Source organism: Pecten maximus, chromosome 2 (assembly GCF_902652985.1).
Source record: "Pecten maximus chromosome 2, xPecMax1.1, whole genome shotgun sequence".
Classification (NCBI taxonomy): Eukaryota; Metazoa; Mollusca; class Bivalvia; order Pectinida; family Pectinidae; genus Pecten; species Pecten maximus.
The window spans coordinates 10,942,295-11,086,473 of record NC_047016.1 but is presented as its reverse complement, the minus strand read 5'-3'; the positions used below and the strand labels follow the sequence as shown (position 1 = coordinate 11,086,473).

Genomic DNA, 144,179 nt, shown 5'->3' with positions numbered 1-144,179 from the left:
CATTCTGTCAAATGTATTTGAATGCCTCCTCATGTTACACATATCTTATGTGTCTGAGTGCTGAATAAAATCTGAATCTGAAATCTGAATCTGAAATCTGAAATCTGAATCTGATATCTGAATCTGAAATCTGTGATAACGAACTCACGTATGATGAAAATCCTTTGATTTTTTCCAGTGTTCAGGAATTTATAATTATTTCTAAAAGATTTGAATGATTGTTTTTATTTTTCTATTATTTGCCAAGTACACAGCTGTTACAGCAGGTTGTATATCTCATGTCATGGCATAAAATTCCTCTAATCTTTTTCTTCTGGTCTTTTCATCTCTCCTCTTTCCGAATTTCCCCATTTTTCATTTATTCAAGTATTACATTGCTCATTTACGTATTCTCCCACTTGCTGCCGTTTACTTAATGTGTCATAAAAGGAAACGGATTAATATAAGTCTTATACTTGTTTCCGAATCCTATTCACATTATGATTATTGTATATGTATGATTTGAATGAATAAAATAAAGTTTATATTAAGATGTATTGAAATTAAAAATATGGATACTGAGTGTTATTTTTTCTTACGAAACCTGACATAAATGGCAACATTTCCCCCTACCTATTTCTCACCTAAAATCCTAAATGTTGGCTAGACTGGAAGACACCGTTTCAGAAAGATTTTTTCATTTTAATAATTGTTTAATAAAGTGCATCAATGGATTTCATTTGTTTTATATATGTTAAGTTTAATTAAAAACAGTTATAATATATGCCTGTATTCATATTGCTATTCATACTACCAAGAAGTAATCAAATTATAAACATATTTGTTTTACCTATTCTTTTTAACATCTTTCCTTTCTGACTGAAATTAATTTCATTATTTTTCTATTCAGAAAAAGAAATCAACTGCTCAAGACACTGACATCAGGCTGTGCAGCAGTGTATGACTTCATTGGTGATGATCCAATGTTGACATCAACGCGTCTGATGTATGATCTAGACACAGAAGTGACAGAGATCATAAAAGATTTGTCAGCAAACTTCAAACGTCAGGAAGTCCAGACCTGTGGTGCCACATACAACAACACCACACTGACAGACCCGCAAACAGACTCAAACAAGGACATGTTCAATCAAATTATGAACCGTATCAATCAGATAGAATCAAAAGTGGATAGAATCCTGAATATGTCGAGTAACAGATCAAATGTTAATAGTACCCCTAATCCCCCAATATATTGACAAGGCATCTGTATATTTGTTCACGGTTTTGAACAGGAAATTTGACTTGGACCCATTCTTTCATTATCTTTCCTAATTTCTGGATTGTATATAGAGGATATCTAACAGTGTCTTCAGTAATACCAAATATATTTCACGAGTGGGGCTAATAATTTGATATATTTCACGAGTGCGCAGCACTAGTGAAAAATATCAAAATATTAGCCACACGGGTGAAATATATTTGATATTACTGAAGACACTGTTAGATATTCAGTTTATTACATTTTTTATCAATGGGAAACCTACCCCGTATGCTAACTAGGCCTAATGTAAACAAAAAAAGTAGTTCCCCCTGTCCAGGTGCTGACATATATGTCGGGCTTTCTGATTGGTATGTGAAAAATATCACTTTTATAGAATGAATAATTTTTGATATTTCACTGGTAAAAATGTAATAAATTTGCATATGCCACTGGTAAGACTTCTATCTACATGTAGTTGTGGAGGTATTATGATTTATAAATATTATGTAACTATTTATTTTACCATATTTATAAAGAACACATATTTCAAGTTCATACTATATGAACTGTACATCAATCTCTTTACATTGAATTCACACATGTATGTTCACCTTAATGAGTACTGTGTATATGGAATAAAAATTTGAAAGAAACAAACACATATAAATTGTTTTATATTTATTAAATCATTCTGGTCATATCAGTACAGATGTTTTGTGTATATTTAGAAGAAAATAACATACTGGTCATATAATTATTTATGAATAGTATATACTATGTACTGTACAATACGTACACATCCATTGGAATTTGATTTCAATTGTACAATGAATGTACCACTTATGGAAACCACTTTGAATACATTTGTTGAAAAATGTTAATTTCTTAAATGACGGCGAAACATTATCTAATGACCAATCTAAGCTAATATATCACATTCACAGTCACATGCACAGTGAATAAGTCTGATGTACCGCAATGGTATAATATTTCGGCAAACATGAAAAAATGTTGTTCAACATAATATTTCCTGTGTGTTCACAATGTATCAATATCCAGATGGACCTCCCTTAGCACGAATTACACTAGGAATAACTTTTCCAGGATGACCAATGTACTTGTTACATAGTTCAGGAGTCACTGTTGTCCAGAATTCACAAATACCATTTAAAAGTTCCTGCTTGTTGCGTGGTTTGGTGTACTTCCTAATGTGGTGCTTAAGTGCAGCCCATGTATTTTCGATGGGGTTCATATCTGGTGATTCAGGAGGGGTTGGCCAGTGGTTTATGTTGTTTTCTTCCATGAATGCAACAATCGATTTGCTGACATGTTTGGGATCATTGTCCTGCATCAGGCGGTGTCCAGAAGGAAAACGGGTGTTGATGAATGGGACAAGTTTTGAGGAAAGTTTATCTTGGTGATATAAGGAGTCCATTCGGCCTGTGAAAACATGTATATTTGTTGCTCCTTTCCTTGAGATTCCCGCCCAGACATGAACTTGATAAGGATGTTTTGGTTTTCCTACCAAGACGGGCTGTGTACCTTCCTTGTACAGATTTTTTTCTGGTGGTTGTTTGTATCTTGATGGTAGATTCATCCGTGAATATCACATTCTCAAACTGTTCTTTTGTTTGCGCGCATCTTATGGCATAATCAAGTCTTTTTACTTTATAAGGTTTTCTAATAGTTTGGAAGTACTGTGTGGACTTCGATTTCCATCCTAAATGTTTACGAGGTCTTAGTACAGTCAAACAGATATACCAAAAACCGAATGGAGTTTCTTGACCGAGTGTAGGACAAAAGCCCCCCCGGACATTAGCCCCCCCCGGACAGTAGCCCCTAGGACAAAAGCCCCTCCGGACGAAAGCCCCCCCCCCCCCCCCCCCCGGACATTAGCCCCCCCCCCCCCCCCCCGACAGAAGCCCCTTCTTTAGAAATTTAGCTGGTATACTTTATATAAATCTGTACTTTTGAAAAACAGAAATTATATATATATATATTGTTGTTTTTATCTCTGAAATTTGGAGAATTATTGTGTGGAAAATGAAGGTCCTTGGTTCAATGTCAGTGTAGCATTATATGTCTGTGGTTAAACATCATAATTTATTTTTTCAAACTTTATATTATTAAGTAAGCTAAAAATTTCAGGAAACTCTCCATGATGAACATATTGTTACTGATTACACATAATTTTTGACTTCCTAATTAATATACTGCAAATATTGATAATCAAAGAAATGCCTACAAAAGCAATAAACATTTGATCCCTATTTGCAGTGTCTCAAATTATAATATAATAAGTACCTAACCAAACATGTTGCTCTGCGTTGTAATAAGAAAAGTTTAATTTTAGGAATGATTAAAATCAAAGAAACAATGAAGCCATTAATGAAATATTTCTTTCCAGGAGAACACAACATCAATAAAAACCTACCAAACACCTGTGTAACAGCTTATTATTTATGTAACAGTTCAAGTAGTTGTTGTTGGAACCGGTTGTTTACATTGCCGAAGCCACTGATGACATATGTTATGTATATGTAGCAATTAAAAATCATAAAAAAAAATAAATATCATTTTTTTTATGAAGGGGCTTTTGCCGAAGCCACTGATGACATATGCATATGTAGAAATTAAAAATCATTAAAAAAATAAATATCATTTTTTTTATGAAGGGGCTTTTGTCCACTTTTTGATTAGTGTGAAGGGGCTTTTGTCCGGAGGGGCTTTTGTCCTAGGGGCTAATGTCCGGGGGGGGGGGGGGGGGGGGGGGCTTTTGTCCGTACCTCTCTTGACCAAATATGCACCTGTCAACTCGTTATTCTCTTTCAGGGACATGTCAATATAATCCATATGGTCAGCTGATAACTTTCCGGGTAACATCTTTTTCTGGCAGGGTTTCTCGAGGACACCAGTAGATTTGTACAGTTTTACTTGCTTTTGCACAGTGTTGTAGCTGACTGAAATATTGTCAGTATGTAACAGTTCTCTGATAATCCCAGCATGGCTTAATCCTTGATCATGTAATGATGCAATCCTTTGTCTTAAGTAAGATGTAAGTCTTCTTATATTGGGAGCCATATGTGCATGTATTGCTCAAATGAAAACTATCATCTATCTATAGATTCAAGTGCATGCAGACTTGGGGAAGTTGGTATTATATATGATCATGAAGTTGAAAGATCTAGTCGATGCAGACATTTGGTCTAGCATGACTGTAACTATAATTTTTGACACTTGGATTTGACCCATACTCTAATACACACAGCTTGGTGACACTTATCAAAACGACAGGTAAACTCACAAGTTTTTGTTTGGATTTTAAAAACCTTTATAATATTATCTCGAAAGTCTTATTATAAAATTATATAAACTTGCAAACCAGTATTTTTATTTCTCAATAATAATCAATAATTTTAACGGGGAAACTCATTTATACACTTATTAGGTACATACGATAAAAATTAGATTGGGGACTGATTATTTATAATTACATGAGTGTTTAGGGGAGGAGTAGCCATGCATGACTAGTACAGTACCTGTACAGGTAAACCCTTAATTAAGCTTAATGCCCTTTGGCCATGCCCAGAACAGCTGGACTCCTTGTGCCAGATTCCTCGGCTGTGTTTTCACACCTTTCAACAAAATAACAATCATAATCCCATTTTGTGTGATTTACCTGGTCTGGAAAGACTATATACCTGACGGTATACAAACTATAACATTTATGTTGCATGTACAATATATGTTTCAATGAAGGCAGAATCAATATTGCTTGATGTTGATCGATTTAATTTTAATTTCAAAACTGGTATTTTCCATGCTTCCTTAATTATAATTAATCTTAATTTAGTGTAAATGCATGGATGTTATGGGTGGATGTAATGGGTGGAATTAATGGGTGGAATTAATGTAATATGATACCTGTATTTTGTCAGTTTTTGTGTATATTCTATTTACCAATACGTGACATGTATTATACTTATATACATGTAATAAACATATCTGAAATAAAAGTAAAATGTACACACCATCATGAACACACACACAATATACATGGACTAGTCCCTGTATATATATTTTTGAAATTTTGTTTTAATGAAACATTTATATGTTCAAGAGATTATGCATTGTATATCAAATACTTTGTATGTATTGACTCTAGTGCACTACGATGTGAACTCAAGTGCACTACGATGTTCACTCCAGTGCACTACAGTGTTAACTCTAGTGCACTACGATGTTAACTCTAGTGCACTACGGTGTGAACTCAAGTGCACTACGATGTTAACTGGAGTTAACTTTTGTAGTGCACTGAAGTGCACTAGACTACCAAGTTTAGTTTGCTCCCAACTGTAGTAGTCCCTTATGCCAAACGCGGTCAAAAGCTTTGCTTATATCACAAAAGACCATTCGTATTTCCTTACCATGGTCTAAAAGCAGAGTAAATATCATGAGTGATAGCAAGAAGTTGATTAACGGGTGAGTCGCCGTGTCTAAATCCAGATTGGTGGGGAGATAGTAGCGAGTGGGCATGCAAAAAATTATGAACATATTTAAAAATGCATCATGCAAAAAGACAAAAGAAATTAGAAATATATCAGAATACTCAATCTAATTAAAAGAGTCATCTTTGAATTTTCAGCTTTTGATAGCTATAAAGCAATTAGATTCTAAATTAATGGAACAGCCGAAGCATCATCGTTTACCGTGGCCTTCCGCTCCGAAAGTTCGTGTCGAGTTTTGTTTTCGTTTTTTTATTTTGCTATTTATTAAAAACAAAACAAAACAAAAACAAAAACAAAAAACAACAAAAAATCAGATAATACCAAACACAATAAGTTGTGTTAATTAAAGAGTGCGAAATATACACACAAAGAAACTACCAAAGGGCCTGGCCCGGATGTACCCAGGAGGCAATGAAGTGTCATCTCTTAAGTGTAGACCAAATACATAGTGTCTATAGGAACTACGGAACCAAATGATTTCCCATAGACGATAATGTTAACGTTTACCACTGACCTGCTTAAATGGAGTTTTCAACACTGGTCCACTAGCCATAATTTTGAAGAATGTCATCTCGGAAACCTGTCAATAGAATGTTTAAAAATTCTACCAATTTGAACTTTTTTTTATATGGGGCCACCATCTTGTATTGAATTCAGAACTAAAAATTCACCTAAATTTACAACAAAATACACTCTTGATTAACTCCCCCTGACAAAAACAGGCTAGAAAAAAAAATTAATATGTTTTACATCTACATGTATTGCCCAGCCCACACATAAAACTTTGGGATTTTATCTCACCTAAATACACCTTCCTATTAAAATCTAAGTTTGATTTGGTTCTGTGATCCCTAGAACCGACGTCATTAAATGATTTGACATGAGGGTGTATTCTATTGAAGAAGGCAAAACTATTAAATACCAAATGGTTAAATAATTAACTTGTAAATATATTAACATGTAGAACTTTTAACTAGTTAAACTATTAACTGGTTAAGCTATTAGCTGGTTAAACTATTAACTGGTTAAACTATTAGCTGGTTAAATTATTAGTTGGTTAAACTATTAGCTGGTTAAACTATTAACTGGTAAAACTGTTAGCTGGTTAAACAGTATAAAACTGATTGCTTGTTTGCTAGGTTTCCATCTGAAGAGTGAATTATTAAGCTTTATTTACATATTATACATATAACTGTATCATATTTATAAGAGTTGACATCCTCTATATTATACATATAACTGTATCATATTTATGAGAGTTTACATCCTCTATATTATACATATAACTGTATCATATTTATGAGAGTTGACATCCTCTATATTATACATATAACTGTATCATATTTATAAGAGTTGACATCCTCTATATTATACATATAACTGTATCATATTTATAAGAGTTGACATCCTCTATATTATACATATAACTGTATCATATTTATAAGAGTTGACATCCTCTATATTATACATATAATGTATCATATTTATAAGAGTTGACATCCTCTATATTATACATATAACTGTATCATATTCATAAGAGTTGACATCCTCTATATTATACATATAACTGTATCATATTCATAAGAGTTGACATCCTCTATATTATACATATAACTGTATCATATTTATAAGAGTTGACATCCTCTATATTATACATATAACTGTATCATATTTATAAGAGTTGACATCCTCTATATTATACATATAACTGTATCATATTTATAAGAGTTGACATCCTCTATATTATACATATAACTGTATCATATTTATAAGAGTTGACATCCTCTATATTATACATATAACTGTATCATATTTATAAGAGTTGACATCCTCTATATTATACATATAACTGTATCATATTTATAAGAGTTTACATCCTCTATATTACACATATAACTGTATCATATTTATAAGAGTTGACATCCTCTATATTACACATATAACTGTATCATATTTATGAGAATTTAAATCCTCTGTGTAATACACATAACTGTATCTATGAGACATTTGTAAATGATAGCAGTACCGGCATCGCCATTAAGTAGGAAACTGAGAGATATATTCACTGATCAAAGCATTCATAATGGCTTTGTGAGATATAACACAGTGTGAGTCAATACATGATTTAAGTATATACAGCAGGTGTGCATTCCATCAGGGACGAGGCAGACTACACGACCGCCATACTTGTACTCCGAAACAAAGGTATTCTCTTATAATATTCATATTTTTCTATAATTGATATGTATGCTATTGAGAACAATTCTTAAATCATCTCATATATTAAAACGTCTTCTGCGATTTTAATACTTGTGTAGTTAACATGAAGGGGGAATCGTCGTCATACCAAGATGATAAAATTAAAACGAAGTGAGCCATAGCTTTGCATCATTTAAATTATTACAATTTTAAGAAGAAACAAAATAGCATGTGGTTAATACACCAGAAAACATTTTGAAATCATCTCGAAAATGTTGATGAAACTATCGACTGATCGTTGGATCATATTTGTTGCCAGTGTGAAAACAATTTTGGTGACAGATGAATAGAGATCACACAACGAGTGGATGTTGAATTTGGTACTGTCGTGTTTCCTGTTTCTAACTCAATATAAATCGTCAGGGATGGGATTGTGACCTGGTTTGAATAAATGAGTGTTTGCTGACTTATAAAGTGTAAAATGTCCATAATTGATATTCAAAAATATATCTTGATATAGTGCATCACTAACTATGTGTCGCGGTGCTATCTGCTCCCCACTGAAAATGCTGATTAATCGCTGTCACTGACGGAGGTCAAGACCCTTGGTCTGGACGGAGTTATAGACCCTTGGTCAGGGAGGAGTTCTAGATCCTTGGTCTGGACGGAGTTATAGATCCTTGGTCAGGGCGGAGTTCTAGATCTTTGGTCAGGGCGGAGTTCTAGATCCTTGGTCAGGGCGGAGTTCTAGACCCTTGGTCAGGGCGAAGTTCTAGATCCTTGGTCAGGGAGGAGTTCTAGATCCTTGGGCAGGGCGGAGTTATAGATCCTTGGTCTGGGCGAAGTTCTAGATCCTTGGTCTGGGCGAAGTTCTAGATCCTTGGGCAGGGCCGAGTTATAGACCCTTGGTCAGGGCGGAGTTCTAGACCCTTGGTCAGGGCGGAGTTCTAGATCCTTGGGCAGGGCGGAGTTATAGATCCTTGGTCTGGGCGAAGTTCTAGATCCTTGGGCAGGGCGGAGTTATAGACCCTTGGTCAGGGCGGAGTTATAGACCCTTGGTCTGGACTGAGTTATGGATCCTTGGTCAGGGCGGAGTTCTAGATCTTTGGTCAGGGCGGAGCTCTAGATCCTTGGTCGGGGAGGAGTTCTAGATCCTTGGTCAGGGCGGAGTTCTAGACCCTTGGCCTGGGACGTTTCAGGTACACTGGCCTGTTAATTAATGTTTATCATAAATATGCCACCTTAAAGAAGACCTCTACATAGTAACGATATGGATCCCAGGGCTCTTACGGTCTATTTTCTGTCATATGTTATTCAATATTTTATTGTTCTTTAAATGTTGTTGCCTCCCAGATTCCAAATACTGTGTTAAAATGTCTCGTAGGTTTCCGTTTCTGGGTGTTGGTGCGTCTGAATTAGTCCTTTTACTTGCTAAATATGTGTGTTGACGATGTGATAAATTTTATGATTTCAAAATTCATAGATGGGATTATGTTGCTGTAACCACCGTTGGATGAAGTTGATAGGACTGGCATTGGGCTGTCTTGGTGAGTTCGTCACAGGATCCTTGTACGTATTCAATGTGTACCTTGGAGCTATCAAGAGGACGTTCAACTACACACAACGTGAAGGTTAGAATACAGAAGATATATCAGCTGAAGCACGGTATATCATCTAGTCATGATATCATTGTAATTTTCAACAGTTTAAATCAACTATTTTCACTCATCAGTGAATTGTTTACTTTTTGAAATATTAGATCTACTCATTTCCATTATATTATCCGTGTGAGAATTAATTACACTATCAAATTTCATGTATAACACTACTGAAATACATTAATATTTTGTCTCGACTTTGATCCAGGTGCTATACATTCCCTATTAACTGAACGATGCAGAAATTACCTGCATTAAACGGATATTATTGATTTTAACAGAGTATATGATGAATTATATTTAAATAACTAGGATCCGCTAGGATCGAACCCGCGACATCTGGCTTACTAGTCTTACGCCAACCGGTCGAGCTAAAGAGAAGAATTTTAGCAGAGAGGTATATTGCGGCCAGTATTTTACCAGGGTTATATTAAATTCTCTCCATTCTAATACTTGCAAAGTTTTTGTTGTAGTGGAACTTCAATCGTCGCTTCTCTATGTGGGTCAGGGATGTGGTTTCCTTCCAGGGATGTTCTTCGACAGGTTCGGACCTGCTTGGTCGTCCGCCGTCGGTCTCGCCTTGGGTGTTGGTTCATATCTGTTTTTGTGGAGCACATCCAAGGCTGTCCTCTTCTACAGCCTTCGTAGCTGGCTGATGGGCATCTACTTCTTTTTGGCAGGTATTGAGTAAATATTATGCCTGTTTAACAATCTGTAATCCGTTATGAAATGTTAAATATGGCTAGGATGTTAAATAGCAAACTCTCTATTGGCAGGAGCTATAGACAAGGGAACTTCAACAAGATATGCTGTCAAAGTGATTCGCACAGAGTTTATTTTGCTTTCACTATTATCGACTTAACCAGCTCAATTCCATGAAAGGCGCTTCGACCAATTATGATTTGAAGACATCAATGTTAACTATTACTATAAAATAAGAAAAATCACAATGTTAATCATAGATATTTTCGTATTCATAAATTTGACGCTAATTATAAATAGTGAGTCACTGTAAAACAATTAAATTACAGCTTGATACATTTTAATGCTAGTTGTAATACAACATATATGCTATTACGGTCATTTATATATTGCTAGGATTGGGCTCTTCATTTACCTACATGGTGGCACTCAACACAAATCTTGTGAACTTCAACCATCAGCAAAGAGGCAAGGTCATGGGGACGCTGAACCTCTTTTTTGCAGGAAGTCCATTCGTGTATTCCTTAATTTATTACCATGCATTCAACGGGCATGATCCAGAGAATTTGGAGAGTTTCCCTCACATGATGCTACTCCTTGCAATATCGTTTGCTGTCGTGAACATCATGTGTATTTTGTTCTTAAGAATGCTTCCCGAGGACAAGGAAAGCGTTAAATCAGCGGTCTCGTACGAGGACATAAACGGAATTCTAAACGATCTGAACCCTATACCAGAAAAAGACCAGGCCATGTCACTAACACAGCTGGCTGGAAACTGCAATTTCCATGCATTGCTATGGGTGTTTATATTAACAGCTTCAGTCGGAGTGTTCGTCACCAATAACCTAACAGAGATTGCCACAAGTGTAATGCTTGACGAGCACAACCCTACTCTTGTGCTTCTGATCCCAGTCTCCGTCATGGTAGTCAGCATTATGATAGGGGTATTCTCGGATAGGTATATTGAAACGTTTCCAAGGTCAAGTGTGCTCCTAATAGGTATCGGCTCGTTCGTTATTTCGCAGATGTTGTTCCTATTATTGGTCGACGTCTTCTCCATCTTGATCATAGCTACTATTTTGGTTGGAGTTGGTAACGCTATCATGTGGTCCCTCGGGCCAGCCTTGATGACGGACATATTGTACATCGGTAATCTCGGCAGGAACTGGGGTATCATACTCCTTGTAAATTCGCTTGTCTGTTTTGCTCTACAAGAGACGTTTGGTATCCTATATGAGAGCGCCATCACTATGCCTAATGAACTTTTCTGTTACGGCTTACATTGCCTGCGTGGTGCGTTCGGTATCGGACTCGCCTCTACTATTCTGTCGGTCGTCCCAGCATTAGTACTTGTGATTAGAACGAACAGTTCGTTACCAAAACCCAAACCAGAAATGAACGGAACAATCGCTATTCTCGAATAGAGAACAAACATAATAGGAGGAAAGAATTCCAAGAAATGATTCACACGAAGTAGAAATGATGCTCGCTTTAATCCAAGAACAATTCGTACATGTATTATATGTTGAAACAATGATGTACATATTATTAAATCACTATCGAATAATGTCATGATTGTATCTTTTCATTTTATATTCATACAGCAAAAATTATCATAAAGGAAATATCAAACGATGTAAAAAATTTGCTAGATTTTAGTTATGATGACATTAAAGTTATCTGTAAAATGAAATATCTACACTTGCGTTGCTGTCTCTAGATGTAGCTAACCAAACTCATTGTTTGGTTGTGGTGATAGTCCAGCCATGCGCAGAAAAAAACGTAAAGACGGACAACTTGTCCAAAGATCACAAGTCTTAGAAATTAATTAAAAATACATGATTTAAAATGTAATAGCTTAATCACATTAAAGAAAATAAGTATAAGCAATTCTAGCAACAATGAAAATAATACTTTTTTTCTGAAGCAGACGCCAAACAGGAATTTTGCCGTCTGCAACCTTTATAGTTCTTCTGGTAAGATTCCGCTGTTAATATATCCATAACTGTTCGATTGATATGTATAAGGTGATTTGTTTTTGAAATAACGCGCCATTACTTTTTTGTCAAAATAGATATTGTATGAACAAATTGAAAAACAAATAACTACAATCATTGTTTGGCGGGATGGTAAGGTCATCATGCTAATATGCAGTATGACATATCACTGAAAAAATTTAAACCTACTAATAATAACTTGATATATAGAATATATATAGAAGATATATTAATATAGACTGCCCTATACAACCAATTTCACCTGCACCTGCTAAAGATAACTAATATTACTGTAACATGTATCCAATATCCCTTCATAAAGATAACTTTTATAGACGGTCATATACATCCAATATCATCTGATAACAATAACGTATATAGATTGTCCAATACAACCAGTATAACCTGCTAACGATAACTAATGTAGACACCCAACGTCACGTGCTAACGATAAATAATACAGTTTGTCATATAAATCTAATATCATCTACTAACTATTACTAAAGTAGACGGTCATATATAACTAATATCACCTGATAACGTTAACTAATACAGACTGTCCTATATACACAAGATCACCTGCTAACGATAACTAATGTAGACTGTCATACACACTTAATGTTACGTGCTAACGATAACTAGCACACATTTTAGGTACAATATTGATTTTTTCATAAAAGCAAGAAAAAATCAAATGATAAGAATAATTTCAAACATATTGATATTTTTATGGTAACAAAGACAATAAGAAAGTCAATTTTCAGAAAAAGAAATGAAATAAAACTACATTATTTAGCAAAAAAAGAGGATATGTCATTTAACCAGCCAACAAGCGATTGTTTTTGCTGTCCTGCATCGAAGTGTTTTTAAATTGGGGCTACTACATATTTGCTTGGCGCCCGACATTTAATAACTACACATTGGCTTGGTACCCGACATTGAGGTAACTACATATTTTACATGTTGCCCGACTGAGATTATCACATATTTTATTTGATACCCGCTGTTAGGGTATCTTCATATTTTAGTTGGTGACCAGCATTAGGGTTACTGCATATTTTACTTTATTTTGATGCGCTACATTGTGGTTACTATATATTTTACTTGATGCGATACATCGAGTAACTCCATATTTACTTGGTGCCGACCATTGCAGTAACTAATTATTGACATGTTGCCCGAGATTGGGGTGACTCCATAGTTTACTTGATGCCCGACATTGAAGTAACTACATATTGTATTGATATAGTCATAATGTCATAGTGTTATTACCTTCTATCAGTTTGGCCCTGTCACGTATTAACACTAGATGACATAAGTCTTAGAAAAAAAGAAAAGTAAGGTAAAATCAATAAGCTACAAAGTTACTATCTTCCTTTAAGCAGTCACAACGATAATAGATCCCAGACATATATAAACCTTACCTAAATACATGTATCTATAGATTATATCCGTCCACCGTAATGAGAGAAAATCCACATATATGTAAAACAATTGATGGACGGAGAGGAAGGACAAACAGAAGGTATTAATGTTCTAAAACGGAAAAGTGTTTCCAGATTCATCTAGGGAAACATTCCAGCATGCATGGAAAAGTATTCTCGAGAGTTATCTAACCTTATAAAATATGTATTTTCTTGCTTATTTCGGAACTTTTAAGACTATTCAATTTTAAGATCTACAAATGTAGGAAAGATATTCCGCTGAGTTACCAATTTAACACTCATTGAAAGACCTACATACACTCTATCTTCGTACAAGTATATATGCAGCGGGCTACTGTCCGAAATTGTAAGATAGAGGATGGACGGACTAAAAACACTGTCCGCTAGGGATCAAGAAGGAGAAACGTGTGTTAGGGTAACTCGTTTGTGTCCAGAATGTAAAGTGAATCATCGTTTTCCACATACGACGATTTTCGTCCTTGGAAAACATCATACTCTCCTTGCGTCATACCGTTTCCAGTGTGGTCATATATACCAGACTCGTCCAGGTTTTCTTTTCTTTTCACAAAGACATCATATTCACCGTCGAGAGGCTGTTCTGACTTTGTGTGAGAATACAAGTCATCGTCACCCATTCCTACGCTGGGCCGCGAAGGCTTACCTAGGACCCCGTAGCCATAATCATCAATGTCTACTGATGGAGCATTGACACTTTGTGAATTATGGTCCGTGTCGGGCACTCCTCCGATTGTGGCAATGGGAGCCTCGTTATTGTAGTCAACCTGCAGTGTCTCAGGCTTAGAACCACCTCTCGCTTTGCCTTTGGAATAGCGATTTCTAGAATGAAAACCAAAATCAAGCATTGTAAACAACAACTGGTGCTGTAAAAAACCCTAGTACTGTAAACAAAACCTAGTGTTGTGCACAAAAAAGTGTGCTATAAACAAATACATGTGCTATACACATATTTATTGTAACAAATACAAGGGCTGAAAACAAAAACTGGAGATGTAAACAAAAACTAGTCTTGCAAACAAAAACAATGTTGTTAAACAAATGCTCATGTTGTAAACAGCCAACGCGAAACAAATGCTATTGCTGTTAACAAAACTAGTGCTGTAAACAAATGCTGTAAACAAAAACTATTGCTGTTAATAAAAGCTGTAAAAAGGTAGTAATGCAACCAAATAATGTACAAATTAAAAGAAATGACCTTTAATGATATAACTACAGATGGCAAATACCGCTCCAATTGTACTGGCTATCAATATGTACAGTAGGTTATAAATTATTAAAAAGGAAAGCAAAGCAAAGTATTGAATTTCCTGTGTAATGCACGCTCTGCTACGTTATTTCATTATTGATATCGACAGTCGCTACCATTATTTTTTGAAGTTGTTAAGAAACTCGAATTAGATCCCATATAGTTGACACTAAACAAAGTATACGTTTCCCTCATAAACCAACTCTCTCTAAGGGTAATAAGTGGTTACTTTGAAGTATTTACCTTGCGACAAGGATTGTGACCGTTGCGGCTATTATCACTACTGCACATGCAGCTACCACAGCAACAACTGTACCTGATGTAAAACGAGATTATTATAAGGTAAGAAAGCTGATAGCAATTCATATGTTACGTTAATATAAAATCCAAATAGGCATATTAAAATGTATTATTACTATACTAGAATAAAGTATTAGTTTTTAATATGCTTATATTGTGTATTTGAAAACAAAAAATCGGGTTCAAAATTTATACACTACATTATAGAACACAGAATTACATGTTTAAATCAATTAATAATTTCCTCGTACATGGGCATAGGGAACTCCCTTTTTGTACACTGTTATTTATAAAAAACAGAGGCATGGATAACTCCTCTTCTGTACACTGTTATTTATAAATACAGAGGCATGGGGAACTCCCTTTTTGTACACTGTTATTTATAAATACAGAGGCATGGGGAACTCCCTTTTGGTACACTGTTATTTATAAATACAGAGGCATTGAGAACTCCGTTTTTGTACACTGTTATTTATAAATACAGAGGCATTGAGAACTCCCTTTTTGTACACTGTTATTTATAAATACAGAGGCATGGGGAACTCCGTTTTTGTACACTGTTATTTATAAATACAGAGGCATGGGGAACTCCCTTTTTGTACACTGTTATTTATAAATACAGAGGCATGGGGAACTCCCTTTTTGTACACTGTTATTTATAAATACAGAGGCATGGGGAACTCCCTTTTTGTACACTGTTATTTATAAATACAGAGGCATGGATAATTCCCTTTTTGTACACTGTTCATAAGTAACTGAACATATGCATAGGTCTATATTTATAATTCGAAACAATTGGTAAACATAATAACATAATTAGAGAACAACGATACAACATACATTATGATAAACAATGCTATTATTTGCTAAGGCATTGAGCATAAAATATTTATACTTAATTATTGTGAATAATGAAGGGTCAATACAAAAGACATTTGAAATAAGATATCCGCGACTACATTCATCGAAATACACCAATAAACTTACCTATAGCTATGTCATCGTTGTTCGTCTTTATTTGGTTGCTGATAAACCCGACACAGGCAGGTTCATCAGGTTCATTGGAGTCTGAAGACAGGTGTGTTCCTGCAATGTTCAAGATTTTTTTTGTCTTACCTTAACAGATGTAAATAAGAAACAGATGTGTATAGATATACTGCCTCATCAGCAAATGGTACATATGGCTTAGAACCAGTAACACTTTTTGCAATGTAGTTAATTCTGTCCTTGACGCTCTCGCTTTGATTGATGATCACTGATGTTTAATCAGGTGTAGAACTTGATGAACTAAATTTATTGAGAGGTTCACAAAATATTTTGCAAACCATTGTATGACAGAAAGTGGTCGAGTCTGCATTTCATCTTTTACCATTGAATGAATACCACCCTTTTCCACAATTGGTATGTACTTGATGTATATATTAATGTAATGGCACTATGGTAGTTAAATGAACTTAATGACGGTATCCTACTTTGTGATACTTAGCATGTAAACCATTTCAGTGTATACCACGTTTTGACCTGTGAATCTCCTGATGATACCTTATAGTGCGATATATGCCTTGTAAACTTCCTAAGTGTATACCACATTCTGACCCGAAACTCTTCCGATTGTACCATATAGTGCAATATATGCCATTCCAATGTCTTAAAAGGACGTCATGAGCTGAAACTCTCCCTGTGGTATCCTACTTGTGATATATGCCATGTAAATCTCCTCAGTATATACCACGATCTGGCCTGTACATCACCCGACGGTATCCTATTTTTAATATTGATTTTTTCGAGTGTCCTCAAAGTACCTAGATTAATTGCTATATATTACATTATTATGTGTTTATGTGGTCTATACAAATCAGTTTCTGAAAGAATATCTTCTGAAACAAGAAACAACATATGTCCTCGTGGGGTTCATCTGAGTTATCCTCATTCTTTCAGTAGCACACATATACAGTTTTTCAGTCAATACTTACGGTTGACTACACAAACAAAATCTTGGACTTCTCTACAGCTTACTTCTGTCATTAATATTTCGGAGGCCTGATCCACTCGGCCTGTCCAACACACTTCCATCTGATTGTCTATAGAACAAAATACAACACCAAAAACATAACATCAGCACACTCTACCTTAGTTAAACATTAAACAGTCAAGGAGGTTCAAGGAAAGCTACATCTCTAACGTCGATATATGCTATAGGCCGTTTGAAGTACCTTTGTAATCACTGTCAACATTTTAATTAGGTATTACTAATGAACCAAATACATTATTGGTGTAAATAGCTATTGAGACTTTACCCACATGTGATCGAACCCTCGACACCAAGCTTGAAAACTCTACTGATTGAATTTAAAGAAAAACCCATCTAGGTCGAAGCTATATGTCACTGCTATTAAATGTGTATATAAATGCTATAATAATGAAAAAAAAATGAGTTATTAAATCGCTTTTAAACACCGAATTTCAAGATTTCTAATGTCAAAATACTAACTGTTTCGTGGTGTCCCGTATCTTTTTTCCCCCTTTTTCCTAAAAATTAAACATCATTTCTAACAAATAATTTGAAATCATACCTCCGAAGTTTGTATTCGCTGTCGTCATATTTTCGGCTAGCCATATCACATTGCTAGTGCCCATGCATGCGATGAACATGATACTCATGTAGTCAGGAGTAGCCAGGAATCCCGTCATATTGAGACTGCAGAACTCGGTCGCCGAGGCAAAGTCCATTTTGTCTTGTGAATATATCGCACGGAACTCCAAACCTAAAGTAATTAAATATTAGTGTCACATCACACATGTATTCTGGATTTTAAAATATTAATTAAGGGTCATTTTGATAGGATTATAATGCTATAAATTTTAAAACGAATAAATACTTTCAAACTTGCCCAAATCAGCGAATAATGCGTCAAATCGTCAAACCCCAACAAAGAACCATATGCTGTTATGTCCACACGGGCATATCTCTGAACCTCAACATCTTTATTTTCCCTAGAGGGCAGTTTGTTTTGATTATAGTCATTTTCCTAAATGAGTCCCAGTGCCACCAAGTAGATTAACCTATAAAAAAACCCTATTGGTACTCAAACACATGTATTACTGACATAAATTTGATACATATATATGTATATGCATTTTTTATTTACTTATTTTCTACCTTAGGTTTTGGAAATAATCATAATGACATTAACTATATGTAATCATCTATTTAAATCACTGTAAATGTTTATTTACATTTTCCCCTTCAGATATGTATTGTATCAGCTATGATTACAGTAATCTAAATATCACCTTGAAAAACACTTTGTATGACGTCAATATGGTGGGGGGAAAAGATCAATCGGGTGCTATACTTGAATCTACAGACAGATTCCTGATCCAGGAAAATAAAATTTTGTCCTAAACCATAGTAACATATTTTGGTGTATCGATTTGATTCCTTTTGACACGAACTACCCCAAAATTATTAATGTGTGGTTTGAGCACAAATCTGTAATCTAATTTTAGAGATGATGAATACTGATTACACGTACAATGTTAAAAAAAATTCTTTAAGTAGAATCACCAACAATTGTCATAATTGACAAAATTTGGAATGGAAGATAAGAAAGTTAACTACGTTTGAAATTAATGACTTTTTTCACATTTTCTTAACAATTCAGCTCCTCCATGTCTGTAGATCCACATACGTAACAGTATTGTGAATTTAAAGTATCAAACAAATCAGTTGGGAGGTATTCCTTTTTTTACAATAGTTTCTATTTTGATTTGAAATGACTAACTTCAAGATTAATATTGTAATTGAACGGCGAACTGAATGCTGTTTTCCTATGTTTTGTTGATTTTTGTTACAAACCTCTAAACGAATTACATGTCATCAGGCAGGTCCATGGTCAGTGATACTTGATAAACTTATTGCTACTGCACAATACAAGTGATTTGTAGGCATTTAACATACCAATGATATCGCTGGATTTCCTATTAAGATGACACTTAATGAAACATTTGCAATAATTTTCACATTAATTCACTTAACTCAAACGAAACTATAAACTTACTTGATTGACATTTCAAATAAGCTTGGTCCCAAACGTCTGTTTCGTGCATACAACCACAGGTTCCAGACTCTTTGCATAACAAGCTAGCAGCGCAATCGAAATCTGTCGAACAGCTTTCGTTCCATATTCCTTAACGAATACAGATTGTAGAAGAAAATAAGGTATATACGATGTGGCGCAGCGGTATAAACTGCGGGTATTTCTGGCTAGGCGATTAGGTGCCGTAGATCGTGAGTTCGAGGCCCAGTCAGGGCACGTGTCAAAAAGATATCTTCCTTCGTATTACTATGTTATATATTGTAAATAACGAATGAGACCTTAAGTATAATCTTTTCAAGTAGAAATTATTCGTACTTTGTTCATTATTATATCCAAGCAGTTTATTAACGTTACCTATGAGGATATTATAATGATGTGGTAATCAGCTAAAAAGCTTTGTTAAAATAAATAATTGCATGTTTGTGCAGAACGGCAAATTTGCTGGTAGTGATCGGTTCCAGAACTTTAGTCTCTTATTCATTTCGAAGATAACATTATTACCAGTTACATCGCTAGAATAACATTTACTTCCCAAGATAACATTACCTCGCTAGATAACATTTACTTCCCAAGATAACATTACCTCGCTAGATAACATTTACTTCCTAAGATAACATTACCTCGCTAGATAACATTACTTCCCAAGATAACATAACCTCGCTAGATAACATTACTTCCCAAGATAACATTACTTCCCAAGATAACATTACTTCCCAAGATAACATTACTTCGCTAGATAACATTACTTCCCAAGATAACATTACTTCGCTAGATAACATTACTTCGCTAGATAACGTTACTTCGCTAGATAACATTACTTCCCTAGATAACATTACTTCGCTAGATAACATTACTTCCCTAGATAACATTACTTCCCTAGATAACATTACTTCCCTAGATAACATTACTTCGCTAGATAACATTACTTCCCACGATAACATTACTTCGCTAGATAACATTACTTCCCTAGATAACATTACTTCGCTAGATAACATTACTTCGCTAGATAACATTACTTCGCTAGATAACATTACTTCGCTTTATAACATTACTTCGCTAGATAACATTACTTCCCTAGATAACATTACTTCCCTAGATAACATTACTTCGCTAGATAACATTACTTCCCACGATAACATTACTTCGCTAGATAACATTACTTCCCTAGATAACATTACTTCGCTAGATAACATTACTTCGCTAGATAACATTACTTCGCTTTATAACATTACTTCGCTAGAAAACATTACTTCGCTAGATAACGTTACTTCGCTAGATAACATTACTTCACTAGATAACATTACTTCCCTAGATAACATTACTTCGCTAGATAACGTTACTTTGCTAGATAACATTACTTCGCTAGATAACATTACTTCGCTACATAACATTACTTCCCTAGATAACATTACTTCCCTAGATAACATTACTTCGCTAGATAACATTACTTCGCTAGATAACGTTACTTCGCTAGATAACATTACTTCGCTAGATAACATTACTTCCCTAGATAACATTACTTCCCAAGATAACATTACTTCCCTAGATAACATTACTTCGCTAGATAACATTACTTCCCTAGGTAACACTACTTCCCTAGATAACATTACTTCCCTAGATAACATTACATCCCTAGATAACATTACTTCCCTAGATAACATGACATCCCTAGATAACATTTACTTCCCAAGATAACATTACCTCGCTAGATAACATTTACTTCCCAAGATAACATTACCTCGCTAGATAACATTTACTTCCTAAGATAACATTACCTCGCTAGATAACATTACTTCCCAAGATAACATTACCTCGCTAGATAACATTACTTCCCAAGATAACATTACTTCCCAAGATAACATTACTTCGCTAGATAACATTACTTCCCTAGATAACATTACTTCCCTAGATAACATTACTTCCCTAGATAACATTACTTCCCTAGATAACATTACTTCCCTAGATAACATTACTTCCCTAGATAACATTACTTCGCTAGATAACATTACTTCCCACGATAACATTACTTCGCTAGATAACATTACTTCCCTAGATAACATTACTTCGCTAGATAACATTACTTCGCTTTATAACATTACTTCGCTAGAAAACATTACTTCGCTAGATAACGTTACTTCGCTAGATAACATTACTTCCCTAGATAACATTACTTCGCTAGATAACGTTACTTCGCTAGATAACATTACTTCGCTAGATAACATTACTTCGCTAGATAACATTACTTCCCTAGATAACATTACTTCCCTAGATAACATTACTTCGCTAGATAACATTACTTCGCTAGATAACGTTACTTCGCTAGATAACATTACTTCGCTAGATAACATTACTTCCCTAGATAACATTACTTCCCAAGATAACATTACTTCGCTAGATAACATTACTTCCCTAGATAACATTACTTCGCTAGATAACATTACTTCCCAAGATAACATTACTTCCCTAGATAACATTACTTCGCTAGATAACATTACTTCGCTAGATAACATTACTTCCCTAGATAACACTACTTCCCTAGATAACATTACTTACCTAGATAACATTACTTCGCTAGATAACATTACTTCGCTAGATAACATTACTTCCCTAGGTAACACTACTTCCCTAGATAACATTACTTCCCTAGATAACATTACATCCCTAGATAACATTACTTCCCTAGATAACATTACATCCCTAGATAACATTACTTCCCTAGATAACATTACATCCCTAGATAACATTACTTCGCTAGATAACATTACTTCGCTAGATAACATTACTTCGCTAGATAACATTACTTGCCACGATAACATAACTTCGCTAGATAACATAACTTCCCTAGATAACATTACTTCCCTAGATAACATTACTTCCCTAGATAACATTACTTCCCTAGATAACATTACTTCCCTAGATAACATTACTTCGCTAGATAACATTACTTCGCTGGATAACATTACTTCGCTAGATAACATTACTTCCCTAAATAACATTACTTCGCTAGATAACATTACTTCGCTGGATAACATTACTTCGCTAGATAACATTACTTCCCTAGATAACATTACTTCGCTAGATAACATTACTTCCCTAGATAACATTACTTCGCTGGATAACATTACTTCCCTAGATAACATTACTTCGCTAGATAACATTACTTCCCTAGATAACATTACTTCGCTAGATAACATTACTTCGCTAGATAATATTACTTCGTTAGATAACATTACTTCCCTAGATAACATTACTTCGCTAGATAACATTACTTGCCACGATAACATTACTTCGCAAGATAGCATTACTTCGTTAGATAACATTACTTCGCTAGATAGCATTACTTCGCTAGATAACATTACTTCCCTAGATAACATTACTTCGCTAGATAACATTACTTCGCTAGATAATATTACTTCCCTAGATAACATTACTTCGCTAGATAACATGACTTCCCTAGATAACATTACTTCCCTAGATAACATTACTTCGCTAGATAACATTACTTCGCTAGATAACATTACTTCGCTAGATAACATTACTTCCCTAGATAACATTACATCCCTAGATAACATTACTTCCCTAGATAACATTACTTCCCTAGATAACATTACTTGCCACGATAACATTACTTCGCTGGATAACATTACTTGGCTAGATAACATTACTTGGCTAGATAACATTACTTGGCTAGATAACATTACTTCCCTAGATAACATTACTTGGCTAGATAACATTACTTCCCAAGATAACATTACTTCCCTAGATAACATTACTTCCCTAGATAACATTACTTGGCTAGATAACATTACTTCCCAAGATAACATTACTTCCCTAGATAACATTCCTCGTAAACTACACGAAGGTATTTGACTTATGATCAGACATCGTAGAAAAAAGTTTTGTTCTCGTTTTGGGCCAAGTGAGTGGAACATTGTCATCAACCAACCTATCTTGACACGATCATAACTTTCCCCCAGTTAATATAACACAGGGATAACGTTCATGATAACATATATTAAAAATATCTCTTACCTGGACATTGTCTGACTGTACATGGTTGGAGATTTTCGTCATCACCATCGCATGCCAGACCACCATATTGTGGCGCAGGGTTGTCACACGACCTTTTCCTGACCCAGTATCCCTCCCCGCACGTCACTGAACAACGCCCAAACGAACCCCATTCACTCCAACTTCCGTCAACTATAAAAAAACCCACCTCAATCAACTATAATATCATTACAGTTTCCCAAAGTGAAATATAAGGTTTTATAATGAAAATATACATGTAAGTGATGTTAATAATTTGAATATTTTAACTCAGTATTGTGAGTAAAAATATCGCCCTTAGTGGAACCCTATTTTCAAAACAATCAAAACAAAAGTTTATCTCCCTTTATTTGGCATTCTTCTACGTTTGTTCAATAATGTACATGTAACAAGAACGTAAACAGTCTAAATAACAACAATTTGAACTACGATATCTTCCGTTTTCCATATACTATATATCATCAACAAATCATGATCATCCCAACGATCATCTTTTGTCGTCTGTTCAGGAATCATACACAACTACTCTGTCTTAACAGCATTGATCCTAATATCTAACCTACGAATGTGGTCTGAAAATCCGATATGTAATGTGAAAGTAAAATCCAACGTGCATGGACCACAGGCCTGTGTTCAGAGATCACGTGCAATGAACACGTGTCTCGATACGATTATGTCAGTCACAAGTGTTAGAAAGCAAAACAAGCGCTTAAGGTGATTTTCTGACAGTGACATTGATCTCTGCATGCAGTCAAGATTTGTTTGTGGGTATTCATCTTTCCTGTCTGTCCGCAAACAACTTCAATATGTCAGCCTACAACATTCCCAGCCACAGACATCACTTCGCCATATTGCGACAGCTAGCTGTGTTGTCGATATTATTACGCATTTAAAAAAAAACCTTCAGTGTTAGATAGTATAATCTATTGATCCCAGAATATTTGCATCCAAATGTTTGTGCGTTACACGAGTTGTATTTATTAACTTATGTAAATTGTCTTCAAAACTTGTGTCCCATATAGAACTAAATGTAAATTCTTGGTTAAGTTGAGAAAAAAAAAAAAAAAAAACTAGAATATTCCTTGTTTATAGATGAATAACAATTATGTGGGTGAATATTTTCCACGAGTGCGAATTCACTTGCGCTTCGCACTTTTGAAAATTAAAAAATTATCACCTGGACTTAACTAAGCTGTTTAACAACTGTTCCTGAGAGACGAAAGTCGTTGTCGGGGAAGTGATTTTCTATTTTTTGAGCCACAGAGAATATTTATCATAGACAAGCGAGTTTAGACAGTTTTAAAGTTTGATAATAGACATAACAGTCTTAACAATATTAAGGTATGGCAAAAGACAAGTCAGTCTAAACTGTTTTTAGGTATGACAATAGACAAGACAGTCTAGACAGTTTTAGGTATGATAATAGACAAGACAGTCTAGACAGTTTTAGGTATGATAATAGACAAGACAGTCTAGACAGTTTTAGGTATGCCAATAGACAAGACAGTCTAGACAGTTTTAGGTATGATAATAGACAAGACAGTCTAGACAGTTTTAGGTATGATAATAGACAAGACAGTCTAGACAGTTTTAGGTATGATAATAGACAAGACAGTCTAGACTGTTTTTTGGTATGGTAACAGATAATACAGTCTAGACAGTTTTAGGTATGATAATATACTTTTATAACTCCTATGTTTTACAAATGTAAAAAGTATTCGAATCGCACGTGATTTCTTCGAATGCCAATTAAAGTTAAATTGGCAGTCATTTTGATAATTGTAGAAGAATGGTTGAATCTCATTTTTCTTTCTTACTGAATTTCATGAAGAGAGTTGAGTGATTTTTGCATAGGAACTCGGCGATAGGTCGACGGCAGGCAATAGAGAATATTTTTCAATTTTGCCGAAACTGAATGTAGTACATTTGTTACAGACTAGACAAGTTATTTTAACTTATTTGATATCAAATATCTTACCTGGGCATTGTTTTGTTTTTACGCCATGAACATTTTTTATCAATTCAAGAATCTTTAGGTTTAGTACAAGTTAACATCACAAATAATGCAGAGTACGATAAAACAGCATTACCAGCACATTGAACAGCAGCAAAACGTTGGCAAGCCGGACACAATAAATTTGTCAGTTTGCAAAGTTCAAGCTCAGACTCGCTTCCGGTGCAGTAATAATGCCTCTCCCACACGTATCCTTCCCCTGAGGTCTCAAGTTTAGTTACGCCACTACTGCAATACAAGAATTTTCAATTTTTCAATGAATTTTCAATGTCTGTGATGAAAAGACAGACGCCTTATATTTGATTATCCAATTATTGATATTATCCATGGCGCATTACTGATAATTAACAGTGTACATCTTTAAAAAATCAGTGCAGATCATACAAATCACTCGGGTATCTATACAAAAGCAAGCAGATTAGTTTGTGTTCAGCTGTATGAAATCGAATTTAGTTGTACGTAGATTAGAGATGCGCAATTAACAACCTGGTCTAAATATTTGTATAAAGTTCTATCATTGTCAATACCTGTATTCGAAAATTGTTATAATGTAAGAATTAACTCTATTATACATACATGTAGCCTGTCTTTACCTAAAACGTGGACACTGTATAATGTACATGTAGATGTAAATTTTATTTATTTACAACAGTTGCGAAACAAGTTACATCAAATTATATCAAGTTTGAAACGCGCAAGGGGTCTTACTGTGGGAGGAAAACGAAAATCACTTGAAAAACCCACGTAGTCGGGCAGTTGGAATCAAACTCCAGCCCCCTAGATCAAAGGCAAGCGTGTTTTTCTGTTCTATCCGACAACCCATATTGTACACAACGTATTTCTATTGACGATACCAGTAAACTATTTCTATAGATAATGCGTGCAATGTTAGCAGTTTTGTTATTCTTGAATGTTTTCTAAAGGTTGGTAAAGTAAATTTAGCTAAAACATTATTTTATTCAACAAGCTTACCGGTTATAAGTATTTATATATTAAAGTATTTAAAATGCTGAAGTACCATCCACGTAAATATGGTATATCATATACACGTCTCTTTCAGAAGGTAGAAAGTTGTAGTAATCCAAACGAATCAGTCGTGGATACATTTATTATGAAGTGTTTACAAAGGGAGACGATAGTAACGTGACCCTGGGGTCAGGGTCTGCTGAGAGTAGCCAGATCACACCTGCAGACCAGTCAAGTTTAAACAAAGATGCACCCTGTACATGAGAAGTAAAAATATACTTGACAGAACTACCCCGTGAAGCAATTCGACTATGTTTGAGAAGATGAAGTATTTATATGACCATGCTTAGGGCCGTTCTCAAATATCGGCCCGTTCTCAACTTAAAATCTGAGAATTGAGAATTAAGAAGTTTTGAGAAAGCCGAATTTTGAGCATATGCTTAAAGTTAAGCATGTACTCAGAGTTAAGCATTGAGAACGTACTTAAGAAGTTTCGTGAAAGCGGGGCCATATCCGTAAACTGTAAAACGAAAGTAGGTCTTGCCCAACTACATATAGATTACGATACGATAGCTATGAATTAAATCAGTGTTACTTTCCATTGTAATTAGGCACAATGGTGTCTCAAAAATTGCGAAAATAATCCGGTAATGTTCAATGGTCTTCTGTTTTTATTATCGTCGTGTTTTCTGGGTCACGTTCTATTAACCGACGCCACGAAATGTCATACAGCTAATGGACCGAAGTGTTATCCACTCCAAACCTCCAATTATCGACTATAGATGCCTGATTCTATAGCATGTGGGCTTCCTACGTCATCAAATTCATTTCCCGCGAAATTACTGGGAAATCTAAAACAATTCTTTCAATGAAATGAAGCGAAATAAATAGAAAACGTCTAAATAAAAGCATCGTGATCAGTATTGAGTACAACGTTAAAGTTCATTGTAAATAATTGCTTCTATTTGCTAACCTAACGCATAAGTAATTTAAATCAAAATATCTTAAAATCCATACATGCATGTATTTCGTTTCTATTATAATCTTAAAATTTGTATCACAAGATCATTTAGAAGCTTTGCAGTACTAACTCTTTCAAACGCCCAGATACTTTGATTTGAGCAAAGATGGCGATCTGAAGCTGTGTGGCGGTTTGGATTGGAATTAAATTGCGTATATTTCGACAGGTAAACACCGAACAAGGTTCCCGTGTTGTCAGATCATCTAATTTTGTCATTATGTATTCAGAACAGTTGTTGTTTAGTCGCTACGGTCATTAACATACAAATTCGGATTATTATATAAATACGTTAGAAGTCTATTTAATTATTTAACAAGACACAATAACATTACATATACAGAAAATTGCAAATGGGATGGGAAAACAAGCTTAAAGCCTATACTAATTCCTTTCCTAAAGTAAATTTGATGTTTTATAGAAATGTGTCATTATAATGGTAACAGGTATGCACAATAGAAATCAGGTGTACACCTGTAACCTAATTCTTTATAAAAAGCGCTGATATTTCTATTTTACATGCCTGTAACCATTTGTTTTTCATATAACATGCGCATTTCTATTATGCAAACCTGTAACCAAATTCTATAATATAATTTTAGGCATGGCCTATGTGAGAGCGCAGCAATCCCGGTGCCCATGGAATTCGAGAAACAAGCACACATAATCTAGTGTACTAGAATAGTAAATCCCACGTTACAAAATGAATATATTGCCAACAGATCTATACACTGGTTTGTAATAAAGTATATATCAACAAGAATTATGATTTAGATAACTTACTACAAAAACTAATCGTAGAATAAGTCTTAAAATAGACTGATTAAGCGATGACAAGGTGACGGGATGAGCAGCAGACGACAACAAAAAAATTCGGAAGTCCTCTTTATTTTATGTGCTATATTTGGTAAACTTGTATGCAACTCGAACGGACCGGAGCTGCACTCTCGTAAAACACCGGAAATATTTTCGTTGAAAATTATACCGTTACGTTTTGAATATAAAAAATTAAGAACTTGTTCGTGATAAATTTTATTAACAAATTCTAACTAGTGTGAAGTCAAACATTTGCTTATTTTTAAAATCTTGATATTTTGTTATCTCCCGAGAATGTGACTTTGAATACAGTCTTGCGCAACACTGGATCTTGTCGTGACTTCCTGTTTCCGGTTACTGAGAAAGTTTTTGAACTCTAAGTATATTGGGGGAAAAGGGGGGTTTCCGAGACATCTCTACCATTAAGTTCGCTACGCGAACGGGCTTCGCCCTGCGCTCTCTATAAAATGCGGCTAATTAATTAGCTTAGGTAATGCTAGCGAAAACCTATGAGTAATAACTCATCGATAAACTCGAGATTAATAGTTTATTGTTTTTTTTCTCAATGTTGGTTACATACAGACTGTAGCATAATGTTTCACAAGTTTTAATTTGTTTATTTATTTGCTACACTAAGTTAAGGGTTAAGCTTCTTAACATTAGATTATTTGTAAACAAATAGGTCCTATATTTCTGGTTAATCTGATTTGTCTAAACTCATAAGTCAATGTTATAGCCTTTGGCGCATGTGCATTCATATAGAGAAAAGAGACAATATTTTGTTTACGCAAACGTTATCGTCATCGTCATCACTTTTCATCAATTTAGTGCCTTTGGGTCAGTTTGTTTGCCAACCCATTTGCTTTACATTACTTTAGTGTGGTGTTATTTATAAATGCTTTGACATGTGTTTTAATTAGTTATGGCGGATGTTTACATGTAATGTACCTTACTTGTGGAAAGAAATCACTTTGAATTTATGCTTTGTTATTTTTAAAATTGTTTAACTTTCTATAAGTATTATGAACTGCCGCTTATTGTGGCCATGTTTAATGTCTATATGTATTTTGATATTTTTAAGTTTCAGGAACATAAAGCGCTGATATCTCTATTTTACAGGCTGGTAACCATTGTTTTACACATAGCGTGAGTGTTTCTATTGTACATACATCTAAACTAATTCTTAAGAAGTAACGCCGGTAGTAGTAGATGTACATGCAAGTCCCTCCTCTTGTATGAGAACCAGTCATACAGACTGTGATTCGAAGTTGATGTTGTATTTTAAACGGGGGTCCATATTCAACGTTACACCGGCAAGTCTTTATACAAACCAGCACAGGGAAGGAGTAGGCTCTAATATTATTTTCCTTTTATACTAACCAGAAAAAGACGCCTGTGATATCAGTAATCTAAATTGTACATATAATGTATTTCTATCGTACATACCTGTAACCAAATTGTTTACAGACAGTCTTTGCATTTCTAGAAGTCCAGCATTCCCCACACAGAAAGTTCCATTTAAAACCGTAAGTTACATCTTCTAAAAAAACCGATACTAATTTGATGTTATCCGGTAGACTGACGTCAACAAGTCTCACTGCACCTAATATATGTAAAAGAGACGGATGTGATGACATTAGCAAGGTTCGAGTTCGGTAAATTCATATAACGTAGCCACGAGTACAAGATTCTGTTCATCACATAACTCAAACTAATTTCTATATTAGACAGAAACATTCCGACAAGCTATAACGGTAATCAGAGGATATTCACCGCTGAATGTTATTTGTTTATGAATAAAAACCTACTGATGAAATAGAGTTTACACAACGAGTGGTTGCTGGATATGGAATTTATTTCACACGAGTAAGTTATTTTTTAAAAGTTACAAAAGACACGAGCTTAAGCGAGTGTTTTTTGCAACTTTTGAAAAATAACTTACTCGTGTGAAATAAATTCCATATCCAACAATCACGGGTCGTGTGACCTAATTCTACCACAATAATATCGACTTCAATCAAGGGGAAACATGGCCAAGTATAATTTCGCGTATGCAAATAAAGTGTACCGGTGACGTCCCGGTAATGTGACGTCATTAGATTATTGATGACGTCAATAACAATTGCAGCTTGGGTCAAAGTTCACCGCGTTGCCAATCAAAACGCGTACAGAGTTTATACCACGTGTGGTATAAACAGATTGTTAATCAACAGCTGTAATGATTAACTCATGGTCTGATAGTTGAATAACACAGGGTATTGTGGTAGAAATTTGTTTACGTCATGGATATATTTTATAACTGATTATATATAAACATGTATATCTATTCACAAAGGCCCGTGAGACAGAGATAATACTCCCAATAGTGGTGACATTTTGTTCATTTTCTAAACAATATTTCGGTTAATTTGGTCTTTAAATTGATTTTGATTTTTAGTTATTCTCGTTAAAGTAAGGGAACTCCATCATGAGATTCCAGCATTATTCCATAACTAGAGCAGGCAACGGTATAGCAAATATCAGAAAAACGAGATCAGGTAATTATCAGAATTTCATTAAGAACATTTAATGTTTATACCTGCACAAAGAACACCTGCCACCTCTGTACATGGGCTGCATGGTCTGTACTGGCAAGACGAAAGGTTGGCTTCATTTCCAGTGGGGCAATAATAAGAATCAGTTAGAATACCTGTCCCGTGTTCAAGTATAGACACACTTTGCCGCACACCACCACTGTAGTACAATATTACAGCTTAAGTAAATAACATTAAACAAAAGCCAATTATTATTGTTTCAGAATTCCTTTTTGCTAACCGACATTGTCGTCGATCAATCAATCGCTTGTCGATCGGGAGTAGGTATAAAATTGATATTAACGCCTCAGAGTAGGTAAAATTAAACTGATATCTTTCATCCCGAAGAGCTATACATTCAAAGTATTAGTTTACATACAATTAACTGGAAAGTGTTTATGGTGACGAAGGATGTTCTCATAACGTATACATAATAAATAATTTAATCATAACGTATATATAATAAATGATGTATATATAGTGAATAATTTAATCACATATGCATAATAAATAACGCTTACCAAGCTTATACATAATAATTTACACATAACGTACATGTATGTATGATAGATAATGAATATATACATTATCCATGATAAAATAAAAATATTTCGTATAAATGTAATGTATACAAAACGTATACAATAATACTTACATGGCAAATAATCTATACGTAACATGCATGTATATATAAAAATGCTAACATAACATAATCATAATACATAAATCACTACGTATACATAGCGTATCCATAATGTATAACGTATACAATAATGCATATAAAAGGCCGTCATTGTGAATAAGAATCAATTATAATTTAAAACAGTCAATAGCAGTGCCCCTCAACCAAGAGCTGTTTACCTAGTCATTTCCTTATATCCATTATCTTTCTTTTTTTACACCAGTTTATGTAATCTAAAGTTATATATTATGATGTCAGGAGAATGCCCTGTCATATCTTAGAACCTGTAAAAACCCTGCCATTTTGTATTTCGATCGTGTAGTACGGAGCCGTTTGTTGAAATCCCGGTGTTTCAGAATACTTTGGAGTGTTATCTTTCTATTTACATGTATTTATTAATCAACCTATCATTGAAAACCCACGAAATTTATTATGTCATGTGTGATATATGGAATATTAAACCAATGAATCAGTAATTCGTATAGCATACCTAAATCCGAGCTCCCTGCAGGCCACGTTAGCAGATTTATTTGACCAGCAGTCTCCACATAAAGGATTCCATGTTTGTTGGCTTTGGTGGTATATCTCTATTGCTCCCTCACGTGTAGGACTATTCCTCTGTAGTCTCACTAGACAGACAGTGATATGTGATGTGTGATTATGTATGATATCTTATTATATTCCTACATTTATCCATTTCATCATTGTAGCTGTAAGCAAATTCGTTTATAAGGACACTCATCCTGCAACTGGCACTGTATTGTCGGAATAAACCCACCATATATCTTTTTGTTGTATTCGGCAGTGACGGAAAACAAAGACTCGGCACTTTTCTTTCTTTCTTTACTCTCGCCAAAATACAGCTTATATTTTAAGACACTGACCATGTATTCTCTATATACTTCTGACCACATACGTTTCCAATGCTAAAAGTATGGCAGTGTACGTAGAAAATATTGTAGCGTAACGTATGTTATTTAAGATAAGATTTTAAAATATCTTAATTAATAGTTTACTTACCTTTACCATTAACATCTAGGACTTGCCAAAGGTTAAGCAGCAATATGAAAAAATGCGTCACCATAATCGGGCGAGCTGAGTTCAGCTTCATACTAGACTGTGTTGACGGAGATTGAATCAGGATGTATCTGTCCTAAAAACCTGTGTATGATGCGAGGGTTTTCCCCGAGTTCGTCATGGTGTATAGGATGTGTGACTTTAAGTGTAATAGGGGTAATTACGGACAGTGTGATGAAGCACTAAAACGGACACACAAATCCTGTGTATACTCTATCTATATACAGGATTGAAACGCCATTTATAAAGGAAAATGAACGAAAAATAACCAACAAATATCCAGTGCACAAAACTAGTCATGTAATGTACCAAAATGTTTGTCTGGACATGTTCGTTTGAAAATCATTAATAACTTGCTGTAGATGCTGAGAGTTTTGTCCATAGAGGTACTTTATGCATGGTAAATGTAACATGTAGCAGCAAATAACGAAAATAATCAAACCAGAAATATAGCTATGCTGTTATGCTCATAAGTGTCTATATAACACACAATAGGAGCGTTTGTTTTAACACTGGTTTAGTTTTTACCTTGAAATGCAAATGAAGATTGTGAATAATATAAAACACGAATATGGCATAAAAAGAGGTATTTCATTAATTAAAATGTTCTTATTAGATATTATCTAGACATTCGATATTTGAAGGATGCTTTCAATACAAATCGATAAACTGTGGAGTTTAGAGGTTTCTTTTCAGGAAGAGGCATCTTTTACCTTAAACTCAGCGGTTGAACATTTCCCCTCAAATCAGTCTTTTTGCCATGATCAAAGGTCTTAATTGTGTCTTATAGGGGCAATTTGATGCTTGAAATGCCTCCCTATATGCCATATTTGTTGGATATTTTTCTCAAACGCCATTTGCATTTTAAGGTCAAAATATTATCACTATATGAAGTCTTACTCTTTCAAGCCAATGCTCCTATTGTGTAATAAAGATACTTGTGATAATAAAGAAATCTTGTGCAATATATATATATTTAATACACGTGAGCTAGTTATGTTTCCATGAAACATGCATTTTTAAACAGCAAGGCTCATGGTTAGCAATGATAAATTACTTCTTTTAAAACTTTTGATAGGCTTATAAAATGTCTCTGGTATATATCATCATATACATACTTCGCATGGTTTCTAAAAGATAAACATGTGTCTTATACTTCAAAACAATCTATTGAAAAAGTACACATAGGACAGATTTTATTTTGCCTTTGAGAAACATGGACGGTATTGTCAGATCTATGTCAGAAAAACAACAGAGAACGCCGATATTTAAACTTAACCTTAATTATATATTGTGATAAACAAAATCGATCAAATGGAGGCAAAGTACGAACAATATTAGGATTTTTCATGGAGACACTTCAATAAGTTCAATGAAAATCAGACCAAGTGTCACAGGCGGTCAAGCGTCTTCCGTGTCATTAACAACACCCGTCATACAACTCTAGGTCTGGCATATCAACAGTCATCGAACATATCTGTATTTATAGCGCTCGAGATAAAAACTAATTCCACTGACATCATGATGTCGAGCATAAAATGTGGACGAACTTATTAGGGATGTAGTTAGAACGACATTGACGTAATAACGACGTAGTTAGGACAACAGTTCTCAGAGTTATGTCACTGCATTCATGCTACCTCGACCAGTTATAAATGCGACCTCTTTACGCTTAATATTGAATCTACAATATCATACATCATCATGTACTTAAAATTTGACTGGGCTCCTCTTATTAACACAGAATAATACAACTCTATACTTCCTTGCTGTTCCTCTACAGTTTGACTCCGACAATGCTAGGCGCACTAATAACTTGTGTCAAATTAAATGGCTTAATATAAGCTGTTTGAAGACACTTTTATATTTTATATTGGAGGCGTTTCCTGAAAACATGAAGCTCAACCCCTTATCAGTTCCTTTACATGTAAAGGTATATTGCTAAGATTAATCTATCATTTTCTTGTTTGGGTCTATTTATCCGTAATTTTAGTGATGTTGGTATCTCCCTTGACACTCGTCATCATATGACCCTGGCTGTTGGTGTCTCCCTTGACACTCGTCATCATATGACCCTGGCTGTTGGTGTCTCCCTCGACACTCGTCATCATATGACCCTGGCTGTTGGTGTCTCCCTTGACATCCGTCCTCATATGACCCTGGCTGTTGGTGTCTCCCTCGACACTCGTCCTCATATTGACCCCGGTAGTTGTTGTCTCCTTTGACATCCGTCCCATATGATCCTGGACGTTGCGTTGATGTTACAGACGAATTCAGATGCAACACAGTAGTAATCCGCTAGATGGTGTCGAATTACTCCGTTCTGAATTTTGCTTATTACTTTCCAACGTTATCGTATTACACGCCAATGCCAAAAGCAGACGACATAGGTATCACTGTGTCAGGCGTCGTCGGTGGCGGCGGCATCGTCGTCCACACAGAGGTTTCCGTGCGATAAATCATGATCCCTTTGGTCGATCATATCAAACTTCATTCAAATGTTCCTTACAACAAATACTTGTTTGTGATTGCTTTTCAGGTCCGAAGGTTAAAGGTCAGTTTCAATGTTACTAATAATATAAATTTCGTTTCCGTGCCATAACTCAAGCCTTTGGACCGATCATATTGAAACTTCATACAGTCTTTCCTTACCACCAGTGTTTGCAAGGGATTGATGTTTTTATGGTCCAAAGGTCAAAAGTCAAGGGTACTGAAAATATAAATAGAAAATATGTTTCCATGCAAAAACTCTTGTAAATCACCCAACTTTCTGTGCAGTTGACAAGTCCACTTTTGTGGAATTCTTGTTTTCAAATACTTCTTAAAATGATTACAACTATTTACGTGGACGAATGTTGGAAGGTTGTTGTATCTTTTTCCTTTTTTTGATTGATTAAAACATCGTGTAATATTCCATCATGAAATTCAGTATTACAGTTGTCGCTAATGCATGGGAAACTATCTCAAAGGGACAGTGATAATTGTATGCAAACAAAGTTCCTGGTATGGAATCACAAATGTACACATATAACAATAGTTTGTGATATATGTATGTAAACTAATATTGACTTAGAGTAAAGATACACCAGTATCGACAAGTGTATGTAAAGATTAACACTCTACTGTATCGAATCGAAATAATTACAAAAGGACATGATATTCATAAATGTTACTATAGGAACTATTACGTTATAGACCATTAACAGTAAAGTATTGTCGTGTAGAAGGAAGCGTCTATACAGCATGTTCCTGGACACTCCTTAGTAAGTTTAAGTTTATAACGAGGATGACCAAGCGGGACGGAAATGTCTATAGGAAACTTCTTATGTAAATCAGCCGGAAGTTGTAAGGATTAGTCGTGTACATCCCCTACACCAGTTCATATTATAGTGTATTTGTTAAACGAGTTAAGTTCACTATGACATGATTTCTGTACTCTTTACTACAATAGAGATAGTCGATGGAAGGATATCGAAACTTTTTTTTTTTTTATTTTTTTTTTGCATTTTAAGTGAAATGCGAAGGTGTACCGTGTATCTCCGGTTTATGTCTTTTTACAAGAAAAGCTACAAGTGCTTCTACTGCCATATTACATCTACTTATTATGTATTGAATATAGTATTTAACCAATATTGTAGGTTTGTTAGGGTGTGTATGTTCTGGATCGGTCCATTATTCGTGTGAGCTTAAACCTGACATCTGAGGCAGGTCTTTAATAATATGATTCATGTAATTAAATTCTTTTCGGTATCACAATTTGATCATATTTTTACTTCATCTCCAAATCCAATTGAAAAGCTTTCTTAAGAAGTTAAATTATATCCTGTTCTAATATTTGTAGAATAGTGGGCCAGATAAAATCAAGAGAGATATTATTGTTCACCATTATATGAAAACACAAGAAAGGCGTGGTTGCCATATATACATTGTACATCTGTATGATGATTGAACAGATACTACAATGTACCTTATAAATGAGTTTCCACATGAATATTAGATTGTTACTAAATTTCTGCGGTACCACAGCTTCACACCTTTAATAAAAGGTCTTTGATTTAACTAGTATAATATAGTTTGCCCTTTTATACCAGTAAACATTCAACATATTCTATTTATATATAGCCAGATGATCGAAAGTGCTCCAACATCAACTGGTAAAATGAAATGGACGAAACTTTTGATGATATGGACGAATACTGAGTGGGTCAACATTTTCAAAATTACCTTCCAAGCTACACAAAATGCATAGTTTCTGCGGTTCATCATATCCTGACAACAAGCGATTCTTTCCTTTGTAAAATTAGCCTGGTTACCTCGCCTTTTTGTATTTGATGTACCTCTTTAGTTGCTCTGAAAGAGTTACAACCACTCATATTTCTGGGAGATGTATAATGAAGTACAAAAATTTACTACACAGGCACCAGTTAACAAAACATCATTCCTTTTTGGATTGCTTTCTTTAAATCACCTCATAACAGGGTTCACATTTCAATATCACAAACTTTTATTTATTCCGTAAACATACATAATATAACATATTTCATTTTACAAGATGGCGGATAACACAACCAGCATTATTAAAAACATAATTACATACGTGTAGATTACAGCTCAATGCGTTATAACATTATGACGTCATCATGGGGAAGAAGATCCCGAAGTTGAAGAAGAAGAAGAAGAAGAAGAAGAAAAGAAGAAGAATATATCATTTGAAAATCGTACGCATTTCATAAGGATCCAGCACATGTAAACAACAAGACAAACAATTAATTACCTTAGAAAAATGACAAATATGGCTAATAATCTAAGTATTTAAAAGTAATTTTCTCTTGGCCGTAGCATGAATTAAATATTTTCCAAAATTCCTTAAAGCTTTAACATTATTGCTACAGAACAGTTCGCTAATTTTGTAAACCGATGGTCGACGGTAGAAATATGGATTGCTATATTTAACCCTTAACTCTGAATAGGTTGGGCAAAACAATATTAAATGAGTTTTATTTTTAACTTCATTACTTTTACATAGCCTTTCAGACCTAGAGATGCCATGTGTACCGTACATACCAGTTTCAACATTCAACGAATGTTTAGCTAAAACATGTTTTATTTTGAAAATCAGTGGCTTGCTGAGATAGACCTGTGTAAGAAACTGTTTATGCATGGTACAGTTTGAAGAATTTTCTGAATTACTTCTCAATTATTGAATAAAAATTATCATTTATCCGTTGTTTATAAAGTAACAAAAAATATTTTTTATTGAACACATGTGCTAATCATGCATCTCCAAATTCTGATGAACATAAATCATGTTTCAAATGGAAATTCCAGTTTTCCTTACAATTCGGCTTTTTTGCATTCTTCATTTAGTTCTTCTAATTCGTACATAATATGGAAAATGACCTAGTTCAAAATAACCATAAAACTATTAATAGTCTTTTCACACCTAAAACAGATTTCAAGAATGACAAATGTAGCTTTTCAACATGTGACACGGTGTTGAAGCCCCAGACCTCACAACTATAATTCAAAATCCATGATATGTCAGTATATCAAATAATGATAATTTAGTATTTTACTTCAATATAAACTTGTTTGCCTTACGATTGATGAGATAAATTTTTTTCTGTCTTGCGCACCAATGTTACTCTGTGACACCGTAAATTTCCCATTATAATTAAAAACCCATGCTGTTAAAGTAAACATCAACATCATAAATATTATAAGGTATCGCTCTTTTTTGTGGTATATACAAAACCAACATCAGTATCATTATTATCTTCAAACAATCAACCGTCAAGCTTCACCCATTATTTGAATTGCAGTTGTATCTCACGAAGTCTTTTAAATTTAGAAATGTACTTACTAAGTATAGGATACAAGCACACGATTTAAGTGTTGAAACTGGTAGATACCAAGGTATTCCCAGAGCCCAAAGACTGTGTGTATTATGTAATAGAAGGGAAGTTGAAGATGAAACTCATTTTATATTATTATGTCCAGTTTATTCAGAGTTGAGAAGTGTGTACATCAAGCCGTATTTTTATCGCCGCCCTTCTGTATTCAAGTTGACTGAATTATATGCAAGTACAAATGTTAAAACTTTAAGAAATTTCAGTAAATATCTAATGCATGCTTCGTCCAAAAGAATATCTCTACTCAATAACTGAATTTTGCGTTAGATAGTATTTGTCAAGTTTCGTTATTTTGCTTCTTTAGAGAGTGTGTTATATACATGTGTGTAATAGTATGAATTATAATTATATCGGTTGTGTTCTCCGCCATTTTGTTCAAATGAATTGTAATGTACGTTTATGTATTATGTAATTCCTATATGTTACATTCGGAAATAAACTAAACTAAACTAAACCCAAACCACGCTGGTCAGCTTTAACAGTAATTAATGAAATATATTCTTTAGTCCATGACTTGAATAAACAAACCATACTGCCCTTTTACATTTGCTTCACTTGAACGGCGGGGAAAACTCAAAGCCCTTCACTGAAAAAAAATCATTTATCCAGCATTCACTTACATAAACTATGCCTGAATCATCAAAATGTTCTATAGAACCATTCTTTACGATCTTATTACATATATCTCTATGGATGCTCCAGGGATATATCTAGATAGTGGTGCTCTCCAGTAACCCCTGTTTTGACACAACCTTCGCGAAAGGCTTGTCTTCACCGGCATTACTTTGTCCGTCGTTGTCACCGGCATTACTTTGTCCGTCGTTGTCATCAACGTAACTGGCACTGGGTGTGGGTGATTAGAGGGAGAACCACCTACATTGGGGGTAGAAGCATCGCGCGCGAACCACCTCTTCCATTGGGGGTAGAAGCATCGCGCGCGAACTACCTCTTCCATTGGGAGGTAGCTCGCGCGATCTCTTGGAACTGTCATTTAATCAGTTAGGACAGACGACTGACATTATGAATGATGATGATGATGATGATGATGATGATGTCCGATATTTTGATGATGATATATATTCAATTGCAAATGAAAAAAAACAACACCTTTTCAATAGTTATATAAATCTACATGTACAGTTGAGTGTAAGCTAACCTTTACACCTAGTGCACTACGTTTAAACTAGTAGTGCACTACGTTTAAACTACAGGTAAACTAGTAGTGCACTACACCCAAGAGGTGATGAACGGCAAAACCCCCATACAGGTAATGGGCAGTACCCAAGGCTACCTGCGATTGTTACCTGTACTGTATCCAAAGATTTATTAAAAAGGTTTTGGAAGTTTAGTTTGCTGTTATATTTCAACCTTTCTATTCTTGTTAATTATACACTGTAACTAAGTTAAGACAAATTTACTTTATAAATCCTTTAACTAAGCTAAATTAATCAAGCCAAGTTTCATTTATCTTTTGCTACTTTATATTTGGTATCGATTGTTTTTGTTTTCATCACATGAAAGTATATAATAAAACATTTGAAAACAATTATCGTCAATTTGATACATTTTATGTATATTGAAGTTTAATTTCAGATTAAATTAAGCGACATATTCATAATTTCATTTTTGATGTGATATTATGCTTATTAAAACCTTATGCAGTCCATTATGGAATAATATATGTGGTACATTATATGTGTATGCATCCAATGCTTAAAGTCAGAAACCTGAACACATAAAGAAATTAATTAAACCTTGATTTAACATGTAAATAAAGAGATTATTTGAATGTACTGGTAATTAAGTGATCATAACAGTTCTACATTTCAAATTTTTAAGTTTATAAAAGGTATATGTCACTTGAAATACACCTTCCATCTTCCTTTACTGAAATAGTTGAAATTTCTGTACTTGTACCTGTGTGCAGGTATCTAATACTTCGAAGATCTAACATATTGGATCTGATTCCAGGTACATGTATCAGTTACAGGTAACACAGAATGAGATAATGGCCTGAGGGAACAATTAATGCCATTTTTTTTATGAAATATATATACATACTGGCAAACTTGGGGAGGGGGAGGGCAACAGTTTTAAGCTTATATAACACACATACATGTTCATGTACATGTATCTGGAGCTGTACAACATTTCTTCTATAAAGTTACCTGCTAACAAATATATTATATACACATGTGGATCATGTGGACCTTAAGCCAAAGTTTTTTTTATAGTTCACGCTTACATGTTTTTTTTGCAATATTTTTTAAAAACAAAATTTTGGGATACATTTTGATCAGCATTTAAGTGTTTCACTATTGCATTAAGAAAATGATTAATTGTTCTTTACCTTAAAAGTATAACTGATGGGGATTTTACCTCTTCTTGCAATTAAAGAAAATCAGCATATAAATTATATTTATTGAATATCTTTATTGTGAAGAAAGATGTATATAAAAATTAATCACTTTTTGAAAAACTCTATTTAAAAAAAACCCCATCCACAGGTAGACCTTATGTATGGGTAGTGTTAGATGCTAATTACAGGTAGGTAAGGTAGAGGAGCCTGGCACAGCATACTATAAATGGACCCCTGAGGAGATAATTGGGGACTTGACAAAACTATAGCCAGGTGTTAAAACAGGCACACCTTAAGATGGTTATGGAGGTCCATAAGGTGGTGGTGAGGTGGGGTTTGGGGCATGGGGCCCAGGTGGCCATGACAACAGGCATGTCCTGAGAGTATACAGGTACATGTACATAACTTGTTGTGTAGATATTGTCTCTTACAGAACATAAATAAGAAGATACGAAACTTCTGATTCTTGATTATGTACTATGAAATGATTTCATGGCTGAATTAACAGATATTAGTTAAGTAACAATACATTGAATTTAAAAATATTTTTGTCTGATGAAATAATAAATATTAAAATATATGTACATATACAGCGAGAGAAAAAATCTAGTCATCAAGGCCTAAGGTAGCATTATTCATTAATATAAAATGTATGTAATTACATTTAAAAAAATAAATGAAAAGCTTGAAATCATGAAGATAAACCTTAATTTTACACTATAATGAAATCTTAAAAAAAAAATGATAAAAAAACCACTGCAAATCTAAGTGATAGAGTTTTAATTCCTCTTGTGCAATATATCATATAAGAACCACAGCCAATTTTATTTTGAGTTAATATTAGATAGAATTTTATCAACATTTAGATATACCCGGTAAAGTCAGGATGACAGATATAAGGCAGTCAATTTACACAGGTCTGTATAATTATGTAACAACAGGTGTCCAGTGGCACTGTCCATTATCTGTAAAGGGGGATTTGTGGTCACACCTGACTGCACGTAGTGCACTACTAGTTTACCTGTAGCTTAAATGTAGTGTAGGAGTGCACTAGGGTGTAAAGGTTAGCTTACACTCAACTGTACACTTCATTTTAGCCCGAGTTTTCTGTGGCCGGAGGGCCCCTGCACCAGACATTGGTACCGGTGTCTGGGCCAGAGGAATCTCGGGCCTACACCAGACATGGTGTCAGGGCCAGAGGAAACTCGGGTCCACTTCATCACTGTGCAACCCTCGAAAAGCTTGCGTTTTCTTACTTAAAAATGAGCAAGGCATGTGATTTTGAAGAAAACAAACAAATGCAGCAAACAAGTTCTACATTAAGGCTTATCAGTTTATTTCACCTACTTTGAGACTACTGTATTTACTTATAATTGCTTTTTCCTTGCGGTCATTAAGGGTATATTACAAGTGAATGTAATAATAAATTAGATTGAATATGTACTCTAAGAGCAAAACGAAAGTAGGTCCTTAACCAGTTTACCCAGGATGCATCATACTATGAAGACGTATCATTCCCAATGCGCATGCGTAATATAGAAGATGGCGACGAAAATAGACGGATTTCTAGTTGCATTTTTGTTTATTTATTGCATACGCAATTGCCATCCAGCGGACGGGTTTCTAGACATCGAGGAGCTCAAAAGTGTCCATTATGGATTGGATATAATCAGCGAACCAGTTGTTTGGACGCAAAGGGTAATGCATTTTTCTAATGTTCGCCTTAATCACAACTCTGCCTACATAATGATAATGTTACGGTCTCTGCTCTACCAGACGTAACGTCCCAAACCTTATTAAGGGACGGGGGTGCAGTATATATTGTTGTATACATGTGTAAGTGGTGTGAGAAAATGCAAGGCCAGACTGGAGTGTGAACTCGTAACCTCCGCTGCGTTACCGGTAGCAGAAAAATGTCCTTAGTAAAATTTGCTAAAATATTCGATTTCTTTTAGCAATTTAAAAAATGCTTTAGCAATACAAATTGCTAAAATGGACAACATTTCCTTTAGCAAACTTTGCTAAACACAATGAACATTCGTGCATAGAATATACAGACAATTTTTGCAGTCATTGTATTTAGGTTGAATTGGTTAATCTGGTTGAATTATTAATTTTCAGGACTAATTACTTAAAGAGGCTTGCCCGCAGAGAGATCAGAAAAATTGGCTAATAGAAAAAGATTTTTTACACATGACAGATTGTTGGAATTGTTGAGTTTTTCATTTTATTTTCCTTATAAAACGCTGAAAAGTGATATTAAAATCTCATTTTTAGATATTATTTATTTAATCGCAACCCGCAATAAGTCTAATTTGATTGACACATCCGAACACTAGCCGGATGCTCTACCAATTGAGCTACCTGGTCACCGATGATCGACCCAGTCCAGTCCCGCTACAAAAGAAACAAGCACGTGCACAGTGCCGCACAGTGATAACTTCAAAGGCAGCGGTGATTTACAAAGAAGATTTGCCGTTATATTCCATACATTTCCCTCTCAGGTTGAGTTTTAAAACGTCTTTTAAATACATATTCTGTAATTGTTTTCAAGAAATAAAGTCGGAAAGCCTCTAATTTTGTCACATAGAAACGTGTACTGAAGTTTATTTAGTGATCGGAGATGTGCCGTTTACCGGTCCCTCTGCGGGTAAGCCTCTTTAAAGACCTTTAATGTAACTATTATTTATAACTTTTACTTTTTGTGGAAAAAATACGGGCAAAATACATATTTTCAATTAGTTTCATTTTGACTACGTACCAACATTTTATTCAAACTAACGAAATGACACTTTTGTATATATATATTATATATATTTTTGTATTTATTTATTTATTTTTGCAATTAGGCCTAGGCCTAGTGTATGATTTTTTAAAATCAAAATTGAAAATTCAAATTTTTATCAAAATATCGAATTCATAAATATCAATCTATATCTTCGGTAATTAATTATAGACTATAAAGAATAAGCCTAAAAAGACAGGGTATCGGGTATTAAAACTATATTGTGTTCCGATTTCAAAACATAGGGTCAATATGACGTCGTGTGTCTCTCGGATGATGAATGAAAAAGTGAAATAAATATTGAATGGACGCTTTTCATCAATGAAATATTCTGTATTTTTCCTTTCTAATTAACTTCTGATTGATGACTTAAACAATTAACTCCTCATTGGAACACAATACTGGTCATATTGAACAAGTCATGTGCCGACTGTATGATTAATATTCCGACACGAGTCAATCATGAACTACAGCATTAAACTTCATCAATTAATACAAATCGCTTATCTTGTAACATTATTGAAATGGAATTGAATAGGCAGTTGCTGTCTCATTTGGCCTTTATATTACAGCCGTATAGTTTCTGTGGCTGTCCGATAGCAAACAATTTGATAGCTCGTCAGAAGTCGCCATATTGCTAAATCGTGTTGTAAACACAGTTGATGGATTTATCTACAAAACACTTGAACCTAATCAGCGAAGTGATTCAAGCGCAAGCTGGACTCTGAAGCGGACGAGTGAAGCCAGGATGGTATAGTCGATAAATAGGGAGTTTTATTTATTCGTAAATATTGCTCTTCAACTTGATTTTGCTTTCGCATTTATGAGTTTCAATTTGCATTTTGATACAATGCGAATGCGTAGCGCGAGCCCAGCTCCGAACTCTCGTCATATGCACTACCAATTTGAGCTACCAGCTGGTCGCTGATGATCAACCTGGTCCAGTTCCGTCATACAATGTACTCCTCCCTCCTTCATTAAGTCTTTGACCCCGACGACCTAGCAAATCAGAGCCCAAGTTCAGGTATCCCCTTGTCAAGTATTCACCTCACTTGAAACAAGGTTTGGTCACAGGCACCAAATGTAACAGGAGTGGAAAAATGCACGGCAAGACCGGGGTTCGAACCTGGGACCTCCTAACACTAGCTGGATTGCTTCCTGGTCGCACGATGATCAACCTGATTCAGTTCCGCAACACATGTACATCCATGTATACAGCCACTTTGAAGTTGTTTACTTGTGATCTGCCTTATAGTATAAGTTAAATCTCAATTTAACATGTATAAGTTACACTCTATACTTTACATGTTAAATTGAGATTCCACATACCCACATCTACACTGGCTCTTAATTAGTTCTGCCACAGGTTCAGAAATAAAGAAGGGGACTCCTACAAAAAAGGAAGAATCTGTAAAGGGGGAAGTGGCAGTTGTTTTAGTGTCCTGTTATGTAATTATGTACATTATAAATATTATAAATGGCTATATTGTGTATGTGCTGTTATATTTTCAGAATACAGCCAGCTCTAGTAATAACATACAGGTCAGATCCAAATATGGGCAACACTACAGATGTAGCTATCCTGATAGAATGGAAGCAGACAAGAAAAAAGAAGAGGAGGAGAAAGTTGCTATGGAGACGGGGATTCCTGAATTGTTGAAACCTTTAGAAGCAGGACCGTGTTTATTCAAGGTTTGTTAAATATAACATATGTATTACTTTTGATGTATTTATATGTAAAGATAAGATATGGTACATGTATAAACACAGGTGTATGAACACTAAAACGCTTCTTACTTGCGGGAACCTGATCAATAGTTCAAGGATTACATGATTTTCAAGTTGTCTACAATTTGATCATATGTATGCATTGTGAAACCGTATTTGTGCTGTTATTAAGTATTGATATTATTAATTACCGATAACTAAATAATAATCAAATGATACTAATAATATAATTGTGAAATAAAACCCCACCTATTAGGGAAAAAATATTGATTTTCCGCTTTATGTCTCCACACTGAAGTATGGTTTAACACAAATACAAATATAGAGTCACTTTCATCAGCACAGCGGTTTGAGTTTATGTGAAAGCTTTTCTAGATTCTCTGATGATCAGCTGACACCTCTGTCAACACATCGTAGTGTAATCAATACCGGTAGACTATTCTTAGCTGGAGGTAGTGCCGAGGTGAAACAGAGATAAAAAAAAGTATGTCTGGCAGAACAGGTGACACCAGTTCGACAAACAGATAGGATTAATGCTATGATAATGAAGATCGGTGATAAATTACTGTTCGAGGAATAAGGGGTATTGGAGGAATAACGGTTTGACTAATCATTTTAATTTGTTTTACATAGAATATGTACGAGAGATCGGTCACGACTAAGCAAACTATGTATACATGTATTAGATGAATGAGAGGTTTTTGAATAAACAGGGTTTCGTGTAAATGGGGTTTTACTGTATGTTAAGATTTAAGTAAATGTAGTCTACATGACAAAGTTAGTAAACATAGTAGGTACAGTCAGCCCTAGAATGTAAATTGTTACAAATTGTGTAATTAACCTCCGATCTCCATAAAAATGGAAAAAAATGAATACCTGTATGCTCAACTCTTCTGAATAATATATTTTATTTACAAAATATCATTTGTATCAAAAGAGTTTAAAATCAGATATTAATGTTTGCCATTGTACATACATATAGATACTTAAAACAAAACTGGCGTGTCAAAAATGTATCAATTATCATACTGCAAATGCAAAAATGTTTGTTTTCTTTTTTAGAATAAAGATTGGTGGAGTTATGAATTTTGTTATGGAAAATACATCAGGCAGTTTCATATTGAAGGTATAAAGGATGCACACGTGTATCAGTTGTATATTTGAATTTAGTGCTATGTACTTGTATATGTATGTAACCTTAAATCTAACATTCAATTAACAGTTATGCATAGAGATGCTGTGGAGATAACTATAGATAGTAAAAAAATGACAGTAAATTTACACCATCATTTCAATTCAAAGTGAAAGGGTACCAGCTGAATATTGATTTATAATTCCATATTGATTTAAGGACAATTTGGTGTACAGTATATATATATACATAGCATAACATGGAACATTAGATAGTACTTGATTGACAGCTATTTAGATTGTTTCATGGTACAAAGTTTACTACATTAGTAAACAGATGTAAAACAAACAATGAAATGTAATAAATTAATTAATTCAATACATTACATGTTGTTGTCAGGGAAGTATGTAATTACATTCAAATTGTATCAGAGTTAAGTACAAGACCAGTATTAAACTGTTAATGGCATTTCAGTATATCAACAGACCTAATATGTAAGTATTCTAACTTTTCAGATGGTAAGATCGTTGGTGATGTAACATTCCTTGGATACTATGAATCTGAATTTGACTGGAATAACAAAACAGACCAGGTAGGTTGTCTCCTTCATGCACCATATCTGTGTCCATAGCCATCCAGTAACATGACTGTTATATCAAGTCGAGAGATATGCACAAAGTGGGAGTACATATATACATGTATATCTGTAAGATATTTTTGAAGAATAATGGGGGTATATCAGAATTTTGGCTGTAAATAAAGCCCCACAATAGCCTCTAAATATGGAGATATTGTTTATTGCTGTAAAGTTCTCAAAATGCTTAAAACTACAAGGTATTATGTTGTGTCAGTATTTATGCATATTAATGACCTGTTTGCAGGACAAGAGAGTGAAGAACTATAATAGATTAAATAGGTACCACAGTCAGCAGTATATCAATGGTACACGATGTGATCTGACAGGTCGACCAAGGAAGACAGAAGTTAGGGTGAGTATGCTGTTTGAGCGGTCGAGGACATTACTTTAACCCCTATAACAAGGGTCTTATCACCTAATATAAGTCCTTATTTAATGTCATGCTACCCCATCTGAAAAAGATTGATATATGTTAATTAATTCCTATTGTTCCAGCTGACTTAATTGTGTCATAGATGTAGCAATAGTCTAAGAATACATGTACAGCTATGGGACAATTAAATTGTAAGGCTGCTGGTGAAGGGCCCAAAAGGGAAATAAATATGAGTCCTTTAAATCACTACATTCTTGTATTAGTCATAAAGTACTGATTTGAATTGGTTTTAACCAAATATGATCAGAAATATCCTTGATGAAAGGAGCAAGATTTTGTATAAATGATGACTGACCCTGGGGCTAGAGGGGTGGGGCCATATATGGGTGAATTGAGGTAAATCCTTTAAATCCCTACTAGTCCTAAATGACTTAATGGATTTTAGTGAAAGTTAGTTTAATAGATTTTAATGAAATTTAGTTTAAAAGCATTATTGGACAAAGGAAATCTAATGTTGTATAAACGGAGGGTATGGGTCCCTTGGGGCTGGAGAGATGGAGTCTAATAGGGGAAATGTTGCAAAATAGAAAAAAAAACAACTTTAAACCATTGTTGGAAGATGCAGCAAATAAAGGTAGAAAAATAATTAAAATATAGCTTGAAACATTTTTGCCATGATTACTAAAATATCCAGGTGAGGAATGCAGGCCCTCATGGGCCTCTTGTTATGATTTGCAATTCATCGGATGCATGGAGTTCAAATTGTTTGATGTTTTGTGATGTTACAGTTTGTATGCGAGGAAGGAGCTGGAGATTCAATTGCTCGTATTGATGAGCCAGAGACGTGTGGATATATACTGACTGTCCACACGACCAAGATCTGCCACCACCCGTACCTGAAACCTCCCACCAAAAATACACCTGTTCCTATCACCTGTCAACCACTTCTCTCCGAAACACAATTCATAGAGTACAAACAGCATCAACTTGGTACAGTCTACAGAATCAAATTTTTTATAAATTTTCTGCTATTTTAACTTGGTATTCAACTTTTGGTTTGACTTACATGTATATTTAGATTATGGAAAATGAATCCCAAGAAAAAAGTGTTAAGTGTTATATATACAAGCTGTGATATTTCTCTCCTGAGTCATATTTCATATAGATAGATCACATTTAAAATGAAGGAAACTGGGTACTGGTAGTACATGTACTACACTGTTATTTATATACATGTATGAAATGTGTTGCAAGAAAATTTGTCTTTTGTGCTGCTGATTATATTCAAACAGCTCCCTGCAAAGTGTTAAGCTAACTATTTTCATGGAATGTATAAGATACCAAACTGTGGCCTTTATTGTTTTAAATTTATCAGGAAACAAATTATTTCTCAAAGTTAAATTATATTTTCAAGTGATTTTTGTAAATACACATGTTTGAAATTTATTCTTTATTTTATAGAGCAACAGAGACTCGAAGAAGAGAGAGAAAGAAAACGAGAACAGGAAAAACAAGCAAAATTAAAAAAACAAAAGCTTCAGCAGGAACACCTAGCAAAGTTAAAAGAACAATCTGGTAAACTGATAGACTTATATTGTACTGATATATATCATGGAGTCGGTATACTGTCTCAGGATTGGCATATTAGGAACACTCTTAGGAAAGGCCTACTCCCTCAGTACTAGTATATGCTCTCTTACCAGGAAACCTCTTAGGAAAGGCCTACTCCCTCAGTACTAGTATATGCTCTCTTACCAGGAACACTCTTAGGAAAGGCCTACTCCCTCAGTACTAGTATATGCTCTCTTAAGACTGGTATACCAGGAACTCTCCTAGGACTGGCATAGTCCATTATTACTGGCATATACTGTCTCTGAACTGGCCCACTCTCTAGGACTGGCACACTGGGAATTCTGTTAGAATTGGGATACCCTTAATGTCTAAGGATTGTCCTATTGTCTCCGGACTGGCATACATACTATGCTTTGGACTTGCATACATTCTTACAGCTGACATACCTATCTGGGACTGACATACCTAGTAGTGGATTACACTCTCACTTTTTCTAATTTACAGAAAAATTCTTCACTAAGATGTCTCTAAGATTTCATATTCCTGTTATTAGATCATTAAAGTAAAGAAAATATCATACATAGAACAAATAAATATCACAAAATGGTTGGCGCCATGATCCTTCTTGGATCTCTTACTTCAATTTCACAATGTTATGGACTTTCAACTTTTTCAGCATCAATACTCACTTTTGAAGTCTTTTGGGGTAAGGTTTTGGAAGACTTCTAATTTTAATTTTTAATGCACATTTTTAAGAAGTGAGGAAGGAGAGAGGAGCAGTAAAGGAGTGTGTATCATTTTGTATTATTATAGAGTGGGCGATGACTACGATTTTACTAATCTCATTTGAGTGTTCTGATAAGCTTATCAGATATTATTGTACGAACTATCATTTATTTAATGATCTATATCATTTTCATTGCAACACCAATTAAATGAATTTTTGTTCAAATGATTTCCTTTTTTGCAGATAAATCATCTATACAAAAAATGTTAAAATCTGATATTGAGTGGAAAGATGAAAATTCTCAAAGACATAGGACAACGACAGCAACAGACCCAAAGATCAGGCAAACAGATAATGATGTAGCTGGGCTAACAGATCCTCAGACAGTAGCAGGGCCATCAGATGGTAATATGGCTGGGCTAACAGAAAATGAGGATTTGGGGCCGACTGAAACTGAGACATCAGGGCCAACAGACATACAAACCGAGATAGAAAATGAGTTTGATAAGGATCTAGAGGATTTCATGGAATCATCAATTGGTGACAATAAACAGCTTCAAACACTTCTCAAATCTTCCCTTAATGAAAACTTGAAGAAATACATGGAGGAAGGTAAGTGGTTTAGCTTCACTCTACTAGAGACTTACCTCCCCTTCTTTCATATTCCAACCAAGTTAAACATGATTTGTTTGTGATCTACAAGAGGTTTGTGATTACCTCATTGTTTGACTGACTTGTTTGACAGAGGGCGACACCGGTCTGAAGATGAAGCCACACAGTGTTAAGATAATACGCAACATGGACGAACTAAAAGAGGCAGTGCAAAAAGCTCAGGAGGATGCTGATGCTTATCTTAAATCTCATTTAGAGGAGGAGGATGACAAAGATGTGGGCACAAGTAGTGGCACAGCCTTAGAGGACGAGTCTCTTCAAGATAAAAAGTAAGGTCATGGGTGTATTCATCATGGGTGTATTCATTGTAAAACTTCATTTAAGACAAAGCAATCAATAGACATTTGCTTTAAAAACAGTTTTTAAATAAAGAAACATTAGAGATATTGATAGATATTGAAGTTTGCAAATTTTCTTTTTTGTTTTCAGATTAAATTTGAAGAAAATGGATATTATGACACAGGCACTTGATGAAGATTTAGATGAAACGGAATTGGACATGATAAAAGAATTTAACAAAGGTAAAGCTATAGAAGAAAGTAGAATATACCAGTTGAGACCTGTTTTCAGGAATTGCTCCTTATTTGTTGTAAATGTAAAGAATAAGAACAATTACTGGAGGCTATTGATGGTGTTCTAATAGATCTAGGTATGATGGTACCCCTTTTTCAAGGCCTAAGTCTGACGGTATCCATTGTTTAGGGTCTAAGTATGATGGAATCCATTGTTCAGAGTCTAAGTGTGATAATATACAATGTAAATTGTTTAGGGCCTAGGTTTGATTGTATCCATTGTTCAGAGCCTAAGTGTGATAGTACACATTTTTAAGAGCCTATTTGTCTGATGGTATTCATAGTTCAGGGCCTAAGTGTGATAGTACACATTTTTAAGAGCCTATGTATGATGGTATCCATTGTTCAGAGCCTAAGTGTGATAGTACACATTTTTAAGAGCCTATTTGTCTGATGGTATCCATTGTTCAGGGCCTAAGGGGGAACACACTTTGTCTTAGTTTTAAGTTATGTTCATGATGAAGTTGTTTCTTTTCCAGATTTAGAAGAAATGGATGCATTAAAGATATCGCAATATAAAGATTTTTTCAGAAAAAATAAAAATAGATTTCTTTCAATGAAGAAGAGAATTCAAGAAAGCATGATGCGAGAATTCGACAATATCATCAATGAGGTAAGAACAATAATTTACTGTAATGTCAGTGTAATGTAAAAAAAAAAAATAAAGTGGAGCTGACTGAAGGTTATAACCTGAGGTTTTGTGTATGAGGCTGTGGGGTGTGTACCGTGTGTCATATAGATAGTGTTACCCCTATTTCCCTCCTCTTGTTTCCAGTCCAGCTTTTTCCTGCGCCATACTTAAATTAGGCTTATTTACCGATACAGGATCTATTCACCCTCTTCACCGAACTCAAAATCATAATGGTTAAATATTTTACAGAGTTATCTCGGACCTATAATATAAAGGAGTTCCTGGTTCTCACAATATTAATCTTATAATTCACAGACAAACAAGTTCTTTTGAATATCTAGTCTTACATTTTGTGGAAATATTTCATTGGCTATCTCTTATTCCCTGTCTTTGTGATTGATCTTTCCGCATCTTGATGAAATTCTTGCAAAGTTATAAACATTTGTTTTTTTAGCTCACCTGCCCGAAGGGCAAGTGAGCTTATGCCATGGTGCGGCGTCCGTCGTCCGTCCGTCCGTCCGTCCGGCCGTCCGGCGTCAACTTTTTCATTTAAACAACTTCTTCTCAATAACCAAGAGGCCCAGGAACTTCATATTGGGCCTGTAGCATACTGGGGTGAAGGGCTACCAAGTTTGATCAAATAATTGACCTTGACCTTCATTCAAGGTCACATGGGTCAAATAGGCTATAATCTTCAAACGACTTCTTCTCAATAACCAAGAGGTCCAGGGACTTGATATTGGGTCTGTAGCATGCTGGGATGAAGGGCTACTAAGTTTGTTAAAATAAATGACTGTGACCTTCATTCAAGGTCACATTTGTCAAATAGGCTATAATCTTCAAACGACTTCTTCTCAATAACCAAGATGCCAAGGGACTTGATATTGAGCCTGTAGCTTGCTGGGGTGAAGGACTACCAAGTTTGTTCAAATAAATGACCTTGACCTTCATTCAAGGTCACACTGGTCAAATAGGCTATAATCTTCAAACGACTTCTTCTCAATAACCAAGAGGCCCAGGAACTTGATATTGGGCCTGTAGCATGTTTGGGTGAAGGGCTACAAAGTTTGTTCAAATAAATGACCTTGACCTTCATTCAAGGTCACATTGGTCAAATAGGCTATAATCTTCAAACAACTTCTTCTCAATAACCAAGAGGCCCAGGGACTTGATATTGGGCCTGTAGCATGCTGGGGTGAGGGGCTACCAAGTTTGTTCAAATAAATGACCTTGACCTTCATTCAAGGTCACATGGGTCAAATAGGCTATAATCTTCAAACAACTTCTTCTCAATAACCAAGAGGCCCAGGGACTTGATATTTGGCCTGTAGCATGCTTGGGTGAAGGGCTACAAAGTTTGTTCAAATGAATGACCCTTGACCTACATTTAAGGTCACAGGGGTGAAATCGTCTTAAATCTGTAAAAAATAATTTTGCGATAGCCAAGAGCCTCCTAGACCAGATATTAGGCCAATAAAATGCTGGAATGAAGGACTAGAAAATTTATTAATATGAATAAACCTAGCTTACTATGATAATCAGCATAGTATCTGTAGAAATGACCTCAATCAACTTCAAAGTTGCTGTAGAGCCAGGTGAGCGATACAGGCCCATTGGGCCTCTTGTTTAAACATCACAATCATGTCCCCTCTTCCTCTTCTGTAGCTCAGAGTTGGTAATTTGAGTTTCAGCATTTGATCTGGCTATGCTTCAAATCATTGTTATAACTGTAGCAACTTTCATCTCTTTTGAATTTGAAAGGTCATGGATTAGAAAACCACAAATTGTTTTCATTTTTCTGGTTCCAAAGGCCAAGGTCAAGGACTGAATCAGACACTATTAATAGAAATTTGATTTCTTGACAAATTTTGATCAAGCTACAAAAGTTATTCCATGAGATAACCAGGAATGTGTGTACGTTTTAGGAATTCAAGCTAAGGTCATCTTTAGAATCCATAGATAAAGTGTATCGATCATTGTTGCTCAAAGTATGCACATTCTTTTATATATAATTATATCTAAAGACATTTCCCATTTAGATAAAGGGAAGGCCCAACTCATCCCTATGAATTCTAGACGACGTTTTAACTATTTACAGGCTGGTGAGGAGCTGGGGATGACAGATGAGGAGCTCAACACAGATCTAGATAGATCAGAAACATTTCAACACATGTCAAAAGTTCTCAATAAATTACTGGATAAATTGGATAAAACTGAAAAAGGTGAGTGATAAAAGAAAAAAGTGGGATCATATAAATCTATCAAATTGTTATTTGAAATGTTACATCCAAACAAAAGCAAACCCAAGTTCAAAACTTAGTGGGCTCATACATGTAAGTGGTGTGCAGCACATTGAGTATGGATACTGGAAAGTGTGCTCGATGATGAGAAATTTATATTAGCTTTTATACAATGTAATTCTAAAGACTTTTTTTCCAATCACAACATACCCAAGTGTCACCAGTAAATGAGTGCTTCTTTAATTGGCCAACTAGTTTTGCCTCTTTATGTGAGGTTTAATCAGGTCAATATCGCATTTTGATTCTACCCCTTAAGTACTAAAAATGGGGCTCACATTATATTATGACTTCATAGATAGCGGTAATGACTGACAATGCCAAAGGGAGGTAATCCATTGTCTCCAGTATTTCAATACACGATTGCTATAATATATTAAATCTTTACATTAAAGAAATGATCACTTGTAAAGTAACTTGAAGAAAATAACCCATACATAGAAAACAGACCGATTGAGGACAGCAGAAAATATACTTTATACCTGATCCTGCATTAATATATCAAACCAAACAATTGCAATTAATAGAAATTTTATCGGACAAGCATTTTAAAAGACATGATATTTATAATATGGCTGTCTTGATTGTAACATCTTTAGATAATGGCTTATCTGCCCTTGACAATTGTTTACGTTCCTATATGATATGTACCTTCTTCTCTGTTCTTTCATTCTTTTTTTTCTGTGCTTCATTTTCCTCTCTTTGTTTCTCATTGACATGCATCTTTATATTGCCCTGATTGTTGGTGTCTCCTTGACATTCATCTTCATGTGAGCTAGACTGTGTATCTCCTTAATATTCATCCTTATATGACCCTTGCTGTTTCGGAGGATGCTAAATTCCATATAAAAATATTTTCTGTATGTCTTTCATTACAATAGTCAGTATACAAACTTCTGTACATGTATTTGATTTCAGTTAAAACTAATGCTATTTTCAGATATAAGGAAAGTTGACAAGGAAATAAGCATGTTAAAAGAAAAATCTCATCATTCTGGAGAAGACATTGATGAGACAACAGATCAGAATGATAATGAAGTTTTAGTGTCAGGCGATTTGAAAAACGAAGCCAAAGGTAATTTTTATGGAAAATGGGCAGCTATTTCAAGCATTGACTGTAAATCACTTTTGTTTCGCGAGTACTTAATTTCACGAACTCACCTCATTCGACTTATTCGCGAATACACTGTACATAATTTCGCGAATTCTGACCTCAAAATGACTTTAAATTTGCAAATGACGTTAACAGGTCGGCGATATTTCCATGTTGGTAGCCATTTTGTTTATAAAAGTCATGTGATGGTACAAGAAATATCATGTGATAGCGATGTCTGTCTATACTGAATTGTATGCACGTACCTGTATATGCCTCTAGGCTATATACAAGTGTCACGCCCGTTCATATATAGTTTTTCTGCATTATTTCACCGACATGACCACGCCACAGATCTCCAATTAAAAAAATAGTAACGAAAGATAATTTGCCGGTCCCAATTACGGAAACAGTGAACAAACATGTAGAATCAAGCGATGTTAAGTACGACATACAAGTAAGCTGACATAAACAACAGCGCGGGTAATTAATAAAGTACGACATCTTCCGGGTGACCATCCCGGATCCTTGGGACCGGACCTACTGTGCTTAAATTAGCTAAATGAGGTATTTTAGTCCGAGTTCAACTACAATATTATTGTTCAGCGGGTTTTTTTTGTGTGTGAAATTTTGGTGTTTTGTGATATAAAATTACCCTCTGATATAAGTATATAATCTATCATTCTATTATCGCTTAAATGGCGATGTCTGTTCACCAACTAAAGATTACGATAGATTCAAAATTGGACGCCACTTATTCTTGTCATTCTTATATAAATATTCATGAGGGATTTGAATTCGCGTTCGACTCTCCTCGCGAATTAATGCGAAAATAAATCCCAAGCGAAATATTAGTGATTTACAGTTTATGTTGCTATTCCCAGCTACTGATTAATTATATAAATAAGTGACCAATAACGCAGTAGCTGTCCAGTAAGTTTATGCTTTGTATACTTATTTGACAAATAAAGGTAACTTATTAAACAGCTAGATGATGTAAGTTATTAGTCACTTAATCGATGGAAACTGCTACTCATGTCACGATAGTGTTAATACCATGATATGGGTATCTGTTTACACTTCAATTTTTAATCGGTATCTGTATCATCAATACATTTTGTACATTTTCTTATCAAGTTACTATCAAAGTGAATGATTGATACTCCAAAAACACCCAATATGTTTTTATCAATACATTGTTATTTTACAAACTCTGTCTATAGGTATCAATTTGAATATTTTTTTTATAGATTTTATGAATATTTTATGGATTGCAGGACCTGTTCAATCTAAAGATGATAGGGTAAAAATAAGGGTTACAAAAGTGACCAAAATGGATCATGGAGCTCTACAGGCCAAACAAACAACCGAAACTGACAAACTGGAACAGGAAGTGAAGGAGGGACTGGAGGAAGCTGGTCTGGACCTTGGAGGTAAAGTCGGATATTCTGATCCTTAAAACAGGCACCTGTGTAGAGGTAGAATTGTATTATCATATGGACATTGGATCTGTGTGTTGTTGTCTGTTGTGTTGGCTGTACATGTATCCGTGTGTTGTTGTCTGTTGTGTTGGCTGTACATGTATCCGTGTGTTGTTGTCTGTTGTGTTGGCTGTACATGTATCTGTGTGTTGTTGTCTGTTGTGATGGCTGTACATGTATCTGTGTGTTGTTGTCTGTTGTGTTGGCTGTACATGTACCCGTGTGTTGTTGTCTGTTGTGTTGGCTGTACATGTACCCGTGTGTTGTTGTCTGTTGTGTTGTCTGTACATGTATCTGTTTGTTGTTGTCTGTTGTGTTGGCTGTACATGTATCCGTGTGTTGTTGTCTGTTGTGATGGCTGTACATGTATCTGTGTGTTGTTGTCTGTTGTGTTGGCTGTACATGTATCTGTGTGTTGTTGTCTGTTGTGATGGCTGTACATGTATCTGTGTGTTGTTGTCTGTTGTGATGGCTGTATATGTATCCATGTTTTGTAATGTGTTGTGTTAGTTATACAATATCATTCTTTTGATTTCAATTTTTGCCAGTACAATTTAAGTGTTTCTCAGTTTTGTTATTATGATTTTAAATCTTTGCTAATTTGTTCAACAGGTGGGAAGATCCAGGTGAAAATAATAACAGCAGGTTACCAAGGAGATGAGGACAGTGTACATGTACTCTCTGATGAAGAGTCTAAAAGTTTTAAAAATATGATAGTCTCTATATTGGTATGTATTACAGAAGAGCCATTAGATGTCATCTTAAAAGCTTCTTCTTTCAAAGTGGTCAATATAATATAACAAATCCCTCGCTAGCCCCCAAGCTTTATTAAGTTGTCAGTAATAGCAATGTTTGTTATAGGACCATAACACCATTTGGTACTAGTAACAATTATTTACATCTAGTATAATGACAAGGATTTCATTAATGAGCTTTGATATTTTAATGAAAGCTATAGGTATTAATCTTTAGTATTTGTTACCTGTATGTAAAGCTATATATAGGTATTGATCTTTAGTATTTGTTACCTGTATGCAAAGCTGTATATAGGTATTGATCTATTTGTTACCTGTATCCAAAGCTGTATATAGGTATTGATCTATTTGTTACCTGTATGTAAAGCTATATATAGGTATTGATCTTTAGTATTTGTTACCTGTATGTAAAGCTGTATATAGGTATTGATATATTTGTTACCTGTATCCAAAGCTGTATACCTGTATCCAAAGCTATATGTAGGTATTGATCTATTTGTTACCTGTATCCAAAGCTGTATATAGGTATTGATATATTTGTTACCTGTATCCAAAGCTATATGTAGGTATTGATATATTTGTTACCTGTATCCAAAGCTATATATAGGTATTGATATATTTGTTACCTGTATCCAAAGCTATATATAGGTATTGATATATTTGTTACCTGTATCCAAAGCTGTATATAGGTATTGATATATTTGTTACCTGTATGCAAAGCTGTATATAGGTATTGATATATTTGTTACCTGTATCCAAAGCTGTATATAGGTATTGATCTATTTGTTCCCTGTATCCAAAGCTATATTAGCACTTGATCCTGAATCATTGCTTTATTGTGCTTATTTAAGTGAATCTCTTTCGATCATGATCAGTGTAATTATAGATCATATTAGAACAGGATGATGGTTTTTAAAGCCAAGCTGATTAAAGTCAAAGTTTGTAAGGCAGACTGACATGTTTTTTGTACCTCCACAGGAAGGAGACAGTGAAGCAGCCCGGGAGGAACAGCATCATCATTCAATGGAACAAAATTATAATTTTGTTTGGGGACAGGATAAGAAAAAAGAAAAACACTAGTAAGCCTTAATTAAAAGTGTTTGTCTTGTTACGTTTCTAGTCAAATCATGTAAATTGCCATCACACTCATTCACAAAAGGTTACATCATGATCATTTACAGAAATTTTACCCAAGTACTATACAGTCAAACAAGTGTCATGACCTTCTGAAGGAGGCAATAAAAAAGGTCACATACGACAGTTGGTCTCTTTATCCAGGTCCAAGATAATAATGAATAATATTGGAAGGAAAATATACAGGCACTAGAGAGATAGACTAAGGCCGGTTGGACTGTATTGTGAGAAAAATAGATATCAATTTTAATTGGTGTTAATTGATAATGTGTAATACCGGTAGATGGCACACTGGTTGTGACTTACATAAAAGTAGTGATAACAGTGTTTTAAAGCCGATTGTTTTATACACCATCTAGATCACAGCTGTGGAGGTAATTCAAAACCTTGGATCATTATAAGCATCAAATAGTTTTCTTGAAGAATGCTACAACATTAAGGAATTATGTTGCTGTATGATCACTATATAAATTATACACTATACAAAAATGTACTATATAAGAAATAATGACAATTGTGATAGAATGATATTTTTCACAAATTATGATTGGCTGAAATTAGGCCACATGACTCCTTCAAAGCGATAAAAACAATTATTATATTGACCTCTTGTGCTTAAAAAAAGTTTGTTAAAAAACTTATTATCCCAGTGATTTTGAATTACTTCCCTTGGCATTGTCCCATAATGTCCAATATCTTAAACACAGTTACAACAAAGACATCTGTAGACAAGCAATATGTCTCTGAAATTTGGAGTGATTATATGATTTATAAATTAATTTCTTAACTTTTTGATGTTTTACTCTTTGGATTGTGTGGTATTTAACTATCATTTGCAACTGTTTCTTGTTGTAACTTTTTAGTGAATGTTCATGTGCACTCAATATATTAAAATTGGAATTACAATAATGTATATATATGAATAAAAGTCATTGTCTTTTGTTTACAGTCAGTACATGGTTTTATAATTAACCCGAGAAAAGACATGTATTAACCTTGTCAAAGGCTAAAATTGTAATCAAGGTGATAGAGGTGTGATCATTTACACTAATAGTGCATTTATGATTTGTCAGCTACTCTATGTACAATCTAAAAGTTTTGAAGGAAAACAAATTTTTGGGGGAGCTAAAAAGAATATCTAAAAAAAACAAAAAAAAACATCAGTTCACGACATTATGAAAAACACTAGTTGGGACTAAGACATCGAAAAACATTGTACCTAGACCCATTCAAAAATACCCAACCTAGCCCCATCCTTGATCTCTGGACACCATGCAAATGCTGAGAAAGTACTGTACCAAGCTCCATCTTAACTCTCTTGACATCAAATGCTGAGAAAATATTGTAGCTAGCCCCATTCTTAATCTCTGAACACCAAATGCTGAGAAAATACTGTATCTAGCCCCATACTTAATCTCAGGACACCAAATCTGTTACAGTACCTAGACTTGTCCTTAATGACATAAAAACCCTTGATGCAACTTGCATAAATACAGAGATGGTTAGAAGAATATGTCTTTTTAACGTATACATGTTGGTGAGCAATAATATGATAAGCACGGTAAGATTTGATCACTGATTTGTATTTACCTTTGTGTTAAAGTGGTGATAATAGTTTGTTAACTGTTACAATTATTTAGTTACATTCAAATAGGAACATCTAAAGACAGGTGAAGACCACTGAAAACAACAAGGTCTGCAGCAATAAGTGAGTTTTAATATATGTGGAATTGGCCTACGTCATTTCCACTGTTGGTATAGTGATGTATAACTTGTAACATTTGTCTGACACGCCTGGCTTCCATCTACCTGTTTGTTACTTATACACACTGTCATAAGTTGATCCAGTTCAATGTAAAATATGTGTGGCCATTCAACCAAAAGATAAACATAGGGTTTTGCACAATTACAAATGTATGTGGAGGTACTCATTCTATAAACTTTGGGAAAGGAAAAATGGTTAAAGGTCACCATGTATATAAAAATCATTTATTTTTGTTAAAATGAACGTGAATATTAAAAAAAAAAAAAGTTGCAATTTGTGTATCTGATATTGGTCAATTCATGGATAGGAAACGCATCTGCACAACATCATAAAGTGAAAACATGTTTTTGTAAGATAGTTCAATCTATCATCCAATACACCTGTTTTACAGTTCATGGGATAAATGAAATAATTTGTGAATAAGATTATGCTATGCTCTTTTTATAAATTTGTATACTGATTGAAAATTTTATGTAGAATAAATATCACATCACGCTCTGTAACAGAATTCACCAGTATCTAGCTTCATTTATAGTTGATGATTCAACCAGTTAGAATTTACAACTGTAATACTACATCAGATACATGGATAATAGATCTGATGTAGATATTTTTATATTGTACATTTTTGTTATTATGGAACGAAATATGATGGAAAGGTTGTTACATTGTTGTCAGGGTAGATTTAGAGTAACAATGAGGGCAAAAGCAAAACTACGCCAAAAGTATTGTTTGATACAATATATACTGTACATGGTATTGTTTTTGTTTGGTATGTATAGTTGTATACGTGTTTCACTTTAATGATAGTTATTGAACATTCCTCATTTAGTAAGTTTTCCTATGTGATATAATTCTTGATCATGATTGACACTCAACAGAAATTTTTGTAGATCTGATATTTAAAAAAAAATACAGCAAAATTCCAGGCTGATAATGCACTTTTAGCCTTTTTGTACCACCGAAGGTCTTACCTGATTTAGAGACTCAATTTCTTAGTTTACTATCTTAATATGTATCTTTGTATTTTTATATAATTTTATCCTGTGTATGTTTGTGATGAGATCACTCATCCCTAGTGGGAGCGTGATGAATACTGTATGTCTGCACGCAGGTGTTTGTTAGAAATCAGCGTGCTTTGACAAACAGTGATGCAAATATTGGCATATTATTGTTTTGTGATATTTGAAAAATGTGGTTTACTATATGGTGTTTGTATTTATTCTTAATTTAAGCTACAAATGGTTTTAACCAATTCCAGACACTCTGAAGTTTCTTGATCTTGAGTCCATAAGTTTCCTGATCATCCATCATTTCGTGGATTATATGTTTATCGTCGTTGTTACCATTTACAAATGATTTAAGACGTGTTGATTATAGTAATTTTTATCACATGATGCATACCTGCTGTATCATAAAAATGTTATGTAATTAACTTGTTGATTTTACCATGGAAATGTGTGCTGATGTGGTATAAGCGAGTGGTATATAGAAGGGATAAGTGTTTGTTTATAATCTAGTCATTTTGCATATTTATATCCGGTTATCAAATTTAACTTGAACATTTTATTTGATTTTTCAATTGCTGCTCTGAGGAACAGTTTCTAGGAATCCTCATATTCAAAATATATTATGGTAAAATGTTGAATATTGAAATTTCTAATCTGAAGTTATGTGCTACAAAGGTTGAATATGAGCGGTTATATATATGCAATATAACATTAATATTACAATGTGATTTCCTCTCTATGACTTTATGTATTTTCAGATTGTGGATTTATACGCAAAGCATTTAAAAAAAAATGTACTGTACTCTTTTTGCTTTGGCAAGGCAATGAATTATTTAGTCTAGGAGAATGACAGAAATTGAAGAAATCCTCAGCTTTTCAGAGTAATATATTAATGTGTATAGTAGTACTGACGAGTGGTTTATATGCATAACTGTCGATCTTATAGGCATTGTTTTATGACAGCCTTACATGTTTAAATGTAAATTCGAGAAATCACATCAGGCATTGCTTTCTTGGTGTGTTTATGTCAAATGTGATTAATTGAAATAGAAATGGGAGGCGATAGCGTTAAATGACTTCTCAATAACAAAGAGGCCCAGCGACCTCACATTAAGCTTGTAGCATGTTAGGGTGAAGAGATACCAAGTTTGCTCTAATGAACGACTTTGACCTACATTCAAGACCACATGGGTCAACTTTGCTAAAATCTAAAAACGTCATCAATAACCAAGAAGCCCAGGGACCAGATGTAGTGCGATTAGCATGCCGTGGTAAATTGCTCCTATGAGGGCTGATTGATAAGTTGTGAGCCTGGTATTGAAGGAGGTATTCAAGGATGTTCTTTTTAAGTCATACTGTTCTCTGTCTATGTTACCCAAGGACTGGTCTCGTGTAATTAGTTTATATCGACGAGGTAGCACCCTAAATTAAACAGGACAAGCGGCTTTTGCAGAATGGACAAAATCGTTAGGGTGAAAGAGTCTGTCATTGCCATAGCTGCCATTCACGGTTGTGGCTTTAAATTGATTGAGCATCCGCCTTATTCACCTGATCTTGCTCGATCATCTATTTCCAAACCTGAAAAAAGCTATTTCAGGCACCCTAACCCTAAGCCTAACAAGCAGTGGATGACTTTCTGAACAGCTAAGAAAGGAGTTCTATGAAGGTGGCATTGAGGCCCTTATTTAAAACACCACTGGCAGACGTATATAGATACCGAAGGGGTTATGTTGTTCAAATCCTTCTCTTCAATAAGAACCTCACACCTTATCAATCAGCCCTCGTAAGTTTGCTCAAATGTGCTAAAATCTTTAAACAACGTCTTCCCATTATTCAAGAGGCCAAGGGACCTGATACTAGACCTGTGGCATGTTGACGGAAGTGCTACCAGATTTGTCAAAATGAATGACCTTGAGCTACTTTCAAGGCCACAGTGGTCAAACGTTCGTAAATATCCAAACGTCATCTCGGTAACCAAAAGGCCTTCAAGCTTTATGTTGGGAACATTACATGCGTGGAAGAAGCGCTACACGATTTGCGTAAATGAATAACATTAACTTATACAACTGTATCAAGGGTCATAGGGGTCAAATTTGTTTAAGACAGTTGAACAAGTTCTGAAAGCTCAAAAGGCTTAGAGTGATGACATTTGACCACTGATATACAATGTATGTATGCTGAGACGAATGGATGCCAACCCAGGGTATTGATATTCAAATGAATGGCATGAATATATTTTTCAAGGAAATTGAAGTCAAAGATGTTTAACCTTAAATCCTTTTCTCGGATTAAGTTAGCGATACAGATCCATTGGGTATCTGGATTAAAAATAAAATGTCTCGGAACTATGTACAGTATTGTGTTATTTCTTGAAAAATGTTTGTTACATGTAAATTTTAAACATGTTAAGAATCATCGCACGTGTAAGTATTTCAAATACCCATCTTTCGATAGATACATGTTGTATATCGATAAGGGATTTCGTCATGTCCTGTATGTCCTTAAGACATTTCTGATATCCACTCGACACATCGGACATGGGCGGTTAAGAAGTGTGTTGGCACAATCTAAGCAACAACTCTCGTGTCCACACGGTATAAAAGCTGCGTTCACATGGTTATCGAGGCATATACAGCACTGCTCAACTGGAGGAGCGGTGGGTATCGTTGTTTCGGACGGTCCGCAGTTGTCCTGCTCGTCTGGCCGATTGTCAACTGCAAAGTAATTACGACAGGTCAATATGCATGTATACAAAGCATGGCATTTGAAATAATGTGTATTTTAAAGTCATTGATAAATATTTGTGTCTTGCCGTGGCAAATAACCCAAGTGAGACTTAAACGTTTTATGCACGCATAATTTAATCAATAGTATGATATGGTGGTGTTCAGCCGTCGGTTGTTTGTCATTGAAATCCTTGAATAAGTACAAGGCGTTCCGGAAGGGTAAGCATTTTCTGCTTCACCAATGACACCGGTCATGTAAATCCGGTGAGGTCACGAACAATGGTGGAAGCAACAAATCCACAAGGTGTATTAACAACCACAATGTATCAAACACACCTGACTTCATATCGCTCAAGGGACTATTTTAAAAAAAAAAGATCATGATGTTGACGATGATTCTTATACATGGTTTTCATCTTACGGATATTACAACCCTTTTTCTGAAATTTTGTTGGCTGGTCATTTGATTTAAACGTTCCAAGTGTAACAGAACTTTTGGAGCAAAGTGGAAATGGGAGCCTGAGCCTTCAGGGGCGGAAAGGTGTGGTTCAGTTCGGGGATTGGAGGTCAAGTCTCGTCCATACTATTTAATTAAACAAATCTCAATACGAGTAGAATTGTAAGTGGTACCCGCCTGTAGATCTATTGCGTTGGTTTGTGGCAGAAGTAGCGGTTCCTGCTATCACAAATATAATACCGGCCATCGTAGTAATACCGTAGGAACCATGAAGGGATGCTCCGGAGTGCCAGTCGTCCTTCCCGAACATTGACCCATAAACCGTGGCACCTAGCAGTAGGAACACACCTGTCAAAACGCATTACAATACAGTTTAGTTGTTAAGGCTTGTAGCGTGGTGTATTCGCTTCCAAACAGAAAGACATTTCACAAAGATCTGTGGTATAGCAACGGAGTTGAAAGGAATGATGGAGCGGGGAATTCGGTTTTAACACACAAGTATAAGTTAAATGTTTCTTTCTTGAAATAAAATGATATATCATTTAAGGTTTAGTAGAAAAACTTCATGTAGTACTTGGGACATTAAAGATCTGATGGCAGTGGAAGTGTCGGAGATTTCGGTTAGTCGAATGCGTGAAAAGATGATGGTCGTTTGTCGCACCGAACCTCCATACGTGTACGTACCAGATATGTATGAAGCGATGTAGCAGGTGCGCTGGAGGTAAAGTAATTTTATTCTGCTCACTGTATTGGTGTCCACCATAGAGCATATGTAGATCGTTACTATGGCAACTGATGACGATATTATCCCAAAGCTTAAAATCGCCCTCGTAAAGTCTATCCATGCTGTAACATAAACGACCTGATTAGATATAAAACACCAGTAGCTGTAGTAAATTGTGTTCCCGTGTGGGTTAAATTGACGTTTTGCGTAATTAATATTACAGTGTATTAAAACGAAAAAAGAAGATCTATCTCGTGGTCAGACCTCACCAACGAAAACAATATCAATTCAGACATTTAATACGGTTCCCATTCTTATGTGTTTACGTGAAACGCTAGCGAAAGTTTTAGCCTTTTGATGTCAGCAGCGGCATATGTGAGCGTGAATATCATGAAAGTGTCGGAATCCCTCAAAAAATCGCTGGTACATTTTAGATAAAGCCGACCCCTCCTTGATTAGCAAAACAATACTGACTGAAGGAACGATACGGCTTATTATGTTTAAAATTTCATAGGATGGAAATATAGCTATTCAAATCGCCTTTCGTCAATGGTCAGTGGTCCGTTCGCGTGGCGTCCGACTGTTGTCCATTTATAAACTATCAAATTGAAATATATTTCTCAAACTTGATGTGTAGGTTGGCCTTGGTCTTTAGCTGCACCATTTCAATGTTTGCCTTATCGTAAAAACAAGATGGCTGACAGACTGCCATCTCAAAGTTCGACTGTTGAAGATTGTTATCGCCATTTCCTGAGAAGTACTGGAAGGGTATTTCTTAAACTTGATGTGCAGATATCCCTTTTTGCCTAGTTGTGCCCATTTGATTTTGAGTCTGATTGGGGAAACAAAATACCGGAAACATATTTCTCAAATTTTATGCATGTATACAGGTTTCTCTTGGCCCGTAAATGTGCCTTTTTTTATAAGAAATGTTTCGCAGACAGCCATCATATTTTCACTCTTAAAGTTCGTTATCGTTATTTCTTGGGAAATGCTGGAAGGATATTTCCCAAACTTCATGTCATGTAGGTCCCGATTTGGGAAACAATATGGCCGACGACAGCTATCTTGGATTTTGACACTTCCCTTGATCCCTACTTCATTTCTTAGATTTGATTTGAGTAGATTCCTCATGTTATCAAATATGTATATTGATATTGAATTGTAAAGAAGGAAAGTACATTTGTAAAACCCTTTTATATACCAAAAAACTAACAGCACAATATCTCCTTCCGCAAAATGTTTTAAGACAGATAAATAGAAAAGGCGTTAAAATCATACAAAATGACCTGTTTTATCATTGAGTATTTCGATTTTTTTTCTGCGCAAATTAATACGCTTGCTTCCAGGGTTGGTGCAAGGGGAGGTAACTCGTACACATGTTGGTCGATGCAACATTGGAAATTCTTTTTTTTGGGTTGGCCCTCAAGCGTCAAATACTGTTTTTAGTCTCGGATTTTTCATTGGCAATCGATATATGAAATCTCCGATTGTATTGTCATTTGATACTTTAAATGAAAGCAGAATACTCCTGATAGGTTCTTTCGTCGTTTCAAAAAAATCATAACGTTTATTGAACTCCGATATGATATGTAAACCCAATCAAGATTCTAATTGTTTGAAGAGAAATGTTCAAACAGTAGGGGAAACGTTTTATGGCCGTTGAAGGCTATATCGGAATGTGTACTGTGTTCAGAGGAGACTTTTGTATCTACCATTCCTTAGGTCAGGTAAAACACAACATCACCAGTCTATAGGAAACGTTTGTATCTACCATTCCTTAGGTCAAGTTAAACACAACATCACCAGTCTATAGGAAACTTTTGTATCTACCATTCCTAAGGTCAAGTTAAACACAACATCACCAGTCTATAGGAAACTTTTGTATCTACCATTCCTTAAGTCAAGTTAAACACAACATCACCAGTCTATAGGAAACGTTTGTATCTACCATTCCTTAGGTCAAGTTAAACAAACATCACCAGTCTATAGGAAACTTTTGTATCTACCATTCCTTAGGTCAAGTTAAACAAACATCACCAGTATATAGGAAACTTTTGTATCTACCATTCCTTAGGTCAAGTTAAACACAACATCACCAGTCTTTAGGAAACTTTTGTATCTACCATTCCTTCGGTCAAGTTAAACACAATCATCACCAGTCTATAGGAAACTTCTGTATCTACCATTCCTTAGGTCAAATAAAACACAACATCACCAGTCTTGAGGAAACTTTTGTATCTACCATTCCATAGGTCAAGTTAAACACAGCATCACCAGTCTATAGGAAACTTGTATCTACCATTCCTTAGGTCAAGTTTAACACAACATCACCAGTCTATAGGAAACATTTGTATCTGTCATTCCTTAGGTCAAGTTAAACACAATCATCACCAGACTATAGGAAACGTTTGTATCTACCATTCCTAAGGTCAAGTTAAACAAACATCACCAGTCTATAGGAAACTTCTGTATCTACCATTCCTAAGGTCAAGTTAAACAAACATCACCAGTCTATAGGAAACTTCTGTATCTACCATTCCTAAGGTCAAGTTAAACACAATTATCACCAGTCTATAGGAAACTTTTGTATCTACCATTCCTTAGGTCAAGTTAAACACAATTATCACCAGTCTATAGGAAACTTTTGTATCTACCATTCCTTAGGTCATTAGGAAACTTTTGTATCTACCATTCCTAAGGTCAAGTTAAACACAATTATCACCAGTCTATAGGAAACTTTTGTATCTACCATTCCTTAAGTCAAGTAAAACACAACCATCACCAGTCTATAGGAAACTTTTGTATCTACCATTCCTTAAGTCAAGTTAAACACAACATCACCAGTCTATAGGAAACGTTTGTATCTACCATTCCTTAGGTCATTAGGAAACTTTTGTATCTACCATTCCTAAGGTCAAGTTAAACACAATTATCACCAGTCTATAGGAAACTTTTGTATCTACCATTCCTTAGGTCATTAGGAAACTTTTGTATCTACCATTCCTTAGGTCAAGTTAAACACAATCATCACCAGTCTATAGGAAACTTTTGTATCTACCATTCCTTAGGTCAAGTTAAACACAACATCACCAGTCTATATGAGACTTTTGTATCTACCATTCCTCAGGTCAAGTAAAACACAACATCACCAGTCTTATAGGAAACTTTTGTATCTACCATTCCTTGGGTCAAGTTAAACACAACATCGCCAGTCTATAGGAAACTTTTGTATCTACCATTCCTTAGGTCAAGTTAAACACAACATCACCAGTCTATAGGAAACGTTTGTATCTACCATTCCTTAGGTCAAGTAAACAATCATCACCAGTCTATAGGAAACTTTTGTATCGATACCATTCCTTAGGTCAAGTTAAACACAACATCACCAGTCTATAGGAAACTTTTGTGTAGATACCATTCCTTAGGTCAAATAAAACAATCATCACCAGCCTATAGGAAACTTTTGTGTAGATACCATTCCATAGGTCAAATGAAACACAACATCACCAGTCTGTAGGAAACTTTTGTATCTACCATTCCTTGGGTCAAGTAAACAATCATCACCAGTCTATAGGAAACTTTTGTATCTACCATTCCTTAGGTCATGTTAAACACAACATCACCAGTCTATAGGAAACATTTGTATCTACCATTCCTTAGGTCAAGTTAAACACAACATCACCAGTCTATAGGAAACTTTTGTATCTGTCATTCCTTAGGTCAAGTTAAACACAACATCACCAGTCTATAGGAAACGTTTGTATCTACCATTCCTTAGGTCAAGTTAAACACAACATCACCAGTCTATAGGAAACGTTTGTATCTACCATTCCTTAGGTCAAGTTAAACACAACATCACCAGTCTATAGGAAACTTTTGTATCTACCATTCCTAAGGTCAAGTTAAACACAACATCACCAGTCTTTAGGAAACTTTTGTATCTACCATTCCTTAGGTCAAGTTAAACACAACATCACCAGTCTTTAGGAAATTTTTGTATCTACCATTCCTTGGGTCAAGTTAAACACAATCATCACCAGTCTATAGGAAACGTTTGTATCGATACCATTCCTTAGGTCAAGTTAAACACAACATCACCAGTCTATAGGAAACTTTTGTATCTACCATTCCTTAGGTCAAGTTAAACACAACATCACCAGTCTATAGGAAACTTTTGTATCTACCATTCCTTGGGTCAAGTTAAACACAACATCACCAGTCTATAGGAAACTTTTGTATCTACCATTCCTTAGGTCAAGTTAAACACAACCATCACCAGTCTATAGGAAACCTTTGTATCTACCATTCCTTGGGTCAAGTTAAACACAACATCACCAGTCTATAGGAAACTTTTGTATCTACCATTCCTTAGGTCTAGTAAAACACAACCATCACCAGTCTATGTATACTGTGTTCGTTAAAATGAAAGGGTTGGGATTCTACATGTAAGGTAAACCGAGGACAACATAACTTATATTTACATTTCATTGTCGACATGAACATATGATAGTAAAATGAATATTAAAACTTTCAACAATAGGGCTTGAGATTAACAAACTAACAAATTAATGGGATCTGTGAAGATCACTTAACATTATTGAAACAATAAGTCAATTGTCGTGGGATATTTAACGACGGTTTTTACCGAGACCACAATGATTTCAATATATTGATATAGGATAGGGGTAGATACACGTTTTGGAGCGAGATTTGGATTTTATGTTGTACCAGTGTTGACAAGTTACGTTTATAGAGATTTGGATTTTATGTTGTACCAGTGTGGACAGAGTACGTTTATAGAGATTTGGATTTTATGTTGTACCAGTGTGGACAAGTTACGTTTATAGAGATTTGGATTTTATGTTGTACCAGTGTGGACAAGTTACGTTTATAGAGATTTGGATTTTATGTTGTACCAGTGTGGACAAGTTACGTTTATAGAGATTTGGATTTTATGTTGTACCAGTGTTGACAGAGTACGTTTATAGAGATTTGGATTTTATGTTGTACCAGTGTTGACAAGTTACGTTTATAGAGATTTGGATTTTATGTTGTACCAGTGTGGACAAGTTACGTTTATAGAGATTTGGATTTTATGTTGTACCAGTGTTGACAGGTTACGTTTATAAAGTATGTTCATGTTGTATTACTGTACCGTTTTAATAAGATTTGATATTTTGAGTCTAAAAAACCCCAGTTTAGTTCAGGTGACGTTCCAATAGTTATATCAGATAGGATAGATTATATATAATTAGTCGCACTATCTATTGTGTTATAAGCTATGGTGATAATTTATGTACGTAACAAGCGAAGAGGGAAATTACTGTAGGACTATATGTCATTATTAATTAATTATATTGTTCTTATAACAAACGTTAATTTTTACCTGGTACCCCATCAACTTTGTGATCGCTCAGGTATGAGTTAAGACTCTGGCAGCACGTGAAAATACCGGAACCGGCGCAATGGTTGAACAGTCCTTGTCTGCCAATTGAACTCTGGCCTGTACGAGAAGTGTAGACCCAGCCATTTGTAGAGAATCCGACGATGAATAGTAGATATGCAAGGTTGATAAGGACAAAGGCGATTTTGATTAGACGAGGCGTTGACGAAAAACACTCAACAGCACGAATGGCCGCCTCTGTTTTGGACATTCCGGATAACTCAACAGGAACTTTGATTACTGACTATGCCAGTAGTGTATTACAAAAAGACACAATAGTGTGTATAAGACACGACACTGTGATCCATATATATCTCTACACAGAATTATGACATGATTGGTTTTCAGGGAATTCCAGTCTTGTTTTATCGTGTCTCGACCTAACTATGTAGCGATGTATTAGACGGTGTGCACATAGCGTGAAGAATTACCACATTTATCACAGTAATATCACTGCTTAGAAATGAAGCACATTGAGTTCACGTAGTTAAGTTTACAATATCTGTCCTTAGCTGATTGTAATCCTGATGGACCGTACATTAACTACTGAAGGGTAGACTGCTTATCCTTTTCATGATTTGAATAGAAACGTCGGTAGGGAATTATTATATTGGTTACTTCGTGGTTAATTAACACGATCTATGTGGACATTCCTACGGAATATGTACCGTTAATATAACCCAAGTGATCCATGTTTCCATACTGATGGTAGAGTTGAATGTTCTGTTGTACATTAAGGATAGTCACACTAGGAACGAAATCATTCGCACAAGGTGACAACCCTGAGTTGTGGCACGTCCTATATTAATCATTTCGTGAACTCGATCGGTCCATTATGTAAGACAGTATTTTTGTCTTGTTTTGTTACATGGAGCACTCGTACAACTCGTCAATCAATGCAGGACGCCTTATAAAACGCCAGGTAAAGATTCGGTACCAGATCTCATACATATATGTATATATATATATATATATGTGAGACATTTAAACAAAATAGAGACTTGGCATGACTCCAAACCCAAAGCTATTGAGTTCGGCGATTGGCACCATTGTTTTCCATTCAGGGACATTTAAATGTGTTCTGTAATACTGTATGTGTATTTGTACCTGACAGAGATATGTTCCTTGTGAAGATTTTGCGCTCTTGACATAAGTATATATTGTTGATAAGTGTACGCGATGTTCTCCTTTCCTTCACACATATGTAAATCTTGGATTCTGTAAGGATAACGAGACACCCTTCTGTTATAGCAAACTTTGGATTCTGTAAGGATAACGAGAAACCCTTCTGTTACAGAAAATATTGGATTCTGTAAGGATAACGAGAAACCCTTCTGTTACAGAAAACATCTAATTATGTAAGGGATAATAGGACACCCTTCTGTTACAGCAAACATTTGATTCTGTAAGGGATATCGAGAATTCTTATATTACAGCCAGTTTGTGTTCTAAACAATTCCCGGAACCATGCTGTTTATATTGTGGTGGGATTAACACATTATTCTAACAGTTATTTTGAAGGACACCTACCCGGAAGTATATAATGTCGTGCAAAGAGTTTCTGATTAAAACTATCACCATCGTAGGAGGCTGTCCAGTGCAGCTGAAGGTCAGCTTCATACTGATAACCTTGACCTTTTGTACGAATCTAACAGCGATGGTAACCTGCAGCTGGTTGGCGGGCTCGACCCCAGATACTCGCCAGGGCCTGTTTTGGTACTGTATACAGCAGGGCAGTACGGAATGTTGCGCTCAGCTAGAGGACTACGCGGAAACGCAAAATATGACGGTACCAGGTAGTCATTCTAAAATAACCTATCCGAGATAAATTGTACCCTCGCATATAATATGTATTCCATTCAATAACACAGTACTGGACAGTGGGCGCATTAGGCATATTTCACTCAGTAACACAGTTCCATAAGAGTATGTGTATTTTGTATCTCTCATTCAGTACACTGTAACACAGTACCATGGATGAGAGTATGTGCATTTTGTATCTCTCGTTCAGTAACACATTTCCATGTGATCATTAATTCACTCCCACTCGGTAACACAATTCCATGGGAGAGTATTCCATTTTGTATCTCTCGCTCAATATTTGCAATATTACATACTAACGTGATTTTGATGGTGTTTTTGTTCAAGGTCTTAATGTGTCTTCGACATTGGAAATTTAAGAAACACTTTGAAATCACTATATGTTTTTTTTATGTGCATTATTTTCATAATATAATTAAAAAAATAACGTATGGTTAAAAGTAGTAAGTGAGGTTGTTGGGAAACAGCATAAACACTAATTCAAATAAAATCATAATACATCTCATTGTACTAGAACTAATAATATACACGTATAAATAATGAGGTAAGAAAACATTTGCTCTATTAAATACTGTTTTTGAAATCTTTAGAGATATAACGAGAAAAACAACACGTGTTACATTTTTTTTGTTGATTGTGAAAAATCAGATAAAGTAAACAAAACAGCTTTCGTTATTACCATTTATAAGTCTCCTTGTACAGTAATACGATCTGTTCATGTCGTATACCATTAATTTATAAGTGTCCTTGTACAGTAATACGATCTGTTAATGTCGTATACCATTCATTTATAAGTCTCCTTGTACAGTAATACGATCTGTTAATGTCGTATACCATTCATTTATAAGTCTCCTTGTACAGTAATACGATCTGTTGATGTCGTAGACCATTCAGCTTTCAAAAGTTCAACTAAAGAAATTACATATATAGACGGAAACCGTCTCCATAGCGCAGTAAATGTCATCTTAAAAATGTATATAGAATCATATATCGAATGGATGGTTTAATTTATTGCTATTTTTATCATTCTAAGTCAGTATCTTTTTCTTTTGTGTGGTAGGTTCGTATGAAAATACCATAGCGGAAACCATTCAAATCGAATGATGGCAATAAACTCTCTTCGTTATCAAGACGAGGAACCATTTGACGAAACAAACATTTGCTTTTGTAGAAATGATATATCATAACTGATATATTTTTGTAACCTAATATATTTTTAAGGTGGCTATTGGTATTAAAACACCATAGAAAATGAAGACAGTAAAAGAGCGATGTCCTATTGATTTGATCTTGGCTGTTTCAAGGTCACATCTTTTTAGTGTGTATCATGGTTACCAAGGGGCTTGCTTTAGACATTTAATTTGTTAAGCTGTTTGTTAATTTTGGCAAAACTTAGGGAAAATGTCCAAGGAGGACGTAATTAGCACACATTTTTCACAAAATGACCACGCCGTTATGCTGATAAGTGTCAATAGTTTGCAATAGTGATGTTTGTTTGACCGGATTTGACTTTATAAAAGCATGAAACACAATTAGCTCATGTGTATCACATGTATCACACAAAATAACCATGCCGCTTTACACACACGTGTATATAACACACAATATGATCATTTGCTTAACCATATTTTACTTTATATACGTTTAAACACTGATTCTAATTTGACCTTGAACAGCAAATGACGGTTGTGATTATTATCACATAACTATGACATAAATAAAGCATTTTAATCATCAAAATGCTTTTAATAGAGATCATGAAAAACTTTGACCATACAATGTAGGAAGAAGACTGTTTTTTAGGAAAAATAGGTCAACCGCTGAGGTAAACGAGGCAGATTTCCGAAAAAAAAGACCAACACTGCAAAGTTTAACTATTTGTCTCAAAATATTCTTACTTCATCTTTTTCTCAGATGTCAAAATATATCTAAAATGAGCATTTGTATTAATTGGATTATTTCCCTCTATGTCATATTTGTCTGATATAATTCATAACCGCCATTTGCACTAGATGGTCAAAATGAAATAAATATTTATGTTATTAATATAGTCAAATCCAGTCGAAAATACCCCTATAGTGTGCTTTTGTTATTCTGGGCATAACGGCATGGTTATTTTGTGCAATACATGTGATCGATATGAACTATGAATTATGTTTCACTGAAACATATGCATTTTTGCAAGAAAAGACAAAATGAAGAAAATACACACCTAAAATGTACAGAAAGAGTTTTCACATGTTGAAATGGCCCCTCAATCTGCGGTACATACTTATTAACTTGATTCTGTTTCAGCCTTTGTTGATTCTGTTTCAGCCTTTGATGATTTTGTTTCAGCCATTGTTGATTCTGTTTCAGCCTTTGATGATTTTGTTTCAGCCATTGTTGATTCTGTTTCAGCCTTTGTTCAAGCGACCCGTACATTCGCCGGTATTGGTGTATGTTCGTTGTTTGGGACGTTGGTATTGTGTATGGCCACAGTGATGGTGTCTAGAAAGGCACACATCAAAAAAGAAATGCGGTTCAACATTGGGGCCAATATATTGTCATGTGAGTTATCATACTAGATGGTGACACCTGAAGGATGTCACAGATGGAATGAAGTGTAGTAAGGGGCGATAACTCTGTGTGAGCATGTTTTGTCAAAATCGCTCAATATCTAAGTTTCGACCAATAAAAAGACTGTTGTTCGTAAAGGCAACAAAACCCATCAAGTTGAATTTGCAGTTCCCTTAAAACCCCCATATATCAAATCTAATTGAAATTGAACATTATCTACATTTCGACCAATCAGAGGCCAGGAATTGGCGACGATTTTGTTTAAATGTGAAAGTGAGGCTACGAGAGCGACCGGTGATCAAAGATGTATCTACATATCAAATTTCATCAAAATCAGACAATATCTAAATTTAAACCAAGCAGAGCTCAGTTGATGGCGGCCATTTTGTTAAAATGTGAAAATCAGGTTACGAAAGTGGCTGATTTCCCATGATGTACATAAAAATAAACAAGGACCCATTGGAGGGCCAGAACATACGCCCGGGCAATATTTGACACTTGGAAGGGGATAGTTTCACAGGTTGTAGTGCTCCGGCTCATCAAGATGTATATTTGTGTCAAGTTATGGAGAGCCTGGGTCGGGAAGTATTGGAGTTATAGTCTGGACAAGTAATATCATCAATAGGGAATAACGCCGCAAATACGGGTGTGAGGGGCATGATTTTGGTATGGGACACTCCGGCTCATCAAGATGTATATTTTTGTCAAGTATGAAGAGCCTGGGTTAAGTAGAATTGGAGTTATGGTCCGGACAAGTAAAATCATCAAAGGGGAATTACTCCGCAAATACGGGGAAAAGGGCATGATTTTGGTATGCGACACTCCGAGTCATCAAGATGTATATTTGTGTCAAGTATGGAGAGCCTGGGTTGAGTAGTATTGGTGTTATGGTCCGCACAAGTAAAATCATCAAAGGGGAATAACTCCAATACGGGGGTAAGGGGCATGATTTTCGTATGTGACACTCCGGCTCATCAAGATGTGTATTTCTGTTAAGTATAGAGAGCCTGGGTCGAGAGTTATGGTCCGGACCGCCCGCCAACATGATAACATTATAATGTACGTCGGGTCGGGCGTATAAAAATCATTAAAACAGGACAATATCTTAATTTGGAACAATTTCCTCACAACATAGGGATTAACTCAATTTCCTCACAATATAATCATTAACTCAATCAGATGTAAATTTTCATGATTTTACAGGAATTAGCTCGCACCAATTTCAATCTTGGAGGAAAAGTTAATAATTCATACTTGCGTGAGGAAAATCCAAATTTTTAGTATGTATGATAGAAGGAAATTTGTTTTTTTGCCTAAGCTATTTTAATAATATGCTATTTCGAGAATTTCCCTGAAGTTCAAAGTCATGATCAGTGTCAGTCGTCCATATCAAGCAAATAAGGAAATGTCTATTACATTTGTTTTAAACAGTTTGCAACTTCTTATAGTGTTTGGAATCACTATAAAGTTCTTGATCGATCGATCATCAACAATTCTTAAACAATCCATGATCAATTATTGATCGATCATGAATAGAAAGAGAAATATCAATAATCACTACATTATAATTTATAATAAATTGATATCATGACCAGATGAGCGAGTTAATTCCTTTTATCTTTCCCTGATGAAAATTCGGTAATTAGCAAGTTTTGAATTTTTCTAAGTGAATTAGAATTCTCAATATCTAAATAGCTTGAAATTGAGAGAATAATTCTACAATATGAAACTAAAACCAGATTTCTGGCAAAATTTCAGAATATTTCAATTATTAGAACAAAGAGGGAAGTTGATTGCAGTCAGAGGCCTACAAAGTAGAATGTGTCTCCTGATGTAAATATATTTTCCATGGCAGTGTGGGCCTTAAAACAGAAACATACATTGCGAACTGTTTACACAAGTCCCTGTGCAAGTCACAGTATTCTACCTGTGTGCAGATGGCATTTTTAAGACTATTCTGAACAATTTTGCTAATTAAATCAAGTTATCTAATTCTTTGATATTGTCAAATAATCTCTATACCTTTTGTAGTAAGTTAAAATAAATCCAAATATTAATTGACTTAATAAAATAAAATATATATTAGATATGGTACATATTACTTCAATGTAATTTTTTCTAGTTTAAATTTGTCAGAATTGGTTTCTCGCACCTTTTTTCCTTTGTTGTATGTGAGCGAAATGTTTAATAAAATATGTTACAGGAAATATGGTATTTGAGGCAAAGATATTTCAAAATTTACTGATTTTTACCTGTGCGCATATGACATTTCCAGGGAGAATATTTTGTAAACTTATGATTACTAGGTAACTTCTATTAATACTTTAATATGGTTGTTTTCTAAAATACCTTTGGTATGAAGATGAAATTACTTTAAAATCAAAATATCAAAACAAATTATGTTAAATTGATGACATGATTTTAAACATGAAATTACTGAATTTAACTTAATGTGACATAATAATTAAGTTGTTTTAGTATAAATTTGTTACACCAGGTTGCTCGCAATCCTTATCAATTGCAAACGCAATAAATTAATTAATAACCGACAATATTTTAGGATAATTTTGTTAGAACATGCATGTCCACACATTGTTTTCTTTGGCACATGTAAAGAAATGTTGAAATATGTTGATATAGTATTTTAGGTAAAGACATTTCAAAATTTACTAATGTCTACCTGTGTAGTTATTTACGTTTAGTAATTTTCTTTAATCCATTTTTAATATGTTGATACTGATTTGAATTGAAAATATAAAAAAAATCCAACATGGTTCTTAAATAAGTTAATTTAACTTAATGCGACATAATAATTGACAATATTTTAGCATAAATTTATCAGAACAGGTTTGTCACAAATTGTTTTCTTCGGCACAAGTAAGCGAAAGGTTTATATATGTTGTAGGGTATTTGTGGCAAAGAATTTGAAAATATACTACAATTGTTTTTAATATGTACATGCATGCAAAGATTATATGATTTAACTCTGTTCAAAGGCACAGTCTCAATCAAGGGCATGTTACAGACTTTAATTTCAAGCTATAGGCATTTGAATATAATAGACCAGAATACTATTTCATTAAAAATTTCAAAAATGAATATGATGTAGGCCTGCTGTAGTGACTTTTGACTTTAAACATATTTTATTGTCTAAACAAGAACAATAGGATTAGGCACAAGTTATTACAACTTATGAAGCCTTCTCCATTCAACATGTTAATATTTACAAGTAATGACATAGGTATAATATATAGTAAATCATGTAACAATTAGGAGGAAAAATGGATAATTTAACATACAATATACATTTACATAATAAAGAGATACAAGTATATATATTCAAAATCTTCTGCTGGACTTTATGAAAGACTGCACATATCCAAATACATAACTATTTACTTCCAAAGCCAAGTTTTCATTACCATATAATAACAAATTTAAATTTACATGTATATTTAAATCATTAAAATATTGGAACATTTCAGCACGAGCAGTAGCATATATTGGACATTCAAAAAAGAAATGATGCACATTTTCACAAATGTTACCACAGTTTACACAAATAGAGTCCTCTGCCAAATTTACACGAAAAAGATCATCCTTAAGAGAACTACACTTATATCTTAATTTTGTATGTATTATATTAAACTTTCTTTCACCATAATTATAGTAGCAAGGCAGACTAGTAGAAATAGGTTGAGAGAGAGCTAGTTTGAAAGAAGAAAGAGAAATGGATTTAACATTGTCGTCTAAATTGTTCCAGTTTCTTAAGGTAGATGGAAAGAAGGAGTTTATTGTAGAAGAGAGTCTGTAATTTGGAATTCTGAAATTGTCCTTATTTCTTAAAGGGTAAGGGTTATTATTTCCCACTGAAGGAGGTAATAAGTTAGATAGATAACTTGGAGTCATATTATTTTTTATTTTATTGCTGTAGTGTAGTGAGGAAGTTTCCAGCTCGCAGTGTAGGTGGTTCAATTTAAATAGTTCTACAAAATTAAATGAAATCTTAGCCATATTTAAGTCGCCCGCGTTCTACATATGCTTGTAATGATTTTTATAATGTTCATTGATAATACTAGTCTCTCTCGTGCGAGTAGGTAGCAAGACAAACATTCTCGAGTAAGGCATCGCTTCACCGCGGGACTCTAGTGATATCTGTCATAGAACGGCCACAATAGGGTTTTGACAAAGGGTCGTATTTTCGCCAGGTCTCATGGAATGTTGGTCTTTTCCGGATGTTACGTCACGGGTGACGTCAAAAGTATGTGTGGAATGTAGTGTATTGAGGGACGGAACGTAATGTACATGCGGCTAATTCTGACTACTTTGCCGGAGCTTACTGAAAAACGGCTCATTACATTTTGATAAAATTTTCCACACTTGCAAAACGCGGTGTGATCTATGTCCTGGCATGTCCCGTATATCTGGGAAATTTTTAGTTATAGAGATATTTTGGGTACAAACACGCCAAAATGGACACTTTGACTGCTGGTTTCTGCACAACTCGGTCTTGAGAATTAACTCATAATGCCAACATACTGAAACTTCACACATCACAAGTACATACCATTCCGGAGAAATTGGTATCATTAGTTTTTCTATATCTGTCACAGAACGGCCACAATAGGGTTTTGAACATGGGTACTATGTACCGCGACCTCACATTCCAGAGAGTCTATCACGGACGTACGTCACGAGTGACGTTATCAAGTCCGTTCCGCTTGTCTGATTGAACTTGTAGCGCTCGGTGAGCTGCTTGTATTTTCACTGCCACTGCCAGTATTTCTTAAAATGTTGCAATATCAGAGAAAATACGAAAGACACATTTCTCCACAATTTTTTTTTTTTTTTTTGACATATTTATCACAAACATCTCTATCCAAAAGACATAATTAATCTTGTTTCTTCATATATGGTACATTAAGTTCCTTTTCCTGTCGTATCCGTGATGCAACAGTTTCCGCTGAGGTCACACGGGTACGTATAATCGAAAGACAGTAAGCCAGACATTTTACACTGCACTGGGAAACCCCCGCCTGGGGAATTCCCGCCTTTTTACACCAGAAACCTACGTCATTCTATTTTCAGTAACAGTGTGTATTTGTGATCTTCTAAATCTCAACATACTACTCTTTATCCTCGTATCATATATAAAGTACCCGTTTCATGTGTTACATGTATTTACTCGGGAAAACAGGTATATACCAGAGAAACGCATTCTCCAAAGGGACTTGGATAGGGTGAAACACAAGCTGATTGGCCGGTCGTGTTGCGCAAGTTGTTAAGGTAGACCGACCCTTCGGGTTTCCTCTGATAGATCTCCTTAATTTTATTTTTATTTCAATGTTAATTATGCTCTTATCACAGAAAGCACATAAAAAACATATGTCACCACGTTCGTTTTACTACCAGGGCCACATAAAGATACGTATTAATTAATAGCTGAACCATATTTTTAAGGATTTTGGTAGATTTTATCTTTCCCCGATAATATTCACCTCAAGCATAAAAAGGAGTTTATATCCTATTTATATCATCAGTATGAGCAATATCATTCATAATTATCAAAAAAAGAGAAGATTCTTTGGGTGGTTAACAAAATATGGCTATTTTTATACGAAAAACCTGTTATTTTTAGTGAAAAATTGATTTAAAAAAATACACGTTTATTTTTTTCCTGAAAAAATGAACAGAAAAATTACCCCCTTTTTTTTGCTTAATTAAAAATTTCATATGTATGCTTTAAGAGAAAAAAATAAAAATAACACCTCACCATATTACTTTTGACACTATGGCCGTTTACTTTGCTGGTACCCCAAAACTTTTGCTTCAAGTATGGCTCAAATTACCAAATTAGAGCAGTTATTTTGGAATCTGAGATTGATGAATTTTTTTGTTAAATCTTTACCATTTTCTTTCATAAATTATATTGTAATCTATGTTACTGGTGCTTTCTTTTTTTCTAAAAGAATTTTATTTGTTTGATTTCCCAAACGCAATTAACATTTTCCGGATATTTTCCTCTTTTCCGGATGAAAATTAGAACATTACACTAACGGTCCTTCAGACGCTTTCTTCTAATACGCCATGTCAAACGAAGCGTATCGGTGATACAGAATGCCAGAATATGCACAATATGAGCTTCATTTGCAGCGCTAAACAAGGTTGCTCGAGTGTCGAGCGTTCCAACCTATGCGATAATGTAATTTGAATTAAGGCAAAGCCTTAGAAGAGCGCAGCCTATGACAGTAATCACTCACCGTAACATGTATATGTAGCGGGGGATGTTATCGTGTATGTACTGACAGGTTAAGCTGACAGGGTTGAGCTTAACGATAACTATATGTCATGCCTATATGTCGTGTCTGTACTATGTGTACCTGTGTCACCTTGACCTTTGCTAGTCCTCTGTTCACGTGTGCTGTCTCTGGTCGATGTTTTTGTCGTGCATTGTTCGTAGTCGCTTGCTTTTTCGTCAGTGTCTGTCGTGCCTGTGTATCCTCTGTCGTGATTGGTCCTTATAGTTTTGTATTGTTAAAAAGTGGGATAAATTTAGGGTGGTGTATCGTATACTGGGCAGTCTGATGGATTAATTTCCTGTGTGCTGTCACGTCTTTCTCGCTAGTACTAATGTAACGTTAGGGTATGTAGGGTCTTGGGTGGGTAGTACTAGTCTTGACTTTAAACATATTTTATTGTCTAAACAAGAACAATAGGATTAGGCACAAGTTATTACAACTTATGAAGCCTTCTCCACTCAACATGTTAATATTTACAAGTAATGACATAGGTATAATATATAGTAAATCATGTAACATTTAGGAGGAAAAATTGATAATTTAACATACAATGTACATTTACATAATAAAGAGATACAAGTATATATATTCAAAATCTTCTGCTGGACTTTATGAAAGACTGCACATATCCAAATACATAACTATTCACTTCCAAAGCCAAGTTTTCATTACCATATAATAACAAATTTAAATTTACATGTATATTTAAATCATTAAAATATTGGAACATTTCAGCACGAGCAGTAGCATATATTGGACATTCAAAAAAGAAATGATGCGCATTTTCACAAATGTTACCTCAGTTTACACAAATAGAGTCCTCTGCCAAATTTACACGAAAGTATTAGTCGGGATGTTGGGTTTAGTTAGGTCGTACAGGTATGGGGGTGGTTTTAGGTTAGCATGTTTATTATATAGCTAGGCCTATGCTGCTGTCCGTTTATATGTAATTTCATGTTGTAAATGTTTATGTCATCGTTAATAAAGTGTTAATTGTAGTTCAAGGCGTTTGTTTTCTCTCTATACGACAGACACAAGTTACCCATCGAACCTGGGTTGTTGGTCCACAAGGGCGAGTCGGGTGCAGTTTAACGTACGCTCCTGTTACATATATACTACCACATTTTCAGATTTTAGACTTTTTTTTTAGGGGGGGGGGGGGGGGGGGGGGGGTTTAATTTAAAAGAATGACACAAAAAAATGCTACAACACATTGTAACATAACTATGTATTACATCTAAACATCTATACATGAAAGTATATATGAAAATTCCTTAGACAGTATGTCTACAGAAAATTGAAATCCCATAGCCCAAGTCATTTTCCCACAGACCCATTTTGTAAACATATTGTTGAAAAGTAGCATTACTGTCACGCAAACGCTTGCATCATCCAGTAATAACACGCTATTATGGGTTAAAAAAAACCTCTATTTTAAGCTCGGATTTCATATCATCATTTGTCAGAAAATATTGGAATGTTGTTTACATGAATTGTAATGTATGTCAGGACTCAAACTTTTCATAGCCATTGGGGCCAACACTGAGAAATTTTACATAGACCGACCAGGTTTTCTATAGCCTCTGGCCATCGGACCACCTTTACTTTCGAACACGGCAAGTTGAGTGACAGACTTGTTTATTGTTTGTCCTGATGTGAATTTCATTGTCTTTACTTTGCATTGTTGGATTCCAAATGATCGTGCACTTAATAATGGCATCAGTATTCTACTGCCATATTTCTTTGCTACTAACAACGTAAAAGGGCAGACGATACAACAATATTTTCATATATATAACAGGAAAGCGAATTTAGTGCCGCCACAAGGGGTTAAACCCGCGACCCTCTGCTTACTGCTCCGTCGCTCTACCGACTGACTTAATGGAAATTCCCCCACCTGAAATCACTATGTACCCTATTTACAATTAAAACCTGCGTCACTATTCCTCACTTTTCAAACGTGTTCGCCCCGAACACACATTGACCCAGGTTTTATCCCCAACGAAGCCTCTCATTTTCATATAGCTTGCACTTGGAGTGGTCAACCGATGTAACAGAAAAGCAAGTAGTGTGCCTCCACCGTCATCGAACCGCGACCCCAGGCTTTACTCACCGGGTTCAATCGTACTGACCGGACGCCGGTGCTTACACCTGGGCATCGATGAATTTTACACCCGGACAACGATAATTTCGATAGAAAATGAACGCCGAAGACGGGATCGGAAGAACGGTTGGGATATTTTTTCTCTTTTTTGATGTGATAATGATGTCCTTCAAGGAAAATAACCCGACCACGGAACAAAATGATAAATTGGCTATAACTTGCAAGGATAACTGACAGGAAAAACACCTCTCATTTTTTGCTAATTCGCCCTCATTGTAGGCGGGTATGACCAAATTATGCCGCAATCCACGAATTATGCAACATATACAGCAAAATCCGCGATCGAAATGACTGTAAATCTCACAGTTTATCGGAATTATATATTTTGACATCATCAAGTCTTATTGGATTGATTGGTTATAGTTAAATAGGAAAATTAAACATTTCCGTATTTTACACCTGTGGCAACGAAGACGCTCTTGAGCTTTACACCTGGGCGCCGCAATTTGCTGACATGGTAGTGATGTAGAAATTAACAGAGTTGGCGTTTTGATGGTTTTTGTTTATGTATTTTTTGCAATTTATGCAACTCGTTACAATTCATTAACGGACATGCCTCTTTAAAGGGTCCGAATTTGTGCTTGTCAATCCGTCATCCGTTTTTGTTGTGATCTATTTATAAAACTGCTCGAACCTGGTAGAGAGCTCCCCATGGAGTGAAATCTCCAGCCTAGACGGATCACAAGAAACGTGTTTTATAGGCCTACAGTTAATTAAATACAATATTTATAATATATCCAGAATATGAGTAAAAAGGCACTTAACATCTACATCAATTTCACGGGTTTTAGGTTTTTGAAAAATTGTCGAATGTCAACGTAAATTTCGTGAGAGTTTATATAGATCTTTTATACCATCAATGCATGTTGCAAGTTTTGTGTTTACGTCCCATGCGTTTCCTCCTTTTTCTGATCTGTGTCTAGCCGCGGTTGGAATATGGTTGACTACCTCGTATTCTGAATAACAATATATCACATGTAAAGTGCGCAAGGCCGAACTAACGTTCCCCAAACAATATACAATCTGACAGATGGAGTACATACTGAAGTAATTGTTGGTTGCCGCAAAGTGCATGTACTTTTAGAGCATCGGCCAAAGTCCCCAACTCCACTATGCGTCGGCCCGTGCGCCATGAAGTGTCCTCTTGTTCTACATTGCCATAAATTGGAGATGTGCTAACCTCTTCCTGACTTGATATAAATTGTCTCCGCCGAGATTGTAACTAAAGTTATATGGTCGTCACACATTGGCACATTATGTGATACATCGGCGCTGTCCTTGTTTTCAATGGACCATCTTTAATTTATGTTCTCACTTCATTGAAAGCATAAGCCTTACCTAGTCTTTTAGTTTTACAAAACTGACCCCTTTACCTCTTGACCGCATCGTGCTGTAGGCCTAAACATTTATCTCCCAGCTGACTTGAAAATTAAACCAGATGTAACTATTCGTGAATATAATCAAGGGCCCGGATCGCCGGACGCCGGATCGCCGGACTCATGTCTGTGACGTCACAGAAGGGTCGGTCTACCTTAACACACTTTTGGGTGTAGATTTGACCTCTACCCCAGACCCGGATGTATATAATCGGTATTTGGTGACAGCTGTTGACAGATATCTCCTGATAATGTCCAACATGCTGTGTTGAAACTTTTATATTTTGTTTCTCAGATGTTGGTCTTGACCAGGTGAAATAGAAAGTTGTAAATGCAATTTTGGGAATTTATTATGAATTTTAATATTACAATGTAACATATAGCGAAGCTAATTGTGAACTCGGTCCCAATATATGATGTTATAACCAGAAGTGATGTTAAGGATTTTGTGTACACTTGTGGAATTTATTTTTAGTATTAATACTCAAGCGGTATTTTATACTTAGTAATATAAATACTTTAATGAATTCTAATATTATAATGAATGGCAGCATTAGCAACGTAATTCGTTAATTATTTAATATTATCGTGGTAATGATATCTCAGGATTCCGATCGATAAATTGACGATAGAATATTATAAAGGATGAAGTGTAGTAACGGAACGTATTAATGTTCGAAGATTTAAGTTATTGTCCGATTGCAATGAAATTTAAATTTGGTATGTAGGTACATCATGGGACACTGGTTACTCTTGTAACCTCAATTTATTATTTTATTAACATTTTACCGAAAAGGTCGTCATTTCCTAGCCTCTGATTGGTTCGAATTTACATATTGTTTGATTTCAATGAAATATGTAAATAAAGTTTTTAACGTCATATAAAAAGGAAGGGTCATTTACATTCGGATCATCCTCGAATTGGCTATACCTACCCTCGGACGCTAACGTTAGTAGTCCAGTAATCTATCCAGATCCTGGAGAAATGCGGTTTCGCGTAATAATGACGGAGCAAAATAACTGGCAATTGAGTTCGCGCATGATTTAGGTAAAACATTTCTTTTAATCATTTTAAATAAAGTTACTGGTTCTAAGGTTCAAATTGGACATTCCACATGTTTAAAATTTGTTTATTGAAATATCTTTCATTATTTTAAGTTGTTGTACTGAGTACATTATAAGCAAACATGGCAGCGCCCATAGACTTTTCAACGTGTGTTAACATCGCTTTATCTAAATTTGATAATGCAATTAGTTTAATGACGAAACAAAAAAAAGAACACTTCAACATGTATTAAATGGAATTCAAGAATTCAGCGTGTCTTGCTGAAACACAACCTTTTGTGGCGTGGGCGCCATTTTCATTACCAAATGATTTGTCACGTAATAAAACGTTTCTTCAAATAACCATTCACGTCCGAGGTGTATTTTGAAAAAAAAAACCTAAGGGGTTCCGAATGGGTCATTTAAGGACGTGCCTGGTTTTGTTGGTGGTGGAAAGCTGGAGTACCCAGAGAAATATCACCGACCTACAGTCATAAAAAGGCATCTGCCCTATATGTGTTTCGAACTCGCAACCCAGAGATGAAGGGCTAGTGATAAAGTGTCTGGGCCCCTTAACCAATCGGCTACGGCGGCCCACAACACAAGGTCTTCTTATTGGTCGAAATTTTGATAGTGAGCGGTTTTGATGAAAACTGCTGGAACAGAGTTAGCGCCCCTTACTGCACTTCATTCCATCTGTGACATCCTTCAGGTGTCACCCTCTAGTATGGAATGAAGTGCAGTAAGGAGGCGATAACAGAGTTATCGTTCCTTACGGAACGTAATGTAGATACGGCTAATTCTGCCTACTTAGCAGCATATAGTCGCACTTTGGGCGCAAAGAAAACGGCTCGATACATTTTGATAAAAACTATCCACACTTGTAAAACTCGGTGTGATCTACGTCCTGACATATTCGGTATGTCTGGGAAAAATCTAGTTATGGAGATATCTGGGGCCAAACACGCCAAAATCGTCATTTTGACTAAGAGTTTCTGTTTAAACCGCCCTCAATATTCGAAAAAAAAATCCAGAAACATATACAATGCATATATAAGTAGATAAATGTTTCCTGAAGAAAACCGTCTGTTTAGTTTTTCGATATCTTTATCAGAACGGTCACAATATTGTTTTGAAAATGGCCTATTTTTTCGACCCTCTCAGTATTTTTCCACTCGACAGGGGTATTTTGATAGCAGACGATCGCATGTTTTGATGACGTAACGCCCATCCTGAACTCGTCACGAAAGTTTGTTGTGTAAGCCGGCTGTTGATTGAACTGCTCGGTGAGCTGGGTTCCGTTGTATTTTACTGTCACTGCCAGTATATATTGCTATTTTTTCAACATCAGAGGCAATGCTCCAGAATATAGATACTTTGTCACGATCATTGTATGTCGCTTTTCACAAACATGCATGCGAAAAATCAACCCAGCGTTCAGAATGTCAAGCAAATTCCCGAAGCCTCGTAGGCCTAACGCTGACGGTAAGTTAACTTGTTTGTTAACGTTGATGTAAACAGACGACGGTAAATATTTGATATTTACTGTAGTGATAGGCCTGCTTTGTCTCCAACTTTAGGTAATTGATTGATAGAACTATTTCGATAGTCTGTGTATTTGTTTGTGACTAGCTTCGACTCTGTGATTGTTTACGTCTAAAAATAACAACGGGAATCTCCAGATTGAGGTGACAATGTACACAGAACCGTGTTCTCTCGGACACTATCTCGTGAACGAACACAAACACAAGACTACTACTTTGCAACTTCTCTGATATATGAATTACCTTGTGAAAGGAGAAATGAAATAAATTTTATTTTTTACCGATCATATTCTGACATACAGTCGACTTACTAGAGTCCCGCGGTGAAGCGATGCCTTACTCGTGCATGTTTGTCTTGCTACCTACTCGCACGAGAGAGACTAGTATATTATCAATGAACATTATAAAAATCATTACAAGCATATGTAGAACGCGGGCGACTTAAATATGGCTAAGATTTCATTTAATTTTGTAGAACTATTTAAATTGAACCACCTACACTGCGAGCTGGAAACTTCCTCACTACACTACAGCAGGCCTACATCATATTCATTTTTGAAATTTTTAATGAAATAGTATTCTGGTCTATTATATTCAAATGCCTATAACTTGAAATTAAAAAGGCTGTTACATGCCCTTTATTGAGACTGTGCCTTTGAACAGGGTTAAATCATATAATCTTTTGCATGCATGTAAATGTTAAAAACAATTGTAGTAAATTTTCCAATTCTTTGCCACAAATACCCTACAACATATATAAACCTTTCGCTTACTTGTGCCGAAGAAAACAATTTGTGACAAACCTGTTCTGATAAATTTATGCTAAAATATTGTCAATTATTATGTCACATTAAGTTAAATTAACTTATTTAAGAACCATGTTGGATTTTTTTATATTTTGAATTCAAATCAGTATCAACATATTAAAAAATGTATTAAAGAAAATTACTAAACATATATAAGATAGTTTTTCTTCAAAATGTCATCTGCACACAGGTAGAAATAAGTAAATTTTCAAATGTCTTTACCTAAAATACTATATCAACATATTTCAACATTTCTTTACATGTGCCAAAGAAAACAATGTGTGGACAACATGTTCTGACAAAATTATCCTAGAATGTTGGTTATTAATTAATTTATTGCGTTTGCAATTGATAAGGATTGCGAGCAACCTGGTGTAACAAATTTATACTAAAACAACTTAATTATTATGTCACATTAAGTTAAATTCAGTAATTTCATGTTTAAAATCATGTCATCAATTTAACATAATTTGTTTTGATATTTTGATTTTAAAGTAATTTCATCTTCATACCAAAGGTATTTTAGAAAACAACCATATTAAAGTATTAATAGAAGTTACCTAGTAATCATAAGTTTACAAAATATTCTCCCTGGAAATGTCATATGCGCACAGGTAAAAATCAGTAAATTTTGAAATATCTTTGCCTCAAATACCATATTTCCTGTAACATATTTTATTAAACATTTCGCTCAGATACAACAAAGGAAAAAAGGTGCGAGAAACCAATTCTGACAAATTTAAACTAAAAAAAATTACATTGAAGTAATATGTACCATATCTAATATATATTTTATTTTATTAAGTCAATTAATATTTGGATTTATTTTAACTTACTACAAAAGGTATAGAGATTATTTGACAATATCAAAGAATTAGATAACTTGATTTAATTAGCAAAATTGTTCAGAATAGTCTTAAAAATGCCATCTGCACACAGGTAGAATACTGTGACTTGCACAGGGACTTGTGTAAACAGTTCGCAATGTATGTTTCTGTTTTAAGGCCCACACTGCCATGGAAAATATATTTACATCAGGAGACACTTTCTACTTTGTAGGCCTCTGACTGCAATCAACTTCCCTCTTTGTTCTAATAATTGAAATATTCTGAAATTTTGCCAGAAATCTGGTTTTAGTTTCATATTGTAGAATTATTCTCTCAATTTCAAGCTATTTAGATATTGAGAATTCTAATTCACTTAGAAAAATTCAAAACTTGCTAATTACCTAATTTTCATCAGGGAAAGATAAAAGGAATTAACTCGCTCATCTGGTCATGATATCAATTTATTATAAATTATAATGTAGTGATTATTGATATTTCTCTTTCTATTCATGATCGATCAATAATTGATCATGGATTGTTTAAGAATTGTTGATGATCGATCGATCAAGAACTTTATAGTGATTCCAAACACTATAAGAAGTTGCAAACTGTTTAAAACAAATGTAATAGACATTTCCTTATTTGCTTGATATGGACGACTGACACTGATCATGACTTTGAACTTCAGGGAAATTCTCAAAGTAGGATATTATTAAAATAGCTTAGGCAAAAAAACAAACAAATTTCCTTCTATCATACATACCGGTACTAAAAATTTGGATTTTCCTCACGCAAGTATGAATTATTAACTTATCCTCCAAGATTGAAATTGGTGCGAGCTAATTCCTGTAAAATCATGAAAATTTACATCTGATTGAGTTAATGATTATATTGTGAGGAAATTGAGTTAATCCCTATGTTGTGAGGAAATTGTTCCAAATTAAGATATTGTCCTGTTTTAATGATTTTTATACGCCCGACCCGACGTACATTATAATGTTATCATGTTGGCGGGTGGTCCGGACCATAACTCTCGACCCAGGCTCTCTATACTTAACAGAAATACATATCTTGATGAGCCGGAGTGTCACATACGAAAATCATGCCCCTTACCCCCGTATTGGAGTTATTCACTTTTGATGATTTTACTTGTGCGGACCATAACACCAATACTACTCAACCCAGGCTCTCCATACTTGACACAAATATACATCTTGATGACTCGGAGTGTCGCATACCAAAATCATGCCCTTTTCCCCGTATTTGCGGAGTAATTCCCCTTTGATGAGTTTACTTGTCCGGACTATAACTCCAATACTTCCCGACCCAGGCTCTCCATACTTGACACAAATATACATCTTGATGAGCCGGAGCACTACAACCTGTGAAACTATCCCCTTCCAAGTGTCAAATATTGCCCGGGCGTATGTTCTGGCCCTCCAATGGGTCCTTGTTTATTTTTATGTACATCATGGGAAATCAGCCACTTTCGTAACCTGATTTTCACATTTTAACAAAATGGCCGCCATCAACTGAGCTCTGCTTGGTTTAAATTTAGATATTGTCTGATTTTGATGAAATTTGATATGTAGATACATCATTGATCACCGGTCGCTCTCGTAGCCTCACTTTCACATTTAAACAAAATCGTCGCCAATTCCTGGCCTCTGATTGGTCGAAATGTAGATAATGTTCAATTTCAATTAGATTTGATATATGGGGGTTTTAAGGGAACTGCAAATTCAACTTGATGGGTTTTGTTGCCTTTACGAACAACAGTCTTTTTATTGGTCGAAACTTAGATATTGAGCGATTTTGACAAAACATGCTCACACAGAGTTATCGCCCCTTACTACACTTCATTCCATCTGTGACATCCTTCAGGTGTCACCATCTAGTATACTGATTTATTAAATCAATACTATGAAACAAAATGAGAACGCGTACACAATCACTACTGATGTCATATATAATCACTACCGATGTCATACACAATCATTACTCATGTCATATACAATCACCACTGATGTCATATACAATCACGACTGGTGTAATACACAATCACTACTGATGTCATACACAATCACTACTGATGTCATATACAATCACTACTGATGTCATACAATCACTGCTGATGTCATACACAATCACTACTGATGTCATATACAATCACTACTGATGTCATATACAATCACTACTGATGCCATATACAATCACTAATGATGTCATATACAATCACTACTGATGTCATACACAACCACTACTGATGTTATTCACAATCACTACTGATGTCATACACAATCACTGCTGATGTCATACACAATTACTACTGATGTCATACACAATCACTACTGATGTCATACACAATCACTACTGATGTCATATACAATCACTACTGATGTCATACAACACTACTGATGTCATACACAATCACTACTGATGTCATATACAATCACTACTGATGTCATATACAATCACTACTGATGTCATACACAATCACTACTGATGTCATATACAATCACTACTGATGTCATACAACACTACTGATGTCATACACAATCACTACTGATGTCATACAATCACTACTGATGTCATACACAATCACTACTGATGTCATACACAATCACTACTGATGCCATATACAATCACTACTGATGTCATACAACACTACTGATGTCATACACAATCACTACTGATGTCATACACAATCACTACTGATGCCATACACAATCACTACTGATGTCATACACAATCACTACTGATGTCATATACAATCACTACTGATGTCATACACAATCACTACTGATGTCATACAATCACTAGAGGAATAGTTAACATTTACTTGTTTTCCAGTCTTCAAAAGTTTATAAACGGTATTGTGTCTAAGCGCTCTACAGTGACGAGTGTCGTTGACTTCTTCTTCCTATCATACTTACTTATCTAAACTTTTCCTAATTCGATTGCATTGGTATTGACGACACAAATCCCACCATTTACGAAATATTTTAGAACTAATTTTTCATACATGTACATGCAGAAAATAGGTTAATGAAGGTAGGTTGAGAGCAAAATATATATTCTGGTTTTTGGTTTCATCAATGAAATTCTAGATTTTAACGTCACGCTTTACTACCTTTACTGTCAGCTGGACGTGTATTGTGAAGAAATATACTATTACTACCACTATGTTAGTTAGACGTGTATTATGATGAGATATATTACTACCTTTACTGTCAGCTAGACGTGTATTGTGAAGAAATATACTATTACTACCACACTGTCAGTTAGACGTATATTTTGAAGAGATATGATATTACTACCAGACTGGCAGTTAGACATGTATTTTGAAGAGATGTGATATTACTACCTCACTATCACTAAATGCATATTTTTACATAATCTTTAACAAGTATAATGGCGTGTTACATGTGGTGAACTGTTGTTATTGAAACGTTTTCTCAATTTATTGCAGTTTTGATTATAGTTATCGGGGTGATTGTTTACGGTGCTAAGTTCCCTGACGATATGTTGACGAACCGCATGGGACCGTCTTGGTCGTTCGGATTCAGCGCTTTTGCGGCCTGTGTTTGTTTGGTCAACGCGTTAGTGCTCTTCTCTTACGAAGCCTGATACATTTAAGGACAGGAACAACAACGCATGGCATACATTGAGCATCAAAGTAGGCTCCACGTCTGTATCTTCTAAAACACCTGTAGGGAAAACCCAATCGTTTTGGAGTAAGGAAAAAGACAAAAAGATCAAATTCATGATTAAGCTTCAGTGGCTTTGAGTGGCTCAGTTTCTTTCTTTTCAATTTTTTGTTTTCACCTTTTAAAACGATGTCATTTCCTTCTAGATGCCAATGCTTCCATCATGATAGTTATGTTTAAAAGGGATTTTCAACAAAAGTTTGAAAGTCCCTATGTGTTCTGTACGTTTTAAGAACTCTTTCTAACGACTTTTAGAACTAAGTCAACATCAATTTGTTTTCCTATGGTAAGTTCGGATAAGAAAAACTGGTTGTAATACCCAAGGTCAGTATGAAATTAAACTGCCTGAATATAACATATTGAGGAATTGACCTAGATTTGATGGGTGTCGTCAATGAAGCAGAATACGATTACTCTTTTGGAGCACATGGTCTCATTCTCCATTTTCATAAGTCTATATTTTGTTCATAGATGTATTTTCCCCTCTGATTATTACGACAGCCGATCAGTTCCTCAAGAGACTTACGTTATCTCGTTATTACGACAGCCGATCAGTACCTAAAGAGAAAACTAAATCATCTCATCATTACGCTATCGCTGCATTACGAGTTACTTTTACGACTTAAGCTATCTTGTTATTAAGAGTAACGCTACATTTTGTATGTCATTATTACGACTTATGTTATCTCGTTATAACGACTTATGTTATCTCGTTATTAAGATAAAAACTATTTCGTTATTGTGATGTTATGTTATCTCGTTATTACGACTTATGTTATCTCGTTATTAAGATAAAAAAAACTATTTCGTTATTGCGATGTTATGTTATCTCGTTACTAAGATATATACGGTGTTATGTTATCTCGTTAGTATGACTTACGTATATTAATGTTATAAAGGTATATTCATTAGTTGAGAGGTCACTGTCAGTATTGTCCAATCAGAACAGTATTCAGATGAACAGACGCAAACTAAGTAGCTGATTTGTTCCATTATACATTTACGATTGCACAAACTATTCCATCGATTTTAGTTTTGTTTGGAAATAGTTTCAGATAATAGCACCGACGGCAAAATTCTATGTAGAACCCTATCTGATATGGTGCTCTTAATTGTTGTCAAGCATGACGTCATTAACAGAACCTTCAAATTCTCGCACTTCTGGTGTAGCAATACTTGTTTTGCGTTACATAATTATAAAAGCAGAACATTTAATATTATTCCGTCGAAAACAAGGCATATATTTCACCTAATAAGTATGTAATATCAGCTAGTAATATGACAGAGAGAGTCTTCGTAAAATTTCCTAGAGGTAACCGCTTCGGAGACAATCATCTTCCATCATAATAAATCAAGATTTTATGTACAATGACATTAAAAAAAGAGCTAAGATTGACACGGACGAATATTGGAGTTTAATTTGAAAGAAAATCATTAAATGAAAGTTTTGTAGAATTTGCCTAAGATATATGTTATACTTCCGTTCAACATGAACTGTATCTTCTCTCATCAGAAGATGTTATTCTGCTAGAATGTACATTTCAGTGCCTATAAGATAGAGCGAATGTAACTGGCATTAACCCAACATATGATAGACTGAGCGTGAACAGTATTTCCCAAACGTTAATGACATGCCATCATAATATACGAAGAATAAATTTACTGAAATCAACTGTACAAGATATATTTCTTCTGGTTGTCTATGACTAACTATGTGAATAAAGTCAGTTGGACTATGGTTGTGCCGTATGCTTACCCTACTAATCAAACTTGTTATCGTACATGAACTTAATTAGATTGTTTAATGTTCATTTTAAAACTGTTATTACTATGAATTTCGCAGGTAACATTGCAGTTTACTCTATATATCGATCATACGGCCTTTGTTATTGACTTTATGAATTGCTGTCGTTGTATCAGCTCTGTAATCTGACGTGGAAGTAAAAACATCTTAATTTACGAACTGATTATGCTGTCTTGACAAAGCAACCACACTGCGAGCGTAACGAACACATGGATAATATTCCCTAAGTCAATCTAATATGATTTGTGTCAGTTCTATAGAGTTAGAGTGTGAAACATGGTATTCAATCTTGAGAAAATGGTCTACCATAAACACAATGCATATGCGTGCAATACACAAATAGATTCACTGTACATAAATGTACGTCTGATGTCATATTATATTTTAGATTGTTTTACTAACTAATACATCTGCTATTTTTTGCACTAAACAAATGAATCTGCGATGTCAGGTGATTGTACATTTTCGTTATGTTTTAAAGCATGATAAATGACGATTACATGTCCCTTGATATAAGATATGCAGTGGGTCATTTATTACTTATTACGAGGATGTTGATCCTTTCGGTTTAGACGGCAGTTAAATTATATCATTGCGATTGTCCTCTAATTAACCGGAAGTTTGTCGCTTTGTTCACACTTAATGTTTGAGATCGTTATCTGTTAAGTGTTGATCTATATATACATAGAGGATATTGAATAACCATTCAATTGTTATGCTAAAAAAAAATCAGTAACATAATGCATGACGTCGTCTCTTTGTGGCGTTACTCCAAGTCAACTTGACGGTGCCATTTTGAAAGGACTGATCAGCACAATTTAAGCGTTTTCTGTAGATTATCGGAGAGTCTGCATGAAAAGCTAACGTCAAAAACTGGTCTTAATATTTCAGAAAACATTAAAATAACCCATCTATCTCTCTTCGCTTCGATTGGAAAAATCGGCAAATTTCAATGAGGTGAATACAAAGATTCGCTCTGATTAGCGAAAAATGAAAAACCAAAATATTCACTGCAAAATATTATATTTTCACTGCTCATCGCAGTAGTGAAAATATAAGTTTAATTAGCTTGATAATTTTGTTTATTTCACTGGCAAAATGCAATAAATATTTTTCTGTCCTATTTATTGTTTAAAGAACTGTATGACGAAAATTGCTAGTATGATGTTCTAGTAAACTAGGTAAGTTGTTACATGTTGTTATTTTTATGATAAAGATATTTGTTATTGCCAAAATTATCCGTATTCAAACTAGCATGAGGATGTGCGATTATCTACACCGTTATTAACTTATATGTAACACTGTTAACAATATACATAGACTGTTGTTATAAAGAAATATTTCTTCACCAGAACTTATAACATGTGGTCGAACGACCGATAATATATTATTTAATCAAGCCGTCCATTATAGCTTCACTCATGTATTTATAATGTAAGAATAATAGGCAGTTTATATAAAGTTTGTAAAATTGCTCAAGAAAAGGGAAAATAAAAACAAAATTTAAACGTGAATAAAAGAAAAGTGACAAACCGATGTGTTTTTGTACGGATTTGTTCTGGTATTAGTGTATATATAAAGTGTTCAATGTGTGGTCATAGTAGAACTAAACTTAGAATATTTAGGTATGTATGTGTCACAAGGTGTACAGGTATGTATGTATCACAAGGTGTACAGGTATGTATGTGTCACAAGGTGTACAGGTATGTATGTATCACAAGGTGTACAGGTATGTATGTATCACATAGTGTACAGGTATGTATGTGTCACAAGGTGTACAGGTATGTATGTATCACAAGGTGTACAGGTATGTATGTATCACATAGTGTACAGATATGTATGTATCACAAGGTGTACAGGTATGTATGTATCACATAGTGTACAGGTATGTATGTATCACATAGTGTACAGGTATGTATGTATCACAAGGTGTACAGGTATGTATGTATCACATAGTGTACAGGTATGTATGTATCACATAGTGTACAGGTATGTATGTATCACAAGGTGTACAGGTATGTATGTGTCACAAGGTGTACAGGTATGTATGTATCACAAGGTGTACAGGTATGTATGTATCACAAGGTGTACAGGTATGTATGTATCACATAGTGTACAGGTATGTATGCTGTATTTCACCGTTTTCCACATTATTTTCATATACCGAAACCCATCGCCATATGATGTTCGGGACAATTTACATATTGATTCCTTTCGACGTTTAATTTTCATTTGGTTGAATCGATTTTGGTACATGTGGTAAGAAATGAAAAGTTTCCAATAAGTAAAATGGAGTGTACGCTTAATTTGGAAATGTATTGACCATGAGGAAGGGCTATACCCTACAGTACTTGACATCAAAGGAAGGATCATCCCGTCCGCTTACCAACAGGAACAGCTAACATACACTTAATAGTATCAATGAGTCTGTGAGTCAATTTATCTATTAAGTTTTCAATTTTAGGCTGTAGCATACTTGCTTCCCTAGTCCCTTCGAACCTTTTTTGAAGGAATTAGATCTACCATTTGTCTCGTTTTACGTCAAGGTTAATATGTTAAATACCTTTCCGTAAGTCTAATCGCAATACCCCCATATTTATAGATTGTTTCGTCACACAATTCCTAAATATCTTATCGCAATACGTGTCTTCATATCTAAAGATTGTTTCTATATTAGTAGATTGTTTTGACACGGAATTCTTAAATAGTTTACCCTCATATTTTACGTTAGCGCAGTTGATTGCCTTGCCGGGAAATCATCACATAATTAATCGCCCACATCTTCTTTACCACTAGAGATTGACTCATCGCGACTTTTCAGCATACTGGACTTTCGTCGTACATCCACAGGGTGATCCGAGATTGCTAGGGGAGATTATAAGACTCATTCATATATGTATATGTAGGATATCAGAACCAAATTTCTAGTAAAAAAATTCTCTCAATTATTAATTTTCTTCATTTTTAAATTTCTCTATTTGAGGTTTATACCAAAAATACCTATGCTTTTCTGAAATATCATACCCGTTTTCGGCAGTATGTAATAACACGAACAGTGCAGTTATTTATCAATTTTTTCATAACAATATTTAAATAATAATTTAAATTGTTCGTTTTTTTCCACAGAATCATCGATAAATAGACTGATTTAAAATGAATATGAATAATGATTACAGCAAAAACATTTAAATGAATTATAGAGTTCAAGGGAAATACAAATGTTTTTGGAACCTATAAATGCCCCATCTGTGGCCTTCAAGTAGCGAAGTAGCGTTATGATCGCCGAAACATTGCGGCCAAACAAGGCTACTTCATATTGAATGTATCATTTATGTAATAACTGTTATAATATCTGTTTAAAAAAGAATGTAACTTGGTTAATCATTACGGCAAACTATACTGTTACTTCTGTAAATCTTCCCTCGGGGTTTTACCATTCATATCAAGAAGGCATTAGAATAAAATGAAATTCCATTTGTAATTATTATATAAATTGGAGATCATCTCAACAGTTATACAGTATGGAGGCTTATATTCATATTCAACATGTAGCAATGTTACGAACAAGACTTCATGTGTACAATATCACCAATAAAACAATTCCTTGCATGTTCGTTCCTTTAATTGTTAACTACAGCTCCACATACGTAATGACTACACCACTCGACATAACTCTTAAAAATAATTACCCTCTTACTTGTCCTGAACTGAGACATAAATCCTAAGAGTAAGAGTAATTACACTTTCGCTTGTCCTGAAGTGAGACCTTTTGCTACCATTGACATGTTCAAGATTTGATGATTTCTGAAATTGAAATTTTTGAGCTTAAAATTCTAGATTTCTCGATAAAAACATTTGATTTTGGAATAGTGCTTTCTGGAGTTCTTTAGGCCATGTTCGATGTTTCGGTAATGTGTCTGAACAGGCCCGACCGATCATTAAAGTACTCCCCGAACACACGGGGGACATAACGCTGAACCATAGGAGAAGATGCGGCCGTTCTATCCTGGTATGTCGATGTGTGTCCATTGAATTCATTGTTTTGCGACGAACTTGCTAGATCCGTCAAAACCACGTATAATGATGAAGCAGACTGGGGAGTCCTCTTGTTTGTGATATGATCACTCGGATCCTCTCTGCTGAACTCAGAATTTGATGGTCCCCCAGATCGCTTACCAAGGAAAACGAAAACACAACACTCACATCTCTTCCTGGTGTTAGCTATCCTCATGCATTCGTCCTCTGGACAATTACACGACGTTACTCCCGTCAAAAGAGAAAGTGCTGAAAAATAGAACAAACACTTTATTGTTGTCAGCCTTGATGGTGATGTGATGTTATGACTACACAGGATTATTGTATATACAAAAATGCAGGCCTGTGTCTTCTCCTGTCCATTACTATATTCTAAACAGAATGTACAACATTATGAATAAGTAATAAAATGTTTGAATTTAAATTTTATTTAAAATATAGAGTTGACAAATAAAACAGATTTTCAAGGACAACGCAATAAGTTCATGAATTTAAAATATCATGTAGAATGAGAAATAGGATCGTACAAACATGTGTAAAAGTGGTATATGATCGTACAAAGATATGCAGCAAATGTGCAGACATATGCAGTTTTGACACTTAAGACTTTCCTTTGTTAGATCTTCAGGAATATGATAATATAACACACCTAACACTTGTTCTATAAATATACTCAACATAGAAACACATTTATTGCGCAATGGCAGAATGTTCTTTTTACATTATTGTATTGGTTAGTTAATTGTTGTATATAGTTATTTATTAAGCCATTGTTAATGTTTCGCTACAACTGTAAATTTTATTTCATCGGTATATTTTCATTTTATCACAATCATAAAATACCATCGGAACTTCCTTAGTCTCCACACAGTACCCTTGGTCCATTATTGGGGGTAGGTACAAAATGTACATACGGTATATGTTCCATAATTGTTTGTGTATTGCCCGCGGGCTACACAACTTATCACATTAAAAAATCCTTTCGGTGGGCTATCTGATAAAACGGCACTTCATGTAATGATTGTATTGTTTCTTACTGATAAGATACCTCTATACAATTGATACACAACATTTTAAATAAATCTCGACTTCACCAGCAGTTTTGTGTTGATCTCTGATGTAAAAACAGCAGCAGCATCAAAATCATCTTGAGATTCCTTGTCGGATAAGTCGTTATACGGATCATGAATATTTTGCAACAGGCGGGGAGAACGCAACCATTTCCGATGTCGCTACAGATTTAGATTAGTATAGACAAGACTATATCGAAAACGTTCTCTGTTGATTTCATGTTTTATATGTATGACAGTTAACTGAAACCTATATTCATTGAATTATGGTTGCTAAGCGTTAAGATAAATATAAGGTATATAACAATACGTACACCTAAAATTATGTATCGATAAACATACAACAAAGTGTGTTCTAGTTAGTGATACATTAGTTAACATGCAATGTAAATGTTACACAAAGTGTGTCCTAGTTAGTGATACATTAGTTAACATACAATGTAAATGTTAAACAAAGTGTGTCCTAGTTAGAGATACATTAGTTAACATACAATGTAAATGTTAAACAAAGTGTGTCCTAGTTAGAGATACATTAGTTAACATACAATGTAAATGTAATACACAGTGTATCCTAGTAAGTGATACATTAGTTAACTTACATTGTAAATGTAATACACAGTGTATCCTAGTTAGTGGAAATATAACACAGTGTTTCCTAGTTAATGATGTTTAAATATATTTACAAACATAATGTTTATGTAACTTTTATAAGATTAACCAGCTATACTGCTTTTACATTGAATTAACCAAGTATTTAAATGATGTGGTAAAGCAAATCCAACGCTGCGTAGCGTTCAATTGCAAATTCCACCGCGTAACCACAACGGTACCACGATAATAATTAAAAGTTTATCAAATACTTCAATTCTTGCATTTTGAAAATTATCCAAATATCATCAGATCGTAGTCAAATCGAAAACCAGATATTCATATAGTAGAAAACGTCTCATACACGTGGCTCAATCCGAAGCACTTTTACGTATGATTCCAATGCTCATTGCCGAAAATGGTAATATGCCGGCTAGGTTGTAGGGATTATGATTAGACATTAACGATAGTATTTATAATATACATTCTAAATGATAAACAATTTTATCCATCAACCCACAATTCACAATTGTTCAGCCATTTATTAGCCCATTTCTTCAGTACAACACTAATTCCCCGCGATTACAAGGGTTTTCGGCGTTGCAGACTGTCTTCCGGTGCGAACAATTTGGTGATATCTTTCAAATTATCGATTGGTTGAGAACTACAATGTATGCTCGAAGTAAAATTACAGATATATGAAGTATTGATATGGTAAATTGATTATGCAAATCGTATGAAAAAGTCCTTTTACGTTGTTTAAGTATAAAAGAAAACCTCCGTAGATACGCTATCCCGCGTCAGGTCAAGCTTATCACCGACTGTTGGTATTTCACAAGTCGTTGGCTACATTCTATATACTGTTTATATACAACGAATGTCATATTTTTGCGCTGGACGGGTTATCCGCAGGAATTCACAATATCGGAATTTCGTAAAAAAACTATAACCATTTTATTGTTAATGCTGCAGTTTAACACCAAAAAACAAGGTAGAATAACTTTAACTAAGAATAAAACATTGCAGACTTTATTATAAACACTCAGATGGCTATTCAGTCTATTTAATGCCTATTTTATTCTGTGATAACAATCTGAGGTTCGAGGTTATAAAATCACTTACCTGAACATAATGTCAGTATTTTGAATATAGATGGTACCACAGACATCTCAGCTCACAGTTACCGCCCTAAACAAACCAAACTTCAGGCAGCGGATTCTGGTCAGTTTGACTACTATATTTATATACACACACATATATATATACCGACAGGAAATAATCCAGGTATTTTACCGTCTATCTCATTGGACAGTGGACTGTGACAACACATGCTAATTCACTCACCACGTACCACTAAACATAAAATGGAAATAAACTACAATAACATATTTTTATTAGGAAGGATTATGAGACGTTTGATGAATAGTGTATTGACAATGATTAAAAGAAATAAAACAATATTAGGAGCGATATGATACAGGTCCTTCTTCTCCCACGCGTCCTTCCCACAACATTCGGCTAAATCAGTGATAAGGACCTTGTTTACTGCTTCGCCTAAAATTTAATTCCAAATCTGCGACAGTTGGCAGTACTTGATACTCATTATAAAACAGTATTTCCCGTATGAGAAGATATAGTACAGTATAGTTTAAAGACGGAATACATCTTTGACCAGTTTCTTGTCAGTTTGTTATAATAAGATGATTGAAACAATCTTATCTAAACAATATCAACTAAATATTACCGAACCAACTCTCAAAATGAAATACCATACCTCTCTAGGCATCTTAAGCTATCCTTACATTCTAAATGTAGTGTGAGCTGGGAAATGCAATCTTAAAAAACGACATAAAACATGCTTGTGCAGTGAGACTCGTGTTTTAGAAATAAGTAAAAAGCGACTTAATCTTGTCATTACAGGGAATTTATTCAAACAGCGTTCTTTTCGTCAAATAAAACATTGTTGTTATAGGTAATATTAGTGTCTTTCTACCTCTTCGACATACCTGGATTTTCGTACAGACGACTTCCTCCTAACAAGTCGTAGATATCATATTATCATATCATCTTTTATGACGCCTCTGCTAATTAGGCAGATGAAATGAAACTACGAATATGAGTTTATGTCAATATAACTGTTTCTTAATGGAGTCTAAAATTAATCGTTTCCAATTGCAATGATTTTGGATCAAGTTATATGTATATAATATCATTGCTTAACATTTATTGTTCAGTGGTTTGGTACATGATTGGAACCAGCACGTTGAACTAATTAGGCCTTTTAGTCAGTTGATGATTGATTCCTATAATATCTCATTAAATAGATTCATTGAATTTGAATTGCGTCAGGTATACCACATTTATTTTCATATTGGCTACTCGGAGAAATACAAATTTTATCTTCAATCCTCATGCTGAATTATGCTAATCCCTAGACGAATTATATTAATCTCCATGATGAATTATACTTAACCCTGTGAGGGATTCCACTAGTCCCCGAAATGAATTCCACAAATCTCCTTACACTAATTCCACTGATAAATTCCACATATCCCAGTGTTGAATTACACTAATTCCACTGATAAATTCCACCTATCCCAGTGATGAATTACACGAATTCCACTGATAAATTCCACATATCCCAGTGTTGAATTACACTAATTCCACTGATAAATTCCACCTATCCCAGTGATGAATTACACGAATTCCACTGATAAATTCCACATATCCCAGTGTTGAATTACACTAATTCCACTGATCAATTCCACCTATCCCAGTGATAAATTACACTCATTCCACGGATAAATTCCACTTATCCCTGTGATCAATTACACTCATTCAACGGATCAATTCCACCTATCCCAGTGATGAATTACACTCATCCCACTGATAAATTCCACCTATCCCAGTGATGAATTACACTAATCCCACTGATAAATTCCACCTATCCCAGTGATGAATTACACTAATCCCACTGATAAATTCCACATATCCCAGTGTTGAATTCCACTCATTCCACTGATAAATTCCACTTATCCCAGAGATGAATTACACTTATTCTACTGATAAATTCCACCTATCCCAGTGATGAATTACACTCATTCCACTGATAAATTCCACATATCCCAGTGTTGAATTACACTAATCCCACTGATAAATTCCACCTATCCCAGTGTTGAATTACACTAATCCCACTGATAAATTCCACCTATCCCAGTGTTGAATTACACTCATTCCACTGATAAATTCCACTTATCCCAGAGATGAATTACACTAATTCTACTGATAAATTCCACCTATCCCAGTGATGAATTACACTCATTCCACTAATAAATTCCACATATCCCAGTGTTGAATTACACTAATCCCACTGATAAATTCCACCTATCCCAGTGTTGAATTACACTAATCCCACTGATAAATTCCACCTATCCCAGTGATGAATTCAACTCATTCCACTGATAAATTCCACATATCCCAGTGTTGAATTACACTCATCCCACTGATAAATGCCACATATCTCAGTGTTGAATTACACTAATCCCACTGATAAATTCCACCTATCCCAGTGTTGAATTACACTAATCCCACTGATAAATTCCACCTATCCCAGTGTTGAATTACACTCATTCCACTGATAAATTCCACTTATCCCAGAGATGAATTACACTTATTCTACTGATAAATTCCACCTATCCCAGTGATGAATTACACTCATTCCACTGATAAATTCCACATATCCCAGTGTTGAATTACACTAATCCCACTAATAAATTCCACCTATCCCAGTGTTGAATTACACTAATCCCACTGATAAATTCCACCTATCCCAGTGATGAATTCAACTCATTCCACTGATAAATTCCACATATCCCAGTGTTGAATTACACTCATCCCACTGATAAATGCCACATATCTCAGTGTTGAATTACACTAATTCCACTGATAAATTCCACATATCCCAGTGTTGAATTCCACTAATTCCACTGATAAATTCCACTTATCCCAATGATTAATACAGCTAATTCCCTTGATGAACTCCACTACTTCACATGATGAATTTCGCTAATTTCCATGATAAATTGCAATTATCCAAATGATGAATTCCACTAATTCCCGTGATGAATTCCGCCTAGACGGAAAAATTATGTTTACTTTGAGTTTAAAAATTACGATTTTGTATACAGAGATTACGTTTTGTCGCTAACGTCTTTACAGCAATGTCTAATGGATTATTGAAGCTGCTTATATGTGCTACTACTGACGTCATCATGATCGGTATCCCTTGTATTCCTATCATCCCTGGTAGGTATTTCCATCATCCCTGGTAGGTATTCCTATCTTCCCTGGTAGGTATTCCTATCATTCCTTGTATTCCAATCATCCCTGGCAGGTATTCCTATCATTACTTGTATTCCTATCATCCCTGGTAGGTATTCCTATCATCCCTGGTAGGTATTCCTATCATCCCTGGTAGGTATTCCTATCATCCCTGGTAGGTATTCCTATCATTACTTGTATTCCTATCATCCCTGGTAGGTATTCCTATCATTCCTTGTATTCCTATCATCCCTGGTAGGTATTCCTATCATCCCTTGTATTCCTATCATCCCTGGTAGGTATTCCTATCATCCCTTGTATTCCTATCATTACTTGTATTCCTATCATCCCTGGTAGGTATTCCCATCATCCCTGGTAGGTATTCCTATCATCCCTTGTATTCCTATCATCCCTGGTAGGTATTCCTATCATCCCTTGTATTCCTATCATTACTTGTATTCCTATCATCCCTGGTAGGTATTCCTATCATCCCTGGTAGGTATTCCTATCATCCCTGGTAGGTATTCCTATCATTACTTGTATTCCTATCATCCCTGGTAGGTATTCCTATCATCCCTTGTATTCCTATCATCCCTGGTAGGTATTCCTATCATTTCTTGTATTCCTATCATCCCTTGTATTCCTATCATCCCTGGTAGGTATTCCTATCATCCCTGGTAGGTATTCCTATCATCCCTTGTATTCCTATCATCCCTGGTAGGTATTCCTATCATCCCTTGTATTCCTATCATCCCTTGTATTCCTATCATCCCTGGTAGGTATTCCTATCATCCCTTGTATTCCTATCATCCCTGGTAGGTATTCCTATCATCCCTTGTATTCCTATCATCCCTGGTAGGTATTCCTATCATCCCTGGTAGGTATTCCTATCATCCCTTGTATTCCTATCATCCCTGGTAGGTATTCCAATCATCCCTGGTAGGTATTCCTATCATCCCTGGTAGGTATTCCTATCATTTCTTGTATTCCCATCATCCCTGGTAGGTATTCCTATCATCCCTGGTAGGTATTCCTATCATCCCTGGTAGGTATTCCTATCGTTTCTTGTATTCCTATCATCCCTGGCAGGTATTCCTATCATTACTTGTATTCCTATCATCCCTGGTAGGTATTCCTATCATCCCTTGTATTCCTATCATCCCTGGTAGGTATTCCTATCATTTCTTGTATTCCTATCATCCCTGGTAGGTATTCCTATCATTTCTTGTATTCCTATCATCCCTGGTAGGTATTCCTATCATCCCTGGTAGGTATTCCTATCATTCCTTGTATTCCTATCATCCCTGGTAGGTATTCCTATCATCCCTTGTATTCCTATCATCCCTGGTAGGTATTCCCATCATCCCTGGTAGGTATTCCTATCATTCCTGGTAGGTATTCCTATCATCCCTGGTAGGTATTCCTATCATCCCTGGTAGGTATTCCTATCATTCCTGGTAGGTATTCCTATCATCCCTGGTAGGTATCCCTATCATCCCTGGTAGGTATTCCTATCATCCCTGGTAGGTATCCCTATCATCCCTGGTAGGTATTCCTATCATTTCTTGTATTCCTATCATCCCTGGTAGGTATTCCCATCATCCCTGGTAGGTATTCCTATCATCCCTGGTAGGTATTCCTATCATTCCTTGTATTCCTATCATCCCTGGTAGGTATTCCTATCATCCCTGGTAGGTATTCCTATCATCCCTTGTATTCCTATCATCCCTGGTAGGTATTCCTATCATCCCTTGTATTCCTATCATCCCTGGTAGGTATTCCTATCATTCCTTGTATTCCTATCATCCCTGGTAGGTATCCCTATCATCCCTGGTAGGTATTCCTATCATCCCTTGTATTCCTATCATCCCTGGTAGGTATTCCTATCATTCCTTGTATTCCTATCATCCCTGGTAGGTATTCCTATCATCCCTGGTAGGTTTTCCCATTATTACTTGTATTCCTATCATCCCTGGTAGGTATTCCTATCATCCCTGGTAGGTATTCCTATCATCCCTTGTATTCCTATCATCCCTGGTAGGTATTCCCATCATCCCTGGTAGGTATTCCTATCATCCCTGGTAGGTATTCCCATCATCCCTGGTAGGTATTCCTATCATCCCTGGTAGGTATTCCTATCATTACTTGTATTCCTATCATCCCTGGTAGGTATTCCCATCATCCCTGGTAGGTATTCCTATCATCCGTGGTAGGTATTCCTATCATCCCTGGTAGGTATTCCCATCATCCCTGGTAGGTATTCCTATCATCCCTGGTAGGTATTCCCATCATCCCTGGTAGGTATTCCTATCATCCCTGGTAGGTATTCCTATCATTACTTGTATTCCTATCATCCCTGGTAGGTATTCCCATCATCCCTGGTAGGTATTCCTATCATCCCTGGTAGGTATTCCTATCATCCCTGGTAGGTATTCCTATCATTACTTGTATTCCTATCATCCCTGGTAGGTATTCCTATCATTTCTTGTATTCCTATCATCCCTGGTAGGTATTCCTATCATTACTTGTATTCCTATCATCCCTGGTAGGTATTCCTATCATCCCTTGTATTCCTATCATCCCTGGTAGGTATTCCCATCATCCCTGGTAGGTATTCCTATCATTTCTTGTATTCCTATCATCCCTGGTAGGTATTCCTATCATTACTTGTATTCCTATCATCCCTGGTAGGTATTCCTATCATCCCTTGTATTCCTATCATCCCTGGTAGGTATTCCTATCATCCCTGGTAGGTATACCCATCATCCCTGGTAGGTATTCCTATCATCCCTTGTATTCCTATCATCCCTGGTAGTTATTCCTATCATTCCTGGTAGGTATTCCTATCATCCCTGGTAGGTATTCCCATCATCCCTGGTAGGTATTCCTATCATTCCTTGTATTCCAATCATCCCTGGCAGGTATTCCTATCATTTCTTGTATTCCTATCATCCCTGGTAGGTATTCCTATCATCCCTGGTAGGTATTCCCATCATCCCTGGTAGGTATTCCTATCATTCCTTGTATTCCTATCATCCCTGGTAGGTATTCCTATCATCCCTGGTAGGTATCCCTATCATCCCTGGTAGGTATCCCTATCATCCCTGGTAGGTATTCCTATCATCCCTTGTAGGTATTCCTATCATTTCTTGTATTCCTATCATCCCTGGTAGGTATTCCTATCATTTCTTGTATTCCTATCATCCCTGGTAGGTATACCCATCATCCCTGGTAGGTATTCCTATCATCCCTTGTATTCCTATCATCCCTGGTAGTTATTCCTATCATTCCTGGTAGGTATTCCTATCATCCCTGGTAGGTATTCCTATCATCCCTGGTAGGTATTCCCATCATCCCTGGTAGGTATTCCTATCATTTCTTGTATTCCTATCATCCCTGGTAGGTATTCCTATCATTACTTGTATTTCTATCATCCCTGGTAGGTATTCCTATCATGCCTGGTATTCTTAATGATTTACGATAAATCTTGTATCACTCCAGCCGCGATTGAAAAACACGAAACTTTATTATTTTTTTTATTCGTCAGCATTATTCATAGCATACAGCAAGTTGCGAAATACAATGTAACAATATCAAACCGTGACGGTCTTTAAGACCTCTGTGATGTCAAAAAATTCCTGTATGAAACTTTTTTCTCGTATACTTTTTTTTGGGAAACGGGAGAATAGCCGAAAATGCAAGAAGAAATGTATGTCCGAGTGCTCGACTTTGCGCTTTGACAGGTCAAAGATACAAATTTGATATGAAATGTGATTTTATGTGAATTTTTCTGTTTTTGACTTTTTGCAGGACGAATCCATAGACAATGTTCCATGTGTTTCGTTAGATATGTATGGATGCTTGCTAAATTGACAAAGATTATATTTTCTTTCAAATTAGAGAAGTCACATTTTTAAAACCTGTTCATTTAACTCAGAATAGCAATTTAAGCGTCCCCTATTCCTTAATTTGTAATTGCAAAATACTCATTTTTCACCATTTCTATTTTTCAGATTTAACGCTTTATATGAAATATTCTGCTATTTATTTATTTATTTATTTATTTATTTATTCATTTAATTATTTTTGCAGATTAAAAGAAAACAAGTGATTTCAATTAGATACAACAAACCCTGATTGGAGATTTCTTCGAACCTTTCTGACTAGGCATTGCTAGAGATACTGTTTACAAATCATGATCAGAAAGATACTTCATCGTAATCATTTGGGTGTTTGGCCACGTGCGGAAATTCCTCGCCAGTCAACAGTATACAGTTATCAAATGGGTATGAGGGCGATAGTAACTTTGTCAGCCCCGAAGCAACAACTGTTATTAACAACAAACATTCTGTGTCAATTAAGCGCTTGCATGTCGTTGTGTCTTTCAAACGTTCTGACGACGTTACAGTAGGGGTGTGACAGTTTGCCGTGTGACAGTTTTTTCGAACTGTCACACGGTGTGATAGTCCTGGAAACACATGCGCAATCCTCTCGAGGCTGATAGTCAGATTATCACATTTCTTTTATATAGAGAAAATAACGTAAAGGTATAATAATATGAACTATTGCACGGCTAAAATTCGACTATTGCACGGTCATGTGCGAACTATTGAACACTTGTGACGCTTCGTAATTTGGTCACGCGCGAACTATTGAACACACATTACGTTCCTACCCTTTCAAGCGTCTAAGTCACTCATAAGTCAACACTGCCAGACGACAGGCCTACAGGAAAGTCGAGATTTCAGTGATAATAGCTGTCTTTAAGTGATCATACAATAAAGCAAGTATATCATGGGTGTCTGTGCAATAGTCCAGCATAGTTGACACTCGGTAATGGAAAACGACCGCTGTTTGAATTTGAATGTCGAATGTCGAATGTCCTATGTCGTTTGTCGTATGTCGTATGTCGAATGACGCGTTACACAACATTCAAAATCTGAATATTGAATGTTGATTGTCGAATGTCGAGCTACACAACATTCAAAATCTGAATATTGAATGTTGATTGTCGAATGTCGAGCTACACAACATTCAAAATGTGATTGTCGTATGTCATATGTCGCGCTACACAACGTTTAACATCTGATTGTTTAATGTCGAATGCCGAGCTGCACAACATTCTAAATCTGAATGTGGTATGTCGTATGTCGAACCGCTGAACAATCAAAATTTGAATGTCATATGTCGTATGTTGCGCTACACAACATTCAAAATCCCAATGCCGTGTATGTCGTGCTACACAGCATTCAAAATCTTAATGTCATATGTCGTATGTCGTATGTTGGGCTAACTTCACGCAGCCTTAGAAAGCAGCATTCTGTGTAGGGGACAGCGATAAACTTATCATTTGCAGTTAAACACAAAGGTATTCAGAAAGTGATTTTCTTTTTTCTTTTTTTGACCTTTGTAAAAATCTATTGATTTTTTTTATCATCGTCTACATGCTTGTTGACGAGATATAAGAGAAAGGAGAGGTTAATTGGGGGGATGTCTTCGACAATATCTTTCACATTACTAAGATTACCTTCTTCATAATGTATATGGTACTGATTAATCTCTCCATTTCTGCTACCATTTTCCCATTATTTGATCGCTAGGTTTATTTTCTGTTGTTGGCATGTATTTACATGTAGTAGAACTCGATTAAATGCAAAGACTTGTGTGTTCAACTTGTTTATTGATAATATTTGGATGATGGATGGTGATGTATGATAATGTATGATGTGTGGTGATGTATGATAATGTATGATGTGTGGTGATGTATGGTGATATATGATGTGTGGTGATGTATGATAATGTATGATGTGTGGTGATGTATGGTGATATATGATGTGTGGTGATGTATGATAATGTATGATGTGTGGTGATGTATGGTGATATATGGTGTGTGGTGATGTATGATGATGTATGATGATGTGTAATGATGTATGATAATATATACTGATGTATTATGTATGGTTATGTGTAGTGATGTAATGATGTATGATGTATGATGATGTATGATGTGTGGTGATGTATGGTGATGTATGATGTGTGGTGATGTATGGTGATGTATGGTGATGTATGATGTGTGGTGATGTATGGTGATGTATGGTGATGTATGATGTGTGGTGATGTATGGTGATGTATGGTGATGTATGATGTGTGGTGATGTATGGTGATGTATGATGTGTGGTGATGTATGATAATGTATGATGTGTGGTGATGTATGGTGATGTATGATGTGTGGTGATGTATGATAATGTATGATGTGTGGTGATGTATGGTGATGTATGGTGATGTATGATGTGTGGTGATGTATGGTGATGTATGGTGATGTATGATGTGTGGTGATGTATGGTGATGTATGATGTGTGGTGATGTATGATGTGTGGTGATGTATGATAATGTATGATGTGTGGTGATGTATGATAATGTATGATGTGTGGTGATGTATGGTGATGTATGATGTATGGTGATGTATGATGTGTGGTGATGTATGATGTGTGGTGATGTATGATGTGTGGTGATGTATGATAATATATAGTGATGTATGGTGATGTATGGTGATGTATGATGATGTATGATGATGTATGATGTATGGTGATATATAGTGATGTATGATAATATATAGTGATGTATGATGTATGGTGATGTATAATGATGTATGATGTGTGGTGATGTATGGTGATGTATGATAATATATACTGATGTATGATGTATGGTTATGTATGGTGATGTATGATGCATGGTTATGTGTAGTGATGTATGATGTATGATGATGTGTGGTGATGTATGGTGATGTATGATGTGTGGTGATGTATGATGTATGATGTATGATGTATGGTGATGTATAATGATGTATGATGTGTGGTGATGTATGGTGATGTATGATAATATATACTGATGTATGATGTATGGTTATGTGTAGTGATGTATGATGTATGATGATGTATAATGATGTATGATGATGTATGGTGGTGAATGATGATGTATGATGATGTATGGTGATGTATGATGATGTATGATGATATTTAATATACACAATTTTTGTACACACAATACACTACGCGATTTGTATGCCTATAGATAATGGACAAATCATATATTCAGAATCGGACATCGAAGGAAATCTTACAAGTGCGGACACAAACATAAAGCACTAGTACTTAAATGAACCGTTTACGACAAACATCAAGTCCGTCTGATAGGACTTAAATTGTTGTCCCGTGTGAGAATGTTTAACTTGCACGATAAAGATCCCTCGGCGGTCTTTTTGGTGTGATAACGCTGGTCCAGAGAATAGGTTTTTTTAGGCCAATATTTAATATTTCGAAATATTTTTAGGTGTTTAGATGGACGTCAAAAACCTTGATGAACTAAATTCATAGGGTAGGGTCTTCTCTCTTCATCTTCGCTAGGGTAAGCGTAACTGCTAATAAATAGTGCTAGCGTAGGACCTATTTTAATCTGGGAGTCGCATTCAAAAATTAATCACACAATCAATTAGACAGGCGACTCTCTTCCGCCCCACTTTCTTTTTTCATTCTATATTGTTCCCATTCTACTCAATTTCCTATCTATTCTCTTCCGCTGAAAGGCCACAAGGCCGTAATAGTTTTATTTTTATTTTCAAAGAGATACAGATACAAAAATGTCCTCATACATGAGGGCTAGCATTCGCCATGCTTCTTTCTTCCTATTGCGATGAATTTATTCCTGTGTGTTGTTTTACACCGATGACAATGAGACACTTAGGCCTTTTTTACTACTAGTCATATGATTATGCGTTTGCTCATTAGAGTGGTGACAGATAACCGCACGGACCAGTAAATGTCTACCTAACATTTTTTCAGGCAAAACTTGACATTCTAGGTATCCTAATACAGTTTTTTCAGCACCAAGTATTTGGTATCGACGGATAGAAAAATGTTTCATCTTTAAAATGAACCATACATGAAGCGGTTTTCACGTTCCGGTGAGTTCATTCCCTTGTCAAGGATATGAAGTCGTGGGACGGGTCATACTCGGGAGAGGCTTTTTATTTTTTGTAGGTCCGCGCCTACCCCCTGTGGACACGGGTAGGGAGCGTCGAACCACAGGTGCCTGACTCGTTTTATAAAATAATAACATATAGAGTACATATAAATCTATATGTTATTATTTTATAAAACGAGTCAGGCACCTGTGGTCGAACCCCGCATCTCGGACCTTCAAACGAGGCTACGTTGGTTGAACTCCGAAAATCAGATTCGGTAAGTATGTGTGACAAAAATATTCCGATATAGTGTTTCATGTCAATAGCGATTTTCTGTCGCAACCTAAAAAATTGTTCGAGATTCCCTTGGTAACATTTCGCTTGTAGTATGGAAAGGGCTTTTTTCCATTTTTTCAAAGTATTTAAACGAGAAACAGTTGTTTCATAATTGTTTGCATAGTTAATATAAGTTAGTCTGAAAGTACGAGTTATTTCTGCTATTTTGTCATTAGTTTTAACTTTTCAGAACTTGCGTGAAAAACTACTGGATCTTTTATTTCTTTATTTTTCATTTATTTATTTATTTATTTCCAAAAATCTCTAATGCCTGTTCTCTCACACCGGCACGGCCATCTTTCGAAGAATGAAGCTCAAAATTTGCTGTAACACGTACCTAGTGGTATCTACCCTGTTTGTCTTTATTATGAAAAACAACCCGGTTATCCCTCATGATAGTAAACAACCTGGTTATTCCTCATGATGGTAAACAATCTAATTATCCTGCATTATTCGTTACACAGTCGATGCATCGTCGGCTATCATGACCGCTTTTGATTTATTTATCCATCTTTAAATAATGTTATACACAAGAATAACATACGTTGTCATTTAAGGATTATTAACCAAGGTACATTACTGAAGTTAGTGTATATTTGATATTTAAGTCATATGGATTCCATCCCTTCTGAATTTAAAGAATGTTTGATTTTACTCAAAACAACTGCAGCATTTCCTTGTTATAACAAACAAATTAAGCTTTGACTGACAATAATTGATACGTACATCGTGAAAGATTATTATATTATTATATTATCTGAGAGTTGTCCACGCACAAATCGGCGATCTTTTCTATTTTTTTTTTTTTTTTTTTTTACACTACAAGCACTCTCTATGCAAGGTCAGATTAACCCCTTTGTTCCGCCACGCTACTGCCTAGCAATACCATGTGGCAGGGGGAGTAACTCCCACTGCATCCATGCCGTCCCGGGAAGGCTACTACTACGGCTCGTATGCCCTTATCAGAGTTCGGCTTTCAATCCCATATCAGTGTCGGGCTCCAAATCCCTTATCAGTGCACGGCTCCCTATCCCTTATCAGTGTACGGCTCCCAATCCCTTATCAGTGTATGGCTCCCTATCCCTTATCAGCGTACGGCTCCCAATCCCTTATCAGTGTACGGCTCCCAATCCCTTATCAGTGTACGGCTCCCAATCCCTTATCATCAATGTACGGCTCCCTATCCCTTATCATCAATGTACGGCCCCCTATCCCTTATCAGTGTATGGCTCCCTATCCCTTATCTGTTTATGGCTCCCAATCCCTTATCATCGGTGTACGGCTCCCTATCCCTTATCATCAATGTATGGCTCCCTATCCCTTATCAGTGTACGGCTCCCTATCCCTTATCAATGTACGGCTCCCTATCCCTTATCATCAATGTATGGCTCCCTATCCCTTATCATCAATGTACGGCTCCCTATCCCTTATCAGTGTATGGCTCCCTATCCCTTATCTGTTTATGGCTCCCAATCCCTTATCAATGTACGGCTCCCTATCCCTTATCAATGTGCGGCTCCCTATCCCTTATCATCAGTGTACGGCTTCCTATCCCTTATCATCAATGTACGGCTTCCTATCCCTTATCAGTGTACGGCTTCCTATCCCTTATCATCGGTGTACGGCTCCCTATCCCTTATCATCAATGTACGGCTCCCTATCCCTTATCATCAGTGTACGGCTCCCTATCCCTTATCATCAATGTACGGCTCCCTATCCCTTATCATCAGTGTACGGCTCCCTATCCCTTATCATCAATGTACGGCTCCCTATCCCTTATCATCAGTGTACGGCTCCCTATCCCTTATCATCAATGTACGGCTCCCTATCCCTTATCATCAGTGTACGGCTCCCTATCCCTTATCAGTGTATGGCTCCCTATCCCTTATCTGTGTATGGCTCCTTATCCCTTATCATCAGTGTACGGCTCCCTATCCCTTATCATCAGTGTACGGCCCCCTATCCCTTATCAGTGTATGGCTCCCAATCCCTTATCAGTGTATGGCTCCTTATCCCTTATCATCAATGTACGGCTCCCTATCCCTTATCAGTGTACGGCTCCCTATCCCTTATCATCGGTGTACGGCTCCCTATCCCTTATCATCAATGTACGGCTCCCTATCCCTTATCATCAATGTACGGCTCCCTATCCCTTATCATCGGTGTACGGCTCCCTATCCCTTATCATCAATGTACGGCTCCCTATCCCTTATCATCAATGTACGGCTCCCTATCCCTTATCATCAGTGTACGGCTCCCTATCCCTTATCATCAGTGTACGGCTCCCTATCCCTTATCATCAGTGTACGGATCTCTATCCCTTATCAGTGTACGGCTCCCAATCCCTTATCATCAATGTACGGATCTCTATCCCTTATCAATGTACGGCTCCCTATCCCTTATCATCAGTGTACGGATCTCTATCCCTTATCAGTGTACGGCTCCCTATCCCTTATCATCAGTGTACGGATCTCTATCCCTTATCAGTGTACGGCTCCCAATCCCTTATCTGTGTATGGCTCCCTATCCCTTATCAATGTACGGCTCCCAATCCCTTATCTGTGTACGGCTCCCTATCCCTTATCTGTGTATGGCTCCCTATCCCTTATCTGTTTATGGCTCCCAATCCCTTATCATCAATGTACGGCTCCCTATCCCTTATCAGTGTACGGCTCCCTATCCCTTATCATCGGTGTACGGCTCCCTATCCCTTATCAGTGTACGGCTCCCAATCCCTTATCTGTGTATGGCTCCCTATCCCTTATCAGTGTACGGCTCCCTATTCCCTTATCTGTGTATGGCTCCCTATCCCTTATCTGTGTATGGCTCCCTATCCCTTATCTGTTTATGGCTCCCAATCCCTTATCAGTGTACGGGTCCCTATCCCTTATCATCAGTGTACGGGTCCCTATCCCTTATCATCAATGTACGGGTCCCTATCCCTTATCATCAATGTACGGCTCCCTATCCCTTATCATCAGTGTACGGCTGAAATTATGAAGATGGAATACCATTTCAATCAGTATTTTATGGGAGGAGATAACTCCCATAGAAAGTGGGAATTATTTAATATTTGATCGACACCATTTTTATTGAGTTTGGTGACCAGATCTTCCAACAGACTAATGACATACCTATGGGACACACACTGTGCCTCTCTGTTGGCTGACTGACATACCCATGGGACACACACTGTGCCCGTCTGTTGGCTGACTGACATACCCATGGGACACACACTGTGCCCGTCTGTTGGCTGACTGACATACCCATGGGACACACACTGTGCCCCTCTGTTGGCTGACTGACATACTCATGGGACACACACTGGGACCGTCTGTTGGCTGACTGACATACTCATGGGACACACACTGTGCCTCTCTGTTGGCTGACTGACATACCCATGGGACACACACTGTGCCCGTCTGTTGGCTGACAGACATACCCATGGGACACACACTGTGCCCGTCTGTTGGCTGACTGACATACCCATGGGACACACACTGTGCCCGTCTGTTGGCTGACTGACATACTCATGGGACACACACTGTGCCCGTCTGTTGGCTGACTGACATACCCATGGGACACACACTGTGCCTCTCGGCTGGCTGACTGACATACCCATGGGACACACACTGTGCCCGTCTGTTGGCTGACTGGCATACTCATGGGACACACACTGGGCCCGTCTGTTGGCTGACTGACATACCCATCGGACACACACTGTGCCTCTCTGTTGGCTGTCTGACATACTCATGGGACACACACTGTGCCAGTCTGTTGGCTGGCTGACATACCCATGGGACACACACTGTGCCTCTCGGTTGGCTGACTGACATACCCATGTGACACACACTGTGTCTCTCGGTTGGCTGACTGACATACCCATGTGACACACACTGTGCCCCACTGTTGGCTGACTGGCATACCCATGGGACACACACTGTGCCCCTCTGTTGGCTGACTGACATACCCATGGGACACACACTGTGCCCCTCTGTTGGCTGACTGACATACCCATGGGACACACACTGTCTCTCTGTTGGCTGACTGACATACCCATGTGACACACACTGTGCCCCACTGTTGGCTGACTGGCATACCCATGGGACACACACTGTGCCCCTCTGTTGGCTGACTGACATACCCATGGGACACACACTGTGCCCCTCTGTTGGCTGGCTTGTTTTTGTTTCATATCAGACAGATTATATAAACAAGCTTATCAGAGTCGTTCAATTTCACTCATAGATGCATGTACATATATTGACGATGTGTTATCTTAAAATAACAAAATCTTTATTAACAATGTCGATTGGGCATTAAGACTTTGCAATTAATGACACTAAAGACATTTTAACACCAAACGTTTACCTCTATCTTTACTTACAACGTTACCGGCAGGAACAGATAACAACCAAGCTGTGTGATAAGCGTGACGATTTAAATATCCCCATTGTTAATTTTCCATTTCTTGCTAGAAACATACCTGCTTTCAATACACGCGGTGTTAACATGTCCCAGTCGATTTTATATATTTAAATATTTTTCTAATTATCAAAATTTCCGTGACAGATGTCGATGATTGACTTAAAAATCAACAGCGCAATATATCGAGATACAGATTGTCGATATCGTGATCTCATTTGAAAATATGACATTTCATTATACGATATGAAATCAGTGTTCGTTGCTTGTTGTTTATGTGTCTAGTGGTCCATTGTGACCGCCTTTGTTCTCATTTTGAGAATTCGACTCGTATTTGACCCAGATTGACATGATAGATGCCGTCAAAGAACCAAAAGACGTTGGCCTTTCCGAAACACCTGGCTCCGGGATCATGAAACAGACTTAAGTCTAAGTTTTGACTTAAGCTTAAGATTTTTGACTTAAGTCTGAAAACAGACTTAAATCGAGGTTCATGAAATAAAACTTAAGTCTTAAGTCTATTTTTCAGTCTTAAATCCTAAGACTGCTACAGGGCAGACTTAAGTCCGTTTTTTTGTCTTAAATATGGCGGACATAGTAAGATTAGTTGATCGTCTGCGACAACGAGAAGAAAGGAGAGCAGTTCGTCCGAGGACCTTTAGAGATCGGCTTAATCCTTTGGAGATGAGGACAGATGAGGAGTTGTACGCCAGGTACAGGTTCAGGAGACCCACCTTGCTATTTATTGTTCATTTGGTCGCCGATAGTATAACGCATCCAACGAGAAGATCCCAAAGTCTGCCTCCTCTCATACAGGTTCTCGTTTTTTTGAGATTTCTGGCGACAGGGGCATTTCACCAACTGATTGGCGACGCCATTCACATATCAAAGGCCACTGCTGGACGCTGCATCCGTCGTGTTGCGGACGTCCTCGTTAGATTGCGTGGGGATTTCATCAAATTCCCGACTGGGCAGGCGGCAGACAACACAAAACGTGCCTTTCACGCTATTGCAGGTGCGTATTTCCAATTAAAAGACATAAATGATATCGAATCTAGTACCACAGACAAGTTTTGAGCGTTCCACTTGATGTAAACAATGTGACTGCAGCGCCCCCATCGATAATTACGTCATATAGTACTATGTACCGTATCTAAACAAATAAACGCCCTCATTGTTATATATGTGTGTTATCAATCGTATGAGAAGGGTTTCCCTCTGTTATAAAAACATCGTTAACAACAAAAAATTGTCTAATCAGCTCTTTGCTGAAAGTCAACAATTGTGAAGCTTTGATCAATTAAAATTGCAGGTAGAAACAGTTCTAGATCAAATTATATGTTTGTTCTTATTTTTTTTTTATTTCAAGATATTCATATGAAATGAAATATTGTTTTAATACTTATTAAGTGTACTATTTCAATTTCACAATTGAAATACTTCCATTTCATAGTGTACTTTGTCATTGTACAGTACATGTGCTTGTACATATCACTATGAATTTAAAAATAGTTAAAAAACAAAACAAAAAAGAAAAATTATTTGTTTAATATAGCTTTTATTTGGGAAACAACTTAGGATTCATAACAGTAATTAAAATATATATATATTGCACATGCATATGTACAGCTTCCTGTTTCAAGCAATTGATTGTCCTTGAAATAACATAAAAAGAAAATTTTGATCAAATGTGGTGATTCGAACCGAGCAAAATATCATTTGGGGCTTTCTGAAACTAGTTATATATGAATAAAAATTCAAGAACAAATGTGAAAATCTGCACAACTTAGGACCATGTGTAATGTGCATATTGAAATGAAATAATTCTATCTAACTGCTTCAATTTAAGAGGAGGCCCATGGGCCTCAACAGTCACCTGAGTTTAGAAATATTAAAGTTAATTTAATTTACCCTGCTGGCCCCGCCCATCAGCTCAGGGCCAACGTGTGCATACCATCGAGCTGTCATCCCATGCTGATAATGTTAACAAAGTTATTATGAATTTCAATAAAATCAAACAACTGATAGTCAAAAATTTGATTTCCCTATATAAACTATTGTAAAGTTTACCCCCTCCTCAGGGGCAAACGTGAGACCCCAGGAGCATGAAATTTACAATTTTGGTAAAGTACCTGAAGACTTTTCCATGCATATGAAGTGTACTATTTTTAGGCCAACACCACCATATGTGCAAATATTTACATAAGGAAGCGTTTTCTAAACTGCTGGCCAAAGACTGCAGTAATAAGTTCCACTAAAGAAACAAATTCATAATTCTAAAACTTCATTAAAATCTGGTTTTATTTTCATATTGTAGAACTATTCTCTCAATATTAAACTACATGCATTTTGATATTGGAATAACACTATTTTCTTCAATCTTCACATTTAGAAGTAAAAAGTTTTAAACAGTTGTCGAAATTGCAGGCCTCAGACCGCAAGTAATTACCATCTACGTTCTTTTTAAAAATTTTTTTATAGACAATCCATAAATTTACTCGACATGGGCCACTCATGATGATCACAAAGACACTGAGACTGACTTTGAACTACAGGGAAAGTCTCAAAACATCATTTTAATAAAATGGCTATGTCAAACAAACAAACAAACAAACAATTTTCCTTCTCTCATTTGTATCATTATGTTTTTATTGGGTTTTTCGAAGAAGTTTTTTTTTTAAATTTCAGTTAATTTCAATTTCAACACATTTTATTGTCATTTAATTCGACAAATGGATCTGACATCAGGCATAGCCTATTTAAGTCATCTCCATATAAACATATATACAGGTAACAATTTTTTAATCTCGAATATAACAGAAGTAGTATACATAATTTTATATATATTAACAGGAACATATATATGAATATCTCTTGGATATGACTTGTTAGCAGGACCCACTCGATGAGATCGGCTGATGTTGGCCTCTGTAATCATGATACCAAGTTCATTTAAAATCATTTGACCCTTTTTGACATTGCCCATAAGCCAAAGGAGTCAGGCAGTTTATAAACTAAAAATCTTGAATTGTGTATTTTTAAGGCATGCCACAGGTATTGGGATGCATTGATGGGACATTTGTCAGAATATCTACACCAAGAGAAAATGAACCTGACTATGTCAATAGAAAAGGATTCCATTCTCTGAATGTTCAGGTATAATGTGTAAAAATAGAAACTTTAATATTGATCAAGATTTCATGCAGAATGGATACCTTAATTGCTACATGTATTTAAGAAAAGAATAGTTTTATCTGTGACAAGTACTGCATTCATGTTAGCTCACTGAAATGTATACATTGTATTTACCTGGTATTAAATCTCAAATACATGCATACCACATTCCCCAATGTGAAGTCTATAATTCTTTCATTATTTAATATGAAAAAAAAACCACCTTTGAAATATGCATACTTATTTCACTTTCACAGATGGTCTGCAACAACAACTTCATCATAACCAACTGTGTGGCCCGTTGGCCTGGTTCATGTCATGACTCAAGAGTGTTCCGAGAAAGTCAGCTTTGTCATGACTTTGAAAATGGTAATAAACATTCATGTAAAACTATGTACTGTACCCTATAAAATTGATGTTACATCAATATATCAAGTTCATCAAACAATATATATCATTTTCATTTGTTACAAATCATTTGTGGTATATCCAAATATTTATGAAGATTTAACAGTACATAATTATAATTTTGAATAAGAAGATATATTACTTTTGAGAATTAAATTGAAAGTAATGTCACTTTACACAATGATATATCTATGAATGATGAATAAACAATGAAAAGAGAAACTTGAAGAAGCTATAATCCTTAATTATAACAGACCTATACAGTGGATTCCTGCTAGGGGACTCAGGCTACCCTTGCCGCAGGTATTTGATGACACCATACAATCACACCAATGATATTAGACACCGGGAGCGATTCAATGGAGCATTGTGTAGAACAAGAGTGGTCATCGAGCAGACGTTTGGAATTTTGAAGAGGCGCTTCAGCTGCCTATCAATTGGTCTGAGAACAAACCCAAACAGAGCATGCAAATATATTGTGGCATGTGCCATATTGCACAACATAGGTATCTTAAGACAAGATATAGTATCAGAAACAGTTGATGACCTAGTAGTACAAGGCCCAGATGTTCTGGAACATAATCATTTAAATGAAAATGGATTTGGGATAAGAGAGAACATGGCAAGAAACCTTTTTTCTTAGTAATTTTCTATAGCTAGGTACTCTCTGGAGTGGGGCAGTGCAAGCATATATATATACATTTATGGGCCAGTGGGGTTAGAGTCACCATTCAAAATCTGTTCCCCTTTTTCCAAAGATTTTTGTGACCAAATAAGATAAAAATCTATTCAGAACTTATAAGAGCAGTAATTTATAGGGCTTAGATTACCTCTATTTTCCCAATCAGACCCCGCCCATTCCGCACTTTGGGAGTCACCCCTTATCCAAAATCTGCTCCCTTCACCCAATGATGTTTCTGACCAAATTTGGTTAAAATCCACAAAGTATTTTATGACTAGTAGCGGTTAAAAGAAAATGTTGACAGAACAAATTGTAGTGGAAAAGTTTCAGAAACATTATTTATTCTTCAAAGGAAGGCTCAATTGCCTTAATTTGAAGAATAGCAAGATGTTTCTGAATCTTGACCAGTTCAATCCTCTCCAGAATCAGATTCCTTGCGTCTTTCACTCGGGCAAGTTCCTCCAACAATACTTCATCAGACAAATCTTTTTTCTGTTTTGATGATGTACATGTAGATGTGGCTGTATGTGGGGCTGTTAATCCATCTGTGTGTGTGGCTTGTGATGCTGCTGGGGAGATATAAGTTATTGGCATATCCATATCAACTCCTGAATAAGTTGGTAGGATGTTGATAAACCCAGGTGAAAGAGGCACTGAAAAAAAAGAATACATATGCATATGCATGTATACAATAAGATAAAGACAGCATTATCAACTCAATACCGTATTTTATCGGGTATAAGCCCATGATCAAGGATAAACCCCCTCCCCCCTATTTTTCACTTTTTTTCTGCAAAGGCTCGGTAAGACATTTTATATGACATGGCAAAAAGACATCACAAAGAGATTTTGACACCAACAATTGAATGATCTTTATTGGACCTTTTCCTTTTAATGTAAATCATTTGTTTTCTTATCGTCAAGTTTCAATATTGAGACATAAGAGAAACTGTATAAGTTTTTACTATATAACTCAAAATTGGCACAAGGAACTTGTCCGAAAGACCCACTTGAGTAATAGTAACAAGTACATTGACAGGTCAGAAAGGCCCATCATGTGATGATATACATCATTGAAAAAAATTATTTAATGAATTGTATTTTGAGATATTTAATACCCTTTAACCATACCAGCAGTGTCAATTCCTTCAGAGAGTCCACAGAGACTTGGTCTTCCCTCCAGGTTCTGTAATACCAGCCTTTCTGGCACTGTTGGTGAAGCTGGTTTCTTGCCACCACCAGTCTTTGGGTGCAGTAATCCTGATCTTTTTTCTTTTGCTACAATATACAAATGTATTATATTACATCTCAGTTTGTATCAATCAAAATGTGCCTTGTGTTTCATTTTCACAAGGGGCCTAATGGCCTTATAGGTCAATGTGTTCTGATGTAGTTTACTCAAACTGACCCATTTCAGCCCTGCCCATCTGTCACTGGGCTCAGTACTGTTTACATTTAGGCCATATACAAAGTAATTTGTCGTATATAACATCTGGGTTAAAATGTGAATTAATTCATAGATTTTCCTAATCTTAATTACTGGGGTAGTGTATATCAGGAGTTCAATGAAATTGATACCAAGTTTGAAGTTTCAATGACAAGATAAGCAGCTGATCAGACAGGAAATTTGTTTGATAATACAGATATAGGTCAAAAGTCAAAATGCATTGTATATCACAGTGACCTACATTTCACAAATGACACACCACCTGACTTGGGTGAACTTATGGCCCAGGTATGAGGTTTCAGTGACAAGCAGTGTAGGACATAGAGCTCGGACAATTGATATAAAGACAAAAGGATGGATGGAAACATTCAAATGAAAAATTTGACTACATCTTAGATTATTCTAAAACATAGACAGTCAATTAAGCATTTAAGGATAAATCTTATCTGTGGAGAATAGGAAGTGTGATGCAGTGCTATTAAACAAGATTTTTGTAACATGTAAATACCGGTATCTTACATAACTATGTTTCATACACCGTTTATGATGCTTTCATAACTACATTCATGTTATAGAATTCAAAAATGCTAAGTTCTATGTTAAAACATGATGTTGATCTCATAAATAAAAATCTAATGTCAACAACATAATGTTCAATGAACACTATCATACCTTTCTGCTTGATGTTTTGGTATTTCTTTTTAATTTCCGGCACCTTTCTCTGCAGTGATGTGTTTCTGCTGAAATTTGGAAAAGAAGAACATTTGTAGTAGAAAGAAAATCTTTACATGAGCTTTTACTTAGATACTCAAAGAGATAAATAAATAAACAAAAATTACCTAGCAGCTTTTAAAAGTATTTTTAGACACATTTGTATTTTGATATATGTAACAGAGCACATGATTAATTGAATTTAAATCACTGCCTCCGCTAGGGATCGAACCCGGGACCTCTGGCTTACTAGTCTTACGCTCATCCGATCGAGCTAAAGAGAAGATCTCTCTAGCCGAGCGGTATATTGCGGCTAGTATTTACCAGGGTTACATATACATACCATTAAACTTCATATTAAAAAATCTTGTTGCTATATTATCATCTATCTTATATCTTCTCAAACCTTTCTCTAAGCTTCAGACAAATCAAATGATTTCAATTTGTTTATGTTTTATTTACAATTATGCCAGTGACAATCAGTTTTATTTAAATCATGTATGTCTTCTTTTAATAGGATTGATATTTTATATTAATCTTCTTTATTCATATATTTCTGATGATGATTAGAATTAAAAACAAGTCTAATCATTGACTGGGAAGCTTCCAAAATGCCTATACACTAAACTTTCAGAAATTCAATGTTAAAAATATGAAATAAATTTTCTGTGTTAAATTGGTGCATTTGAATTTTTTATTTATTTAAATAGTATTTATGCTTTCTGTCACTGCCGTACACAGCAACAATAAATATAGTGAGTGTATTTCGACAGTTGCCGGATAAATACAAATATAATCTCAACATATTCAGATTTGATATTCCTGTTTGTGTTTGTTCTCAGACCAAATATATATATGTAATAACAGAATTGTTGTGAAATCAGAAAAAAATAAAGTACCTATATATCTATAATGAATAAATATCATGTGGTAGAGTGAACTTTTTTATTTTAAACAATTTAAACATGTTTTTAGGAAATGTTGTAACTAACTTGTTATATTGTATTTATTTGCTTGATTTGTTCTGCATTTAAATAATTCTATTGCTGTATGAAGTTATTATTATTGAATCATTTTCGAGTAATGTTGTTTTTTCCAATTTGATTTTATAAATTCATTTCAATGTAACTACAAAGCTGCCAGATGTTTTACTGAAATGGTAATATTTGTGAAAGTGTATAAGAAGAGTTAAATACCTTGAATTTGAAAAAAAAAATTTTAGAAAAAAAAAGGCTCTATAGATTTGTATAACTGCTTGATAACTCCTGCAATCACACCAACAGGTACAATAAAATGGAATGAGGAATTTGAGTATGACAAAAAGAAATGGGGAAAAAACCTTTAAAATTCCTTTTATTGTAACAAAAAGTACAAAACTTCAAATTCAAGTGAGAATTCTACACCACATTTTAGTAACCAATACATTTCTTTTAAGAATTAATTTACATCCTACTCCAATTTGCTCACTGTGTAATAGGAAAGGGAAACAATAACTACATTGCTTATGGGAATGTATTGAAGTTCAAACTCTTTTTGAAAGATTTTAAGCTCTGCTTGATATTTTGTTTATCATCCCATTTCTAATGAATAAAGATTCTCTACTTTTTGGAGTAGCTTCTTCACAATAAATAATAAAATACTAATAATTATTAAACATGATATTTATAAAACAGGATATCTTCATAAAACTCTTAATATAAATGCACTAATTAATGTTATTAAAGATCATTATAATGTACAAAAGTATATCATTTCAAGTAAAAGTGATAACATTCAAAAGAAGTTTGAAAGTAATTGGAGAAAGTGGATGCCTTTGTTAGAAATATGACTAATATGGCACTTGAACATGTAGTTTTTCTTTATATATACCTGTATGTGTTATATATATACAGTATATTGCTTTATATTTTAATGGCACAACACCATATTAGAAATTATAACTTGTATTCATATTTTCTAAACATTAGTAAGTAGTAACTTGTCAGTAAATAAAAGTGTATGGGAACCTCTCTACCTGTCTGTCTCAGTTTTCTCTCATCTGTCTGTCTGTTTGTCTCCATTTTGTTTGTCTATTTTGTTTTATATATATGTATGTACATGTAGGTGCTTCTTAATTTGTACTGTTTAATGGTGAGCAGAATGTGATGATAATTATAAAGCATGGGAGTATTTATCTGTAAGCATGGGAATATGTGTTGGTAAGTGTGTGTGTATGTCACGAGTTATGTGTGTGTACATGGGAATGTGTCTGGGTAAGTGTGTATACATGTACAAATGTATGTCCCGAGTTATGTGTGTGTACATCGGAATGTGTATGGGTAAGTGTGTATGTCCCTCTATGTTCTGTCTTATGGTATCTGTATTAAAAGCTTTGAAAAATAAAACAATTTAAAAAAAGAAAGAGTTAAAGTGGTAAAATGATATTTGGCAAGAATGAGAGATGTTTCCCTTGAGTTTAAGAGTCTAGATACTGTATATTTGTATTTATAAGGTTTGTTGCAAGGCAGGCCTATTCATAAATCTATAAATTAATTAATAAATAAACTGCTCAATTTGCTGACTGGTTTTCTTGTCATTATTGACAACCTGTTAGTGTTACAACCAAATGAGAGGATTTTTTTAATGTTTACAACATCTCTCATTTTCTATGGTTCAAATACTGTGAAATAGTGCTATGCGGATTGCTTCAGCGCAAACAATAAACCAATCTTCATGTGCAGTAAATGTAACTTTTTGATTTTTAGTCGCTTACATTATACTTTTAATTATGAATCCCATATATCAGCTGTATGTACACAGATAATGTAGGTTATTTCCTAAAACCTGAACAGTGTTTCTCCCTAGTTAATTCTAGTTGCAATCATTAATATTGCTACAAAGACATGTGTGTGGCATACAAGCTATCGTAACTGTAAAATTGTGTTTTCCCTGTATAAAATAATTTGGAGCCATCAATGGAAGACAAATGTCCGCTCATCAATATCAGATCAATTGACAATTAAGGAGGATTGAATTTTGAAATTATTGAATATTTGAGTAAAAAACGATTTTTTTTTGTCAAACATATGTAGAATCTATATAAAAGTCAAATATAATAAACATCTATAATCTAAGAAATAATCACGTCAGAACTTCTAAAAAGTCAATATTTTTTTACATGCACTTCAACAGTAATTTGACGGGTAAATGTGTATAAATAAGTTACTTAGATACGTGAATATCCCTCAAACTCTCGAAGGTGTACAGTACAGGGTTTCCAGTACAGTACACATGGATGGACGATTTCTGACAGAAGATCTTCGTCAGAGAGCAGTGTTGTCAGGGTATTGATATTCATTCTAGACTAGAGTACTGAGGGCACGCTGAATTCATGACAGATACGCGTCCCCAACCTAATATGCAGTTTAACATATAGCAGCATAAACATTATTTTAAGGAATCACAACAATTAAACTTCAAGCACACAACAATTTGGTAGCTCTACTGTATACGTACGCATTCAGGCGATTGGCAATGTCTTGCCAAACTTTGCTCTTCGTCTGCTGTGTCCTGGAGGCGCCATCGTGCCTTCCAAACAGCAGAGATTCGCTGTTGGAAACCTCTTCAACGAGCATAACCTCCTCCTCCCCGGTCCAATTTGACTTTCTCCCTCTGTTGACAGATTCCATTGTTTACATTGACAGCAGACGACAGAAGATGGTTTCCCGCGCTGAAGAGTTCCAATGGATTACCGCAAATACGCGAATCAGCGCGCGCGTTGCTATAGATTTCGACTTAAGTTTAGTCTCAGCTAAGATTATGCTTAGCACGTTTCATGATCCACTTAAGATTGCGGTCTTAGCTAAGTAAAATCTTAAGACTTAAGTCCAAGTTTAGTCTTAGACTTAAGTCTGCTTCATGATCCCGGGGCCTGGAGGCGCCATCGTGCCTTCCAAACAGCAGAGATTCGCTGTTGGAAACCTCTTCAACGAGCATAACCTCCTCCTCCCCGGTCCAATTTGACTTTCACCCTCTGTTGACAGATTCCATTGTTTACATTGACAGCAGACGACAGAAGATGGTTTCCCGCGCTGAAGAGTTCCAATGGATTACCGCAAATACGCGAATCAGCGCGCGCGTTGCTATAGATTTCGACTTAAGTTTAGTCTCAGCTAAGATTATGCTTAGCACGTTTCATGATCCACTTAAGATTGCGGTCTTAGCTAAGTAAAATCTTAAGACTTAAGTCCAAGTTTAGTCTTAGACTTAAGTCTGCTTCATGATCCCGGGGCCTGGAGGCGCCATCGTGCCTTCCAAACAGCAGAGATTCGCTGTTGGAAACCTCTTCAACGAGCATAACCTCCTCCTCCCCGGTCCAATTTGACTTTCTCCCTCTGTTGACAGATTCCATTGTTTACATTGACAGCAGACGACAGAAGATGGTTTCCCGCGCTGAAGAGTTCCAATGGATTACCGCAAATACGCGAATCAGCGCGCGCGTTGCTATAGATTTCGACTTAAGTTTAGTCTCAGCTAAGATTATGCTTAGCACGTTTCATGATCCACTTAAGATTGCGGTCTTAGCTAAGTAAAATCTTAAGACTTAAGTCCAAGTTTAGTCTTAGACTTAAGTCTGCTTCATGATCCCGGGGCCAGAACACATTGACCTATAAGGCCATTAGGCCCCTTGTGAAAATGAAACACAAGGCACATTTTGATTGATACAAACTGAGATGTAATATAATACATTTGTATATTGTAGCAAAAGAAAAAAGATCAGGATTACTGCACCCAAAGACTGGTGGTGGCAAGAAACCAGCTTCACCAACAGTGCCAGAAAGGCTGGTATTACAGAACCTGGAGGGAAGACCAAGTCTCTGTGGACTCTCTGAAGGAATTGACACTGCTGGTATGGTTAAAGGGTATTAAATATCTCAAAATACAATTCATTAAATAATTTTTTTCAATGATGTATATCATCACATGATGGGCCTTTCTGACCTGTCAATGTACTTGTTACTATTACTCAAGTGGGTCTTTCGGACAAGTTCCTTGTGCCAATTTTGAGTTATATAGTAAAAACTTATACAGTTTCTCTTATGTCTCAATATTGAAACTTGACGATAAGAAAACAAATGATTTACATTAAAAGGAAAAGGTCCAATAAAGATCATTCAATTGTTGGTGTCAAAATCTCTTTGTGATGTCTTTTTGCCATGTCATATAAAATGTCTTACCGAGCCTTTGCAGAAAAAAAGTGAAAAATAGGGGGGAGGGGGTTTATCCTTGATCATGGGCTTATACCCGATAAAATACGGTATTGAGTTGATAATGCTGTCTTTATCTTATTGTATACATGCATATGCATATGTATTCTTTTTTTTCAGTGCCTCTTTCACCTGGGTTTATCAACATCCTACCAACTTATTCAGGAGTTGATATGGATATGCCAATAACTTATATCTCCCCAGCAGCATCACAAGCCACACACACAGATGGATTAACAGCCCCACATACAGCCACATCTACATGTACATCATCAAAACAGAAAAAAGATTTGTCTGATGAAGTATTGTTGGAGGAACTTGCCCGAGTGAAAGACGCAAGGAATCTGATTCTGGAGAGGATTGAACTGGTCAAGATTCAGAAACATCTTGCTATTCTTCAAATTAAGGCAATTGAGCCTTCCTTTGAAGAATAAATAATGTTTCTGAAACTTTTCCACTACAATTTGTTCTGTCAACATTTTCTTTTAACCGCTACTAGTCATAAAATACTTTGTGGATTTTAACCAAATTTGGTCAGAAACATCATTGGGTGAAGGGAGCAGATTTTGCATAAGGGGTGACTCCCAAAGTGCGGAATGGGCGGGGTCTGATTGGGAAAATAGAGGTAATCTAAGCCCTATAAATTACTGCTCTTATAAGTTCTGAATAGATTTTTATCTTATTTGGTCACAAAAATCTTTGGAAAAAGGGGAACAGATTTTGAATGGTGACTCTAACCCCACTGGCCCATAAATATATATATATATGCTTGCACTGCCCCACTCCAGAGAGTACCTAGCTATAGAAAATTACTAAGAAAAAAGGTTTCTTGCCATGTTCTCTCTTATCCCAAATCCATTTTCATTTAAATGATTATGTTCCAGAACATCTGGGCCTTGTACTACTAGGTCATCAACTGTTTCTGATACTATATCTTGTCTTAAGATACCTATGTTGTGCAATATGGCACATGCCACAATATATTTGCATGCTCTGTTTGGGTTTGTTCTCAGACCAATTGATAGGCAGCTGAAGCGCCTCTTCAAAATTCCAAACGTCTGCTCGATGACCACTCTTGTTCTACACAATGCTCCATTGAATCGCTCCCGGTGTCTAATATCATTGGTGTGATTGTATGGTGTCATCAAATACCTGCGGCAAGGGTAGCCTGAGTCCCCTAGCAGGAATCCACTGTATAGGTCTGTTATAATTAAGGATTATAGCTTCTTCAAGTTTCTCTTTTCATTGTTTATTCATCATTCATAGATATATCATTGTGTAAAGTGACATTACTTTCAATTTAATTCTCAAAAGTAATATATCTTCTTATTCAAAATTATAATTATGTACTGTTAAATCTTCATAAATATTTGGATATACCACAAATGATTTGTAACAAATGAAAATGATATATATTGTTTGATGAACTTGATATATTGATGTAACATCAATTTTATAGGGTACAGTACATAGTTTTACATGAATGTTTATTACCATTTTCAAAGTCATGACAAAGCTGACTTTCTCGGAACACTCTTGAGTCATGACATGAACCAGGCCAACGGGCCACACAGTTGGTTATGATGAAGTTGTTGTTGCAGACCATCTGTGAAAGTGAAATAAGTATGCATATTTCAAAGGTGGTTTTTTTTTCATATTAAATAATGAAAGAATTATAGACTTCACATTGGGGAATGTGGTATGCATGTATTTGAGATTTAATACCAGGTAAATACAATGTATACATTTCAGTGAGCTAACATGAATGCAGTACTTGTCACAGATAAAACTATTCTTTTCTTAAATACATGTAGCAATTAAGGTATCCATTCTGCATGAAATCTTGATCAATATTAAAGTTTCTATTTTTACACATTATACCTGATCATTCAGAGAATGGAATCCTTTTCTATTGACATAGTCAGGTTCATTTTCTCTTGGTGTAGATATTCTGACAAATGTCCCATCAATGCATCCCAATACCTGTGGCATGCCTTAAAAATACACAATTCAAGATTTTTAGTTTATAAACTGCCTGACTCCTTTGGCTTATGGGCAATGTCAAAAAGGGTCAAATGATTTTAAATGAACTTGGTATCATGATTACAGAGGCCAACATCAGCCGATCTCATCGAGTGGGTCCTGCTAACAAGTCATATCCAAGAGATATTCATATATATGTTCCTGTTAATATATATAAAATTATGTATACTACTTCTGTTATATTCGAGATTAAAAAATTGTTACCTGTATATATGTTTATATGGAGATGACTTAAATAGGCTATGCCTGATGTCAGATCCATTTGTCGAATTAAATGACAATAAAATGTGTTGAAATTGAAATTAACTGAAATTTAAAAAAAAAACTTCTTCGAAAAACCCAATAAAAACATAATGATACAAATGAGAGAAGGAAAATTGTTTGTTTGTTTGTTTGTTTGACATAGCCATTTTATTAAAATGATGTTTTGAGACTTTCCCTGTAGTTCAAAGTCAGTCTCAGTGTCTTTGTGATCATCATGAGTGGCCCATGTCGAGTAAATTTATGGATTGTCTATAAAAATTTTTTTAAAAAGAACGTAGATGGTAATTACTTGCGGTCTGAGGCCTGCAATTTCGACAACTGTTTAAAACTTTTTACTTCTAAATGTGAAGATTGAAGAAAATAGTGTTATTCCAATATCAAAATGCATGTAGTTTAATATTGAGAGAATAGTTCTACAATATGAAAATAAAACCAGATTTTAATGAAGTTTTAGAATTATGAATTTGTTTCTTTAGTGGAACTTATTACTGCAGTCTTTGGCCAGCAGTTTAGAAAACGCTTCCTTATGTAAATATTTGCACATATGGTGGTGTTGGCCTAAAAATAGTACACTTCATATGCATGGAAAAGTCTTCAGGTACTTTACCAAAATTGTAAATTTCATGCTCCTGGGGTCTCACGTTTGCCCCTGAGGAGGGGGTAAACTTTACAATAGTTTATATAGGGAAATCAAATTTTTGACTATCAGTTGTTTGATTTTATTGAAATTCATAATAACTTTGTTAACATTATCAGCATGGGATGACAGCTCGATGGTATGCACACGTTGGCCCTGAGCTGATGGGCGGGGCCAGCAGGGTAAATTAAATTAACTTTAATATTTCTAAACTCAGGTGACTGTTGAGGCCCATGGGCCTCCTCTTAAATTGAAGCAGTTAGATAGAATTATTTCATTTCAATATGCACATTACACATGGTCCTAAGTTGTGCAGATTTTCACATTTGTTCTTGAATTTTTATTCATATATAACTAGTTTCAGAAAGCCCCAAATGATATTTTGCTCGGTTCGAATCACGACATTTGATCAAAATTTTCTTTTTATGTTATTTCAAGGACAATCAATTGCTTGAAACAGGAAGCTGTACATATGCATGTGCAATATATATATATTTTAATTACTGTTATGAATCCTAAGTTGTTTCCCAAATAAAAGCTATATTAAACAAATAATTTTTCTTTTTTGTTTTGTTTTTTAACTATTTTTAAATTCATAGTGATATGTACAAGCACATGTACTGTACAATGACAAAGTACACTATGAAATGGAAGTATTACAATTGTGAAATTGAAATAGTACACTTAATAAGTATTAAAACAATATTTCATTTCATATGAATATCTTGAAATAAAAAAAAAAATAAGAACAAACATATAATTTGATCTAGAACTGTTTCTACCTGCAATTTTAATTGATCAAAGCTTCACAATTGTTGACTTTCAGCAAAGAGCTGATTAGACAATTTTTTGTTGTTAACGATGTTTTTATAACAGAGGGAAACCCTTCTCATACGATTGATAACACACATATATAACAATGAGGGCGTTTATTTGTTTAGATACGGTACATAGTACTATATGACGTAATTATCGATGGGGGCGCTGCAGTCACATTGTTTACATCAAGTGGAACGCTCAAAACTTGTCTGTGGTACTAGATTCGATATCATTTATGTCTTTTAATTGGAAATACGCACCTGCAATAGCGTGAAAGGCACGTTTTGTGTTGTCTGCCGCCTGCCCAGTCGGGAATTTGATGAAATCCCCACGCAATCTAACGAGGACGTCCGCAACACGACGGATGCAGCGTCCAGCAGTGGCCTTTGATATGTGAATGGCGTCGCCAATCAGTTGGTGAAATGCCCCTGTCGCCAGAAATCTCAAAAAAACGAGAACCTGTATGAGAGGAGGCAGACTTTGGGATCTTCTCGTTGGATGCGTTATACTATCGGCGACCAAATGAACAATAAATAGCAAGGTGGGTCTCCTGAACCTGTACCTGGCGTACAACTCCTCATCTGTCCTCATCTCCAAAGGATTAAGCCGATCTCTAAAGGTCCTCGGACGAACTGCTCTCCTTTCTTCTCGTTGTCGCAGACGATCAACTAATCTTACTATGTCCGCCATATTTAAGACAAAAAAACGGACTTAAGTCTGCCCTGTAGCAGTCTTAGGATTTAAGACTGAAAAATAGACTTAAGACTTAAGTTTTATTTCATGAACCTCGATTTAAGTCTGTTTTCAGACTTAAGTCAAAAATCTTAAGCTTAAGTCAAAACTTAGACTTAAGTCTGTTTCATGATCCCGGAGCCTGATGTAGTTTACTCAAACTGACCCATTTCAGCCCTGCCCATCTGTCACTGGGCTCAGTACTGTTTACATTTAGGCCATATACAAAGTAATTTGTCGTATATAACATCTGGGTTAAAATGTGAATTAATTCATAGATTTTCCTAATCTTAATTACTGGGGTAGTGTATATCAGGAGTTCAATGAAATTGATACCAAGTTTGAAGTTTCAATGACAAGATAAGCAGCTGATCAGACAGGAAATTTGTTTGATAATACAGATATAGGTCAAAAGTCAAAATGCATTGTATATCACAGTGACCTACATTTCACAAATGACACACCACCTGACTTGGGTGAACTTATGGCCCAGGTATGAGGTTTCAGTGACAAGCAGTGTAGGACATAGAGCTCGGACAATTGATATAAAGACAAAAGGATGGATGGAAACATTCAAATGAAAAATTTGACTACATCTTAGATTATTCTAAAACATAGACAGTCAATTAAGCATTTAAGGATAAATCTTATCTGTGGAGAATAGGAAGTGTGATGCAGTGCTATTAAACAAGATTTTTGTAACATGTAAATACCGGTATCTTACATAACTATGTTTCATACACCGTTTATGATGCTTTCATAACTACATTCATGTTATAGAATTCAAAAATGCTAAGTTCTATGTTAAAACATGATGTTGATCTCATAAATAAAAATCTAATGTCAACAACATAATGTTCAATGAACACTATCATACCTTTCTGCTTGATGTTTTGGTATTTCTTTTTAATTTCCGGCACCTTTCTCTGCAGTGATGTGTTTCTGCTGAAATTTGGAAAAGAAGAACATTTGTAGTAGAAAGAAAATCTTTACATGAGCTTTTACTTAGATACTCAAAGAGATAAATAAATAAACAAAAATTACCTAGCAGCTTTTAAAAGTATTTTTAGACACATTTGTATTTTGATATATGTAACAGAGCACATGATTAATTGAATTTAAATCACTGCCTCCGCTAGGGATCGAACCCGGGACCTCTGGCTTACTAGTCTTACGCTCATCCGATCGAGCTAAAGAGAAGATCTCTCTAGCCGAGCGGTATATTGCGGCTAGTATTTACCAGGGTTACATATACATACCATTAAACTTCATATTAAAAAATCTTGTTGCTATATTATCATCTATCTTATATCTTCTCAAACCTTTCTCTAAGCTTCAGACAAATCAAATGATTTCAATTTGTTTATGTTTTATTTACAATTATGCCAGTGACAATCAGTTTTATTTAAATCATGTATGTCTTCTTTTAATAGGATTGATATTTTATATTAATCTTCTTTATTCATATATTTCTGATGATGATTAGAATTAAAAACAAGTCTAATCATTGACTGGGAAGCTTCCAAAATGCCTATACACTAAACTTTCAGAAATTCAATGTTAAAAATATGAAATAAATTTTCTGTGTTAAATTGGTGCATTTGAATTTTTTATTTATTTAAATAGTATTTATGCTTTCTGTCACTGCCGTACACAGCAACAATAAATATAGTGAGTGTATTTCGACAGTTGCCGGATAAATACAAATATAATCTCAACATATTCAGATTTGATATTCCTGTTTGTGTTTGTTCTCAGACCAAATATATATATGTAATAACAGAATTGTTGTGAAATCAGAAAAAAATAAAGTACCTATATATCTATAATGAATAAATATCATGTGGTAGAGTGAACTTTTTATTTTAAACAATTTAAACATGTTTTTAGGAAATGTTGTAACTAACTTGTTATATTGTATTTATTTGCTTGATTTGTTCTGCATTTAAATAATTCTATTGCTGTATGAAGTTATTATTATTGAATCATTTTCGAGTAATGTTGTTTTTTCCAATTTGATTTTATAAATTCATTTCAATGTAACTACAAAGCTGCCAGATGTTTTACTGAAATGGTAATATTTGTGAAAGTGTATAAGAAGAGTTAAATACCTTGAATTTGAAAAAAAAATTTTTAGAAAAAAAAAGGCTCTATAGATTTGTATAACTGCTTGATAACTCCTGCAATCACACCAACAGGTACAATAAAATGGAATGAGGAATTTGAGTATGACAAAAAGAAATGGGGAAAAAACCTTTAAAATTCCTTTTATTGTAACAAAAAGTACAAAACTTCAAATTCAAGTGAGAATTCTACACCACATTTTAGTAACCAATACATTTCTTTTAAGAATTAATTTACATCCTACTCCAATTTGCTCACTGTGTAATAGGAAAGGGAAACAATAACTACATTGCTTATGGGAATGTATTGAAGTTCAAACTCTTTTTGAAAGATTTTAAGCTCTGCTTGATATTTTGTTTATCATCCCATTTCTAATGAATAAAGATTCTCTACTTTTTGGAGTAGCTTCTTCACAATAAATAATAAAATACTAATAATTATTAAACATGATATTTATAAAACAGGATATCTTCATAAAACTCTTAATATAAATGCACTAATTAATGTTATTAAAGATCATTATAATGTACAAAGTATATCATTTCAAGTAAAAGTGATAACATTCAAAAGAAGTTTGAAAGTAATTGGAGAAAGTGGATGCCTTTGTTAGAAATATGACTAATATGGCACTTGAACATGTAGTTTTTCTTTATATATACCTGTATGTGTTATATATATACAGTATATTGCTTTATATTTTAATGGCACAACACCATATTAGAAATTATAACTTGTATTCATATTTTCTAAACATTAGTAAGTAGTAACTTGTCAGTAAATAAAAGTGTATGGGAACCTCTCTACCTGTCTGTCTCAGTTTTCTCTCATCTGTCTGTCTGTTTGTCTCCATTTTGTTTGTCTATTTTGTTTTATATATATGTATGTACATGTAGGTGCTTCTTAATTTGTACTGTTTAATGGTGAGCAGAATGTGATGATAATTATAAAGCATGGGAGTATTTATCTGTAAGCATGGGAATATGTGTTGGTAAGTGTGTGTGTATGTCACGAGTTATGTGTGTGTACATGGGAATGTGTCTGGGTAAGTGTGTATACATGTACAAATGTATGTCCCGAGTTATGTGTGTGTACATCGGAATGTGTATGGGTAAGTGTGTATGTCCCTCTATGTTCTGTCTTATGGTATCTGTATTAAAAGCTTTGAAAAATAAAACAATTTAAAAAAAGAAAGAGTTAAAGTGGTAAAATGATATTTGGCAAGAATGAGAGATGTTTCCCTTGAGTTTAAGAGTCTAGATACTGTATATTTGTATTTATAAGGTTTGTTGCAAGGCAGGCCTATTCATAAATCTATAAATTAATTAATAAATAAACTGCTCAATTTGCTGACTGGTTTTCTTGTCATTATTGACAACCTGTTAGTGTTACAACCAAATGAGAGGATTTTTTTAATGTTTACAACATCTCTCATTTTCTATGGTTCAAATACTGTGAAATAGTGCTATGCGGATTGCTTCAGCGCAAACAATAAACCAATCTTCATGTGCAGTAAATGTAACTTTTTGATTTTTAGTCGCTTACATTATACTTTTAATTATGAATCCCATATATCAGCTGTATGTACACAGATAATGTAGGTTATTTCCTAAAACCTGAACAGTGTTTCTCCCTAGTTAATTCTAGTTGCAATCATTAATATTGCTACAAAGACAAGTGTGTGGCATACAAGCTATCGTAACTGTAAAATTGTGTTTTCCCTGTATAAAATAATTTGGAGCCATCAATGGAAGACAAATGTCCGCTCATCAATATCAGATCAATTGACAATTAAGGAGGATTGAATTTTGAAATTATTGAATATTTGAGTAAAAAACGATTTTTTTTTTGTCAAACATATGTAGAATCTATATAAAAGTCAAATATAATAAACATCTATAATCTAAGAAATAATCACGTCAGAACTTCTAAAAAGTCAATATTTTTTTACATGCACTTCAACAGTAATTTGACGGGTAAATGTGTATAAATAAGTTACTTAGATACGTGAATATCCCTCAAACTCTCGAAGGTGTACAGTACAGGGTTTCCAGTACAGTACACATGGATGGACGATTTCTGACAGAAGATCTTCGTCAGAGAGCAGTGTTGTCAGGGTATTGATATTCATTCTAGACTAGAGTACTGAGGGCACGCTGAATTCATGACAGATACGCGTCCCCAACCTAATATGCAGTTTAACATATAGCAGCATAAACATTATTTTAAGGAATCACAACAATTAAACTTCAAGCACACAACAATTTGGTAGCTCTACTGTATACGTACGCATTCAGGCGATTGGCAATGTCTTGCCAAACTTTGCTCTTCGTCTGCTGTGTCCTGGAGGCGCCATCGTGCCTTCCAAACAGCAGAGATTCGCTGTTGGAAACCTCTTCAACGAGCATAACCTCCTCCTCCCCGGTCCAATTTGACTTTCTCCCTCTGTTGACAGATTCCATTGTTTACATTGACAGCAGACGACAGAAGATGGTTTCCCGCGCTGAAGAGTTCCAATGGATTACCGCAAATACGCGAATCAGCGCGCGCGTTGCTATAGATTTCGACTTAAGTTTAGTCTCAGCTAAGATTATGCTTAGCACGTTTCATGATCCACTTAAGATTGCGGTCTTAGCTAAGTAAAATCTTAAGACTTAAGTCCAAGTTTAGTCTTAGACTTAAGTCTGCTTCATGATCCCGGGGCCTGGAGGCGCCATCGTGCCTTCCAAACAGCAGAGATTCGCTGTTGGAAACCTCTTCAACGAGCATAACCTCCTCCTCCCCGGTCCAATTTGACTTTCACCCTCTGTTGACAGATTCCATTGTTTACATTGACAGCAGACGACAGAAGATGGTTTCCCGCGCTGAAGAGTTCCAATGGATTACCGCAAATACGCGAATCAGCGCGCGCGTTGCTATAGATTTCGACTTAAGTTTAGTCTCAGCTAAGATTATGCTTAGCACGTTTCATGATCCACTTAAGATTGCGGTCTTAGCTAAGTAAAATCTTAAGACTTAAGTCCAAGTTTAGTCTTAGACTTAAGTCTGCTTCATGATCCCGGGGCCTGGTCTTATTCTCCGTGTACAGTTTAAGGTATCAATGCAAATTGATATTTCTTTGCTGCCATCGATTTATTAGTAAGAATTACGGTTTTGTTATAACGTCTGGATTCTCTGTTGTTTTTAGTGGAACTATGGTCGATCTCTTTGAGCAGGAAACCTACTTTACTATAAGATATCAATGACACTGTGTATCAACAAGTTGTTTTGTTCTGTTTTATTTAGCGGACTTTCCTCGTATCCCAGTAATACATCTACGATATTTTAAAGCTCGTCCTTCTCAAATCAGTTTCATTTTCTCCGCTTTAACATGTACCCATTTCAGTACCGAGATACATGTACTAATTCACACAGCCGGATATCATCATCTTCCGTGTGGATAAAATGGAATGTTGTGGAAACAGATCAAAATCGACAAAAAAACAACAAACAAAAAACCAAACAAACAACAACAACATTTGGCTATATTTAAACATGCTTTATTTTAATAACACATCTTTAGAAATAAATACTGGCACATAATCATCATTGCAACACTAAAACGCTTGACTGTAAAGCGGAAGTGACGAACACTGAGGTCTATAATGCCACAATGACGAACAGTGTTTTCCTTTCCTTACAATAAAATGAAATGACATGTAACAAATATATGGTTTCAATGTTTATAAACAAGTTCACCTGATAATTCTGTAACTTCCAGATATAACACTTATAGAATTCTTATAAAATCATTTTGATTACAATATATACAGATATTTTAAGCAAAGTAATAATGATATAAATAGCCATGTGCGGGTCAAGGACACTATAAATGTATAGAGGGATGGGAAAGTTATTTAAGATTCTGGTATCATAAGTAAAACAAAAACAAATAAACAGGGTGTCAGAAATCAGCTCATGGTTGGAATATCTTTTGTATTTATAACAGGTTTGGGTAATATCTAGATGTTTATTTGGTAACTAGTGAATGTCTAATTACAAGATATACATGATACTGTATGCTGGAGTGTGAAAGGGAAGGCGTGATAAACAAGGTAAACTTCAACACTCGGAGTTGAAGTGAAGACCTCCCTTTTAATTTTATTATTAACCAAGTGAGTTTAGAAAACAGAAATACAGCGTCAGGACTCCAATAGTATTCATAAAACCTTATGTCGAATTGGGTGCAAAATTAAAAATTGTGATAAACAAGAGGTCCATGGGCCTAAACGGTCACCTGACAAAGACTTACAGCAAGGACACGCCCCTCGATTCCAAGGGGTCACAAAATTTAGCTGAAATTCGCTTTGGCGTTAAGGAGGAGTAGCGTTTTGAATGTAAAAAGTTTACGTACGGCGCACAACGACGGGCGGAACATAATGACTAAGATGGCCTAGTCTTAATAGATTCCGAAATAAGTTCAATACAGAAAAATTAGTCTTAATAGATTCCGAAATAAGTTCAATACAGAAAAATGGACGTAATCCAATGTTATATCACGAGAAACAGTAAGTGTAATCAAAATTATACTTATAATAGCGAACGCTATCCAAAACACAAGGAAGTAAACCCGAACTCAAAAGTACATTTAACATGCAAACAATGTAACGAAGACAACGTCATCGTATAATGAAAGACTCCATTATCTTTCCCCGAAGTAGTGTATTCACACTTTTACCGAGGTGAGATTCTCGTAGATCCTCTGTCTCATATATATCACGGGGAGTAAAAGATTCTACATAAGCCAGCCGGTGTGGCACTTTTAATTGTGACCTTTGTCCATAACATTAGGACATCGCGCTTTAAACGGTTACGAATGAAAACGCAACACCGGACACACTGAAAAGGTTTCTGCACCACAAACTGCTATGAATGAGTATTTTGTCAAGTGTCGGGAAGACATTAACAGCATTCTACTGAATCCTGAACTCAAAGTTAAACGTGAAGATCAGTTTCCTAGACTAAACATACATACTACCAATTACTCGCACCTAACAGAGGACACCATTTCACTCCAGCACAGTGCAGTCTTGCTTTTAGACGATTCTTTGGAATGTCGAAAGGTTCAACAATATACGTATGAAAGCTGACAATGGCCTCTTCTTTACCTACGTGTATATCTTTGTATTACGTGTTGATTACGGCTGTGTATCCATAATTCCACTTCCTGTCCTGTGTATCACACAACCAAAACTGTGTCTGCTTACAAATAAGTTAAAATATTGATATTCTATTCACAGCACACGCAATAAAGACAATTTGTTACCACTGATCATCCTTTCACGAAATAGCTTACTGTCATCAGTAAATACAGCACCACTTAATTATTGTCTATTACAGTATTCACTATTTCTACCAATCAAATCATCAGTTACGCTTGCCTGCGAAGCCCATGACGATTCCACTAAGAACACACAAAATGGCGGCGGTGATACTGATCCCGAAGGACCAGGATAGGTCATGGGTGTACACGCCGTTGAGGAACAGTCCACCGGAGTTGTAAGGAAAGGCCGATATGAGATCTGTCCCGTTCACAATACTCACTCCATATATTATAGCGCCGATGAGAACAAATAAGCCTGAAATTAACAACAAAAAAGCAGAGATAATAGCACTTTTACCGCCTAACACTCACGAAGTGGTCAAGATACCAAACAAAAATCAGTATGCAACTGACCAATTATAAAGCTCGGTACAAACTTACATGGTATAATTAAGATGAATAAAATAAACAATATTTCACAGTATTGCCTAACCTTAAAAGTTGGAATTTTTATAGGTTAAAGATGTACATGCAAATGGATTTGAGAAGTTCTGTGGCAATTATTACAATGTTGTTCATGATAATACATGGAATAATATGCACGGTTAAACGTGGGTCTAATATGGATATTTAACCCAATGAAATTGTAGAATGTCATCTCCTGATAGCATTTATTTAAAACAATGAGATAAAACAGCTCTAAAAAGTATTCATGATGACAAATTTGCGTTTCCAGTTAAGTAACATTTTTTTGGCATTATATTTCTGGATCATTGTCATCAAAAATATCAAGGGGGCATCAACAGCCAAGGTCATATGAAGGCGAGTGTCCAGGAGACACCAAGAGTCAAGGTCATATGAGGACGGGTGTCAAGGAAACACCAACAGCCATGTCATATGAGGACATGTATCAATGTGACATCAACAGCCAGGGTCATACGAGGACGGGTGTCAAGGAGACCTCAACAGCCAGGGTCATACGAGGACGGTGTTACGGGGACACCAAGAGAAAAAAAGAAGCAAGATATAATCAAACAAAAATATAAGAATCAACACCAGACTTGGTGATCAGAACGGTAGTTCAATAATGTTCTTTTCATTGCAACTTTAGTGTAGGAAACACAAGAAAAGCTGTTGGGGCCCATTTTCGTTGGCTACATAAGTACTTTTATTAGGTTATACCGATGTCCCCTAAAAACAACACTGGACAAACCGCCATCTACAAGGGAACATATATATCAGAGGCTTTGATGCAGGGAGAAATCGTCAGTAGGCGGCTCTTGGCAGAGTCTGAGAAATAATCCCCAAACGGGGTTATTCGCCTCTTACAGAATGAAGTAGGATACAGCAATATGTATATCCTTTTAACTGCGGTAGGTTCGTTCGGATGAGTGATGTATATACAAGACAGACATATATATCGCGCCAAACATTGATAATCGTAATAGAAATGAAAACAGAATGCTGTGATAACATTTCGGAGAGTATGACAGGTACAATGAAATAAAATCCTCAAACGCTGATGGAGAATTAATCAAATAGGATCGTTAAAGAAAATTGAAAAGTTTACGACGTGCTTATTGGAGTTTAATGGGCATTGTCCTGTCTGTACCAGCGATGACTCGACTGTAGGCGATTCCGTGCACATACAGGTTTGTGTTACGAAATAACAGCTAGTGTGGTGGTTTGAGTGGTAAAATACAAAATGAACATTATACTGGCTAATTAATGATACAATACCGCCATCAGAGGAATCGAGCTCGTGGATGTGTATTTCTAAATACAATAGACGTACAGGATCACGGTGTAGGTAAGTTTAAATAACTTGTGATTCGTATGTACGTGTAATGACATCAGGAGCATGGCGAAACATCGGAAATGGTGGAAGGTTTTGGTACTACACACAGTACTAGCCAATCCAAAATCATAAGTAAATGATATTTACTGTGCAAACACGAAGAAATAAAAATGTATCGCGTGAAAAATTAAAGACAGGTTTGATTATCAAAGAGAGAGGACCAAGGTGTGTACATGTCGCCTGTGATTGACTCACCAGCCAAGAGGACAGAGGTGTGCACATATCGCACGTGACTGACTCACCAGCCAAGAGAACCGAGGTGTGCACATGTCGCACGTGACTGACTCACCAGCCAAGAGGACCGAGGTGTGCACATGTCGCACGTGACTGACTCACCAGCCAAGAGGACCGAGGTGTGCACATGTCGCACGTGACTGACTCACCAGCCAAGAGGACCGAGGTGTGCACATGTCGCACGTGACTGACTCACCAGCCAAGAGGACCGAGGTGTGCACATAACCAATCACGCGGACCGAGATGTTACATGTTGCACGTGACAGACTCGCCAGTCATGGGGAACGCGTTGTATCGCACGTGATTTACTTACCAGCCACGAGAGTTGTGACGACAGACGACACTTTGTACGTTGTGGTCCACTTTCCACTTGGTGCAAATGTGTACAATCCCATGAGAACTAGTGATGTTGTTCCTAGTAACATGCCGAGCACGTCCATAGCACGTACACCCTCCAGCCAGGCTACAAAACAGAAACAGACAGAGGATGTTCAGCGACTTAACTACCAATGACGTACAAACTCGGGTAGTAAACAAACAATAAGACATAATAATGACAGAAATGATCTGAAAATAGAATGATAAGAGAATATTAGAACTTAAGTTGAAAATAGTTACTCGTAGACACGGAAGACGGGGAATCAGCTAATCAGTTGTGTCTGTAATCATTAATCATTTCAGATTTTCAGAAAGTATATATGATACACTGGATCTCCGCTAGTGCACTTACACAGTGTATCTATATACATATGTACTACAATAGGATATACACTAACACCGTGTATCTATATACTACAATAGGGTATACACTAACACAGTGTATCTATATACTACAATAGGATATACACCAACACAGTGTATATATATACTACAATAGGATATACACTAACACAGTGTATATATATACTACAATAGGATATACACTAACACAGTGTATCTATATACTACAATAGAATATACAATAACACAGTGTATATATATACTGCAATAGGATATACACTAACACAGTGTATCTATATACTACAATATGATATACACTAACACATTGTATCTATATACTACAATAGAATATACACTAACACAGTGTATCTATATACTACAATAGAATATACACTAACACAGTGTATCTATATACTACAATAGGATATACACTAACACAGTGTATATATATATACTACAATAGGATATACACTAACACAGTGTATCTATATAC

General features: G+C 35.4%; 10 protein-coding genes and 1 long non-coding RNA gene across 11 annotated transcripts in view; 4 read left to right on the top strand and 7 right to left on the bottom strand.

Moving 5' to 3' along the window:
- The first annotated feature begins 9,433 nt into the window (after positions 1 to 9,433).
- On the top strand, positions 9,434 to 11,734 carry LOC117341005. Its single transcript, XM_033902803.1, has 3 exons — positions 9,434 to 9,581; positions 10,082 to 10,288; positions 10,707 to 11,734. The coding sequence occupies exons 1-3, from the start codon at positions 9,434 to 9,436 to the stop codon at positions 11,732 to 11,734; spliced, it is 1,383 nt and encodes a 460-aa protein (XP_033758694.1).
- Positions 11,735 to 11,773: 39 nt separating this feature from the next.
- LOC117317415 lies at positions 11,774 to 32,731 on the bottom strand. The gene is made up of 12 exons (XM_033872228.1): positions 32,556 to 32,731; positions 32,026 to 32,164; positions 30,859 to 31,013; positions 29,727 to 29,883; positions 25,557 to 25,708; positions 23,449 to 23,619; positions 19,378 to 19,506; positions 17,890 to 18,081; positions 17,290 to 17,397; positions 16,304 to 16,402; positions 15,260 to 15,332; positions 11,774 to 14,589 (listed from the first exon to the last, which is right to left on the bottom strand). Exons 1-12 carry the CDS (start codon positions 32,644 to 32,646, stop codon positions 14,163 to 14,165), a joined length of 1,893 nt encoding a protein of 630 aa, XP_033728119.1. The 5' UTR covers positions 32,647 to 32,731; the 3' UTR covers positions 11,774 to 14,162.
- A 9,671-nt stretch (positions 32,732 to 42,402) lies between these two features.
- LOC117317393 (protein OS-9-like) lies at positions 42,403 to 63,597 on the top strand. The gene is made up of 16 exons (XM_033872208.1): positions 42,403 to 42,581; positions 45,181 to 45,360; positions 46,459 to 46,522; positions 47,044 to 47,120; positions 47,410 to 47,517; positions 48,327 to 48,528; positions 49,000 to 49,113; positions 50,081 to 50,449; positions 50,583 to 50,778; positions 50,939 to 51,030; positions 51,561 to 51,694; positions 53,811 to 53,934; positions 54,950 to 55,084; positions 56,380 to 56,535; positions 57,196 to 57,311; positions 58,317 to 63,597. Exons 1-16 carry the CDS (start codon positions 42,426 to 42,428, stop codon positions 58,416 to 58,418), a joined length of 2,325 nt encoding a protein of 774 aa, XP_033728099.1. The 5' UTR covers positions 42,403 to 42,425; the 3' UTR covers positions 58,419 to 63,597.
- On the bottom strand, positions 63,593 to 71,484 carry LOC117317404. The gene is made up of 4 exons (XM_033872218.1): positions 70,544 to 71,484; positions 65,115 to 65,276; positions 64,608 to 64,778; positions 63,593 to 63,961 (listed from the first exon to the last, which is right to left on the bottom strand). Exons 1-4 carry the CDS (start codon positions 70,809 to 70,811, stop codon positions 63,732 to 63,734), a joined length of 831 nt encoding a protein of 276 aa, XP_033728109.1. The 5' UTR covers positions 70,812 to 71,484; the 3' UTR covers positions 63,593 to 63,731.
- Positions 71,485 to 71,905: 421 nt separating this feature from the next.
- Positions 71,906 to 96,080, top strand: LOC117317386. The gene is made up of 3 exons (XM_033872195.1): positions 71,906 to 72,396; positions 74,822 to 74,971; positions 92,513 to 96,080. The coding sequence occupies exons 1-3, from the start codon at positions 72,144 to 72,146 to the stop codon at positions 92,668 to 92,670; spliced, it is 561 nt and encodes a 186-aa protein (XP_033728086.1). The 5' UTR covers positions 71,906 to 72,143; the 3' UTR covers positions 92,671 to 96,080.
- Positions 96,081 to 98,078: 1,998 nt separating this feature from the next.
- LOC117317377 lies at positions 98,079 to 101,524 on the bottom strand. Its single transcript, XM_033872186.1, has 2 exons — positions 101,370 to 101,524; positions 98,079 to 98,838 (listed from the first exon to the last, which is right to left on the bottom strand). Exons 1-2 carry the CDS (start codon positions 101,413 to 101,415, stop codon positions 98,441 to 98,443), a joined length of 444 nt encoding a protein of 147 aa, XP_033728077.1. The 5' UTR covers positions 101,416 to 101,524; the 3' UTR covers positions 98,079 to 98,440.
- Positions 101,525 to 117,873: 16,349 nt separating this feature from the next.
- LOC117340995 (putative nuclease HARBI1) lies at positions 117,874 to 121,718 on the top strand. Its single transcript, XM_033902793.1, has 4 exons — positions 117,874 to 118,303; positions 120,332 to 120,444; positions 120,720 to 120,831; positions 121,125 to 121,718. The coding sequence occupies exons 1-4, from the start codon at positions 117,874 to 117,876 to the stop codon at positions 121,511 to 121,513; spliced, it is 1,044 nt and encodes a 347-aa protein (XP_033758684.1). The 3' UTR covers positions 121,514 to 121,718.
- Positions 121,719 to 121,737: 19 nt separating this feature from the next.
- On the bottom strand, positions 121,738 to 127,668 carry LOC117317367. The gene is made up of 4 exons (XM_033872175.1): positions 127,206 to 127,668; positions 123,672 to 123,739; positions 122,684 to 122,830; positions 121,738 to 122,205 (listed from the first exon to the last, which is right to left on the bottom strand). Exons 1-4 carry the CDS (start codon positions 127,376 to 127,378, stop codon positions 121,892 to 121,894), a joined length of 702 nt encoding a protein of 233 aa, XP_033728066.1. The 5' UTR covers positions 127,379 to 127,668; the 3' UTR covers positions 121,738 to 121,891.
- Positions 127,669 to 132,917: 5,249 nt separating this feature from the next.
- On the bottom strand, positions 132,918 to 133,409 carry LOC117340987 (putative nuclease HARBI1). Its single transcript, XM_033902783.1, has one exon. The coding sequence runs from the start codon at positions 133,407 to 133,409 to the stop codon at positions 132,918 to 132,920; it is 492 nt and encodes a 163-aa protein (XP_033758674.1).
- Positions 133,410 to 134,328: 919 nt separating this feature from the next.
- On the bottom strand, positions 134,329 to 138,326 carry LOC117317361. Its single transcript, XR_004530185.1, has 2 exons — positions 137,862 to 138,326; positions 134,329 to 134,396 (listed from the first exon to the last, which is right to left on the bottom strand). It is a non-coding gene; the product is annotated as an uncharacterized LOC117317361 (long non-coding RNA).
- Positions 138,327 to 139,095: 769 nt separating this feature from the next.
- The window catches only part of LOC117317354, a 7,036-nt gene continuing 1,952 nt past the window's right edge, over positions 139,096 to 144,179 (bottom strand). Inside the window, exons 2-3 of the mRNA XM_033872152.1 lie at positions 143,280 to 143,429; positions 139,096 to 141,190 (exon numbers count right to left, since the gene is read on the bottom strand). Of these exons, the coding sequence (XP_033728043.1) occupies positions 140,979 to 141,190; positions 143,280 to 143,429 (362 nt within the window). The 3' untranslated portion in view covers positions 139,096 to 140,978. The remainder of the gene's footprint in view (positions 141,191 to 143,279; positions 143,430 to 144,179) is intronic.

Coding starts and splice junctions, on each gene's coding strand:
- LOC117341005 (XM_033902803.1), top strand. CDS start 9,434: ATGGGATTATGTTGCTGTAACCACCGTTGGATGAAGTTGATAGGACTG. Junction 9,582..10,081: donor CAACTACACACAACGTGAAG/GTTAGAATACAG, acceptor TTTTTGTTGTAG/TGGAACTTCAATCGTCGCTT. Junction 10,289..10,706: donor CATCTACTTCTTTTTGGCAG/GTATTGAGTAAA, acceptor ATATATTGCTAG/GATTGGGCTCTTCATTTACC.
- LOC117317415 (XM_033872228.1), bottom strand. CDS start 32,646: ATGAAGCTGAACTCAGCTCGCCCGATTATGGTGACGCATTTTTTCATA. Junction 19,507..23,448: donor TACAGTCAGACAATGTCCAG/GTAAGAGATATT, acceptor GTATTCGTTAAG/GAATATGGAACGAAAGCTGT. Junction 16,403..17,289: donor TTTTGTTTGTGTAGTCAACC/GTAAGTATTGAC, acceptor TGAACATTGCAG/GAACACACCTGTCTTCAGAC.
- LOC117317393 (XM_033872208.1), top strand. CDS start 42,426: ATGGCGACGAAAATAGACGGATTTCTAGTTGCATTTTTGTTTATTTAT. Junction 47,121..47,409: donor GGAATAACAAAACAGACCAG/GTAGGTTGTCTC, acceptor ACCTGTTTGCAG/GACAAGAGAGTGAAGAACTA. Junction 50,450..50,582: donor GAAGAAATACATGGAGGAAG/GTAAGTGGTTTA, acceptor CTTGTTTGACAG/AGGGCGACACCGGTCTGAAG.
- LOC117317404 (XM_033872218.1), bottom strand. CDS start 70,811: ATGTCCAAAACAGAGGCGGCCATTCGTGCTGTTGAGTGTTTTTCGTCA. Junction 65,277..70,543: donor CAAAGTTGATGGGGTACCAG/GTAAAAATTAAC, acceptor TTTATGTTACAG/CATGGATAGACTTTACGAGG. Junction 64,779..65,114: donor CATCGCTTCATACATATCTG/GTACGTACACGT, acceptor GCGTTTTGACAG/GTGTGTTCCTACTGCTAGGT.
- LOC117317386 (XM_033872195.1), top strand. CDS start 72,144: ATGTCGTGCAAAGAGTTTCTGATTAAAACTATCACCATCGTAGGAGGC. Junction 72,397..74,821: donor GCAAAATATGACGGTACCAG/GTAGTCATTCTA, acceptor ATTCTGTTTCAG/CCTTTGTTCAAGCGACCCGT. Junction 74,972..92,512: donor TGGGGCCAATATATTGTCAT/GTGAGTTATCAT, acceptor AATTTATTGCAG/TTTTGATTATAGTTATCGGG.
- LOC117317377 (XM_033872186.1), bottom strand. CDS start 101,415: ATGTCTGTGGTACCATCTATATTCAAAATACTGACATTATGTTCAG. Junction 98,839..101,369: donor AATACTGACATTATGTTCAG/GTAAGTGATTTT, acceptor TCTATTTTTCAG/CACTTTCTCTTTTGACGGGA.
- LOC117340995 (XM_033902793.1), top strand. CDS start 117,874: ATGGCGGACATAGTAAGATTAGTTGATCGTCTGCGACAACGAGAAGAA. Junction 118,304..120,331: donor TGCCTTTCACGCTATTGCAG/GTGCGTATTTCC, acceptor TGTATTTTTAAG/GCATGCCACAGGTATTGGGA. Junction 120,832..121,124: donor TTGTCATGACTTTGAAAATG/GTAATAAACATT, acceptor TAATTATAACAG/ACCTATACAGTGGATTCCTG.
- LOC117317367 (XM_033872175.1), bottom strand. CDS start 127,378: ATGGAATCTGTCAACAGAGGGAGAAAGTCAAATTGGACCGGGGAGGAG. Junction 122,831..123,671: donor CCAAAACATCAAGCAGAAAG/GTATGATAGTGT, acceptor TGTATATTGTAG/CAAAAGAAAAAAGATCAGGA. Junction 122,206..122,683: donor TGAAGGAATTGACACTGCTG/GTATGGTTAAAG, acceptor CTTTTTTTTCAG/TGCCTCTTTCACCTGGGTTT.
- LOC117340987 (XM_033902783.1), bottom strand. CDS start 133,409: ATGGCGGACATAGTAAGATTAGTTGATCGTCTGCGACAACGAGAAGAA.